This window comes from Haliotis cracherodii, unplaced genomic scaffold, assembly GCF_022045235.1.
Source record: "Haliotis cracherodii isolate W230 unplaced genomic scaffold, xgHalCrac1.p SCAF_6, whole genome shotgun sequence".
NCBI classification, from domain to species: Eukaryota; Metazoa; Mollusca; class Gastropoda; order Lepetellida; family Haliotidae; genus Haliotis; species Haliotis cracherodii.
The window spans coordinates 15,366,602-15,510,780 of record NW_027266319.1 but is presented as its reverse complement, the minus strand read 5'-3'; the positions used below and the strand labels follow the sequence as shown (position 1 = coordinate 15,510,780).

The window sequence follows — 144,179 nt, the reverse complement described above, 5'->3', positions numbered from 1 at the left end:
GGTTAAAAGGCGTTCGCTCGTCACGCCGAAGGCCCGGGTTCGATTCCCGACATGGGTGCAATGTGTGAAGACCATTTCTGGCGTCCCCCGCGGTGATATTGCTGGAATATTTCTAAAAGCGGCGTAAAACCATACTCACTCACTCACCATATGAAGAGTCAAAAGTCAATGTGAATCAAATTTCAGTCATGCTACCTTACAACACAGAAGGTATTCTGAGGTGATTTGCTCTCGCTCGGGAAAAATCGGAGTTTCGACACCCGTGCAGTGAACATAGTATGACATGTACACTCATAAAATATCCTCTATTCATTTGAATGTGTACAAGAAAACATTGATGCAGAGTATCAAAGTTCCCCGCCATATGTGATGCTTCACAAACGCATAATTATGATGTTACTGAAAGGGATGATGGAGCATAATTATATTAACCACAAATAACACATCGCTGTTGTGGAAAAAATATTATTTATTTTGAGTATTGGGCAATACAGTTGATACATTTGCATAGGGTAGGTCTATTTAAAAATAGTTGCTTGTTTAACGCCGCACTCAGCAGTATTCCAGCCATATGACGGCGGTCTGTAAATAATCCAGTCTGGACCAGATCATCCTGTGATTGACACCAAGAGCATCGAACTACGCAATTGGAATATGATGTTATGCATCGACCAAATTGCCTCTTACGGCAAGCATAGGTTGCTGAAGACCTATTCTTACCTGGGTCTTTATTTAAAAAGTAGATCGAAGGAAATGGTGGCAATTTCTGGCACAAATGTAAGCATGTGGAAATAGTATCAAAACTGCCAACAACATTGGCAGATGCACATACTCAAATAAGAGATCACATTCTTTTTATACTTGGCATTTGGTTATAATAATGTAAATGAAAATACTAAGGGCTCCATATGGCAAAAAAGTCATACTAGATAAGGTCTTTTTGTCACAACCACAGATGCACAAATATTATCAAAATATTATCACGTCGTTGGAGAACATTTCAATACCGGGACTAATCAATAAAGGAGATTCATCGTCTCTTGTTTTACGTTTTGTGGTCAGTTTCTTATCTGTATTTCTTTCTTTCAAAGAATAGTAATTGAGTTTTTTTTTCTATGTACTGTTTTTTATCCAGTGTCAGTAACTGTTGTGGAATGTGGTTTACTTGTAACAATGACTGGTTTGAGTTCACATGATAATGATTGATTGGTTTGTCGTTTAACGCCGCACTCAGCAATATCCCAGCTATCTGTAAATAATCGAGTCTGGACCAGAAAATCCAGTGCCTAATATCATGAGCATCGATCCACGCAATCGATCCATGCATCAACGAAAGCCTGACCATCCGATCCCGTTTGTCGCCTCTTACGACAAGCATAGTCGCCTGATATACTGTTAAGATGTAACATAACAATTCATCCATACTACTAAACAGAAGTAAAACCGCTTGTCCATTCGGATCAATCTGACCCAAACCATTCCGCTGATGAGAGTCAAATAATGCATACGAATCAAAATCCGTAAAAATTGCAATGGAGACATCATTAAAAGTTACCAAAAGTGACGGGGATATCAATATTGCTTGTTGAAATGATTCTATGAAATTTGTTTTCCCTGCTTCAATTTTTGGAGCACCTGTGACGGAGCCATAAAACTGATCTGTTATGTAGACAATATCGCTTGAGGCAGTGGCTGCTGGGAGCTGATTATGACCTAACTACCCCTCATAGCCTTCGGTGTTAACTATGTGACTGTAGAGAGCTGCGCCTTCATCCAACAGATTATCGAGGTCAGTGGAACACGGTACAGACGCAAATAGATTTGAGCCATGGGACACAAAATATATGAGTGACCAGAGCTACGGCTGTACATTGAATTCCATTAAACGGTTGAAAAATACTACAGCCTTGATGCAAATTCACCGACAAACTACTCCGATTTTGCTTTGACTTTGCTACCAAACGTTTCACATGTGGCTATGTGCGGTGCACTGATTAAAATAAACACGGGGGACTGGGTTAATTCAAAATACGGAATATAACTATTCCAAATATTTCCAGTGAACATGAGCATACAAACAATCAAAAGTGTGGTATGTAGAATGTGGAATTCAGCCATATTACATTTAGATTGAGATGTCGTCGTTGTTCATGAATAAGCATATTCAGAACATAATTTTTATTATGCTGTTATTTACGATCTCCGGAGCACAGTTCTTCTTTTGTATACACCGTGAAAATCAGAAAATTAGTCCTTGAGGAAAAAAGGACATCGGATTACCCATGAATGGTTTAATAATGTCAGCTAATGACCAGAAACGAAATGCATCAATTAACCACATAAAGACGATTTTGAAGTATCTCTAATTGCTGGAAAAGAATAGCATCAACATTCCACGCACATGATTTGTATGGTTTTTTTCCGTAAATGCGTGGCGATCTGTATAAATAATCGAGTCTGGAACAGACAATAGAATGATTGACATCATGAGCAGCGATCCACACAATTGGGATACGAGGACATGCATCAATCACGTCAGCGAGCCTGACCACCCCATCCTGTTAGTCGCCTCTTAGGACAAGCATAGTCGCCTTTTACGGCAAGCATGGGTTGCTGAAGACCTATTCTACCCCGAAACTTTATTGAAATATACGAATACTGGCTGTCCTTCATTGTGTGGCGCATGATATTGCGTAACGCCATACCGACATGAAAAATTAACACTCTATTTACAGTGGCAGTATTTGTAGTTACAGTTGTATCAGTAGTATATAGCTGGTAATGAAATGTTAAGTGAATTCAACCATTTAATAAAAGATTATGTAGATCGAGCAACTTCCAAACTGACCGATTTATTTTTATATATTCTTTCCATGTGTTCATCTAAGATTCCAGGTTCAAGAAAACAAATTAGATCCGGGGTAGAATAGATTTTCAGCAACCCATGCTTGCCGTAAAAGGCGACTATGCGGGATCGGGTGGTCAGGCTCGCTGACTTGGTTGATGCATGTCATCGATCCGAGTTGCGTGGATCGATGCTCATGATGACAATCACTGGGTTGTCTGGTCCAAACTCGATTATTTACAGGCCGCCGTCATGTAGCTGAGTGTGGCGTTAAACAAACAAAGAAAAGAAAACAAATTGCAAATCTCAACCAGTATTGTTTGATGGTGAATGTCCAGGCATTTTAAGTGTGAGGAAAATTTAGGAGTTTATAAATGCCAAATCTGCGTTCAAAAGATACTGTACCCAAAAGAAAGAAATCTACGAAAGAAAGATTGCTGAAGAAACTATCATATGACAGTGGATGTAAGTTTTGGGATGAGGTGAACACTGTTCTCAGTTCTCTCAAAAATGTCTAGAAATATACTTTTTGCTGATTTTTTTTCACTTATTTTAGCGTTATAGTTAACATTGCAATGAGGGCTGGCTATACTGATTTTGAATTTATGGTAAATTTTGTTGAAAAAACACTCATGTATACGTTGTACAAATTTATCTTTTACCAAAGATCTTCTATCTTGTGTAATGACTGAATGTGAAATTACCAAAGCTATTAATTCATCAGTGTTAGAAATTGGCACTAGTCCTATAGTTCTTGCCAAACTGCCCAATAGTTAAGGTATCATAAGGACTGGTAGAAATTTGCCCTTTTTTAAGGATTTTGCTATATGTTATCATTATAAGGACTAGTGGTCTAAAGCTGTTAGTTTCTAACGCTGTTCGTCATGCTTGATAACTCACCACCAAGGTATCTTTTGTGTAAATATTTTGTATACACCTTGACCATCTTCTGTTACTTTATTTCTTTATAGGGAGAGGTATTAAAATAAGCGCCGTCTTGTTTACCGATCCCAATTTTGAGTTGAAATACAAGCATGTTTTAGACTATCAAGTCATTGAAAGTATGAAAGAAACCACGGGAAGATGGCTTCCTTCTGGTTTCTTTTAAATATTTGATAATTTCTGGAATATTGGCATGATTATCACTCTCGTCAAGTCTGATCGTAAAAATGAGCCTAACAATTACAGAGGCATTTCACTTTTAATTGTACTGGGTAAAATATTCACAACAATTCTGGAGAAAGGATTGAGAATATGTATGGATGTAACTGAACTAATATCTGAGTGCCAAGCTGGTTTTCGTCCTCACTAAACAACTGATATTATTTTCACAACCCAGGCTTTATGCAAAACGTATCTATGTAAACCAAAAGGAAGATTCTACAGTTCTGTTATTGATTTTAGAAAAGCTTTTGGTTTTGTGAACAGAAAGAAATATTGAACTGTTGTATTTGCTACATGCTTAGGGTTGCAAAAGTAAAATGTTTAATATTTCCAGAAATATGTATTCTGTTGTGAAGTCGTGTATATAGGTCGGAAACTGTAAAACAGAGTTGTTCGTTTCATCATGTGATGTATGCCAAGGATGTATTCGAAGCCCGGTACTGTTTTCTTTTTTTCATTAATGAACGTAATGTATGAAAACTGTACCCAATATGTAAACTATATAATGTTACTCTTATTTGCTAATGGCATAAGGTAATGTTCATATACACAGTATCCTTCTTCCAAAAACCACTAAATATTTTTGGGGCATTCTGTAATAAATGGGGTCTAGAAGTAAATATGGATAAAACAAAGATAGTAATGCGCAGAAATGGTAGTATTGGTAATAAATGTGAAAAGTTGACTTGGAAGAATAAGGTTATTGAAACTAGTACTTATTAAAACTGTTCTGGGATGTTTTCACCAAGGTTAAATGGGTCAACAACACTTGCCAGCCAAGCTTTTAACATGTTTAAAGCCACAGTTCTTGTGTGATCTCTTTTGAGGCGAAACGAATATATACTGAACCGCAAAAGAAATGCATGAAAGTGGTCATTTAAATATCTGGGCAATTTTTGTCAGAGTTTCTAAAATTTAACATTACCTTGTCCATAAAAAGGAAATTTGATGATAAAAAACAAAGCAGATGACAATAAAACCGATCGCCCAAACGCATCACGGCAACGGCCATGGTAACCCGATGCACATGAGTTCCGTTCAAATTGAAATGCACATGCATTCCCCCATTTCTTGCCCTATAAAAAATCCACCCAGATCGGATAACATTCATTCGTTTTTGAATTACTACCACATGCCAAGATCGACACTAAATCCTTGGACGATTGCAAGCTGGACACACCGCCCGGCAAGTAGCCAATACATTTCAGCAACGGTACCAGACCACCAACACTACAGATGACCGACCACGACGTCAGGATCGTCAGCATCTTCAATATCGCTTTGTTATTGCTGCGGAAACTGCTCGACAGACCATGGGGACACACCAGGGACACATTAGTGCGGAAACCGTGAGAGAGAGAGAGAGAGAGAGAGAGAGAGAGAGAGAGAGAGAGAGAGAGAGAGAGAGAGAGAGAGAGAGAGAGAGAGAGAGAGAGAGAGAGAGAGAGAGAGAGAGAGAGAGAGAGAGAGAGAGAGAGACGCCGTGGGGAATGTTATTCGGATGCTTGTGTTGTTGAGAGAGACTCGTGGTGGGGTGGTCCGAGCATCATGGTGTGGGGTGGAATTGGTCTTGCACAAAGGGTCGATCCTGTGGTCTTCCGAAATATCGGTCCACGGAGAAAAGTGGTGTCACAGCAGCTCGGTACATTGATCAGGTCTTCAGACCACACGCCATACCTCATTTGGCACGTCACCGCAACCACGAGTTTCAGCATGATAACGCCCGTGCCCACACTGCGAGAGCAACAAGAGACTTCCTCCCGCAGAATGGCCTGCCCTCAGTCCCGATTTAAATTCCAATGAGCACCTGTTGGACGAGATTCAAAGACGGATGAATGACGTCCGACCAAGGCCGACAACTGCAGCTGAACTCAGGCGTACCTCAGAGTGTGGGCTCAAGTGCCTATGGCCTTCATCAACCGCCTCATCCATTCCATGTATCGACGTTGCACGGCAGTCAATGCACATTGCGGACACACGAGATACTGACTTGTGATGCCGTTTTCTCACAGACTAGTGTTGTGTTTCACTTTCAGAACATTTGACACTTTAATTTCAACCGTGATGATCAGCTTTGCCAAGTTTCATCTTTTCAATATGTCTCAAAGTATCTTTACAGTGTTTGGACAAAGAAGGTTTCTCATATATCTATCCATGGTGACGTTTCTTTTGCGGTTCAGTATATCATTTTAAACCGGTCTAGCTTTGTTTGATGGAAATATTGCTCCTATTCTACTTTATGGATGAGAAATTTCGGGTACCAAGTATTGTGCCATAGACAAGATTCAGACTTCACTTAAGAATGGATCCCCATCGCTACCATATCAGTGCTATGTGCTGCTTGAAAGTTTGGATAAGTAAGGACAAAATACATGAAATTGGATGTCAGATATTTACTATTTTCAACAAGATTATATTTTGTATGGATTTCGCAAGAATATGGTAATGAAAGCTGTTTCCCTCGCTCGCTGTTTTACATTTTCAACCAAAACCTCGGGTTCGTGTTTCATCCTTAACATAGACAACAACATGCTTTCAAAGTGGATTAAATCAATATAATGTAGAAGGGTTCCGGATACAGAGGTTTGATGCAAATGAAATTCTGGATTAAATCACAAACGATACCACCGTTTGTGGAAATATATACATCCTCCCTTCTCCCTTCGTGTACTGAACTTATCGTTATCCAAGCAATACCACCTGCAGACCGACACGCCCGTTTCGTGTTTTATGCTGACAGCCTGAAATGTTAATATACGAGAGATATATTTTTCCAGAATTTAATTGCCCATAATTAAGGGTGCATATAACACACGAGTGCGTATTATACGCGAATAAATAAGTCTTGTGTACATTGATCAATCGGAAAGGGTGCTAATTGGGATTGTTCACTAGCCAATATATTTGCAAATATCGCCGTGGGTGCTTTTTAGAGCGGGGCGCTAATTACGTCGAATACGGTAACTCACCTTATGCTAGCCATCATCCCGACGAAAGGGACTTAGTGACTTAACTGGTATCGTACCGTTACCAGTGGCTATTATCAGTTATCCCCTCCTCTTTCCCCCCGACTGGCCTATCAGATTCAACCTCTCATATCACTTTCATTTGCATTAAACAAAATGGCGGCGCACAGTCATGACGATCTCTTCGATTTGAGCACCTTGATTACAAACATGACTTCAAACATGGAAAATATGTGTCGACGCCAAGTTGACGGCAGACAGTCTTTGCACATCCTGCAATCGAACGAATTCGGGACGGCAGTAGCCATGTTGTTTATGAACCGGATTTCGATATCGTTACATGATTTTCATTGGACTATGCATAGACTCGTTAGTATAATATAATTCCATAATTCCAGCATAGTTTGGCAAGGATGGAAACTGAACTTTCAAAGTAACTTAACTCCCTTGCCTCGGGAACATATATCCTGACAGGATCACATGTTGACTGACAAGCCCCTTGTGTACATTACTCCCTTATGTATGCGAGCAACATCACCGGTAGACTGACACGCCCCCTCGTGTACATAACGCTCTTTATGCCAGCAACACCTGTAGACTGACACGCCCGCCTCCTGTACATAGCTCTTATGCTCACAGCATCACCTGCAGACACACACGCCCATACCTGTACATAACTGTCCTTGGATTAGAGGTATCCCAGTTAATTACGATACAATACGAACATCCCTTCTGTTTCATAACGTCCGGGTGGTTTAGACAACCCATTAAAGTATTGTCCATCGGGAAACCTTATCAGTTTAGTGTTAGATGCAAGTGCTAGAATCCCGGTAGCATACGCATCATCAATCCATATTGACTTGATGTAAGTTGAAGCTGTGTGTAGATTCCTGATAACTGACAGTGTTGTCATGTAGGCAAATCCTGCACAATATGGAGGGTAGGTGACGAATGGATACTCCACTTCAGAAACGGCCCACTTTCCGGCTGAACTCTTTCTGCTCCCGGGTACAACGAAGCACATAATATTCCCCTCAGGGACAGGGTTCGACAACAGGTACCTCAACACGTTTGCAACGTGAATAACGACATCATCGTCCATTTTAATGACGTACTTCACATTTTTGCAGTGACTGAGAACCCAATGATAGCCCATAATGTGCTTATGGGTCAGATTGTGGTAAGAATCTATGAAGTTCCCTTGCACCATGTCTTGATATTTCTGTGATTCTTTTGCAACCTCTGTCTGTAATGAAGCATTGTTAGTTTGCCCCACTAGGAAAACAACAGTCAGAACTGACCCATGTTTAGTGTCACATACACTGGTGGTGTTCCTGATTTTCTGTCGCTTCTTGGCGTTGTACAGGGCAGTATGCACTATCACCACTATGGAGGCCCAGCCCTTACAGTTATCGGAGTTCATCGAGAACTTGTACTGATGTAAGTTATCCCAAACATCAGCATCATCGTGTGCAATGCTGAGATATCGCAGTATTGGGGAATTCATCGCATACAACCTTTTTGAACCCCATTCTTTAGCAACACCCTTCTGATGAAGAACAGCCGTTGATGCGGTTGGCAGAATGGTTATTTCACCCGTGGCGTTTGCATTCACCGTAGTGCCAACCGCTGGTCTTTCGGACGTGATCTTCAGCGCCTTAACTTCTTCCTGTGACACAGACCTGAAGGTGTCTGGAGATTTTTTGCCAACGGAAACGTGTCCTCTGATTAGCAAACAGACCACAGCACCCGCTATACACAGGGTTAGCATCCGTTGCCATGGTATTTTCCTGAACCTTCCCAAGCAGACTGTTCTGGAACAGATTAAAAAATATTCTATACCACCTTCATAATATTCGACACCACCTTCATAATATTCGACAAGAGTTCAATGCTTATATTGTGAGCATTACTCATTATTAGAACTGGAAACATTTCAGGCGTGAGATGTAGCTTTAATTTCCAGAACAAAGGACTTAGGATTGTTTATTTTGGCGTGTAGGGTTGCATTTCTTAGGATTGTCAATGTAAGTAGCACAACAGATCATAATGGAGCAGATGTGGAACGGGTGATAAGCCAAACTGGTGGCACAATAGTGGAGCCGTTTCGTGAAAAATTGAGCACTTAAAATATAAAGCAGGAAACTTGGTACAGTTGTACAGTTGTACAGGTAATAGCATTCCAAATATTTTCAGATATGGGGCAACCTAAAAAAAATCCATTATGGCCACCATGGAGGAATAAAATTCTCGTCTGAGCATGACCCACAACCTAAATATGTTATGAAAAATGAACATCTTGTAACGTATTTACCCAACACTACATCTTTAAAGAAGTAAATAACTATATTTTGTAGACTATTTGTTTTGATTTAAGTAATGTAAAATGTGAAATTATTTGGACAAGTATATGAAAGTCTTTCGGCATATCTTTAAGACACATCATTAAAGCCAATTAACTGTACCAATATTGTATACATCTGATAAATAACAGAATATTCATAGAGCACAATTTGTATCTATTGAAATATGATTGTACATGGCTAATGTTTTGGTTGGCTGGAGACAATTAAATGCAAAGTGGTGTACTAAGCAATGAGGCTGAATTGAACTGAACTCTTATTTACACAATTATTTCAACAACATTATACATATGCATATAAATAAAGAATATATACAAAAACATCAAAAAGTCACTGTCACATTGCTCTGCACCCTCTCGCATACTTACAACTACATCTTAGAAATACTTGGCATGACTCAGAAGCTTGTGGTAGTGTAGTCCACAAAGAATCATAGTCATGTGCTGCTCAGATATCAGATATCGAGGGGTGATAAGGGAAAGATATGGAAAACAGAGGGTCATAATATTTTTATCACTTAATACTAAGCGAAAAGTCATAGAAATCTTGCCAAAGAGAGAACAAAAGTGTTCCCTGGAGTGCCAACCTGGAGATGATGACGCCCCATTCCGGTCAGACCACTCTTGGGTGTTGTATCGTGAAGTCAGGAATCTGTGTTGTATCGTGAAGTCATGAATCGGTGTTGTATCGTGAAGTCATGAATCTGTGTTGTATCGTGTAGTCATTAATCGGTGTTGTATCGTGATGTCATTAATCAGTGTTGTATCATGAAGGCATGAATCAGTGTTGTATCATGAAGTCATGAATCGGTGTTGTATCATGATGTCATGAATCAGTGTTGTATCGTGAAGTCATGAATCAGTGATGTATCGTGGAGTCATGAATCAGTGTTGTATCATGAAGTCATGAATCTGTGTTGTATTGAGGAGTCATGAATCGGTGTTGCATCATGAAGTCATGAATCTGTGTTGTATTGAGGAGTCATGAATCAGTGTTGTATCATGAAGGCATGTATCAGTGTTGTATCGTGAAGTCATGAATCTGTGTTGTATTGAGGAGTCATGAATCAGTGTTGTATCATGAAGGCATGTATCAGTGTTGTATCATGATGTCATGAATCAGTGTTGTGTCGTGAAGTCATGAATTAGTGATGTATCATGAAGTCATGTATCAGTGTTGTATCTTGAAGTCATGAATCGGTGTTGTATCGTGAAGTCATGAATCAGTGTTGTATCATGAAGTCATGAATCTGTGTTGTATCGTGAAGTCATGAATCTGTGTTGTATCATGAAGTCATGAATCTGTGTTGTATCGTGAAGTCATGTATCAGTGTTGTATCATGATGTCATGAATCAGTGTTGTATCGTGAAGTCATGAATCAGTGTTGTATCGTGGAATCATGAATCAGTGTTGTATCGTGGAGGCATGAATCCGTGTTGTCTTGTTGAATCATGGATCAGTGATGTCGCGTAAAGTCATGAATTGGTATTATATCGTGAAGTCATGAATCAGTGTTGTATCGTGAAGTCATGAATCTGTGTTGTATCATGAAGTCATGAATCTGTGTTGTATCGTGAAGTCATGAATCTGTGATGTATCGTGAAGTCATGAATCAGTGTTGTCTTGTTGGATCATGGATCAGTGATGTCTCGTAAAGTCATGAATCGGTATTATATCGTTTAGTCATGAATCGGTGTTGTATCGTGATGTCATGAATCAGTGTTGCATCATGAAGTCATGAATCTGTGTTGTATTGAGGAGTCATGAATCAGTGTTGTATTGAGGAGTCATGAATCAGTGTTGAATCGTGAAGTCATGAATCTGTGTTGTATTGAGGAGTCATGAATCAGTGTTGTATCATGAAAGCATGTATCAGTGTTGTATCATGATGTCATGAATCAGTGTTGTGTCGTGAAGTCATGAATCAGTGTTGTATCATGAAGTCATGTATCAGTGTTGTATCTTGAAGCCATGAATCGGTGTTGTATCGTGAAGTCATGAATCTGTGTTGTATCGTGGAGTCATGAATCAGTGTTGTATCATGAAGTCATGAATCTGTGTTGTATTGAGGAGTCATGAATCAGTGTTGTATCATGAAGGCATGTATCAGTGTTGTATCGTGAAGTCATGAATCTGTGTTGTATTGAGGAGTCATGAATCAGTGTTGTATCATGAAAGCATGTATCAGTGTTGTATCATGATGTCATGAATCAGTGTTGTGTCGTGAAGTCATGAATCAGTGATGTATCAAGAAGTCATGTATCAGTGTTGTATCTTGAAGTCATGAATCGGTGTTGTATCGTGAAGTCATGAATCAGTGTTGTATCGTGAAGTCATGAATCTGTGTTGTATCGTGAAGTCATGAATCTGTGTTGTATCATGAAGTCATGAATCAGTGTTGTATCGTGGAATCATGAATCAGTGTTGTATCATGGAGGCATGAATCGGTGTTCTCTAGTTGAATCATGGATCAGTGATGTCGCGTAAAGTCATGAATCGGTATTATATCGTGAAGTCATGAATCGGTGTTGTATCGTGATGTCTTGAATCAGTGTTGTATCATGAAGGCATGAATCAGTGTTGTATCATGAAGTCATGAATCTGTGTTGTATCGTGAAGTCATGAATCTGTGTTGTATCGTGAAGTCATGAATCTGTGATGTATCGTGAAGTCATGAATCAGTGTTGTCTTGTTGAATCATGGATCAGTGATGTCTCGTAAAGTCATGAATCGGTATTATATCGTTTAGTCATGAATCGGTGTTGTATCGTGATGTCATGAATCAGTGTTGCATCATGAAGTTATGAATCTGTGTTGTATTGAGGAGTCATGAATCAGTGTTGTATTGAGGAGTCGTGAATCAGTGTTGAATCGTGAAGTCATGAATCTGTGTTGTATTGAGAAGTCATGAATCAGTGTTGTATCATGAAGGCATGTATCAGTGTTGTATCATGATGTCATGAATCAGTGTTGTGTCGTGAAGTCATGAATCAGTGTTGTATCATGAAGTCATGTATCAGTGTTCTATCTTGAAGTCATGAATCGGTGTTGTATCGTGAAGTTATGTATCAGTGTTGTATCATGAAGTCATGAATCGGTGTTGTATCATGAAGTCATGAATCTGTGTTGTATCGTGAAGTCATGAATCTGTGTTGTATCGTGGAGTCATGAATCAGTGTTGTATCATGAAGTCATGAATCTGTGTTGTATTGAGGAGTCATGAATCAGTGTTGTATCATGAAGTCATGAATCTGTGTTGTATTGAGGAGTCATGAATCAGTGTTGTATCATGAAAGCATGTATCAGTGTTGTATCATGATGTCATGAATCTGTGTTGTATCGTGAAGTCATGAATCTGTGTTGTATCGTGAAGTCATGAATCAGTGTTGAATCGTGATGTCATGAATCAGTGATGTACCGCGGAGTCATGAATCAGTGTTGTATCATGAAGTCATGAATCGGTGTTGTATCGTGAAGTCATGAATCGGTGTTGTATCATGAAGTCATGAATCGGTGTTGTATCGTGAAGTCATGAATCGGTGTTGTATCGTGAAGTCATGAATCTGTGTTGTATCGTGGAGTTATGAATCAGTGTTGTATCATGAAGTCATGAATCGGTGTTGTATTGAGGAGTCATGAATCAGTGTTGCATCATGAAGTCATGAATCAGTGTTGTATTGAGGAGTCATGAAACAGTGTTGTATCATGAAAGCATGTATCAGTGTTGTATCATGATGTCATGAATCAGTGTTGTATCGTGAAGTCATGAATCTGTGTTGTATCGTGAAGTCATGAATTAGTGTTGTATCGTGAAGTCATGAATCAGTGTTGTATCATGAAGTCATGAATCGGTGTTGTATCGTAAAGTCATGAATCGGTGTTGTATCGTGAAGTCATGAATCGGTGTTGTATCGTGAAGTCATGAATCTGTGTTGTATCATAAAATGTTGTATTGGAGAGTCATGAATCGGTGTTGTCTCATGAAGTCATGAATCAATGTTGTATTGTGATGTCATGAATCAGTGTTGTATCATACAATGTTGTATCGTAGAGTCATGAATCGGTGTTGTCTCATGGTGCCATGAATCGGTGATGTCGCGTAAAGTCATTAATTGGTGTTGTATTGTAAAGTCATGAATCGGTGTTGTATTGTAAAGTCATGAATCAGTGTTGTATCGTAAAATGTTGTATTGCAGAGTCATGAATTAGAGTTGTCTCGTGGAGTCTTAGTGAGGTGAGGTGAGGTGAAATGGGATTTAACGTCGCGTCCAAAATTATTGCACTTATATAGCAACGTGCATGCACGTTTTTGTGTGTGGCCGCTTGTACTAGTCCGGACTGATGCCGATTTATAGTGCTAGCTCACTGAGATACCATGCCGCAGTTTAACATGAATACCCGACTCAGACACACTATACTGACTCCGAGCCGACCAGTCCTTGTTTTAGACCCTTAATGCCAAGCGCCAGACAGTGTAACAACAAGTACCATATTTTAACGTCTTTTGGTATGACGCGGCTTGGGATCGAACCCCGGACCTTCCGCTCTCCGGGCGGACGCTCTACCATTAGACCACGGAGGCGGTCGTGGAGTCATGAATCAGTGATGTCTCGTAAAGTCATGAATCGGTGTTGTATCGAGGAGTCATGAACAGGTGTTGTATCGTAAAGTCATGAATCGGTGTTGTATCAAGAAGTCATGAATCGGTGTTGTATCGTAAAGTCATGAATCGGTGTTGTATCAAGAAGTCATGAATCGGTGTTGTATCATGAAGTCATGAATCAGTGTTGTATCGTAAAGTCATGAATCGGTGTTGTATCAAGAAGTCATGAATCAGTGATGTTTCGTAAAGTCATGAATCGGTGTTGTATCAAGAAGTCATGAATCTGTGTTGTATCGAGAAGTCATGAATCGGTGTTGTATCGTGAAGTCATGAATCTGTGTTGTATCGTAAAGTCATGAATCGGTGTTGTATCGTAAAGTCATGAATCGGTGTTGTACCATGAAGTCATGAATCAGTGTTGTATGGTAAAGTCATGAATCTGTGTTGCATCGTGAAGTCATGAATCGGTGTTGTATCGAGAAGTCATGAATCGGTGTTGTATCAAGAAGTCATGAATCGGTGTTGTATCGTAAAGTCATGAATTGGTGCTGTGCCTTGAAACCTTGTGTCACGTGGTTCCATCTCTGCCAGATGGCGGTGTTGAGAAGGTAGATAAACCTATGCCATATTAGACGTGCAAAAGCAACATTTACCAATACTTTCCATATCATGGTCTCTTTGTTGAAATACAGATTGTAAGTATAAGTTAACTCAGTCTGTTAACTTGAATATTTTTCTCAACAGGATATGGAATTATTGCCTGTAACATCAAATATCAAGCCTGCTCCGTAACGCACGTGTTTGTTCAATGCACGACTCCAATGTAACGCCTAATGGGAACATGTTGAGGTTTGCTTGAGATATATGAGATTCGCAGTTAGGGAATTTTCAATGTTTATAGAAACTTCTTTCACCCAAAACCAATGTTGAAGGGTATTGTTGGGTGGGGATGTCACAATTAAGTCGGAAGTAAGTAAATTTGGGGCCTTTAGTCAGTAGCCATTTATTCCTCCAAATCGGTCAAAAGTTCATGCGTAGACAATCCAGTGATTGATGTCATGAGCATCGATCTCCGCAAATGGGATACGATGACATGCATCAACCAAATCGAGCCTGACCACCCGATCCCGTTAGTCACAACTTACAACAAGCAAAGTCGCCTTTTATGGCAAGCAGTGGTTGCTGAAGACCTTTTCTACCCCGGATCTTCGCGGGTCTGTTGTCAAAATGAGGAAACATCTCTGTGTGTCCATGCAGATCGTCTGTCTGTATGTAGAGAAACATGGTTACGGTTGTTTCTGCTTTCGTTTCATTACTACAATTCACGTATTGCAAACACTAAACACTGAGTTATATAGATCTAGTTTTATACGACTTTTACGTGTGTAGCACGATTACGATAAACAGTCAAGTATTTATTTACATTTAATAATTTTACGTTAATCTTTTCCGAATGAAAATAGACTCGTGTTAGGGAGGGGATTTTAGTTGTTTTCGCAAACCCGTCTACCCATCAAGGACCCTCAAGTTGAACCCAAATAATATGTCGCTATTGACACAAATAAAATCACTACGGCAGATTATTAACTTCACTGCGACTTCATTGAAAGCGAAAGCTGTGTGGAGCCAGCACCACATTGTGTTTGTATGTATCAAAGGTCTATTGATATGTCCGCCATAATAAAACTAACGCTGTGCTGAGTTTCTGCCAGGATCATACCTTTGTTTGCTAACATACCTTTGTGTGTCTCGGGATTGAGTCCACAGTATCGTCTGCTATAGTCCATTCATGAGAGAGAGCTTTTATTATTTCGTTGCGCACATTTTCGTTTCTTCGTAAATTCTCTAGGCATACCAAAGCATACCCAGAACCAGTAATGATAGTTGTATGTGCATTTGTAGCATGTTTCATACTGTTTATGTATCAATTTACCTTTAAATTGGCATTGACCTTCAAATTGACCTCTACGGAGGCTTATACAGATCTAATAAACTGCATTCCTGTGCTTAATACTGAACATGTCTGAATCGAAAATATAATGTGTGTATGTTAGTTCCCATTTATAATCCTTTTAGCCCGATGAGTTAATATGAAACCGAATATAAAACACATTGAAAATAAAAATGGTTTCATAAACTAGCGCTGCCGTAGCCTATTTTCGAAACTATCGTAGCCCAAAGAAATCGTAAGATTGTCGCAGCGGTAGAAACAAACATTTTTAGCCCACTAGTCCTTATAATGATAACATATTGCGAAAACCTTAAAAAGGGCAAATTTCTACTCGTCCTTATGATACCTTAACTATTGGGCAGTTTGGCAAGGACTACAGGACGAGTGCCAAGTTCTAACGCTGTTGTCGTAAATATATCATAGCCCCATACCTGTCGTAAGATTTTTTATCTGTCTCAGAAAATCCATATATCAAAATTAAACTTTGCACTGTACCTCTACTATTAGTATGGAAACTGTTCGCTACATTTGAAAAGGATCCAGGATTTTAGTTTTCAAGCTATAGGTCACACAAATGTTAAGTCAAAAACTGACCACCCGTTCCCGACAGTCGCCTTTTACGTGAAGCATAGTCGACTTTTACGGCAAGCATGGGTTGCTTAAGACCTATTCTCCCCGGGGTCTTCACGGGTCTATGAATCTTTTGAATGGTATTGCCATGTGTAAAGTTGTAGACATGCTACATTTCAAAGAGTGAAAATTCACAAGAACTTTGAATTGTTTCACTTGTCTACAGAAGAGGATAAAATTAAAGGTAACCTATATTTGATATTTATGACAATGTCAGTTGAATTTATCAAGTCGTTGCTATTACCCTTGCGTGTAGAGATGATAGATCACTGGGAGGAGCTTATACACACTCGATGACCCCTGACGTCATAGGGCCTTGTTTCGCCGGTGTGACTGGCAACAAAATACCACATATAACGTCATAGGGTATTGTCACGTGTTTGAAAAGTTGGTGGTACTGTATTCTAAATGTAGGCCGAATATAGGCCCTAGACGAATACATTTCTAAAATATTAGAAAATGCTGCACAGAGAAAAAAATGCATTTGGCTTTGTTTATAGCCCTGTGTCAAGGGTTTTCGGACGCTAAGACACATTCGTAGATTTCTCTCTTATCACATGAACAACTGTAAAACGTCCCATTCACTTATAAAAGACAACTTTCTCTTAACACAAGACATCATCTGAGTATTTAAAATGTCTGTGTGATGCTACACCTACTGCTATAGCGCGACTGGTCGCGATAAACATGGCTGTCCGAAAACGTATGATGTCCGAAAACTTATGATCCGTTGGTAGCTATTTCGAATAAGCTAGTACTGTGCGATGATTTTTTTATTTAGAAGCTTTACGGAAATTGTGAGCGAACAAAATACTGCCTAATATCTGAACGACAACTACATATCAAATGGATTTATATGCGTATGTATAACGACATACATTCAATTCCAAAAATAGCATGCCGTGAATGACGAAAACTGATTATCTCTCTCACGTCAAAAGGCGACATGGTGTGGAAAATTACAATGTGTAAAACGGAATTTGACGCTTTTTCGACACAACATAAAATAAGTGCTTTCACCAAGAAAATAATGTCTTGAATATGTAAACAATTAGATAGTTTATCGTGTATCTTAATTGGACAAGACATGCACCTGTTTGGCATCAATTTACGTAATGAAATACTCAAAAGGATATTTCAAAACTCCCAAAATTATATTCAGTATTGGACATATATTTGTTCATTATTATGTTATTATTTCTTACACAATAAAAAATGCAAAGAAAGTTGGTGTATAATTATCAGGATAATCGTTTACGTTTGAACCAAAGGGGTACCTGGCATGGGTTTTATTTATACTTTTTACAATTCCTGGAGAAATAAAGTAAACAGTTTACTATCCTGTGATCACAATATTGAAAAAAGAATGAACCCATGGATTATATAATGCAAACCGAGAGGAATAATTCGCAAATTGTTTGTGACTAACGCGCACCAGGCGAATCGTTAGATATCAATGTCCTGTGTCAAACGACATTAAAACAATTTCAAGACCAAGACAACTTTTTCAGAAATGTGTGCATATATTTAAAAATATTATCCATGTTAAAGTAACATATTCAGTTTTAGTTATGAAATAAAATGAAACGGCTATTCATGGACATTGGTTATATGAACTTATAATATTGACTATATCACACATCCCAAGAAATACGTACGTGCTGGAGTTACATTTACACTTCATCTTGTAACACTTGTCCAAAGGAAAGAAATATCGTATTCGACGCTATAAACCTATGTAAACAATGTTCAAACAAACAGAGGATGATCAAAGGTTCGTTCATACATGTGGCTTATATTTTCGTATGATATCATTTTGAACATTGACAAATATCCAAAGTGAAATTAATGGTGTGAAAAAAATGTATAAAACATTCGCAAAATCTACATCATAACTGAAACTGTAAACAGCATGATACAATTATCTTTTTCACTCTCATTCAACATGTTCAAGGACCTTCACCTCAAAGAAATTACCAAATATGTACAACAATGTTGACGTATGACATCACTGTAACCGACTTTTACAACATGACGTGTTCACGGTCAACAGTACGCGGGATTTTACGAGGGGACTTTCGTTGATTCAGGGATCGTATATACATAAATGTGACATGTAAGTAATCAGAAACATTCTGATAATCTATGTACTGTTATTTGTTGTTATACTTTTCATTAAAACAAAAGGAAATAGTCAGAAATTCCGATAAATACCGTTGTCGTTGTGCGTGATTTTGCGTCAGTCATGGCGTCACACAGAACGGTAACTTTGACAATTTTTGTTGAAAATATCAAATCATTGCAATGTATCTATTTTAAATTCCCTAATTCTTGCTACGATTCTCTTCCTATGCATATACTGGAAATGTTGAGTCAATATCTTGAACGAATAGACGAATGGATAGCTCAAAATATGAGAAAATGCTACACTGTAAAATCTGTATTTTGCTTTGTTTACATTTCAAACAAGTGCATTTTTTCGAGCACAGCGTTCGTTTTCACATCTAACTTATTATTTTGCTCGATTTCATCTAGCCAGTTTGTATTTGTGACAAAGACCATTGGTCATTTGATTCTAAAATGTATGATGATTTCAAGGATGTAGGTATCACAGCAAAGTTTGAAATATACGTGATATTACAGATGTCTAATAAGCGGTGTACCTCAAACGTGATTTTGTAAACACTATCCAATATGGCGGAAGGCGTTCGTGTTTGCGTATTTTCCAAAACATTCGAAACGATCCTAGGGTTATCGATGACGTTTTTGAATGATCATTGGTGATTTCATAAAAGACAGATACTCGTGATCACTAATATGCTATTTCTGAAATTCATTTCTCTGAGTAAATATCCGAAATTTAGATTTCAAAACATGCTGTGTATAACGCCGTGAGTGGTGATTTAGAAATGTGTAAAAAAATGGCGACATTTACGATGTACCTAATTTTCAGTACTTTTGCTTGGGTTAAAATGCCAGTGGATGATATCACAGAACAGGGAATGTCCCACCTTATTCAAAACTGTGAACTATAGTTGTGCGAGTGATGTATTTTTAATTTTATTCAACTTCAAAGTGAAGGTTGTAGAGGAGGGACATATATGTCCCTGTGGCATCCAAGGGGGTATGGCGGAGAGTTTACTTTGGCGTTCGCGTTTTTTCAAAAACATTCAGTACAATTCTAGGGTTATCGGCGACGTTTCAGAATGATGATTGGTGATTTGATGAAAAACAGATACACGCGATCACTATAATGCTATTTTTTAATTTCAATTATCCGAGTAAATTTCCGATAGATCTATTTAGATTTCAAAACATAGCCTGAATAACGCCGTGAATGGTCATAGAGTAAATGTCAAAAGTAGTGATATTTACGATGAGCCTAATCTTCAGAGGTCGTTTTCGGTAACTTAACTTTGCCTTAAATACGGATGATATCACAAAACAGAGCATTTCCCATTGAATCCAAAGCTGTGAAGTGTATTTGCATGCGTAGGTTAGGCCAACATGTTGACGAACTTCAAAGTGAGGGTTGAAGAGGAGGGACATATTGGTATATCCAGGGGGTTAAAAAAAGAGCAATGAAGTTCGCAATATGCAGAAAATGACTTTACTTACGGTGGCATTTGATCCCTTGTGTAGGGTTAAGTCCCCCAAAATCCCTGTTACTTAAGCGATCCGGATGAAAATGGCGGCGAAAAACTTAGAACGTTACGCACTCCGTCGCAGTGGAGAGTAACGTTCTCACTCTCCTACCCAGAGTTCCGTGCGGGAGAAACTGCGCCGGCCTCGTGAGATAATTTTAGTTTTTTCGTTTTATCAACAGACTTTACGTATGTACACACTATACATGACTTCTCTACCAGACGGAAAGATCCAGCCCATACTTGAGGCGTATCCCTGTTTCTAAGGACAACATGTGAGTACTGAGTAGTGATAGATGATAGGAACATGCTGTTGGTAGTCCATATGATCAGAGACCATATAATATTATATGGTCTCTGATATGATGTCTCCAAATATTATTATCAAAACTCTGTACAGTTTCAGAGAACAATTGTAAACTTCGTGTGCAAATGGGGAAAGGATTATACTCCATAGATTACCTGTAAAATGACTAGACTTTTGGCATTTCATACTCTCTTATTTATTCACAGGTGTTGTCGGAATTCTTTGCTATTGTGTACCCAGAAAAGGAGGAGGAACAGGCCAGACAAGATGTCTGCCAGAAGATTGAATGGCTCCTGCGAATACAAAGAGCACTCTTATTATCATTTAAATAATGTCTCCTGAATAGCTTGACATATAAAAAAGTACTATCCCCCCCCCCCCCCCCTCCCTCATGTTCAACATATAACGGTTAATTCAGTCCCTTATTTAGCAATTGGAATCGAAAACTCAACTGATTGAGTATCTCCAGCTGTTTTCAATTACGTCACAAAGATAGTGACGACGTACAACATTGTTATGGTCTGTGACGATATCACTCCCACAAGATATATATCGTTGTTCTTCTTTCTCCGCTTCAAATGATAAATATAGAACAGTGAAGTATGTTGATGCTGGACATTAGGGTAATTTAACTGTAACTACGAATCTTATTACAGAAAGATGGCGTCACAGAAATAGACTTACTGGTGGGCATGGAAAAGGCTGTGGCAGTCGAAAAAGGACGAGCTAAGAAGTCCAAGTCAATCATTAGTGTCCATAAGGTTCGTCTCTCAATCCCTCAAACAGTATGCTGAATAAAAAGGTGGTCTGGGGCCATAAGGATTGTTTTCCACCTCTGGTTAAAGTATGCTAGCTGTGACCCCTAAAATTTTAGCTTTTAACATTATGCTATATGGAAATGAAACATTATGCTATATGGAAATGACCAACTGACTTTCATCCTTAGTTAAAGATATCATTTTTTTTAAATGCAGACTTTTTACAATTTCATCAAAGCTTTTTATACCAAAATTTAAACTTAATGTTTAACTTTCAGGTGGATGGTATGGCTTCTGTCAAAGAAGCATTTTATGAATCCAAGTAATTCACCTCGCAACGCCTCATCATTGTTGTCAATAAGGACGACAACAGTTTCATGACAGCCTACATTGTGGGAGACAGGACGAAGATAGTTTGCCAAGCTGTATCTGTCTTGGATTCAGCAGTTATGCTACTGGCAGCGTATTAATTATGCATTTGATCTGAGCTACCCAGGCTATATACGCGTGCGCTTGGATTGCTGCAGCAGTTTGTGGTGGGAGACGCCTACAGTGGACCTAAAGGAACAAAATGGATCACTTTCGTGAAACGTCTCACCCAGGACTCACCCTAGTCTTGCTGACTCAGTCATTGGTGTTTATCACTGAACACGTATTCTAACATAAACGTGTATAAGTGTCTATAAAGTGTTGTAAGAGTATGAACATGTTTTTTTGTGTTTATTTATAAACGTCTCAATGTGCATTTAATTTTAAGCGGCCCTGTATCTACATAAACACTTATGTTTATAAACATACACGTGGACGTGTCTATAAAGTGTTGCATCATCAGTGTTTATTTCTGTGTTTAAAGAGAAATACTTGTTTTTAGAGTGAAGAAATAGAAAAATGTATATGTGGGGTACTATAGCCTACCACGGCTACCATGTTGTTGATTGTTCAATATTTACCGTGTTGAATGATAAAATGTGTCTTGTCAGTGACTATTATATAATAAAACAACTACAGACTTTATTTGGCCAATACCTTTGGACCCAAGAAAAACAACATTGACCGAAGGCTATAGTTACTGTATTCTCGGGCCTCGTTTCGGGACCTTGACGAGTCTATAATTTTATATTATCCTACAAACTATATGGCAGAAAGTAACGTTGCACAGAAATGAGGAATACACGACTAGGACAGCATCCGAGTTTATTGTCGATGGGTTGAAAGAAGTCAAAATGGTAGAAGTAATCACGTGACAAAACGCACACCTGGACCGAGGGGTCAGTTTTATCGGTTCGGAGCCAGCTCTGTCACACATACATGTAGGAAGGAAGCCGGACAGCAATTCTTCGTCGACGATGTAGTAGTAGTTGGTGTGGTGCGGCGGTCGTAACAACGCCGTGACAAGCCGTACAATCAATCTCATTAAAATCAGGATTAGGATGGGATGTCCTCAGATCTTTGTTTAGCGGTAGCGAAAACTATGATCTGATTTTAATGAGACTGGCCGTACAATATGCCCGTTCCTGTCGATGTTATAGGCAGGTCAAACTGTTTGAACATGTCGTTGTTCATGGGTTATCTTCCATTTGTGAAGCCAGTTGTTAGACAGTTGACAAGGGAGGTTGGTAAGACAATTTTGTTTGTTTGTTGTTTAACGCCGAACTCAGCAATATTACAGCTATCTTGCGGCGGTCTGTAAATAATCCAGCCTGGACCAGACAATCCAGTGATTGACATCATGAGCATCGATCCACGCAATTGGGATACGATGACATGCATCAACCAAGTTAGCGCGCCTGACCACCCGATCCCGTTAGTCGCCTCTTACGACAAGCATAGTCGCCTTTTACGGGCATAGCTGAGGAAAGTCAAGAAGCCCCTAAAATGGTATAATGATTGCAGACATTTATAAATGAAAATGTATAAAGTCATTGAACTTGTTCACAAAATGGGTCGGGGGGCGCGTATACGACCGCCTCTGTGGTCTTGTGTGGTAGAGCGTCCGCCCGGAGAGCGGAAGGTCCGGGGTTCGGTATCAGTTCTAGCACACACACACGCACACAAACACACGTGTGGCTATATAAGTGCAATAATCTTGGACGCGACGTTAAACCCCATTTCATCTCACCTCACCTATTAGAGATATTTCACTCGACATATGGAATATCCTCTTAGTCTGATCGCACGAAAATACTCAATTTTCGCCGGTATCAAAATTAAGTGAGTGAGTGAGTTGGGTTTAACGCCGCTTTTAACATTATTCCAGTTATATCGCGGCGTGTCAGCTTAATGTGGGAGGAAAGCCCGAAGTGATGCAGGTCACAGACGGGCACGGGTATGATGCTGACAAACCTAGAAACATAATCGGGGCGAACCGGGATTCGAACCCACAATCATAGGTTTCTGGTGTGTCAAAGGGACGCAACTCTGCACAGCGAATCGCGGCGCCTTAGACGACTGGGCCACCCGTGCCCCCCCCCCCCCCCCCCCCCCCCCCCCATCAAAATTAAGCACAAAGCCACGTCCTGTAGGGAAAACGAAGAAGTAGGATACAGACTATATACATGGTCTCCAGTGAATAAGCTTGGTGATAATGCTAAGCAATGAGGATCCGATACATATTTCACTGTACACTTCAGTGTGAAAGTTGAGAAAAGTGATATTTTTGGGGCATAACATAACCCTTGATATTTCACTGAGGTGAACATTACACTTTGACGGAACAATAGTTTCACAAGTTACCACCCCGCAAATTGTCTCCCCTTTATCAGTGTTGAGCCCATGCATGACTTCCTACTTACCTTTGTTCCACATTGACAAGGCAAGATAATGACACCTAATCATTTACGTAGATAATGTCGCTTTTTGCCGTTTGTTATTCTCTTGAAAACGTTTCGTTTTAACTGTAAATTTCTCACTTTGCTCGTCAATCGTGACTGTTTGTGTTGCAAAGCTTGACAATCCTGTATGCTTTTCCAACAGCGGTCTCGTAAATTTCAAGAATATTGTTTGTTTAAGATGATTTGGTATATAATCATGTAACGAATGTTATTGACCTCAAATATGTTTTGGTACTTTTGTTTATATTATTTAACATTTTTGCAAACACGGAACTACTTTTCAATTTGCAATTACAAGGTGTTGTGAAACGTCCCTGCGTGTAATTCGGTAGGGAGAATTTACGTTTCAAGTTCTTTGAGGGAGCTGCTCTCGCCCTGGTTTATTCTCCCTGCAGTGTTTAAGCGTACGATAAACAGTAGTAGTTTTTTTAATTTAGAACCTAGTCGATTTCAAATACTTGATAAGGATGTACGTTTGCTAACACATCATATTGCAATGAATACTCGGATTGCAATGCAAACTCAGTACGTACAGTAGAGTGAGTGAGTATGGTTTTACGCCGCTTTTAGCAATATTCCAACAATATCACGGCGGGGGACACCAGAAATGGGCTTCACACATTGTGCCCATATCGGAAATCGAACCCGGGTCTTCGGCGTGACGAACTAACGCTTTAACCACTAGGCTACCCGACCGCCCCACGTACAGTCGACCATGGATATAACGAATTACAAGGGACCGGAGAAATCTGTTCGTTATGTACGTTGTTCATTATATACGTTTTCCCTCGGAAACGTCCGCCATCTTGGCTAAAGCAGAACACAATACACATACAAGTTTATACACGTTTCCTCCCACATCTACCTGTGATTCAGCTAAAAAGTACCCAATGATACCACTTCAAAACTTTTTGATCCAATCTTAGTATCAATGTTTGTTTTACAGACAAGACTGGTCCAAATTACATGGACAGGTAAGATTAACATGGGGCAAGTTAAACAAGGTGGAATCGTCACCAGTGATTGTGTTGATTCGCGTCTGATTGCGTACAGCCAATTGTCAGTGACACTTGACACTGAGTGAGATTTCTCAGTTCGCTACACACCTCACCAATTAATTAGTACCGTATTCGACGTAATAAGCGCCCAGGGCGCTCTCAAAATTAGAAATAGGGGGCTCTTATTAGAATATTATTTTGGTGAAAAAAACAGAGTTAAAAGATAAAGCCTGACAGCCTGAAATGTTTATACACGACAGTGAGTGAGTGAGTGAGTTAGGAATTAACGTCACGTCGGCAATATTTCAGTCATATTTATATACGACAGATATATTTTTCCAGAATTTATTTGCCCTTAATTAAGGTTGCATATATCACACAAGTGCGTATTATACGCGAATGAATAAGTCTTGTGTACATTGATGAATCGGAAGGGGTGCTAATTGGGTTCATTCACTAGCCAATATATTAGCAAATATCGCCGTGGGCGCTTATTAGAGGGGGGCGCTTATTACGTCGAATGCGGTAGTAGATGGGCCTTGTCGGTGATCAGATATCAGTTCGCTATATCCGTTAGTTCGCTGTTGAGAGATCGTTATGTACGTAACTTTTATAGTATAATATACAGGAGCTAAATCAGGGAATTTTTAAGTCTGTTGTACCCGTTTGTTCGCTCTATCTGTGTTCTACTGTATACGAAAACATGTCAAAATAGAGAATGGCAGGCCAGGACAACAGCCAATCTGTCTAATTTGAACAAGAATGTCAGTGAGAAGTGAATACACAGTACATGCTCAGTTCCAAAAGAAGTTCACAGTGTTACAACAACAGATGTCAGGAGACAGATTGTTGTGGTAATCTTGACGTTGATATGTTGGCTGGATCGTGTATGGAGGATTGAAAATTGATGTTCTTACATTACAATATACGTATTGTTGGGTCTGGTTGAAGTTGTCCACGTATATACATATATATTTATGATCGCAGGCAGGAAGGCTGGAGATGCGGGATGCACTACGAAACACTGGAAAAACACAATGAGAATTGTCAGCCACAATACCGACGACGCAACAGGGGCAAACCATGGATGTCAGTTTATGAACAATGTTGCCTATTTACCACGACTGAGCAGTGTTTTTTGGTTGTTATGATAATTATATGTGCCGGGCCAATGTACCTGGATCTATTTTGTAATAAAACGGGCCGTGACCTCGCGAAGTGCATCATTACTCGAGCACTTTGATTAAACACATGGAAAGAATTGCAAACTATCATGCGACGCCGAGTTGGCGGTACACATGCTTTGCAAATCCTTCAGTCATGGATATTCAAAATCTGAGCAGCAGTTTCCCCGAGTATGAATGAATCAGAGTTGTTCAGGCTGATTCTACACCCCAGATTTCACTATTATATGGGTGTACTGGCTCGAATAATGTTTTGAATTATTCGCAGGCAAGAGCTATAGGTATATATTGATTAAAGATGGTAGACTTACGCTTGACTTAAGTAGACTTAGGGCCTTTATTCAGGGGAGGTTTAGCACTATTTTAAAGTTTACCATTTGCTTCAAACACCTATTCAACCAAATACTTGCTTCCCAGTACGATCCATGTGCCCTGGACAATTAGGAGATAAACATACCGTGTTTTCAATGTAGAGCTAGGTTACCTGTAGGTTTAACCGCGCTAAATGGAATTTGGAACCGAACGCGCAGCCACACACCCTTTGGATATTGTAGCAACCGCACCTGTGCATTTTGTAACCCGTAATTGTAGATATAATTATTTAAATATGCCTACCGACAGAGACTGAAAATAGTGCTATTCTATGAATATTAGCTTCAGCGGTGATGCGGTCGTCAAACCAGCTCTTTCAATCAGAGGGGGTTTATTGTGATTTAATAGCCTCTGATTGACCAATCAGAATCGAGTAAATTCCAAATTCATGGTAGAATGTAAGATAATACCTATTTACAAAGGCAAAAACGACAAACATGAACCCCGTTATTACAGGGGCATAACTCTTACATCGTGTCTATCTTACCTCTTAGGGAAAATCATTTTAAGTAGAATAGAAAAACACACACTCAGTAACCTCCAATCCTTCCCTGATGCATTACAATTTGGTTTCAGATAGGGACATGGAGCAATCTGTATTCACTTTCTTTAATGTGTTAATTTTTACACAGAAAGAGAATTGCAAGTGTTTGCTGTATTTTTAGATAATGAATCAAAATCGCGCAACGAAATCGCAATCCGGTTCGTAAACTGTCTTGCAGATTTCGGTCGATTGCCGGATTTGCAAAGCATGTGCACCGCTAACTCGTTGTCAACAGATATTTTCCTAATCTTTTCATGTTTTGGGTGTTCACGTGATTTGATGCACTTTGCGATGTAAGACCAGTTTTATCACAACATAGATCTTTACTATCGATCAGATCGTCTTGCCATTTTGTTTGAAGCAAATGCAAGTGATACGAGAGGTGGAATCTGATTGGTCCATAGGAGAGGCATAGAAGGGATATAACTCGTAATAGTCACTGGTGGCGTACGATCGAGCCCTGGAATTTTAGCCTAGTTCGGCAAGGGTGGAAGCTGGACTTTTAAAGTCAGTTAACTCTCTTGCCTCGGGAAGATGTTAGTTTATATGCCAGCAAATGGAGACACAACTATACTGAACCGCAAAAGAAACGTCACCATGGATAGATATATGAGATACCTTATTTGTCCAAACACTGTAAAGATACTTTGAGACATATTAAAAAGGTGACACTTGGCAAAACTGATCATCAAGGTTGAAATTAAAGTGTCAAATGTTCTTATAGTGAAACACAACGCTAGTCTCTGTGAAAATGGCATCACAAGTCAGTATCTCGTGTGTTTGCCATGAGCATTGATGAATGGTGAGGCGGTTAATGGAGGCCGTAGGCACTTGAGCCCACACTCTGAGGAACGCCTGACGCAGTTCAGCAGTTGTCTGCCTTGGTCGTACGTCATTCATCCGTCTTTGAATCTCTGAGAGCAGCTCTCTGCATGGCTCTGATGCAATTCTGCTGGAGGAAGTCTCCTGTTACTGTCGCAGTGTGGGCACGGGCGTTATCATGCTCAAAATCGTGGTTGCAGCGACTTGCCAAATGAGGCATGGCGTGTGATCTCAAGACTTGATCAATGTACCGAGCTGCTGTGACACCATTGCTTCTCCCTGGACCGATGTTCTGGAAGACCACAGGGACGACCCTCTGTGCAAGACCAATCCCATCCCATACCATGATGCTCGGACCACCCTGTGAGTCTCTCCCAACAACACAAGCATCCGAATAACGTTCCCCTCGGCGTCACCTGACTCTCTCTCTCTCTCTCTCTCTCTCTCTCTCTCTCTCTCTCTCTCTCTCTCTGCCATCTGCTGTTGAGATACAGTAACGGTTGTCGTCTGAGAAGAGGACTCTTCTCCACTGCTGGTGGCGCCAATGCTGGTGCTGTGTCGCCACTGAAGATGGTCCCGTCGATGACGTGGTGTCAGAATGGGTCCTCGGTGTGGCCTGTGACAGTGGAGGTGGCACTTATGTGTCGCTGGTGTGTCCCCATGGTCTGTCGAGCAGTTTCCGCAGCAATAATAAAGCGATCTTGAAGTTGCTATCGAACAATCCGACGATCCTGATGTCAGGTGGTGACCCTTGGTCCTCCATCTGTAGTGTTGGTGGTCAGGTACCGTTGCTGGAACCTGTATATGGTCCTAACGTGGACTTGAAATGCATTGGCTACTAGCCGGGCGGTTTGTCCAGCTTGCAACTGTCGCTGATTTCTTGTCGATCTTGGCATGTGGTAGCAATTCAATAACGAATGAATGTAATCCGATCTGGGTGGATTTTTATAGGGCCAGAAATGGGGAAACCACATGTGCATTTCAATTTGCACAGAACTCATGTGCATCGGGTTACCAGGGACGTTGCCATGATGCGTTTGGGTGATCAGTTTTGTCATCTGCTTTGAGTTTTTTTAATTATCAAATTTCATTTTTCTGAACAAAGTTAATGTTAAATTTTAGAAACTTTGACAACAATTACTCAACAATTACTCAGATAATCACTCAAGAAAGAAAGATCTATTTTGTGCTCACATTTCTACTAACGCTATTGTCATTATTAGCCGTCCAATATTAGCATCCTTCTATATACTGTTAAAAAATATCATTTAGAAAAATATATCAAAGAATATACTGATAGTGGTCCATTCTCAACTCAGTCGGCTTGGCGAGCCTTTGGAATCGTGACTGGTACTCATGGAAAACATCAGAACGAGAAAGTTTCAAAATTTTTATTGCATACAAACCTTCACTATGTTTATGGGTTACTGGAACTGTGGTGACATAGGCGCTGGAGATACCTGGAGATACCTGGAGATATAAACACAGATATTTGTTTGCTAGGCCGGTGATGTATGTGCCATGCCTGCATCTGCGTGGTGAATGTTATGTATAAATAATTATGCCAGCTGCAAATTAAATTCTTATGATGGCAATTTAAGAACACGAAACTGATACGCCTAATTTAGAAATATGTACACAAATGTAAATTCAATAGAGTTTTGGAATTGTTTGTGAAACTATACACTACCACAATATGATGACGTTTCCTTTTACAAACTACTGAACTACGAATGTCATGTCTATTCCTTTAGATGAATAAGTCCTCTCAAGTCAAACAAATAAAACGTAAATAGAACGTAATCAAAACATTCTCACTGATGGATTCTGATCAATTGTTTGGGTTAATTTTATATTTATGCGGTCTTCAAATGAAGTTGTAAAGGGAAGTAACTTTTATGTATTGTTGTTATCGCTACGTGCAAGAGACTGTGCTGTGAGCGGGGGACCGTAGAGGTTATAAAACGGTAATTATGCAATTAAATACAAAACTTCAGTAACCGAGAAGTAAGACATTATTAATGTGACCGTTTATTTTCATAGTTGCGTCTAAATATTAGTATGTTCATAGACGTTTCTGCATTATTTTGCAGTCAATCAAGCCGACAGCGCTACCTTAGTATTTCGTGGCAACGGCACCCTTCAACTAGAACAAGAATCTGTTAGAATATGAAACTAAGAATTAGAATAAATGAGGAAGTTGAAGAATGATTTGACGTCCTCAGTTCACGAAACCCACACTCACAGTAAAACGATTATGAATCACAACACATGTGATGAGCACTGAACTAACTTTCATCAACCAAGTCAGCGAGTCTGACCACCCGATGCAGTTAGTCGCCTCTTACAACAAGTACAGTTGCCTTTTACGCAAGAATGGGTTGCGGAAGACCTATACTCAACTACAAAAGTTCCTGTGACACCAATAATTTAGTGTATTTTTCAAACAAGTAATGTTTGTTTTCAATATTGTAGTACATGTATGGAATCAAGTCACAAAAACGCAACTGCTGCAGAAAAGCATGCATTCCATGCCTAGCTGACTTTTATGCAAGCCCCATGCATTTCACTACCCAAGAATGGGAATAAAAACATGTGCGTTAACGGGATTCCATATGCATTGTTTAGCATCGTGCTGACAACAACCACTCAGAAAATCCACAAAATTACGCAATTATTCAACATTACGAAATGCCATGCCTGTCCGAAAATAAGCGTCTGTGAGCCATTGGTATGCTTGAAGCAGAATCGAGTCAACGTGATGTTGCAAGACAATTTAACGTCCACAGAAACACCATTTGGTGTTTATGGCAACGTTGGCAACAGACGAATGCAGTCAGAGACCATCCTCGGAGTGGCAGGGATTGTTGCCAGAAGACCAGCCAGACGTCCCATTTTGACAGGAAACCACCGTCAAGCACGTCTACAGTGGTGTAGATATGGACAGATATCCCACAGGACTTTGCGCGACGCCTGGTCCATTCCATGAGATGAAGATGTGTTGCTTGCATCGCAACCAGAGGTGGACACACGCTCTTGATTTGTTAATTGAAATTTCAGCATGTTCATATTTTTTTATGAAATCACGCATTTTCTGAAGTCAGTATGGCAAATTAAACCATTTGAACAATTACAGGAGTCTTTTTATCTGTTGCAAACCAAAATTGTTTCAGATTTGGTAAAAAACATAACTTTGCATTAAATCTTATTCAATGTCATAGGAACTTTGGTTGTTCAGCATAGTATTATATAACCAACCCCCTGCCGTTCTGTATGGGGACTAAATAAAATGCTCCCTGTGTTCCTGTGTTAATGGGAATACACAGATTGCTCCCTGTGTTAAAGGGGCTAAACAGTACACTCCCTGTGTTACTGTGTTAAAGGGGCTACACAGAACACTCCCTGTGTTCCTGTGTTAAAGGGGCGACACAGAACACTCCCTGTGTTCCTGTGCTAAAGGGGTGACACAGAATGCTCCCTGTGTTCAAGGGGCTACATAGAACGCTCCCTGTGTTAGAGGGGCAACACAGAACGCTCCCTGTGTTCCTGTCTTAAGGGGCGACACAGAAGGCTGTGTTCCTGTGTTAAAGGTGCAACGCAGAACACTCCCTGTGTTTCTGACTTAAAGGGGCTACACAGAACGCTCCCTGTGTTAGAGGGGCGACACAGAACACTCCCTGTGTTTCTGTGTTAAAGGGGCTACACAGAACGCCCCCTGTGTCCATGTGTTAAAGAGGCTACAGAGAACTCTCCCTGTGTTCCTGTCTTAAGGGGCGACACAAAAGGCTGTGTCCCTGTGTTAAAGGGGCAACACAGAACGCTCCCTGTGTTTCTGTGTTAAAGGGGCGACACAGAACACTCCTTGTGTTTCTGTGTTAAAGGGGTGACACAGAACGCTGTGTTCCTGTGTTAAAGGGGCTACACAGAACGCTCCCTGTGTTCATGTGTTAAAGAGGCTACAGAGAACTCTTCCTGTGTTCCTGTGTTAAGGGGCTACACAGAACACTCCCTGTGTTACTGTGTTAAAGGGGCTACACAGAACGCTGTGTTCCTGTGTTAAAGGGGTGACACAGAACGCTCCCTGTATAACTGTGTTAAAGGGGCAACACAGAACGCTGTGTTCCTGTGTTAAAGGGGCAACACAGAACAATCCATGTGTTTCTGTGTTAAAGGGGCGACACAGAACGCTCCCTGTGTTTCTGTGCAAAAGGGTCGACACAGAACGCTGTGTTCCTGTGTTAAAGGGGCTACACAGAACACTCTCTGTGTTTCTGTGTTAAAGGGGCAACACAGAACGCCCCCTGTGTTTCTATGTTAAAGGGGCTACAGAGAACACTCCCTGTGTTTCTGTGTTAAAGGGGCTACACAGAACGCTACCTGTGTTCATGTGTTAAAGAGGCTACAGAGAACTCTTCCTGTGTTCCTGTGTTAAGGGGCGACACAGAACACTCCCTGTGTTACTGTGTTAAAGGGGCAACACAGAACGCTGTGTTCCTGTGTTAAAGGGGTGACACAGAATGCTCCCTGTGTTCAAGGGGCTACACAGAACGCTGTGTTCCTGTGTTAAAGGGGCAACACAGAACGTTCCATGTGTTTCTGTGTTAAAGGGGCGACACAGAACGCTCCCTGTGTTTCTGTGTAAAAGGGTCGACACAGAACGCTGTGTTCCTGTGTTAAAGGGGCTACACAGAACACTCTCTGTGTTTCTGTGTTAAAGGGGCAACACAGAACGCTCCCTGTGTTTCTATGTTAAAGGGGCTACACAGAACACTCCCTGTGTTTATGTGTTAAAGGGGCGACACAGAACTCTGTGTTCCTGTGTTAAAGGGGCAACACAGAACACTCCTTGTGTTCCTGTGTTAAGGGGCGACACAGAACGCTCCCTGTGTTCATGTGTTAAAGAGGCTACAAAGAACTTTTCCTGTGTTCCTGTGTTAAGGGGCGCAACAGAATGCTGTGTTCCTGTGTTAAAGGGGCTACACAGAACACTCCCTGTGTTACTGTGTTAAAGGGGCTACACGGAATGCTGTGTTCCTGTGTTAAAGGGGTGACACAGAATGCTCCCTCTGTTGAAGGGGCTACACAGAACGCTCCCTGTGTTCATGTGTTAAAGAGGCTACAGATAACTCTTCCTGTGTTCATGTGTTAAAGGGGCTACACAGAACACTCCCTGTGTTTCTGTGTTAAAGGGGCTACACAGAACGTTCCATGTGTTTCTGTTTTAAAGGGGCAACACAGAACACTCCCTGTGTTTCTGTGTTAAAGGGGCTACACAGAACGTTCCCTGTGTTTCTGTTTTAAAGGGGCAACACAGAACACTCCCTGTGTTCATGTGTTAAAGGGACTACACAGAACATTCCCTGTGTTCCTGTGTTAAAGGGGCTACACAAAACACTCCCTGTGTTCCTGTGTTAAAGGGGCTACACAGAACACTCCCTGTGTTCCTGTGTTAAAGGGGCTACACAGAACACTCCCTGTGTTCCTGTGTTAAAGGGGCTACACAGAACACTCCCTTGTGCAACCATATCATCAAAAACATATATATTAACTGTATAGGCTTAGTATTCTTTCACCTGATGAATAAGGCAAGAAGTAGCTCTGAAATGTCTTTACAATGAATAAAAGAAGTTGTTATCCACAAAAAAGTGTCATGTACTCATGCCTTAATGCGAAATAAGATAAATACACCATGTACACAACAAATACAAATGTCTACAAAAATTATTTACCTGCATCTGGAAATGATTCTACCACAGCACAGTTGGGTTCCGAGCGGAAGATCATGGAGACATGTTGAAGGGCAACCTCTGAAACAGACAGGGGAAGGTCATACACAAGAGACAAATGGCTAGATCGGTCTGTGGAATTGAATCGTAAGTACACCTCAAATGTTATAAATTTTAACCCCACTTTTAGAAATATAGGTAGGCGACACCAATCATGGGCCAAACACATTAAACGAATGTTGTGAACTAAAACACAAATATTCAGCATTTCAAAAAAACACTTTAATCACCAGACTATCCCACAACCCCCCAAGTGTTGCAACCAAATTGTAATTACATGTATTACTATTACTTTAAGTTATATTCGAAAGGCTGTGATCATGATGATAGACAACATGAACAAAGAAACAAAAAATCAATAAATCATTTTCATCATGATTATTTTGATGATGTAATTATGTTTGTTGTGTAACACCACACTCTGCAATATTCCAGCTATATGACAGCAGTCTGTGTATAATCGAATCTGGACCAGACAATCCAGTGACTGACATCATGAGCATCTATCGAACATCAATTGACGCAATTGGGCTTTGATGACATGCATCAAGCAGGTCAGCGACCCTGACCACTTGATCCCATTAGTCACCTCATACCACAAGCGTAGTCGCCTTTTACGACAAGGGGTTGCTGGAGACCTATTCTGCATGGGCATAACGATGTAGTTGATAGTGTAGATGTTACCAAGGTGATTGGCCTGGTAGTTGTTGGGGTCGAGGAATCTCTTTACCGTGATGCTGCTCGACAGCAGGTGGCTCCCCATAATATCACCAGGAATTGCTGCAATCAGGTATAACAATTGTAAACATGGTAAAGGTGCAAGGGCTTCAATATTTCTGCTGAATAAGGCTAAACAATGTACATACTGTATTCAACTTAATAAGCGCCCATGGCTCTCTCAAAATTAGAAATAGGGGGCTCTTATTAGAATATTATTTTGGTGAAAAAAACAGAGTTGAAAGATATATTTCGTGGTTTATGCTGACAGGCTGAAATGTTTATGTACGACATAACACATGAGTGCGTATTGTACATGAATAAATAAGTCTTGAGAACATAGATCAATCTGAAGGGGTGCTAATTGGGATTGTTCACTAGCCAATATATGTGAGTATGGTTTTTAGCAATATTCCAGCAATATCACGACAGGGGACACCAGAAATGGGCTTCACACATTGTACCCATGTCGGGAATCAAACCCGGGTCTTAGGCGTGACGAGCGAACACACACTTAACCACAAGGCTACCCGACCGCCCCTGTCTTATAATATGGGAGTTCTTTATGTTCATCTTAGAGCTACGGTTGCCTTGTGGAACAGGGCCCAGCCCATTAAGAATTCTACAAACCAGAGATTAATGTTATCTTCTAACATTGTCTATGCAGAAACACATTCGCCGTACACACCTCGAGGCCTCTCTGCCGGATTGCGATGAACTCCCTATCAAAGTTGCCAAACACTTTCTACGGCAGCAGTGGAAGGTCTATGTTGGACTGACGTAGTTGAGACTCCTCAACATGCTCATGATTATCAAAATCACTGTAGCGTTTTATCACTTGCCAGGAGTTCTCTTTCAGTGGCCCTCTTTGAACTCGGAGAATGTACTCCTGGAAAACAACATAATAAGTCCCAAGCTATTTCGATCAATTGAACATTTGTTGAAAACTGACATATGACATGACATTTCTGTGGTATTAGCTAAACCCTAAGCATGCTGAGTGGGCCCCATCCTTAAATGGGCCTCAGCCAATGACAGAAGGGGAGATAACTCTCACGAGTATGCTGCTGGCTGCAAGCACATGCCACAGCTACACTTATAGTGATTAAACACAGTTAACAAAAGAAGACATCTTTGTCATATCGCCACAATTTCCAATACAACAGAATTACACATCATAATCATAACATGCACATAAGGTAAACCAGAAGAATTATTTACACTACAGGTCAAAAGGTTAAAATTTATCATGTTCCCTGCAGAAAGGTGAGCTAAATCAAAATTTGGCGTGAATATGAACTTCCCAAATAAATCCGCCATTTTGGTCAATGGCGACATTTAAAACATTAAGTTAATCAGAATCCGGCGGCACTCAATAGGTCATTTCTTGTTTTCGTTTTGAAGGGGAGGTGTCATTTAGCCCAAAACGAAACAAGACAGACTGAACTACGATATACTTCTGCGACATACATTTATGTCATCGTCAGCTGTTTTTTAATGATAATTTGAAATGGATCCATACCAAACTTATAAAGAAACATAATTGAATGGATTAAAACCATTGACTACTGTTTCAAACTATTACCTTTTCACGACAATGAATAGTCACGTGTCCAAACAACCCCGGATTCGCACACGTGTTTGGGGTTTTTTACAGTTCATGGTTTTCGCACATGATTTGACATAACAGCATAGATCTACTATTGTTTTGAAGAATAATTATTCGAATATTTAGATAATACAAATGACAACTATTTATTGAGCTTTATTCTTATATGATGTCTTTTATAACAGTTTTATCATGAACATTGACTCGAGACGTATTTAATAGTGTCCATGTAATGATTCAACAGTGAGCAATAATTATATAGATCTAAGTATATAGATAAAGTATATATTCAGACCCATAGGAACAAGGGGAGGTGGGGCTACACTGTGTAAGATTACACTGCCATAAAACTGAACTGGAATATTTGAATGACATGTTACATTATAATTAGGAGAAAGGGGGTCAAAATGTATGTTTAGTATTAAATTTTAAAGCTGTAAAATGACCATATGCATTTCTAAGTGCAAATAAAAGTAAACATTTTTTAATGGTTTAGAACAGCCCCCCTCCCGAGTATATATTTTTATTGCATTTTGAATATTAAACCAATACAGCCAAGTCAATATTTGTCAAATCTAACTCATGGGTGAAAAATGTGGCCTTTAGTGTTGAGTGATTTATAGTGTGATGAAAATATTAGATTCAAAAGAAGACTTGTTCAGGATATTGGCACAGTATTACAAAGATAATAAACCTTTATAGGTATTTTCAACATTTGGAACTTCCTTTTCATACAATGTTCTTTACAAAACAAAGTTTAGAAGTTCAAGTGCTTGAACTCCATCCTTGTAGCTTTTGTGTCATATAGTTGTTTTGAAGTTTCTCCATATGAGATTGTAGTTTTGCTTAAGATAATCTACCAAATCTAACCAACAAGTACCACTTAGAGATACATAGTTCATGGCTTAAATTCCTTATCATGACTCCGTCATGAGTTTTCATTCCACTTGTCCTACCCCGACATCGTAACTTCTCCTATTGCTGACAGTGCACTTTGCCGACTGTGTTATTCAAACAGCATCATGGTTCAGGGCGCACAATAGCAAATCCCTGCATCCCTTACAACAAAAAGGAATAATTTTATACTTATAGTTTATTGTATATATGTATGTATATATATCAACATTGATCATAAATATTTGACACATATCACAATGTAAAATCTCATGGTTGACAGTTGATCAGAATGACAAGATCAACATTTCTCACATTGTAATGTTATTACATATTTAAATACATACTTGATAATGAAAAACATTTGACAATTTTAAATCCTTACAATGAAAATATTAAATGCATTATGAACAGTGAAGAGTATTTTACATTGTAAAACTCTTGAAATACTTAATTATCACTGACACTGATAAACACTGTTTGCAGACATTGATCACGATCTTAGTCTCCCTCCACTCTGTTAACTCAACACACTGTGGGTTAGCCATCATAAGACTACATAACCATTCATTTACATTTTCGGGGGCGGTCAGGTAGCCTAGTGGTTAAAGCGTTCGCTCGTCACGCCGAAGACCCGGGTTCTATTCCCGACATGGGTACAGTGTGTGAAGCCCATTTCTGGTGCCCCTCGCCATGATATTGCTGGAATATTGCTAAAAGCAGCGTAAAACTATAGGGATTCACTCATTTACATTTTCAACTTTTGTTTTTGATCTACAAAGGGTTAATTACTTATGTAAACACATAGAGTTCCCCTTTCATCTACAGGGTGTTGAGGGAAAATATATAAACAACAACATGTTTCAAAGCAACTCACAGATTTGTCAATATCCAGAGAGTAAAGTTATAAAAAACTTAGTTTATTAATAGTCTAGTCCACAATTGTTGAAAGGGATGCATTTTTCATAGTGTAGACAAAGTGCACTAAAAACCAGCTTTACTGTAGGCGATCAGCACAATAGGTGAATAGAGACTGAACCCCAACGTTATTGCTTTCATGGATTCAAGTAAATTATAATAACTGCATGGAAGAATAGAAAGGTTTATCATGGTTATCATGATTCATTTCAGATATGAAATATATGGCAATGAAAAGAATGTGTCACACTTTCAAGAATAAGGGACATTTGAAAAATAATATTTGAAATAAAAAAAATTAAAAATTAAAAAAGTCAGTAAAAATTCATATGGCTCAGAGCTTTAAAGTAATTGGATATAAATCTGACAGTTATTTCATTTAGACTGACTTTTGAACTCTACATCGGTAAAGGAATAATGTCTTAAGTAGATTACGTCTATGAGGTCATGTTATCTCTGCTGTGGCCTTGACATTAGGTCGGGAAGGTGTAACTTGTTTATCACGGCCGGAGCATTGCGGGACTCTCTCTGCCAGTCACTAACGGTACTTGTCATCTGATCAAAGGCACAATAGGCTTACATATAGCCAAATGCTTCCAATGAATTTTGACAGAGTGTTAATTTGAACTGATATTCATGTCAAAACAGTATGTACCCAGTGCAGTAATTTATCTGGGGCACAGGTGGCCCAGTCATCTAAAGGTGGCATAATTCACTGTTCAGAGTTGCTTCCCTTAGGATGCCAGAAACCTATGATCATAAGTTTGAATCCCATATTTAACCATGATTATGTTTGCAGGTTTGTCAGCACCTAACCCATACTCAAAGGTTTTACCAACATGGTAAACGTCTAAGACTAGCATGCCTTCAGGCGTTCTTCTCACATCAAACTGACACACATGATGTAACTGAGATAATGTTCATTCATTTGAAGAATTGCAGGGCTGTGTCAGCAATGTGTCTGTCCTGTTACATATTTATATGTCATATCTATCTGTATATTATGCTGTGTTGATGACTGAAATGTTTTCCTGTTTGTTTATTTGTTCATTTGTTGTTTGAACACAACACTCAGCAATATTTTATCTGTATTTCGTCTGTAAATAACAAAGCCTGGACCAATGGTTGATAGTATGAGCAACAATCCACACCGGTTGCATACAATGACATGCAAACACCCATGTCATAACCAAGTCACAACAAGCAATCCTACCAAACGATTGAGGCCAGTAAGGCAAGGACCATTTGATATTCTTGGTGGGGGTCTGGGATTGTTGCGAAAAAAATAAATTGTCTCTGAAAATTGTTGAAAAATGTAATTATGCTACAGGCTGTTTAAATAAAAAAGAAATTGCCTGCTACAAAATATTACATTGTTGCAAGGTGTTTTTCTTTAAAATATTCATGCTCATAGTTATAAAATATCTAGCCGTAGCTGAAAGTATCTAATCTCTATATTTCTACAAGATCTCCTCCCCCAAAATATCAAATGACTGGTCCCTAACATACCATTCTGCCTACAGACCTGTGAAGATTCGGGGTAGAATTGGTCTTCAGCAACCCATGCTTGCCGTAAAGGCGACTATGCTTGTCATAAGAGGTGACTAATGGGATTGGGTGGTCAGGCTCGCTGACTTGCTTGATGCATGTCATCGATCCCAATTGTGTGGATTGATGCTCATGATGTCTGGTCCAGACTCGATTATTTACAGACCGCCATCATATAGCTGGAATATTGCTGAGTGTGGCGCAAAACAACAAACCACCAACAACAAAGCCTACAGTCCCAATTTGCCTACAGTACTGAAACATGATACAGTCTGATGCTGTAATAGGAATGCATGATTGAGCATGACTGAGTGTGTATTATCCATACAGGATGATCTTGCCCCTGCTGATCTGACCACGTAGACACAATGGGAAGTACATGCACAAGATTATTGAAAGAAAAATGCAACACATTACGATATATGTCCTTGTTTTACTTTTTAGCAGCAATAAATTAAACATTATAATATTAATAGCATTTTTAATGTTACAGTACTTTAATACTTATGTGAAGTTTCAGACTATGTCAATTAAAGAAAAACTACCGTCATTTCTGGTTGATATTGAGAAGGACTTGGATCGTACAGTGAAATTCTGGCTGGAAAACTCCCACGATGAGGAATTTGGGTTTGTATATCCGACTTATTTCTGCATCATTGTTGTGATGAAGAATAACTGTTTAAAAATAATGTGGAAGTTACCTTTAAGCCTGAAACACGTACATTATTACCTTGGACCAGTTAGGCTTAAAAAAATACAAGAAGTGGTTCTCAGGCAATGGCTTTTGAAAATATAGTGCAGGCGGGAGGTATTTGACTTCTGTTGAACTTCTGTTGAACTTGGAATATTTGAGGATTTTTTATATTTTTTTAAAAATGGAAATAAAAATGAACTTAAATTAAAAGTAAGCAACCAGACTTCCCTCAAACTTTTGGGAAATATAGTGCAGGCGGGAGGTGATCAAATTAGTATGTAACAAAAAAGCTGTGTAAGGATATAAACAATTGTGTACAATCAACCTGGGAAAGGGTCTCCCTACATAAATGTATTCAGTATTTGACTACTGTTGAACTTGGAATATTTGAGGATTTTTTATATTTTTTTAAAAATGGAAATAAAAATGAACGTAAATTAAAAGTAAGCAACCAGACTTCCCTCAAACTTTTGGAAACGGTGGGGTAGGCTAGTGGTTAAAGTGTTGTCTCGTCAAACCTTAGACCCAAGACTGAAGTACTGCGAACATTAATTAGCCTTACTCAGTCACTTACCCATTTAGGCTTCCCTTGATTGTGTGCACCATGTGACTGTGCAGCTTCAAGATGGTTGTCCTGGTACATGAGATTGTCATTTCAAGAGGATCAGGATTTCAGAAATATTATGTCACCTACCTCAAATTGTAAGTAGCCTAAACTTGAAAAAAGGGCAACTAAGTTTTATTGTGTCCATGAATTGATAAGTTCTTCTTTCAGAGGGTTCTTCATCTGCCTTGGTCCGGATGGCCGTGTGTTTGATGAAACCAAGTACACGTGGCTGGAGTGTCGACAGGTAATTCCAAGTGTGCCACTTAATATTAATACTTTACATGATATAGTGTGAATACAGTTATCATTTTGAATATTTTGTTTCGTGTTAGGTGTAAAGTTGTAGTTATAGGTTTTATGTACGTTTAGGGGGATTGTATTACCTAGTAACGTTTTAAAAACTCACAATCAGTTATTGTCTACCAGGGCCTCATCTTTCACAAATCAGGGCTATGGATTCATAAAATGCTGCATAGACACAGGGGCACAAGTGCATAAAATCAAGGCATATGATTGAACTATTGTTAAAATCGGCATTAAACCTACATTTGGCTATATCTGAAATTGAATGTGTTGTGTGCTTTTTGTAGTAATTAAGTATGTGACATGATATGGTAACTTTGATTATCTTCCCCATAAATCACCTTATAATCATCCCATATTACATTCTAGTGCCTCGTTCTGATTGTCGAGTACACAATTGATGAGGATGATGAACACTTGCTTCTCATGAACACCTTGTCAGCCTATTCCGGTATTTGCTCCAGTCGGTGTGTCATGAGTTGCATCCCTTTGCACCATTTGAACTGTGACGCAATTAAGTGCCAGGACTGTTTATTGGGGCAAACAGTATTCTTAATCAAAGCCAGATCTTGATACTCTCAGATATGGCTACAATACTGCCAAAACAGTTAAACTGTGCCTTGATACATTGGGTTAATGCATGTTCAGGTATGGATGTACGCTCGGCTCTACAATGAAGTAGAGAAGTACAAGAGACCTGAGATTCTACAAGCTGCAGTGAAAGGTAATTATTCAGTGACTCTCTGGTAAAGTTACTGTGGGTTCACAGACCGCATATATATATATATGTATGTGTGTATATGTATGCTTATCCTCTGTTAAAATGCCTATATATAAAATGTCAGAATAACCAGTCTCGATTATCTGCCCAAACAGATGCCATTTGGTTGTAAAAAGGCAACATACAGTCAAACCTTTTATCGTATTCGACGTAATAAGCGCCCAGGGTGCTCTCAAAATTAGAAATAGGGGGCTCTTATTACAATATTATTTTGGTGAAAAAACAGAGATTGTAAATTTCGTGGTTTATGCTGACAGCCTGAAATGTTTATAGACGACAGATATATTTTTCCAGAATTTAATTGCCCATAATTAAGGATGCACATTAGACGCGAGTGCGTATTATACACAAATAAGTAAGTCTTGTGTACATTGATCAATCGGAAGGGGTGCTAATTATATAGATTTACATATATAGATCGATATAGTTTTATTATAAATTATTATTTTTTTATTGTTTCAAATGTTTTCAATTTATTATTTTATTTTTTATTATTTATTTTATTTTAAAAAATCTGTTTTTATTTTTATTTTTTTTAAATTATAATTTTGCAATGACTATGCATGTATTTTAATGTGTCTCATAAGCCTGTGCAAGTGACACAAAAATAAACATCTCTCTCTCTCTTGTAACGATTGTATAGGTCTCTGTAAAGTGGCGATTTCATTGAATGATAATCCAATTTATGCTGTCAGGATATTGTTCTATTGAAATAAAAAAGGATGAAAATCATCTTTGAGATAAGTTTATGTCCAAGTTCATCCTCAATGTCTCCATCCAGGGGCAGACTTCTTGCAGCAACATGTGAAGAACCCCGACACCATGAAGTGCTGCCTCAGTCTGACCAGAGATGGTCAGCCAATCAAAATACAGCGTACTATCTTCTCTGAGTGTTTCTATCTGATGGCAATGTCTGAACTGGCCCGAGCTACTGGGGAGGCCAAATATAGGGTGAGTAAGAATATTGTGGTGAGGTGAAATGGGGTTTAGTGTCACGTTAAAGATTATTGCACTGATGTATATTGAGTTTTATTAGTGTTATGTAAGATCTCTGTGTGCATACTAACCGTGAGTGTGTCTTAGCCCTATGTTGGTAGCTTGACAGTAGAAAGCTACCTTAGTGGCAGTGGGCAAGTTGACTTGATGACAAGCATATCAGGCTGGGCTGGGTGTCAGGATGCAGGGTTTCAATAGGCAGGGCAGCAAGGGGCCAATGTGGCAAGGATACAGGGTTTCAATAGGCAGGACGGCAGGGGGCAATGTGGCAAGGATGCAGGGTTTCAATAGGAAGGAAGGCCTGTGGGCAATGTGGCAAGGATGCAGGGTTTCAATGGGCAGGACGGCAAGGGGGCAATGTGGCAAGGATGCAAGGTTTCAGTAGGCAGGAAGGCAAGGGGGCAATGTGGCAAGGATGCAGGGTTTCAATAGGCAGGAAGGCAAGGGGGCAATGTCGCAAGGATGCAGGGTTTCAATAGGCAGGAAGGCAGGGGGCAATGTGGCAAGGATGCAGGGTTTCAATAGGCAGGAAGGCCAGTGGGCAATGTGGCAAGGATGCAGGGTTTCAATAGGCAGGAAGGCAGGGGGCAATGTGGCTAGGATGCAGGGTTTCAATAGGCAGGAAGGCCAGTGAGCAATATGGCAAGGATGCAGGGTTTCAATAGGCAGGAAGGCAGGGGGCCAATGTGGCAAGGATGCAGGGTTTCAATAGGCAGGAAGGCAGGGGGCAATGTGGCAAGGATGCAGGGTTTCAATAGGCAGGAAGGCCAGTGGGCAATGTGGCAAGGATGCAGGGTTTCAATAGGCAGGAAGGCAGGGGGCAATGTGGCTAGGATGCAGGGTTTCAATAGGCAGGAAGGCCAGTGGGCAATATGGCAAGGATGCAGGGTTTCAATAGGCAGGAAGGCAAGGGGGCCAATGTGGCAAGGATGCAGGGTTTCAATGGGCAGGACGGCAAGGGGGCAATGTGGCAAGGATGCAAGGTTTCAGTAGGCAGGAAGGCAAGGGGGCAATGTGGCAAGGATGCAGGGTTTCAATGGGCAAGAAGGCAAGGGGGCAATGTGGCAAGGATGCAGGGTTTCAATAGGCAGGAAGGCAAGGAGGCAATGTGGCAAGGATACAGGGTTTCAATAGGCAGGAAGGCAGGGGGCAATGTGGCAAGGATGCAGGGTTTCAATAGGCAGGAAGGCCAGTGGGCAATGTGGCAAGGATGCAGGGTTTCAATAGGCAGGAAGGCAGGGGGCAATGTGGCTAGGATGCAGGGTTTCAATAGGCAGGAAGGCCAGTGGGCAATATGGCAAGGATGCAGGGTTTCAATAGGCAGGAAGGCAGGGGGCCAATGTGGCAAGGATGCAGGGTTTCAATAGGCAGGAAGGGGGGCAATGTGGTGAGGATGCAGGGTTTCAATAGGCAGGAAGGCAGGGGGCAATGTGGCAAGGATGCAGGGTTTCAATAGGCAGGAAGGCAGGGGGCAATGTGGCAAGGGTGCAGGGTTTCAATGGGCAGGAAGGCAAGGGGGCAATGTGGCAAGGATGCAGGGTTTCAATAGGCAGGACGGCAAGGGGGCAATGTGGCAAGGATACAGGGTTTCAATGGGCAGAAGGCAAGGGGGCAAGGGGGCAAGGATGCAGGATTTCAATGGGCAGAAGGCAAGGGGGCAATGTGGCAAGGGTGCAGGGTTTCAAGGTGTCATGGTGGCAAGGCAAGGGGCAAGTGAACATGGCAACATATATAGAACACCTAATGAAGAATAGACAAAAAATCTTAACAGTAAGTGGCTTATTATATATTTTTGTTTCCCATCTTCTAAATAATCAGGTCTGGACAAGACAATTCAGTGATTGACATCAGGATCCACCAATTGGGAAAGGATGAAATGAAATAAACCAAGTCAGAGAGCCTGACCACCCGATCCCGTTAGTTGCCTCTTACGACAAGCATAGTTACAAGCATGGGTTGCTAAAGACCTACTCTTCCCCAGATCTTCACGAGTTCAACAACATCTGTAAAACATGAAATTAAAGTCTGACCTAGTCTTGTATTGCAGGAGGAAGCCATGGCCATGATGGACAAGATCTTGTTCTGGGTCCAGAAGGATGACTCACAGCTCGGGAGGATCCAGTTGCCTGGCAACAAACCATACAGTAGTCTTGCCAATCCCATGATGCTCTTATGCCTCATTGACCAGATGGAGACAATGGACCCGACCCTCGCTGACACATACAAGGATAGCGCCTCCTGGTGTCTCGGGGAGGTCAACAAACACATACAGGTGAACCAAACATCAGTTATGCAGGACTGACATGCCAAAAACTGAAGTTTGTTGTATTAGTTGACCATTCAACATTTTCTATTTTATCGACATTTTTGGTCACATATATATTTTTCATTTTTAGTTCTGATGAAACTGTTTCTTTAGCTACTAGCATGTATCTGTCAGATGTCTGTTTATTCTGTGTTCCGTGAATGATACCGGGATACATTAAACAATGAGTGAGTGAGTTGGGTTTAATGCTTTTCAGTTAGGTCACAGCGTGTCACCTTGATGTGGAAGGAAAGCCCGAGGTGATGCAGGTCTAAGATGTTTACAATTTTGGTGAAACCCATGGGCGGCCCGGGATTCGAACCCATGATCATAGGTTTCTGGCACACATAAATGACACAACTCTTCACCATGAATTGTGGAACCTTAGACAACTGAGCCATTCATGCGCCCATCTATAAAGGAGGCTTATTTAGAATGTAGATAAGCGAGGTAACTGGATAGTGAGGGCCATCTTTGTTCTGACTGCCTTGTTTTGAATAGAGCCATCTGGCAGTCTTTTCCTTGATCCGTGGTGACCCTGGTTGGAATAGGTCCCCAGCATTCTATTGCTTGTAAGAAGACTAAATTGGATCCTGTGGTCAGTATCAGTGACTTAGTTGATTGTGTGTCATTGTATGTTGCACTCAGCAATATTCCAGCTATATGATGGCAGTCTGTAAATACTCGATTCTGGACCAGACAATCCAGTGATTGACATCATGAGCATCGATCCATGCAATTGGGATAAGATGATATGCATCAACCAAGTCAGCGAGCCTGACCACCCGATTCAATAAGTCGCCTCTTACGACAATCTTAGTCACCTCTTATGGCAAGCATGAGTTGCTGAAGACCTATTTTACCCTGGATCTTCACAGGTCTTGTGTATCATTGTAATACTAATTGTAATTTGTCAGCCTAATAGTGTGTGAGCCCAATCTGTGTTTCAGAGAGAGGGCAGCGTTATCCTGGAGAATGTGTCTGTCAGTGGAGAGGAGCTGGCAGGCAGCAATGGCCGACTCATGGTGCCAGGTATGTAGTGAATGGCCACTGAGATCTCCAGCAGCCTAGCTATACTAGTCGACCAAATGGTCAGGCTTGGAGAGTTGGTGTGCCAATGTATCCCATCTTCCCGAGGCAAGGGAGTAAAAGTTAAATTTCGACCCTTGCCGAACTAGGCTGGAATTCCGCAGTTACATTTTGGCTAGACTAACGAGTCTATGCATAGTCCAATCAAAGTTCATCCGGTTCATAAACAACATGGATTTCAACATGCAGATTTCCGTTGACTGCAGGATTTGCAAAGCATGTGTACTGTCAACTTCTCATGTTTTTAATTAAGGTGCTCAAGTGATTTGATGCACTTCGCCAGGTGAGACCCGTTTCATTTCTACATAGTTCTGGATTATCAATCAGTTTGTCTTGACAGGGCACAGCCATTTTGTTTGACGCAAATGCAGGTGATATGAGAGATGGAATCTGATTGGTCAATAGCAGGGACATAGAAGGGACATAACTCTTAATAGCAACTGGTGGTGCTATGATCCTGCCCAGAAATTCTAGCGTATTTCTGCAAGGGTGGAAACTGGACTTTTGTTGTCAGTTAACACCCTTACCTCGTGAAGATGAGGTGCCCTAACAGCATGGATCGTTGATCTTAACACCAGTCACTGGTTGGTCTGGCCCAGACTAGATTATGTTCAGGCTGCTATCATATAGCTGGAATATTGCTGACTGTGGCATATAACAACATTCACTCACCCACTCTCTCTGATAGACCCATGGAGATGCGGGGTAGAATAGTTCTTCAGCAACCCATGCCTGCCTTAAAAGGTGACTACGCTTGTCATAAGAGGCGACCAGTGGGATCAGGTGGTCAGGCTCGCTGACTTGGTTGATGCATGTCATCGATTCCAACTGCGTGGATCGATGCTCGTGATATGAATCACTGGATGGTCTGGTCCAGACTTGATTATTTACAGACTGCCGTCATATAGCTGGAATATTGCTGAGTGCGGCGTTAAACAACAAACAACCAACCAACTCTCTATGATCCAGGTCATGCAATAGAAGCTGGTTGGTTCCTCCTTCAACGGGCACTGAAATCAGGGGATACAACTCTCCAGAAAACAGCCATTGACAAGTTTATCGTCAACCCGTTCCAGACAGGCTGGGATGAGTTGTACGGAGGGCTGTTCTACTTCCTTGACGTTGATGGCCTGTCTCCTACCCAGCTGGAGTGGGACATGAAGCTATGGTGGCCTCACAATGAGGCTATGATAGCCTTCCTGATGGCATACAAGGCTACAAGGGATGAGGAACATCTGCACAAGTTTGATAGAGTCTTCAAGTACAGTTACTCACACGTAAGTCCAGGACCCACTTAGCGCTAAGATGATTGTAACTCCCATACTTTAACATAGGCTTACATTAGTCTTATCGCTGAGATTGCATTGTGCAAGTGGGCCCTGGGCCTACCTGCTAAACGATCTTAGTGCTAAACCCCATACTTTAACATTGTGCTTAGATTGCTTTGTGGATGTGACCCCTGGGGCCCACTTGGCAGCAGGGGATCTTTTCATAACTGACATGCAGTACTCACATATAAGTCCTGGGCCACTTCGCTAAGCAATTTTAGAGCTGTGACTAACAAGGCCCCATACTTTAACATAGCACCGATTGCTTTGTGGAATGGCCCTGGGCTCTAATTTGGATAGTTGCCAGTACAGCTATTCAAATGTAATGTCCATTCTGTTCATGTGATCTTATTTGGATAGTCGTCCATTACAGCTATTCAAACGTAATGTCAATTCTGTTCATGGGATCTAATTTGGATAGTCGTCCATTACAGCTATTTAAATGCAATGTTCATTCTGTTCATGTGATCTAATTTGGATAGTCGTCCATTACAGCTATTCAAACGTAATGTCAATTCTGTTCATGTGATCTAATTTGGATAGTCGTCCAGTACAGCTATTCTAAAGTAATGTCCATTCTGTTCATGTGATCTAATTTGGATAGTCTTCCAGTACAGTTATTCAAACATAATGTCCATTCTGTTTAAGTGATCTAATTTGGATAGTCGTCCTGTACAGGTATTCAAACATAATGTCCATTCTATTCATGTGATCAAACCTGAATAGTCGTCCATTACAGCTATTCAAACGAAATGTCCATTCTGTTTAAGTGATCTAATTTGGATAGTCATCTAGTAGTTATTCAAACGTAATGTCCATTCTGTTCAAGTGATCTCATTTGGATAGTCGTCCTACAGTTATTCAAACATAATGTCCGTTCTGTTTAAGTGATCTAATTTGGATAGTCGTCTAGTAGTTATTCAAACGTAATGTCCATTCTGTTCAAGTGATCTAAATTGGATAGTCTTCCAAGTAAGTCGACTCACATGTACCGGGGGCGGTCGGGTAGCCTAGTGGTTAAAGCATTCGCTCGTCACTGCGAAGACCTGGGTTCAATTCCCGACATGGGTACAATGTGTGAAGCCCATTTCTTGTGTCCCCCACCGTGATATTGCTGGAATGTTGCTAAAAGCGGCGTAAAACCATACTCTCTCACATGTACCAGGGGTAAGTGCTGGGACCACTGTGCAAGAGTTTTGTAGATTGTCAGCAAGGGGCTGTCGTTGAACGAGGTTGGATTCCCCACATGGGTACTGGCGAGTCCACTCCTGGTTTCCCCACTGGGATAAGGCTGCAACACTGCTAAAACCTGCATGAAACCTGTGTCACTCATTGTTTAATAGTCTCCCTTGTGAAATGCGGGTTAGAATTGGTCTCCATCAACCCATATTAGAGGCATCTAACGGGATCAGGTGGTCAGGCTCGCTGACTGTGTTGATGCATGTCATTGTGTCCCAAATGCATAGACTGATGCTCATGTCACTCACTGGATTGTCTGGTCCAGACTCAATTTTTTACAGACATCATGTCATGTAGCTGGAATATGGCTGAGTACAGCGTTAAACAAGGACCAAACAATAAAGAGGCAGTCCTTCGTCCTGTTTCCGCTTTTTGATTGAATCTGCCAGGAAAGGTCCTGTGAATCACTTTGCCTCAGAGTTGGAGTTTACCGAGTTTTTTTTAGCAGTATTCCAGCATTGTCATGGCGGGGGACACCAGTAATGGACTTCACACATTGAACCCATGTGGGGAATCGAAACAGATCTTCGGTGTGATGTGCGAACACTTATACCACCTGGCTACCCCACCGCCCTACTTTGCTTTAATCGCTTTATGGCTGAAGTAATGCCGATGCGACGTTAAATTTTACCTCACTCACTCACTCTGCTTTAGATGATGTCTGAATCCTCTAAAAGTGTAAGCCAATACTTGCAACCCAGTTTTCTTGTGATTAGTTTTAAATACCATTTTTACTTTTCATAATCGCTTTATGGCTGAAGTAATGCCGATGCGACGTTAAATTTTACCTCACTCACTCACAATGCTTTGGATGGTGTCTGAATCCTCTAAAAGTGTAAGGCAATACATGCAACCCAGTTTTCTTGTGATTAGTTTTAAATACCATTTTTACCTTTCATAATCGCTTTATGGCTGGAGTAATGCCGATGCGACGTTAAATTGTACCTCACTCACTCACTTTGCTTTAGATGATGTCTGAATCCTCTAAAAGTGTAAGGCAATACTTGCAACCCAGTTTTCTTGTGATTAGTTTTAAATACCATTTTTACTTTTCATAATTGCTTTATGGCTGGAGTAATGCCGATGTGACGTTAAATTTTACCTCACTCACTCACTTTGCTTTAGATGATGTCTGAATCCTCTAAAAGTGTAAGGCAATACTTGCAACCCAGTTTTCTTGTGATTAGTTTTAAATACCATTTTTACTTTTCATATTGATTGTATTTGGATATGTATTTCGAAGTGACATCCTAAGCTTTTACTTCCAGTTTCCCTTTCAGAGAAGCAACCCGTCATTGATATTTAGACACGACATTGTTGAATATCTGATTTCAGTTTGTTGATCATGGGTACGGAGACTGGTTCGGCTACCTTGACAGAAGAGGGGAAGTAAAGCAAAACTTCAAAGGAGGACCATGGAAGGGTAAGTTTGTGAAGCCCATTTCTGGTGTCCCCCGCCGTGATATTGCCGGAATATTGCTAAAAGCGGCGTAAAAACAAAACTCACCCACTTGTTTGTTTGTAATGATAGTGTGCAGTGTTTAACTAAACCTTTCACCAAAAACATTGTTCCTCCAGTTTGTAAAGGATGAAATGAGTGAGTGATGTAATCACTGTTTCAGTTTTATCATGGCGTCAGTTTAATTAGGGAGAAAAGTCTGAAGTGATGTAGGTGTTAGACGTTTACCACTTTGGAAAAAAAACCTACTGTCATGGGTATGGTTCTCACAACTACAAAACATAATCAGAGCTGACCGGGATTCGACCCCATGATTATATGTTGCGTGCCGAAGTGACGCAAATCTGCAACGCGAATTGCAGCGCCTAACATTGGGCCACCTGTGCCCAGCGGATGAATGGCGGGTGGTCGTCTGTTTTCAGGGTTCTTCCACGTCCCCCGATGTCAGCTAATGTGCATGCAGCTGTTGAAGGACATCATCGCCTCAGAGATGTAGCGCTGCACAGGTACGAGCAACAGTGCCTGAAGCCTGGACACCAGCACTGCTTTCTGGAATCTTTCATAGACATTTATGTGTGCAGTATGTATTGTGATGGGTAACAATATATGAAATATAACACTTTTGGTGTTTTCGCTTGTAATTTAGTATTGTGAAAAAGGAATATGCATTTGATTTTAGTAAGGTCCATTTAGATGATTAGAGCTTCATATTGAAGACAACAAATTGGTTGGTTTGTTGTTTAACGCCGCACTCAGCAATATTCCAGCTATAAGACGGCGGTCTGTAAATAATCGAGTCTGGACCAGACAATCCAGTGATTAATATCATGAGTATTGATCCATGCAATAGGGATCAATGACATGCATCAACCAAGTCAGCGATCCTGACCACCTGATCCTGTTAGTCGCCGCTTATGCCAAGAATAGTCTCCTTTTACAGCAAGCATGGGTTGCTGAAGTCCTATTCTACACCGGAATATGCGAACATTAGTGACTTGTAGTGCAACCATACAGTTCTAGATGATTTTGTCATTAAAGAATATATCACATGACGAATCACTGGTCCGGGTAGTCCTGTTGGTACACAGGTCCTTCTCAGTACCAGCCTGCCCCGAGTCCCCGAGTTACCCGCCCCAGCCCTACTCAGAAGCCTAATGTCTATTATAGATAGGTGAGTCAGTGTTATATTTAAGATAATCAACCACTGAAATCTGGAACTTTTAATTTCTCTCCAGAATAGTGAGTGAGTATGGTTTTACACCGCTTTTAGCAATGTTCCAGCAATATTACAGCGGGGGACACCAGAAATTGGCTTCACACATTGTACCCATGTCGGGAATCGAACCCGGGTTTGCGGCGTCAAGAGCGAACGCTTTAACCACTAGGCTACCCAACCACCTCTTCCTGAATAGAAGTCGTTTATTATAACATGCAACACGCACTCTACAATTTGGATAAATGTAATCATCCAAACAGTAACCTTATTTGCATACCACAGGACTTGGAAGGAAAATTATTTGTGTTAATTCCTAATTTGGATAAGTACATGAAACCGGTACTTTTGCATCCGGTACAGCCATGCATGCCACCTGTTATTGTCATGTTATCCAGGAAGAGGTGTTCATTAAACCAATTAAGGATACAGAAGAAGCACCATGACATTTGCAAAATCCAACCATGGACCTTTTCACACAACATGGAACTTCCACAAAGCACCAACACATACTTTCAGTAAGCAAAGTGATTTTATTGCTAAATTCACCATTAGAAAGTGGCACATTCATAATAAAACTATCAACAAACACTGCCGTGAGAATAAATGGAAATTAACTCAAAAACTTTACAAGCCCACAGGGCTAGTGAGAAAGAAGACTTTCAAATTTCAATCTTTAAAACCTTGAAAAGGTTGTGCCTAATGTCCAGCTGAGCGATTTGACAAGGGCAATCGTAATGACAGATAGTTTATAACGTGTCAAAAAATATTACACGCCCTTCTTGATAGTAGAATGATAATTTCCAATAGCCTTGGGCCTACAGGTGAGCATTGATATTCATCCTCGGTGAGGGAACAGCCTGATAGCTCATAGCTGTTCAACATTAACATATCATGTAGACTGTGATTTAAGTTGAGGCTAACATTTCTGCCTAGAAGCATTAACATGTACCCTTTTCTTAAGACAAAACAATACTTTTCACAACACTGTCCCTTCTGAATAACATCCAAATGATCAATGGTTATAAATATTGGGAAGCAGAAGATAAAAATACAAGATAAAAATTGCAAAAAAAATAGTATCTTTATAGATCACGTTCAGAGCATAAACCTGTTACCATGGTGATGGATATGTTCATCTAGATGACATTTTAAGCAAATAAATACACCACAACTAGCAAAAGGACACTTGGGATGATAATCATTATTAACATACATGCAAAGGACGACTACAGGCAATCTCATCTCCATCGACAGGGATCAGTAACATCATAAAGAGTAACAAGCAAACAAAACACTGACACCATGGACATGTTGGATGTTTGGAAAGTAGTCAAGAAATATTGATGAAAATAGAAACAGCCTTTCAACCTGTTAAAGACACAGTATTTTCCTGTACCTGCTGACCAGTGGTTGGAAAACTGGGGCATAGATCTAAGCTCACTGATGTTGAAATACAGTGTCAATCAACCAACCCAGTACTTGATTGAGAGCTGATGTTTAATGATAGCCACCTACAGTGTGTCAACCATCATTTTGGCACCTGGTTTGACTCAAATAATTTCAATTAAACACAAAATCATGAGACAAAAGTTGGTTATTATCTAATAGTGAGTGAGTGAGTGAGTATGGTTTCATGCCACTTTTAGCAATATTCCAGCAATATCATGGCGGGGGACTCCAGAAATGGGCTATTATCGAATAATATTCATTGATCTAACTAAAAACTCACTTTTCGTAATATTTCATACTTCAATCAAAATATTTTCTTCATTGTTATGTAATTTTGTGACTGTCGACATGACCTTGGGGGTAAGAACAGACGATTTAACGTCTCACAACAATGACATAGTGTGTGTCAACTTGCGTGCTATAGTCTGGGAATATCTACTGACATTTGCTGCAAAACATGGGGCCAAATATCGGCCTCTGAGCATGAAGTCAAATGACAAACCCTGACAACCAGACTAAATCCATTTTGAATGCCCAAGCAATGAGAGGCTGTTTCTATCGACCAATTAGACTTTAACTCTCATTGGTAAATTTAGGCTTGTTGTATTACTGTTATGCAAACAGAGTTAGAAGTATGTTCTGTTGTCATCGTAACGTAATGCTAGCCCATGTAGCCATGTTACTGCAACAAATGTTTGATTAAATCGACAGAGAATGATAAAATGAATCAATAATTGGGTAAGCTCAGCATGTATATTATCATATGTATATTCTCAAAGCATCGATACAACAGTGAATCTAGACACCTCTAAATTGAAGATTATCTTTCATTGCAAACCCATCCGAAGCCCAGTGCATTCAATTACTGTTGAAGCAACATAAGATAGCACAAGAAGCAGTGGTTCAGAGATTCATGTCAGAGTGAGTGAGTTGAGTATTTAACGCCGCTTTTAACAGTATTCCAGTTATATCACGGCGTGTCAGCTTAATGTGGGAGGAAAGCCCGAAGTGATGCAGATCTGAGACGTTTACCACTTCGGTGAAACCCACGAGCACAGGTATGGTGCTGACAAACCTAGAAACATAATCGGGGCAAACCGGGATTCAAACCCACAATCATAGGTTTCTGGTGTGCCCAAGGGACGCAACTCTGCACAGTGAATCACGGCGCCTTAGACGACAGGGCCACCCGTGGCCCCGATTCATGTCAGAAAATGTGCAACAAACACTATCAGTTTGAACTTGTGAATATGCTGCAACCCAAGGCAAGGCAACACATGTCATGATTTTTCGTCTGTACATATTTATTATCATAATCGAGACCTTAATTTACCTTACCAACAAATGACCAACCCAATATGAATCACAACTGCCATGATATTTGTTTGTTATTTAATGTACACCATATTCATAACAGCCTTGGTAATAGGGCTAACATCAGATTTACATACACATTTATCATGAAACCCTTTTTCTTCGGACATAAATTCAATTTATGACATTGTAACATATTTAACAAATGTGACACTTGTATATATACAGCTGTGGACCACAGGTGTGAGGTCAGAGGTCACAACATTGACCTGGCGTGAGAAGGATGTTGTTAGCTGTTGTCATAACAACAAATGTGCTTGCTGTGCCAAGACGGATGTCTCAAGCAGACTACACAGTTTCCGACTCTATCTCTCTTGGGATATTATTTTCTCCGGCCGATTCCATGTTTTGCAGAATTAGGTACCCAAGGCCAACAAGAATCAAGATGACCAATAGAATTATCCACACTGAGAACCCCTTGGACTTTGGTTTTCTGTAAATAAACATTTAGGTGATGTTCAACTAGGAATTCAATAACTAAAGTAACTTGAAATTTCATATTAAGCTTTACCTCCAAAAGCCTGTAGGATGTATTAAAAGTGATTAATTTAAAAAAAATATTCAAATATGATGCTTCTGTCACTAAGCAGATAAACAAATATAAAATCTTTGGTTCTCTGTGGAATCTATTCTAATGGAACTCACACTGACCAATCTATCATATGCAAATTACACAACTTGTGTAAGCATTAACTATGATATTTTTACTTGGAAGTATAATTTATAATTTTGAATTATGTATGAATACATTTACCTCAAATGGTCATTTAACATTTACCGTATTCGACGTAATAAGCGCCCATGGCGATATTTGCTAATATATTGGCTGGTGAACAATCCCAATTTGCACTCCTTCCGATTGATCAATGTGCACAAGACTTATTTTTTCGTGCATAATACACACTCGTGTGTTATATGCACCCTTAAATATGCGCAATTAAATTCTGGAAAAATATGTTTGTCTTGTGTAAAACGCACAGACTTTTCTTTAATATCATTCATGCTGTTAGCATAAACAACAAAATTTACGATCTTTCAACTTTTTTTTAACCAAAATTATATTCTAATAAGAGCCCCCCATTCCTTATTTTAAGAGCGCCCTGGGCGCTTATTACGTCGAATAGGGTAATTTTAAATTGTCCATGTGGGGTTAGACCTGTGATGTAGTCACAAGTGGTGACTTGAAATAGTCAAAAACAGGTTGTTTCAGGGGAAGTCAGTGATCTGATCTGAAGGCATTGGATGTGGGAGACAGGTATAAACAGGTTCGGATGAGAACTTACGTCGTGGGTGGTGGTGCTGCGCGAGTTTGACGTGACGTGGTGGTGGTCACGCGCTCCTCCAACCGTACAGGTTTCCCCCGTGGCGGCGTGGCTGGCATCGGCGGCACTCTCCGTCGTGGTTCATTCCTTGTTGGTCTGCTGGCAAAAATGACAAAGTTGGTCACCAGACTCGGTACTATACACTATGAAATATCCATGTCTTTACTTGTGTTGTTATTGTAGCCACAAAACATTATCTAGAACAATACATAACAAACTCAACTGACGTGTGAACATCAACCCATTTCATTCCGGAAGTCAAGTAGAAAGCGGTAGACTGGTGTCTGGTACAATAATGCATATATGATGTTTCTTTCTGTCAAAAAACAACCATGTGCTTTTTTTTAAAAATTCTCCCCGAAAAGCCTGCTGTAATTTTGGTTGTGTTTCATTTGTGGTAAGATTATTGCACTTGTGTGGCGATGTGCATGCATGCCTGCGTGCTGCTTCTTGTTCTAGTCCGGACTAATGCATATCTTATAGTGCTAGCCCTATGAGATACCATTTTGTTTTAGCCCCTTAATGATGACCGCCAGGCAGGGTAACAACAAGTACCATCTTTTAACGACTTTGATATGATGCCCCTTGGGTTCGAACCCTTGACCGTCTACCATCTAGAGTGAGTGAGTGAGTGAGTGAGTGAGTGAGTGAGTTAGTATGGCTTTGCGCCGCTTTTAGCAATATTCCAGCAATATCACGGCGGGGGACACCAGAAATGGGCTTCACACATTGTCATTGTACCCATGTCGGGAATCGAACCCGGGTCTTCGGCGTGACGAGCGAACGCTTTAACCACTAGGCTACCCGACCGCCCCTCTACCATCTAGACAACGGAGGTGGTCGTGTTTCTATTTGACCAGTCACTGGTACCTGTATAAGATTTCAACAAATGTACCACTGCTGCCTTTTTGAAAAAAAAGCTGAAAAATTACTTGTTTTTTCCCCCCAGCAATAATATGATGACTTGTATAACCAACTGATGACAGTGACTGACAGCAAATACAGCCACCCCACTAGGGAAGTATTCAAACTTAATTCACATTGGCTGCAACCGAGAGCTTGCCACTAAGGCTGTACTAGTTTAGACAATAGGTTTTTCCAGCATTAGACAAAGTTCATATTGGTTGTATCTTATTGTCAAGGGAATGAAGGGATATGTCCCTTTAAAATTTAAGTTTCCGACAGTATAGTGCAATTAATTGATTTTGACAGTGAGAATGATCTGCATTATGACCGACGCAATGGAGAAATTATATTCCGTATTTTTTTACTTAGATGCGCAGGTTTTCTCCATCAGGGCAAACCCAATTACAGGTCATAGCCAAAACTGACACAAAAAGAATTGAAACGTAAAAGAAACAAGTGCAGATAACCTGGGAAGAACCCATGGTTTGATGACCTCAAGCCCACAAAAGTATGACAAATTGAAAAGAAGTGAGTGAGTGAGTGAGTGAGTGAGCATGGTTTTACGCCGCTTTTAGCAATATTCCAGCAATATCACGGCGGGGGACACCAGAAATGGGCTTCACACATTGTACCCATGTTGGGGATCGAACCCGGGTCTTCGACGTGACGAGCAAACGCTTTAACCAGTAGGCTACCCGACCGCCCCCAAATTGAAAATAACTCAAAAACAGGGGTTAGTTATGTGGTGTGGTAAATAAAGCTTAGAGGTAGTGAGTGTGCTCAAAGGTTGATGTTATGTGAATAATTTGTTTGTTTATTGTTTAAAGCCACACTCTATATGACATCGTTCCCTAAATAATGGAGTCTGGACCAGCCAATCCAGTGATTGACAACATGCATCAACCAAGTCAGCGAGCCTGACCACCCAATCCTGTTAGTCGCCTGTTACGGCAAGTAAGAGTTAGTCAGACATATAGAGAATCTCACCTTCGTGTCTTTTGATATCAAATATATCAACACGAGTTGTGGAAAGTGGAAAAACTCCAAGGCTTTTCCACTATTACCAACGAGTGTTGACATATTTGATATCAAAAGACACGAGGGTAAAATTTTAATTATCATCCAACATCATTCTTACAACTTTTTTCAGTTTGTAGACGGTAATAAGCAGTGTTTTAAGTGTATATAGTACTGCTAACAGCTTCAGTAGCAGAGCCATTAGTGATGTCATTTGATTGTGACGTCATTGTAACCAATGACGTCACAATGGTCTGCAAATCATTGTGATGCAATTTCATTACAGCAGTATCTACAAGGACACTGAGGACAGCCAGGACTGAGCCGGGACTGAGCCGGGACTGAGCCGGGATTGAGCCGGGACTGAGCCGGGATTGAGCCGGGATTGAGCCGGGACTGAGCCGGGACTGAGCCGGGACTGAGCCGGGACTGAGCCGGGATTGAGCCGGGATTGAGCCGGGACTGAGCCGGGATTGAGCGGGGATTGAGCCGGGACTGAGCCGGGATTGAGCCGGGACTGAGCCGGGACTGAGCCGGGACTGATATGGTGCATGAAAGCTAATGATCAAGCTGAACATAACGTGATGCCACTGAACTTGTTTTTAGAACTAATTGGTGACATGGAGAAAGTGCCGGAGCACTATAGCTCACCTGTAGTCAACATTTTAAAATATCAACAAAAGCAGTTAATGAACAACAGCTGCTGTTAACATCAATATTGAAATGTTTCTGCATAAATTCTGAAGACTCAAAATGCTAAAACGATCACTGAATGTCATTCCTACATGTCAAAGTTCAGCTTCATCTGTCTGGCAATTTAAGATATCTTTACAGAGTCAATAAAATATGAGAATCTAAGAGTTATGTCAAACACAAAGGTAAAAAATGTACAACTGTGAGAAAATGGAACATTGAGACCAAGGGATGGGTATTGGAGTTTTAAAGTACATCACAACATTTTACGATAGGCATGGCCGTATTGCGATATGTATCCCGATATATTGCATAATTCTAAATTTTGAATTCAGAAACAATTTGAAACAGCAGTTTATGAACTGAAGTTCATAAATAGAACAAAACAAGACAATGGCACAACCTAATGTTTACTCATTCAATAAATAGGCATGGATGCATGATCCGGATGCATGCTCCGGATTCACGCTTTGGGTATTTGGCCAGTGTATAACATATAACACATGATAAAAATTGCCATTTGAAATCAACCGAGCATTTAGGAATGCTATTGTGATACGTATCATGGATAAAGTGAACCTCAATATACCGATATACTGGTAATACCACACACCCCTATCGAGTCCCACAGGTGACTTCTCACTGAATACAGGGATTTATCTAGACTTTCATACTAAGTGCCTCTTTATCCTTGTTGGTCTTGTTATCTATTAAAAACAAGTCACCTGTACTAGTCTAATATTGGATATGTTGTCAGCATCACCTGGATATGTAGTATCACCTAGATATGTAGTCAGCATCACCTGGATATGTAGTATCACCTAGATATGTAGTATCACCTAGATATGTAGTATCACCTAGATATGTAGTCAGTATCACCTGGATATGTAGTACCACCTAGATATGTAGTCAGTATCACCTGGATATGTAGTATCACCTAGATATGTAGTCAGTATCACCTGGATATGTAGTATCACCTAGATATGTAGTCAGTATCACCTGGATATGTAGTATCACCTAGATATGTAGTCAGTATTAGGGCTGCAACGATACAGGAAGGTCACGATACGATACGCATCTCGATATTCTGGTCACGATACGATACGTATCTCGATACGCAATGATAAATAAAACAAGACTTAAAGCATGTCAAGATTGAACCTTTCATGATTTTGGAACAGTCAAAATTATTTTATAATAACAAGACTACTGAAGTTGGAACTTTCTCTAACTTTCCTTAAAAACAATTCAAAGTTCAAACACCAGAAAATAATTAATGTACTCCACCGGTGATACAACTCCAAAGCTATTTATCAGGAATAATATATTTCAATATCGTGTTACCTTAGTTGCAGCTTTTACTATATATATATTTCAAATTATAAGAACCACAAGTGTAGCATTTTGGTACTGGTGATTGCTGTTGCAGGATATTTTTACGTATGGAACAATTTGATCAGTCACCCTAGGGACTTCCCGTGCTACATGTATTTCGATTGCGAAAACGTTATGTTGACATATATTCGCCAAATTGCCACACACATGACTTTTAAGGAGTCAAAGTATGGCATTTTTAATATATGTATCCATTCTCTAGCAACCTAAGTTCGTTTCAATACGTCAAAAGCGGTAATCTGACCGTGGTTGCAGTATCTCTTCACACACGATTTCACATAACTTAATGAAAACAATATTAAATGAAATTTTGAATAAAATTAATAAAATATATTACAAACACAAGTCCAGATATATAATGAACACGTTTTAATAACAAGATAGTATAGTAACGGTATTTAATTGCGTACTTCAGTTCGGATTTGCTGACAGGTATTTCCGGTGTTATGTGCTTGCGGGGATCAGCTGATAATGTTTTTTGAGATGGGGAAAAACATGTCGGTGTAAAACCTGAGCTTATTAAAAATGTAAGTACGTTTTGGGGAGCCATGCGTTACCGCGCGCTATAACCAAGTTAGCGGTTTATTGAAAGGCACAATAGCGAGGAAACGCTTTACTTGAGATTTGCGTTCCGTATCGTGGCGTATCGATAAATGGGCCCACGTGTATCGTATATCGTATCGTGGGTCAAGTATCGCGATGCATCGGAATATCGGTGTATCGTTTCACCCTTAGTCAGTATCACCTGGATATGTAGTATCACCTAGATATGTAGTCAGTATCACCTGGATAGGTAGTATCACCTAGATATGTAGTCAGTATCACCTGGATATGTAGTATCACCTAGATATGTAATCAGTATCACCTGGATAGGTAGTATCACCTAGATATGTAGCCAGTATCACCTGGATATGTAGTCAGTATCACCTGGATAGGTAGTATCACCTAGATATGTAGTCAGTATCACCTGGATGTGTAGTATCACCTAGATATGTAGTCAGTATCACCTGGATATGTAGTATCACCTAGATGAGTAGTCAGTATCACCTGGATATGTAATTCACTATCACCTAGGTATGTAGTATCACTTAGATATGTAATTCACGATCACCTGGATATGTAGTATCACCTGGATATGTAGTCGGTATCACCTGGATATGTAATTCACTATCACCTAGGTATGTAGTATCACTTAGATATGTAATTCACTATCACCTGGATATGTAGTATCACCTGGATAGGTAGTATCACCTAGATATGTTGTCAGTATCACTTGGATAGGTAGTATCACCTAGACATATAATTCACTATCACCTAGATATGTAGTCAGTATCACCTCGATAGGTAGTATCACCTGGATATGTAGTCAGTATTAACTGGATATGTAATTCAATATCACCTGGATATGTAATTCAGTATCACCTAAGATATGTAGACAGTATCACCTGGATATGTAATTCAGTATCACCTAGATATGTAGTTAGTATCACCTGGATATGAAATTCAGTATCACCTCGATAGGTAGTATCACCTGGATATGTAGTCAGTATTAACTGGATATGTAATTCAATATCACCTGGATATGTAATTCAGTATCACCTAGATATGTAGTGAGTATCACCTAGATATGTAGTTAGTATCACTTGGATATGAAATTCAGTATCACCTGGATAGGTAGTATCACCTGGATATCTAATTCAGTATCACCTGGATATGTAATCAGTATCACCTGGATATGTAATCAGTACCACCTGGATATCTAATTCAGTATCACCTGGATATTTAATCAGTATCACCTGGATAGGTAGTATCACCTGGACATCTAATTCAGTATCACCTGGATATGTAGTCAGTACCACCTGGATATGTAATCAGTATCACCTAGATATGTAGTCAGTACCACCTGGATATGTAATCAGTATCACCTGGACGGGTAGTATCAACTAGATATGTATTCAGTATCACCTGCATATGTAATTCAGTATCCCCTAGATATGTAGTCAGTATCACCTGGATATGTAATTCAGTATCCCCTGGATATGTAGTCAGTATCACCTGGATTGGTAGTATCACCTAAATAGGTAGTCAGTATCACCTGGATATGTAGTCAGTACCACCTGGATATGTAATTCAGTATCCCCTGGATATGTAGACAGTATCACCTGGATTGGTAGTATCACCTAAATAGGTAGTCAGTTTCACCTGGGTATGCAGCGTTTGAAACTGGCACTTGTCCTGTAGTCCTTGTGAAACTGCCCAAATAGTTAAGGTATCATAAGGACTGGTAGATATTTGCCATTTTAAAGGGTTTTGCTATATGTTATCATTTTAAGGACTATTGGACTAAAAATGTTAGTTTCTACCACTGGTATGCTGTCAGTATCACCTGGATATGTAGACAGTTTGATCAAATAGAGCCAACTCATTATACTTGCTGTCAGGACGGATATTCAAATGCCTTCTGTCTGAATACCAACACTAAAAGTCTGATGATGTCATTACAAGAAAAAACATCAACGCCCTTGTCCAGCTGCCTGTGTCTGACACTGGCTGGGATACAGTTTGTAACAGAGACCACCAAAGTGTCAACAAAAAGTCAACTCACCTCACTGGGGCCTGTTTTTCTGAAATAAAACATTTATCATAATGTCAGATTTCAACAAGTCAATTTTAAGTAAAATATTCATGATAAGCTGAAGATAGTGATCTACAAGTCCTTTGCTAATTTTGCAAACATTGTGTCTGATACAATATGTCGAGAGTGGGCACAAGTAACACGCACCTCGAGTCACAAAAGAGTTGTATTGTCTGAATCCTAAAAACTATTCAATATTGTCAAATCGTTTCTAATTGAGGATCTAAATTATTTTTTTTTACTGTTTAAAACTAGTAAACAAAAACATTGCTAATATATGAAATCAAGCTTGAATAAGTTTCTGACAACTTTCTGTGATGCCAACTTCTCATTCTCACCTTGATACTTCTCTTCTTCTTCTTCTTCCTCTTCTTCTTCCTCTTCATCATCTTCGTCATCATAAGGAACCTCCTCGTATTTTGGCTTACTCACTTGGCCCAGCTCAAACTTACGAAGCTTCTTTTCATACAGGCCTCGTGTAGATTCTATGTGGGGCAGAATAATAATTACAGTCAACTACTGTTATACTAGCTCAAAGGGGGCCACTCATCTTAGCTTGTTACAACCGTAGTACATTAGAAATATACATACAGCAAATGGCCGGGACCAAAACATGAGTTTGTTATATCTGTCAGTTCGTTAAAGCGTGTTTGTTCTAAACAGTTTACTGTACATGTATTTCACATACCCAGGCTCATACAGATATGGAACACGAAAAATCAAGGCCTTTTGCTTTCAACTGTCACTGTCGTTTTAGTTGGGTTATTTTCCCTAGCCTGTCAATCTCTGGGAGTACGTGTGTTGTTTTTTCAAAGTGAGTGAGCGAGTTGGGTTTAACACTGCTTTTAACAGTATTAGTAAAATCTAAATATTTTTTACACTTGTTTACTTATCCTGCATTACTCCGTATTGCATCCACTGCTGTCTTTTGACAGAGAGACGAACTGTGTGAGATCCAGCTGCTGAAGAAAGTTGTCCCAACCAGCTCAGGAGGCAGTGCCCTCTCACAGTTGGCACGTGACCCGGAAGTCATGACGTCACACCAAAACACATAACTGCTTTAAACATAACATCTGAAACTTCGTGGGGAGGTAGCGTAGCGAAAGGGAGGGCACTTAGACTTCGTAATGCAGGATAAGTATACAAATGTAAACAATATTTAGATTTTTACTAAATTTTTTAACTTATCCTGCATTACTCCATATGGCATCTTTAACAGACGGCATGGCCGGTGGACATACCTTCAGATGTAAACCAAAATAAACCCTCGTCAAGGTCCGATGAATCCGCACCGCATACAAGTGATGATTGGAACATCTACGACCATTCCTGTCTTCAGGAAACAAGAGTTGATGCAAAAACGAAACGCCCGAAAAGGTAACTGAAATACAATGAGGCGGTAGCCAAAATATAGAACTTACCGAAGAGCGAAAGCGAAACGCAGTAGAGCCTTCTAATCTGAGGTGATAAACATTAGAGAGTGGAACGGGCCCCGCTCGGGGTATCGAAGAATCAGCGGCAATATCTACGACCAATCCCAAGAGCGAATGCGAAACGCAGGAGAGCACTCTAGGCTGGAGGCAAGGAACACCAGTGAGGTCGACGGGCACCGCTCAGGTATCAGAGAAGCAGCGGCGTTGGCATCAGCACCGGTGTCCACATCTACTACCATTGCTGTCGTCAGGAAACAAGAGTTGATGCAAAAAGTAAAACCCGGATAGGTGACAGAAATAGAATGAGTCGGGTAACCCAAAACTAAAACTGACCTAAGAGCGAATGCGGAACGCAAGAGAGCCGTCTTGTCTGGGGTGATAAACACAGTGTATCGGAGAATCAGTGGCGTCGGTATTATATGACCAGTTGGGCTACAACCAGGGACCAAAACTGTGAACGCCGGCGACATCTTTCAAGGCTACATCACGGAAGTAGTGGTTGGTGAAGGCGGTGTCCAATCGCCAAGAACAGGCTTCCCTGAACGACTGGATGGAACAGTTTAAGACCACATTCAGATCCAACGCAGGCGGTCTGAACTTGGCCTTCTGGTCTTCAAGAATGAACGAGCGCAGCCAGGTCCGTAGGTCGGGAAATTTCCTCTTTCTCCGATCGTCCGGGATGGCCAGAACGGAGGAGATGGCTACCAGGTATGAGGGGTGGTAAAGCCCTTCAATCGACGGGTGCTGCGCAAGTACAGAAGGAACTGATCCACGAACTGCGGTGACGCTGTCATCGGATCTTGGTGTTTGTCTGAACAAAATGCCTGGAACGAGTATCATTTATCAGCATACAATCCCCGTGTAGATGGAAGGTGGGCTGAAGCAATAGCCTTGGTCGCTCTAGCCGAATAGCCCTTGGACTCATGGGGCTTTCTGCAGTTGTGTCATGCGTGCAGACGATAACATGCGGGTATTAGGGTGTGGATGGAGCAGAAAGTTGGACCACAGGGGTTGTCTCTGGTTATGTTTCAGATGTCGATAAACCAACTTCTGGCTGGCCAACAAGGCGAGACCAAATTCAATGTCAGGGGCCGAGTGGCCTGGATCTCTGAAGAACCGTGGGAGGGAGAACCGGAGTCGGAAAAGCGTACGCGCGTAATCCTTCTCCGGATCAACGGAAGGCGTCGACTGCCACAGCGGCCGTATCCGGCACTGGTGGAATGGAAGACGACAGCTGGCAACTTTCAGAGATGAGGCAAACAGATCTAGGGTTGGGGCGTTGACCGTTTGACATAGTCTGGCCAGAGGCGCCGGAGAGAGTGAGGCGTCTGAGAGCTTGAGGCGCCGGGAACGCCGGAGATGTTGATTCTCGGGGGCGCCGGTCAAGTTGGTAGCGCCGGGAGAGGGGTGAGTACTCTGGGTCCTCAAACACCACACGGATCACAGGTGGTCGCAATGTGGGCTGGTGTGGGCCACTAGCCACTGACAAGGTGGAAAACGCGGAAGCCCCGGGGGCGTCGTGGAAAACCCGGGGAGCGCCAAGGAAGAGTCTCTTTCAGGAACGCTGGCGCTAGGGCAGGGTAGAACAGCGTTGGTGTCGGCGATGATGAAGTAGGCTCTTTTTTCAGTGGATGTCGTCGTCGTCAAATCTGATACAGACGCTGTCCACAAGACGCTCTGTTTCGATGGAAAACCTGCAGGTCATCTCTCCGGAACCATAGTGCTTTAAACGACGGGATTAAGAATAACGTCTCAGTGGGCAAGTTGAATCAGACCATCTGTCTATTGGTTGAAAAGATTCCACCCAGGAAGTAGAACAATAGTCACGATCACGAAGACCGATGGGAGAGTAGCGACAGGATCGGCGATAGTTGTTTCACCATGCTTCTCCGTGTGACCGGCTATGACACGTCAGTAATAGAAGTAGAGGGCAGTGGCGCCGGGGAGGCGATTGCCGATGGTGCCGAAGCAGAAGATCGGATGAGATACTCGGCTCGTTGATCTGATCTTGATCAACCACCATAGACATCAGACATCAGACATCAGCGTTGTCGACGAAGATAGTGTAGGAGACTGGGAACGGTCGTATGTCGTGCCATCAGACATCAGAGGCACCGGGAGCACCGGAGAAATCAGAGGCGCCGGGAGCACCGGAGACATCAGTGTTGGCGACAAAGATGGTGTAGGAGACCGTGGACGGTCGTATGTCGTGCCATGAGAGGCAGACTCTACGTTGGGAGCGCCGGTGGTGGTGGGAGCACTGCGAAGCTCGGCTGAGCGCTGCTGCTGCTGAGTGCACAAAGTGCGGGGAAGCATAAAGTAACTCAAAAACTTTATATTTTATTGAAGTTTATGAGAGGAAACAATTACGCTAAAAGGTAGCAAAAAGGCATAGCCTTAAGCAAACACGTAACCATGTGGCAAAACCACAGAGTACGGGAGACAAAATGTAACTCAAAATCTTTGTATTTTATTGAAGTTCATGAGAGGAAACAATTATGCTGAAAGGTAGCGAAAAGGCAATGCTTTAAGCACACCAAAACAACATACATAAAATTAATGTATTACCCAAGCCAAGGAGAGAATTCAAAACGCAGAACACGAAATTATGTGGCCACGTGGTGAATGGCCAAAATGGCGGGAAAGAATATAAAATGGCAGGAACAACATTGCGCCCGTAAATTACTGTGACGTGAGCCACAAACGAGTGATAAACATTACAAATTAACGAATGGGAAGACCCTAAGGTAACGGCCCATAACAAGTAACAATGTAGCAGCATACAATGAATGTAGAAACACGCAAAATATAAAAAAACAAACAATAAGCTTTAATTTCCACAAGGGATATAAAGTACATCCGTCCGTGTAGGTGACAAAGCAGTTATGTGTTTTGGTGTGACGTCACGACTTCCGGGTCACGTGCCGACTGTGAGAGGGCGTTGCCTCCTGAGCTGGTTGGGACAACTTTCTTCAGCAGCTGGATCTCACACAGTTCGTCTCTCTGTCAAAAGACAGCAGTAGATGCAATACGGAGTAATGCAGGATAAGTTAAAAAATTTACAGTTATATCGCGGCGTGTCAGTTTAATGTGGGAGGCAAGCCCAAAGTGATGCAGGTCTCAGACATTTACCACTTCGGTGAAACCCACGGGTATGGTGCTGACAAACCTAGAAACATAATCGGGCCGAACCGGGATTGGAACCCACAATCATAGGTTTCTGGGGTGCCCAAGGGACGCAAATCTGCACAGAGAATCGCGGCGCCTTAGACGACTGGGCCACCCGTGCCCCCGTTTTTTCAAAGAGCATAATTTGGTTTTAGAGTAACAAGTTTGCAATACCTAATTGTTTTTAGAATTATCTGAGTGTTCTTCGTGAAATATAACTTACTGACGATGGGGCCAACATTCACACCATACTGCTTAAGCTTCTCACTCAGCTCTCGATTAGAGAGGGTGGCGATGTTGTCAGTTGGTGCCATTTTGGAAAGGATGGGAGGTCTGAAAGAAGAAAAAACAAAACAAAGGATAAGACACAAATCAAAAAGTATTTTTTTAAGCAATATGTTTTTAAATATTTGGAGAGGTAGATTTTATTTCTTGGTTATCATGGTCATGAATAATAACATTGTCAGCTAGATTTTAGATTTTTGTTTTATATGCTACAACCAGTAAATTCCTTCCATTTAAGATCTGACTATTGTTTTGTTTACATGGACATACCAACGTGAACACCAGTGTGCACACCCATAGTGGACTTACTAAAGTGTGCACAGATATTTACGTTAATACCTAAAAAAAACCCAAAAAACAAACATTGATGTAAAATCTAATAAACAAAAATGGCAGTAATAACTTCACATGCTTATTTAAATTTAAAAAATAATCATGTAAACCAAGACACAAAGTCTGTGTTTAATGTTGTTCAGCGCAATGATGCAACACAAGCAATAAAAATAGCTGTCAGCTGCGCAATAGTGCACCTTTCTCACTAAATAACTTAGCCTGGACCACACAAACCAGTGATTAAATATTGGATGAAACACAATGAACGTAGTAACTGAGCCTGACTTGCAAAGATCTGGAGAGAATTTTGGTTGAATATTTACAATGAATTGAATGCTGCATGTCCTCACAGCTTTTCACTAATAATAATATTGGCTGTGTCCAATCCTGTCATGTGCTGATTTGATCAGTGAATAAAAAGGCTAGTCCACATCAAGGCTTGACAAACATGCTGGTCAATGTGGCAAATACTAGTGACACTTGATGCTGAAACGATTGGCCCAGATACCAAGTGCAATATACAGAGATGCTGCATTTACATGGAAACTGTCTTTATAAATTGACTTATAAAATATAAAGCTGAAAAACCTTTTGAGTTGTTGATTTTAAGTCGTGAGCAACAACTCTTGACTACAGTTTAATAATAATGTTGATGACTTCCTTCTTTTGTGTTGTTCTGCTGATATTATCTAAACACGATCAACATACATGGATGGAAAGAACACTATTTATAAAGTGTCTCTCAATGACTGGATTGTCTGGTCCAGACTCGATTATTTACAGACCACCATCATATAGCTGGAATATTTCCGAGTGCGGCATTAAACATGTTAAACAACAAACATTGTGGACACATCATACTGATTACATATCCAGGTGATACTGACTACACATCCAGGTGATACTGACTACATATCCAGGTGATACTGACTATACATCCAGGTGATACTGACTACATATCCAGGTGATACTGATTACATATCCAGGTGATACTGACCATGCTGACTACACATCCAGGTGATACTGACTACACATCCAGGCGATACTGACTACACATCCAGGTGATACTGATTACATATCCAGATGAAATGATTACATATCCAGGTGATATTGATTACATATCCAGGTGATACTGATTACATATCCAGGTGATACTGACAACATATCCAGGTTTTTCAGATTGCATATCCAGGTGATACTGACTGCATATCCAGGTTTTCCTGACTACATATCCAGACTGACTACATATCCAGGTTTTACTGACTACATATACAGGCGATACTGATTATATATCCAGGTGATACTGACTACATATCCAGATGACACTGGCTACACATTCAGGTGATACTGAATTACATATCCAGGTGATACTGACTACATATCCAAGTGATAATGACTACATATCCAGGTGATAGTTAATTACATATCCAGGTGGAAATGACTACTGTCTACATATCCAGGAGATACTGACGACATATCCAGGTGATACTGACTACATATCCAGGTGATACTCACTACATGAAAGCCATGAGCCATGAAATTATTGTGAGTGCCCCAAAACAGCCTTAAGAGTGTCTAGAATGTCTTGCAACACCCTGTTGATAAGATTACCAAAGATCAAAGCTACTTTTGCACATGTTGCACTTGTTATTTTTTGTAAGAGAGGAAGCAGTGTAATGAAATGGCAACTCAGGGCAGATTTTATACTACAGATGCATGTGTTGTAGTTGACAAGGAATGTTGGAGGAGCAAGTTTATACACCTGTACAGACTGACTGGCGTATGTCTGGACTACACAACAACTTGACTAGATCATCTTGACAGTAACCTAGCAGACATATCCAGTTGTGTCAGCAAGGTTACTGAATTCTCCTGATTCGACTAATGACTTCGAGTGACAATGTGTAAATTGAGCAAACAGGGATGGGAGGGATTTATAAACAGGATGGGAGGGATTTTTTATGAAATCATGCATCTGGCTGGTTGACAATGTGTTGAAGTGAAAAAAGAAAATACCTCTTTACATTTTTTGTTTGTTGTTAGTCTGCAAAAACAACTGTGTCATGAAACTATTGCGAGTGTGTGTCAGTCGCAGTTTTCACTGGATTTTCCTGTTCGCAAAACTTTCCAGATATACAGTATCCAGGTGATACAGACTGCATGCCTATCCAGGTGATACTGACTACCTATCCAGGTGATACTGACTACCTATCCAGGTGATACTGACTACCTATCCAGGTGATACTGACTACATATCCAGGCGATACTGACTACATATGTAGGTGATACAACTTCATATCCAGGTGATACTGACGTGCATACTGTAAGTCTGGCAAGTTTTGCGAACAGAAAAGTACTGTGAAAAGCGTGAGTGATACACACTTCCAATAGTTTCATGATGCAGTTATTCTTAATACTCAAAAAGGGACACTTTCCCCGTATATAGTATTAAGCAGAGAGGACCAAGTCTTACCAAAGATTTAGCCTTAGGCCTTATAATTGATTGTGTACAGGCCTATATTTTTTCTCCAAATAAAGCAGATAATTGGCAATAATTAGTAATTAATGATAAAGGTAAAGGTAACATCATGAACAATGCTTCTTAGAAAAATATTTGACCATGTGACAAGCTGAGTGTACTTTCACTTTGTCGCACAAACTTTCGAATTCAACAAGCCCTAAGCTGCTAAGATCAGCTGAACAGATTCCAATTTTCACCTCTTTATGAAAACATGTTTATGTAAATCAATAAATCGATTATGGTCGAAAAGCTTGTAGTCAGCAATTAAATATGGGATACAAACCGTTAATTGAATCAAACTGACTAGTTTGCGAAGATTCGTGAAGGGGAAATTACGTCGCGCCTGTACTGATGTACTTCCAGGTCATATTCAGAAATGGCGCGACTGTATATATGACCTTTACATTGTACAACGGCAACTACGACAACTCCGATTGGTTCAAAGGAAGCGTCAACCTTTGCCCTAACCAATCAACGAACGTGTGTTTCCTGCAAAGGAAGAGATTATGTAGTACCGGAAGAAAACAAACCACATCAGTGTTCTGATCTATTTGTGTGAAATCGTGCAATAATCGAAATTAAATCAAATATCATGAAGATATTGACATGGAACATAAATGGCATAAGAACTCGCCCTTCAATCAAGGAGGATATCGAATCACTGGACGCTGACATTATTTGCTTCCAAGAAACAAAAGTAACAAGTGAGTTAAATTTGATCGTCAGTTACAGTTCATACCAAGATTTAAGGGGCACTGATCTAACGCAATTCCCCGGGACTGGTTGTTGCCTTTGTTATTGTTTTTTCCCAGTGAGTACCCGGATGTATAGCAGAAATCTAGACTAGTTCGCGACCTCTGCTGCGCCATTCGTAAGCGCATTAGTCACTTGTATGGGTACTAATAAGGGCGTATGGTCACATTGATCAACAAAATGAAATACAGTTTTCGAGATAATATGGAAATGTAGGTATCTTTGTGGGTAGCATCGGTAATGGTGACGAAGTTTTGATAAGTCACTTGCTTGGTAATTTTGCGATTTTCGTTTACACTATTTTGACTTGCAACACAAGGTAAATAATTCACCTGAGCATTGCTTTTTTTATAGTGTGTATTTTTTTTTACTGTCAAATGTGTAACAAATTTATTAAACGTCTAAATATTCAGTTATTTTACAATGTGACTGAAAAACATTTCCATCTGTATTATTATGATAACGAATTCCAAACATTTTGATGTTTAATGTCATCACCAAGAGACTGAAAATGTTACGTTGAGAAAAGTACATTTCTATGTTGTTTGGCTTCTAATCCTACATAATAATCTGTTGTGATGTTTGTAGGCCCTTTTGATCGTCTTAATCAATCTGGACAGATTTTTTAGTCAAAATGACTGAAATATTTACACATTTTATAAATTGCCTGAGAGAATTACATTTTACAAATTGACGGTAATATATACACGCTTACAAAGGAAAAGACCTGTGAAAACAACGTCTATCGCGCATTGAAGAATTTCCCAACCCTAACGTAGAGAAACAAGAACGAATCGGTTCAAATGAAGGAAAACAAAATGCAAATATCATAATTACAACCTACCAAATTTATGTGTATAAATTTTAGGCAGCTTCCTTGTTCGAGGAATTCAGCGTGAATATCCACACAAAGGAACAATATCCCACTCGTCTGCAGATGTACAAAGAAACTTATTCGATGTCATGTGTCTCAGTAACAATCAAATATTTTAAAAGATATATATCGTTTCGGGATATTATAACCCGTGTTCGTTTCTCAACCGATCACTTGTTTCAGGTGTTTTACATAGGTGTCAAGTCTCAATGGTCGGCTGAGAAAGCCCACGTGACAACTATTTTCATAACGTTCACGGTTCCTAAAAAAATCCATTGAGTGATAGATAACAATGATCAATCAATCAACGTATTATAAGTTAACCCTTTGAACAAAGTATGTTGTTTTTACATCGGCACTTCACGCCATGGTATGAGTGTATTCCCTTTGTTTTAGTAAACCTAGACATGTAAACACTCACTCTTGACAAATCCACTGTGCAAATCAACAGTGATTAATCAATCAACGTATTTTCTGTTAATCCTTTGATGACAAGGAACGTTCCGTTGATTTACATAAAAAATAAATCAACTGATCATTCATCTCTTGCTGGGCTTACATAACACACATTTCACCTCACTTCAAACCTGGATTTAGACTGAATAATTACCCCAGACACAATAAATGCCAAATGGGAACCTTTGTCAGGTAATCTAAGTGGTGCTACCACTAATTGTACCTGTAATAAATTCATTAACTGAGCATCAAGTGAATGATGACAAATACACAAGTGTAGGGTTATACGAGAAAACGTGGATGACAACAAGGGAGCACTAATCGTATTATCGACGCAATCCGAAATAAAACTATAACCATCTGGGGTATTTCCAAATGACGACATCCGATGAGCTCCGCTGTTCTTTTTGTCTGCTTGTTTAGGCTGAAGAAATTAATTAACATGCGCCCTTTGTCGAAATCTTTATAGATCACAGTTAACCAATCAGTGTTTATGCAAAAATGCGTAAAACAAATATTGCCTCCAGCCTCCAAGTTTATTAAGCTGTCCTTGCAGACGGTAGCCCAGTCTCTGGTCACGCTCAGTTGCGTTGCGTAACATCCGGGTACTCACGGGGGGAAAAACAATAACAAAGGCAACAACCAGTCCGGGGAATTGGGTTAGATCAGTGCCCCTTTAAATATGAGGTAGATGGGGACAAGACAAAACTGCATTGGCAGCAGTACCACGTGACCTCTATTTGGCCGTGCTCCCTGCGAAGCTGGGTACAGACATCGTGTCATGTCATGGTGTGACTGATGTTACTGTGGATACAGACATGGTTTGACTGTGATGTGACTGTGAGTACAGACATGGTCTGGCTGATGTTACTTTGAGTTCAGACATGGTGTGACAATGGTGTTGCTGTCAGTACAGACATGGTGTGACTGTGATGTGAGTACAGACATGGTGTGACTGATGTATTGTGTGCATGTACAGACATGGTGTGATTGTCATGTTGCTGTGAGTATAGACATGGTGTTACTGATGTATTGTGTGTACAGACATGGTGTGACTGATGTTGCTGTGAATACAGACATGGTGTGACTGATGTTGCTGTGAATACAGACATGGTGTGACTGATGTTGCTGTGAATACAGACATGGTTTTGACTGATGTTGCTGTGGGTACAGACATGATGTGACTGATGTATTGTGAGTACAGACATGGTGTGACTGATGTTGCTGTGAGGACAGACATGGTGTGACTGATGTTGCTGTGAGTACAGACATGATGGTGTGACTGATGTTGCTGTGAATACAGACATGGTGTGACTGATGTTGCTGTGGGTATAGACATGATGTGACTGATGTATTGTGTGTACCGACATGGTGTTACTGATGTTGCTGTGAGTACAGACATGGTGTGACTGATGTTGCTGTGAATACAGACATGGTGTGACTGATGTTGCTGTGAATACAGACATGGTGTGACTGATGTTGCTGTGAATACAGACATGGTTTTGACTGATGTTGCTGTGGGTACAGACATGATGTGACTGATGTATTGTGAGTACAGACATGGTGTGACTGATGTATTGTGGGAACAGACATGGTGTGACTGTGATGTGGGTACAGACATGGTGTGACTGATGTATTGTGGGAACAGACATGGTGTGACTGTGATGTGGGTACAGACATGGTGTGACTGTGATGTGGGTACAGACATGGTGTGACGGATGTATTGTGGGAACAGACATGGTGTGACTGTGATGTGGGTACAGACATGGTGTGACTGTGATGTGGGTACAGACATGGTGTGACTGTGATGTGGGAACAGACATGGTGTGACTGATGTATTGTGGGTACAGACATGGTGTGAAGGATGTATTGTGGGTACAGACATGGTGTGACTGTGATGTTGGTACAGACATGGTGTGACTGTGATGTGGGAACAGACATGGTGTGACATGTATTGTGGGAACAGACATGGTGTGACTGTGATGTTGGTACAGACATGGTGTGACTGTGATGTGGGTACAGACATGGTGTTACTGATGTTGCTGTGAGTACAGACATGATGGTGTGACTGTGATGTGGGAACAGACATGGTGTGACGGATGTATTGTGGGAACAGACATGGTTTGACGGATGTATTGTGAGTTCACACATGATGCGACTGTAGTGATGGGTACCACGAAAAAGACAGTACCATGGTATACCACGGTATCTGATCAAATGCCACGGTACATACCATGGTATTTGTACACACAGAGAAAAGCCTTCATTTTCGCCATTTATACCTTTTTTAAAGCTGCAAACATATACATTCAACACAAAAACAAAATTGTTTAAAGAAACACTTTAATTCATTGAACTGTGAACATTGAACACTGTGAACAGCCACGCAACTACTTTATCTCAAGTTTTTGTGTAAAAACACAAGCATATCAACATGTTTGTCTTTTAGATTTGCACGTTGTGCAGTTGTACTTTTTGGAAGTCGATCTAACAAACATGTTGGTTATTATTTGCTGGGCTGATATCAAAGGATTTACCACATGCTTACTGTTAGTGCTCGTCATAACTTGCGACTTATCAGTCGTGGGACGACTCGTCATGACAGGCCGATGAATGTCGTCTGCTAAAGTGTTTGGGTGATGTCGCCTCATATGAGCGTATAAATTTGAAGTCCCACCACCACCGCATTTCACAATACCTCCACATGTGTTGCATACAGCTAAATTCTCTTCAACAATACTGTATATTTTGCGGGGTTTTTTCAGGCCAAAATACTTCCATACCGAAGCTTTGGCCCTCGCGTTTTTCACGGCCACGAAGTCCGCCATTTTGTTACCAAGCAGACATGCAGTTCACTCTCGAGACGGGATTTGCACAGGAAATTCAAATGAAACATAATTTTCTTTGGAAATTTATTAAATCTGACGTCCTTTACTTTATATTAGTTGTTTTTAAGACACGTACATACAAAAATATTACTTAAACTATGAAGAAACATAATATTCATCATCGGAAATTTCTTTAGCCTACACGGACTCCAGAATTTGCCGAAGTACCGGTATAGTAAGGAAGTTTACTGGTGTGACTGTGATGTGGGTACAGACATGGTGTGACTGATGTATTGTGGGTACAGACATGGTGTGACTGTGATGTGGGTACAGATATGGTGTGACTGTGATGTGGGTACAGACATGGTGTGACTGATGTATTGTGGGTACAGACATGGTGTGACTGATGTATTGTGGGAACAGACATGGTGTGACTGTGATGTGGGTACAGACATGGTGTGACTGTGATGTGGGTACAGACATGGTGTGACTGATGTATTGTGGGAACAGACATGGTGTGACTGTGATGTTGGTACAGACATGGTGTGACTGATGTATTGTGGGTACAGACATGGTGTGACTGATGTATTGTGGGAACAGACATGGTGTGACTGTGATGTGGGTACAGACATGGTGTGACTGTGATGTGGGTACAGACATGGTGTGACTGATGTATTGTGGGTACAGACATGGTGTGACTGATGTATTGTGGGAACAGACATGGTGTGACTGTGATGTGGGTACAGACATGGTGTGACTGATGTATTGTGGGTACAGACATGGTGTGACTGTGATGTGGGTACAGACATGGTGTGACTGTGATGTGGGAACAGACATGGTGTGACTGATGTATTGTGGGAACAGACATGGTGTGACTGATGTATTGTGGGTACAGACATGGTGTGACTGTGATGTTGGTACAGACATGATGTGACTGATGTATTGTGGGAACAGACATGGTGTGACTGTGATGTGGGAACAGACATGGTGTGACTGATGTATTGTGGGAACAGACATGGTGTGACTGTGATGTGGGTACAGACATGGTGTGACTGTGATGTGGGTACAGACATGGTGTGACTGTGATGTGGGAACAGACATGGTGTGACTGATGTATTGTGGGAACAGACATGGTGTGACTGATGTATTGTGGGAACAGACAGGGTGTGACTGATGTATTGTGGGTACAGACAAGGTGTGACTGATGTATTGTGGGTACAGACATGGTGTGACTGTGATGTGGGTACAGATATGGTGTGACTGTGATGTTGGTACAGACATGGTGTGACTGATGTATTGTGGGTACAGACATGGTGTGACTGTGATGTGGGTACAGACATGGTGTGATGGATGTATTGTGGGAACAGACAGGGTGTGACTGATGTATTGTGGGTACAGACATGGTGTGACTGTGATGTTGGTACAGACATGATGTGACTGTGATGTGGGTACAGACATGGTGTGACTGATGTATTGTGGGTACAGACATGGTGTGACTGATGTATTGTGGGTACAGACATGGTGTGACTGATGTATTGTGGGAACAGACATGGTGTGACTGTGATGTTGGTACAGACATGGTGTGACTGATGTATTGTGGGAACAGACATGGTGTGACTGTGATGTGGGTACAGACATGGTGTGACTGATGTATTGTGGGTACAGACATGGTGTGACTGATGTATTGTGGGTACAGACATGGTGTGACTGATGTATTGTGGGTACAGACATGGTGTGACTGTGATGTGGGAACAGACATGATGTGACTGTGATGTGGGTACAGACATGGTGTGACTGATGTATTGTGGGAACAGACATGGTGTGACTGTGATGTTGGTACAGACATGGTGTGACTGATGTATTGTGGGAACAGACATGGTGTGACTGTGATGTGGGTACAGACATGGTGTGACTGATGTATTGTGGGTACAGACATGGTGTGACTGATGTATTGTGGGTACAGACATGGTGTGACTGATGTATTGTGGGTACAGACATGGTGTGACTGTGATGTGGGAACAGACATGGTGTGACTGTGATGTGGGAACAGACATGGTGTGACTGATGTATTGTGGGAACAGACATGGTGTGACTGTGATGTGGGTACAGACATGGTGTGACTGTGATGTGGGTACAGACATGGTGTGACTGTGATGTGGGAACAGACAAGGTGTGACTGATGTATTGTGGGTACAGACATGGTGTGACTGTGATGTGGGTACAGATATGGTGTGACTGTGATGTTGGTACAGACATGGTGTGACTGATGTATTGTGGGTACAGACATGGTGTGACTGTGATGTGGGTACAGACATGGTGTGATGGATGTATTGTGGGAACAGACAGGGTGTGACTGATGTATTGTGGGTACAGACATGGTGTGACTGTGATGTTGGTACAGACATGATGTGACTGTGATGTGGGTACAGACATGGTGTGACTGATGTATTGTGGGTACAGACATGGTGTGACTGATGTATTGTGGGTACAGACATGGTGTGACTGATGTATTGTGGGAACAGACATGGTGTGACTGTGATGTTGGTACAGACATGGTGTGACTGATGTATTGTGGGAACAGACATGGTGTGACTGTGATGTGGGTACAGACATGGTGTGACTGATGTATTGTGGGTACAGACATGGTGTGACTGATGTATTGTGGGTACAGACATGGTGTGACTGATGTATTGTGGGTACAGACATGGTGTGACTGTGATGTGGGAACAGACATGATGTGACTGTGATGTGGGTACAGACATGGTGTGACTGATGTATTGTGGGTACAGACATGGTGTGACGGATGTAATGTGGGAACAGACATGGTGTGACGGATGTATTGTGGGTACAGACATGGTTTGACGGATGTAATGTGGGAACAGACATGGTGTGACTGTGATGTGGGTACAGACATGGTGTGACTGTGATGTGGGAACAGACAGGGTGTGACTGATGTATTGTGGGTACAGACATGGTTTGATGGATGTATTGTGGGTACAGACATGGTGTGACGGATGTAATGTGGGAACAGACATGGTGTGACGGATGTATTGTGGGTCCAGACATGGTGTGACGGATGTATTATGGGTACAGACATGGTGTGAAGGATGTATTGTGGGTACAGACATGGTGTGACGGATGTATTGTGGGTACAGACATGGTGTGACGTATGTATTATGGGTACAGACATGGTGTGACGGATGTATTGTGGGTACAGACAGGGTGTGACGGATGTAATGTGGGAACAGACATGGCGTGACGGATGTATTGTGGGTACAGACATGGTGTGACGGATGTATTGTGGGTACAGACATGGTGTGACGGATGTATTGTGGGTACAGACATGGTGACATGTATTGTGGGAACAGACATGGTGTGACGGATGTAATGTGGGTACAGACATGGTGACATGTATTGTGGGTACAGACAGTTTGCGATGTTACAGGGGACATGCTGGAGGAGCCCGTGGCGGTCGTTGATGGCTACAACTCCTACTTCAGCTTCAGCCGCAAGAAAACCGGATATTCCGGTACGTCTCTTTGTTGACCTGTCTGCAAAATGTACGTCTGTGTCCTGGTCTGGTTTTGAAAAATATTTGCCACCCAGTTCGATTCAAACTGTCATTTGTTTTTGTTCAAATATATTTAATGAGCATTCATACAATTAGTCTTTCCTTATGTTCTGGTATTTCTTAGTTATAAAAAGCAGCAGATGACCAGGGCTGGTGGGGTAGCCTAGCGGTGAAACCGTTCGCTTGTCACGCCGAAGCCCTGGGTTTGATTCCCCACATAGGTAGAATGTGTAAAGCCCATTTTTAGGTGTCCCTCGCCATGATATTGCTGGAGTACCGGTATTGCAAAAAAGCAGCATTAAACCATACTCACACACTCACAAGTGACCATGTATTCTGAAGGCTCTCAAATTTGCTGTGCAAAGTTGCATCCCTTGGATGTGCCCATATCCTGTGATCACGGGTTAGAATCCCATTCTGGTTCCATGCCTTTGCCTGTGGGATTTCTCAAAGTTTATAAACGTCTAAGACCTACTGCTCATCAAGCATCACACACTAAGCATACTAATGACTGAAATACAGTTCAAAGTAGTTTTAACCCAAACTCTCTCACTCGCTAACAAACACTTAGTTCTGTTTAGTGCTGTGCTCTGTATGCCATGCTGTCTGTGATAGGGACAAAGCCATGCTTGTTGATCTTTGTGAATTGGGAAATGTTTAATTCCAATTTGGAAATTTTCATTGACATTTGCTGCGGACTTTGAGCCGCATGTCAGCCTCTGATCAGGTCTAGGTAAATTCCTGTTTGCCCTGTTTCCAGGTGTGGCTACATATTGTCGTGAATCTTGCACTCCTGTCAAGGCTGAGGAAGGCCTCGGCGGGGTCCTGGCCAGTGGGAATGGAGATGTTGGTTGCTATGGTAACCTTGGCTATTATGGTAAAGAAGAACTGGAGTCTTTGGATGCTGAAGGGCGAGCCATTATTACTCAGCACACTGTCAGGTGAGATAAACACCACAAAACACCTATCTATTAGTTGTCCTTAGCTAGTTTGTCATCTGTTCTGAGATGAGTAAGTGTCTGAATGTTCTTTTTGAGTCAGCAGTATTCCAGCTACGTCATGGCAGCCTGCATCTTCCCGAGGCAAGAGAGTTAACTGACTTTAAAAGTCCAGTTTCCACCCTTGCCGAACTTGGCTGGAATTACTGGGCTCGATCGTAGCGCCACAAGTGGCTGTTACCAGTTATGTCCCTTCTAAGTCTCTCCTATGGACCAATCACATTCCACCTCTCGTATCACTTGCATTTGCTTCACACAAAATGGTGGCATCTGGTCCAGCCAAAACGTACCTCAATAATACGAGCCTATTTCGGCAAGGGTGGAAACTGGACTTTTATAGTCAGTTAACTCCCTTACGTCGGCCAGATGGGCAGCCTGTAGTATACAATAATACAAAAGTCATCTTTCAAAAGGAAATGAATATCTGCTTACATGTTGAAACCGGCTTTCGACTCTCATGTCACAATTCTGTAGGGTATTTGACAAATTCTGCAGCAGACAAATGCAAAATCCTGCACAAGTTCTGCACAAAACATGATTTTCTGCAAGATAGGAACAATTCTGCACCAAGTGGGCCTTTCTGCAAAATATTCCGCGACATCAAAATCGTATAATACAATGGCGACTGGAAAGTAATTGATGCTGGGCCAGACAAATCAATAGTTGATAGCATGAGCAACAGTCCATTTCTGCCCATTTGCTAACATAGCTTCATTTTGTTGCCCGATTGGAATGGAACCAAGCTAAATATAGCTGTCCAATCAAATTGCTCTCATGAGCAAGAGAAATTCTGTGCTAGTGACCAGATGTGAAGTGATCCTGAAAACGATGCCATGATGACGAATGGGTCCAAGTAATTTCTCATAGAGAACGGAGAACGGAAGGTCCGGGGTTCGATCCCCGACCGCATCATACCTAAAGACGTTAACAGATGGTACTTGTTGTTACCCTGTCTGGCACTTGGCATTGAGGGGCTAAAACAAGAACTGGTCGGCTCGGAGTCAGTGTACTGTCTGTGACTGGGGTATTCATGTTAAAACTATGGCATGGTATATCAGTGGGCTAGCACTATAAATCGGCATCAGTCAGGACGAGTACAAGCAGCCACACAAACACACACACGTACATGCACGTCGCTATATATGTGCAATAATCTTGGACGCGACGTTAAACCCAATTTCACCTCACTTCATAGAGAACGGTTAGCAGTGTGCCAGTGGTACGTGTAAAAGTACCACTATGTGAGATGTGTATAGGTTAGTTTTGATGATCAATGAGTGACAGTTTATTTCCTCTTATAACTCCCTGGTAGTTATTTACTTCATCCAAATAGTAAAGAGATATGTATTTGTGCAGGAATTCAGAAGGTGAAGTAAAGGATTTGGCAATCATCAACGTGTATGTGCCACGAGTGGACAGTGAGAGAGATGACCGGAAGGAGTACAAACTGCGGTTCCTGACGCTGCTTCAGACCAGGGCGGAGGCTCTCCTCAGAGAAGGAAGGTACGTGACACTGCTTCAGACCAGGCTCTCCTCAGAGAAGGAAGGTACGTGAGACTGCTTCAGACCATGGCAGAGGCTCTCCTCAGAGAAGGAAGGTACGTGAGACTGCTTCAGACCAGGGCGGAGGCTCTCCTCAGAGAAGGAAGGTACGTGAGACTGCTTCAGACCATGGCAGAGGTTCTCCTCAGAGAAGGAAGGTACGTGAGACTGCTTCAGACCATGGCAGAGGTTCTCCTCAGAGAAGGAAGGTATGTGACACTGCTTCAGACCAGGGCAGAGGCTCTCCTCAGAGAAGGAAGGTACGTGACACTGCTTCAGACCAGGGCAGAGGCTCTCCTCACAGAAGGAAGGTACGTGACACTGCTTCAGACCAGGGCAGAGGCTCTCCTCACAGAAGGAAGGTACGTGACACTGCTTCAGACCAGGGCAGAGGCTCTCCTCACAGAAGGAAGGTACGTGACACTGCTTCAGACCAGGGCAGAGGCTCTCCTCACAGAAGGAAGGTACGTGACACTGCTTCAGACCAGGGCAGAGGCTCTCCTCACACAAGGAAGGTATGTGACACTGCTTTAGAACAGGGTGGAGGTTCTTCTCACACAAGGAAGGTATGTGACACTGCTTTAGACCAGGGCGGAGGCTCTTCTCACACAAGGAAGGTACATGACACTGCGTTAGACCAGGGCGGAGGTTCTTCTCACACAAGGAAGGTATGTGACACTGCTTTAGACCCGGGCAGAGGCTCTCCTCACACAAGGAAGGTACATGACACTGCTTTAGAACAGGGCGGAGGTTCTTCTCAGACACAGATGGTATGTGGTTCCTGATGCTAGTTCAGGTCCAGATGGAGTCAAAATAAAGAGTCTCAGAATGGGAGATGTCCCTTTATAATGGTTTTGCTCGTCAAACCATTCCTGAGAATGCTTCATTCTATGTTTTGCATCATTCTCTTGCTGGAATACCCACCCTTCACTGTAGAAAACTTATGTTGTTGGAAGGAGATGTCCCTGTAGAATATCAGAGTACACTGCACTTGTCATGTTACCTTTAAGTACACATAATGGTGGCACCCTACAAAGACACCCCGCCCCAAGATTGAAATTTAGGTTTGTACTTTGGGTGCTGGTAAACTGGTATTTCTGTACCCTTGGTCCACATATTTATACAGTTTGGATGGAGCCACACTGAACTTTCATGAGAAGATAACATTGTCCAAATAGAAATTTCTATGCTCCAAACACCAGTTCAAACGTCGTTCAGGTTTTAGGTTGGTTGGTTGGTGTGTTGTTTAACGCCGCACTCAGCAATATTCCAGCTATATGACGGCGGTCTGTAAATAATCGAGTCTGGACCAGACAATCCAGTGATTAATATCATGAGCATCGATCCACGCAATTGGGATCGATGACATGCATCAACCAAGTCAGCGAGCCTGACCACCCGATCCCGTTAGTCGCCTTTGAAGACAAGCATTGACGCCTTTTAAGGCAAGCATGGGTTGCTGAAGACCTATTCTACCCCGAATCTTCACGGGTATCAGGTTTTAGAAGTGGTGATAGAATTTCTTGTGATTTCTGCCAATCCATTGCAAGCAGACGTGTTCTTTGTGTCTCATTAGAAACATGAACTGTTTTTCTATTAATCATTTCATGCCTAATATTGTCTATGCTCATGCGTCTGTTTCTAGATGCCTATAAACCAAGTCGCCTTCTGTCACTATCCGTCAATTTGTGTGGCCTACCGGCCCCCTCTTTGTGCTCAATTCCATTTTTACACGGTGCACAGTTCATAGTGGAATGTCTGTCCTCTCTGTAATGAGCTCTGCTGATCTGGTTCCTTGATTGTATAATTCAGAAATAATGTTTTTTTCTTCCAAAGCTGCCATTTTCACAGTGGTCTTGTTTGACGTCTGCTAGCTTGTTTACCAAGGGAGACAAACTGGTCATACTTTACAAATAGGACATGCAGAGTTGTCTCCCTTGAAACAAAGTCAGAATAAGTTCTACATAACGTTTGATATGGTAAATATTGTTGGCCAAAATGGGATGAAAATTTTTCAATAATTTCAGATCAAACTATGATAAAGAATTTGTTACTTTGTAGCAGAAGGGGAAAAAATATCATCAGTGATACAATCCAAAATGATCAATCTATTAATAAATACAGAGCTCCAGATAAGCTTTTGGTGTTGTTAGTATTTTACCCATGCATTTTAAAATCACTGCGTATCAGCTATTCTATCTGGGTTTTCAAATTTCTGTTACCCACTAGTTTTTACACATGTTGGTATTTAAGTTAAATATTTAAAAACTCTATTCATCTAGTCCCTGCAAACTGGTCTTGTGTGGATTCGAGAGCTTTATAGGACTCAAAAATACCACGATACTTCCACAAGAAAGTGTGATGGCAAATGATCATGATGTAACTGTCATCGTGGAGTTTGGCAAGGTTGACGGATTGCCCGTTTATAATTGCAAAATAAGTTGCTGATTTGCCAATCGAATACGCAGGGTTACTTCACAATATCTTGAATATACGCACACATTTTATTTTTGTAGCGTATCTGTAATGTTCGTTGCGTATTTGATACGCTTGGATATTATTTTACTACGTATTTCTGCATTTCTGATGCGTATTTTATGCAGATATGAAGCTTATCTGGATCTCTGTAAATAGCAGTCAAATTTGCAGATGTGATAAAGATTGTTTTGTGTTTTAGTTACGTGATTGTTCTTGGGGACATCAACACATCACATCGGATGATTGACCATTGTAACCCTGACAGCGAGGTGAGTTGGTGTTGGAGGTCATATATTAGTTGTTACATTTCTTATCACCAGATTGGTCGGTCAGCATCTTGGTTAATTATATTTTTATGCACATCAGAGGTAATTGCTTTCTCAGAGACAGCACTGAAAATAGCAATCATCTAAACCATCATGAAAGTCAAATCATCCTCTATTTATGAGTGAGATACGAGGGGTGTATTCATGAGTGAGATACGAGAAGTAGTATTTATGAGTGGGATACTAAGGGAGTATTTATGAGTGAGATACGAGGGTGCATGTATGAGTGAGATACGAGGGTGCATGAATGACTGAGATACGAGGGTGCATGTATGAGAGATACGAGGGTGCATGTATGAGAGATCCGAGGGTGCATGTATGAGTGAGAAATGAGGGGGTTTATTTATGAGTGAGATACGAGGGGGGGTATTTATGAGTGACATACGAGGAGGTGTATTTATGAGTGACATACGAGGGGGTTTATTTATGAGTGACATACGAGGGGGTGTATTTATGAGTGAGATACGAGGGTGAATGTATGAGTGAGATACGAGGGGGTGTATTTATGAGTGAGATATGAGGGGGTGTATTTATGAGTGAGATACGAGGGGGTGTATTTATGAGTGAGATATGAGGGGGTGTATTTATGAGCGGGATACAAGGGGGTGTATTTATGAGCGGGAAATGAGGGGGTGTAGTTATGAGTGAGATATGAGGGGTGTATTTTTGAGTGATAAACTAAGGGTGTATTTATGAGTGAGGTACAAGGGTGGATGTATGAGTGAGATATGAGGGATGCTTTCATGAGTGAGATACAAGAAGGTGTATTAATGAGTGGGATACGAGGGGGTGTATTTATGAGCGGGATACGAGAAGGTGTATATATGAGTGAGATACGAGGGGGTGTATTTATGAGTGAGATACTCATGATACTAGGGGGTGTAATTATGATTGGGATACCTGGGGTGTATTTATGAGTGAGATACGATGTGTGTATTTATGAGTGAGATCCAAGGGGTGTATTTATGAGTGAGATCCAAGGGGTGTATTTATGAGTGAGATATGAGGGGTGTTTTTGTGAGTGAGATATGAGGGGTGTATTTAGGAGTAAAATACAAAGAATTGTATTTATGAGTGAGATACGAGGGGGTGTATTTAGGAGTGAGATATGAGGGTGTAATTATGAGTGAGATACGAGGGGTGTTTTTATGAGTGAGATATACGAGGGGTGTAATTATGAGTGAGATACGAGGGGTGTATTTTATGAGAGAGATATGAGGGTTGTTTCTATGAGTGAGATACGAGGGGTGTAATAATGAGTGAGATACGAGGGGTGTATTTATGAGTGAGATATGAGGAGTATATTTATGAGTGAGATACGAGGGGTGTTTTTGTGAGTGATATAAGAGGGGTGTATATCTTGTTGATATGAAGTACTGGTATGAGACACAAAGCAAAATCCTGTATGCAGTCTTCACTTTTCCCTCCTGTTTATGACCCATGAAGATCCGGGGTAGAATAGGTCTTCAGCATCCCATGCTTGCTGTGAAAGGCGACTATACTTGTCGTAAGAGGCGACTTGAGGGATTTGGTGGTCAGGCTCGCTTACTTGGTTGATGCATGTTGTCGTATCCCTAAAGCGTAGATCGATGCTCTTGATGTCAATCACTGGATTGTCTGGTCCAGACTCTCTTATTTACAGACTGCCGTCATGTAGCTGGAATATTGCAGAGTGCGGTGTTAAACAACAAACAAATCCTCACACTTACTGCATTTGTGTTAGCTGTTTGGTGTTTGTATTTCTCAGGAATTTAACCTTCGACCTGACCGTCAATGGCTGAACCGGTTCTTGTGGAGTGAAGGTCAAGATTCATCCCTTGAGGTCAAGGATGAACAAGAGCTGCTTCAAATTTCTACACCTGATACAAAAAGTGGACAGTTTATAGATTCCTTTCGGTACTTTTACCCTGACCAGGAAGACGCTTTCACCTGCTGGTGCACCCTGACGTCATCACGAGTCACCAACTACGGCACCAGGCTTGACTACATCCTTGGAGATGCAGGTCTGGTCAAAAGCAGCCTGAAGGCTTGTGTCCAGATGGTAGAAGTGCAGGGATCAGACCACTGCCCGGTGAAGGCAGAGTTCAGCCTAGACGGTGTTCCAGCCAGGAAAGCACCACCGTTGTGTGCCAAGTACATGCCAGAGTTTGCCGGGAAGCAGCAGAAACTATCTTCCTTCTTTGTCAAAGCCGCCAAGAAGGAATCGGTAAATGCTTCTGAAGAAGTCATAGAACTGAGCAGCTCTCAGAGCTCTCAAGAGTCAAACAAAAGTGTTGATTCCAACACTGAGAGGAAGAGACCAATGGAGGATTCTGGGAAGCCTACAGGAAAGAAACCCAAACTTGAGTCCAAGAAATCTTCTGAAGAAGGAAAGCAGGCCAACTTGATGAGCTTTTTCAGAAAAAAGCAAAGTTCCCAAACCAAACCTGAACCTGCGAAAGAAAAGTCAACTAACGAACGGAAATCCTCTGATATAACAAATGGGAATAAGATCGGAGACAATGACAGGATAGTCGATAAGAAGCCTGTCGATGCTTCTGAGAAACCGGTAAAATCCACAGACACAAAAGCTGAAACAGGGAAGTCCTCCAGTGCAGCATGGAAGGGCCTCCTCGGGGGGCTGGGCAAGCCACCATTGTGCAAGGGCCATAAGGAAGCCTGTGTGATGCGGATGGTGAAGAAGGATGGTCCGAACAGATTCAGACAGTTTTATGTGTGTGCACGAGCTGAGGGTCACAGCGGAAACCCAGAGGCACGATGCGAACATTTCGAATGGTTAGACAAAAATAAAAAAAAGAAGTAATGATTCCTATTTGAGGAATATATATTTCCTATACGCCGCTTTTAGCAATATCACGGCGGGGGACACCAGAAATGGGCTTCACACATTGTACCCATGTCGGGAATAGAACCCAGGCCTTCGGCGTCACGAGCTTTAACCACTAGGCTACCCGACCGCCCTCCTATTTGAGATGAAAGGAACCTAAATTCTGATTAAAATAACAATATTTTATATGTTCTTTACACCTTTTCTGCAGAAGGAACATATGGAGAGGGGTGTTTGATAGTAATAAGTAAATAAAATGTCATTATTTATGAGGGACGGTCAGGTAGCCTAGTGGTTAAAGCGTTCGCTTGTCATGCCGAAAAGCTGGGTTCAATTCCCAACATGGGTACAATGTGTGAAGCCCATTTATGGTGTCCCCCGTCGTGATATTGCTGGAATATTGCTAAAAGCGGCATAAAGCCACACTCACTCACTCATCATTTATGAATCAGAGTTTCAGATTCCAGTGCTAAGACAACCAGGTGACAGAGTGAATGGAAATTGTTTTAAAGATATACATTTATCATTATGTTGATTGACAATTTTTTTATACCATCATCAAAGAAGTGCAGTTGTCCAAATACATTACCACAGATATGTTAGAGACTGAAGTGAATAAATTTTTATACAGAAACATTTAAGTTGGTGTTTCATTGTGTACTAGTAGTATGCCAATTATGAGAGCTGTTCATTCTCAGGAAATTGTTTGTGTGGACAGCCACTCATGGTTGGACTTGGCACACACGTTTTAGCTCATCTGTTTTCTTGTTACTTGAGGCCGCCTCCGTAGTCTAGTGGTAGAGTGTCTGCTCGGAGAGCAGAAGGTCCGGGGTTTGATCCCCGGCCGCGTCATACCAAAAAACGTTAAAAGATGGTACTTGTTGTTACCCTGTCTGGCGCTCGGCATAAAGGTGCTAAAACAAGGACTGGTTGGCTCGGAGTCAGTATACTGTGTCTGAGTGGGGTATTCATGTTAAACTGTGGCATGGTATCTCAGTGAGCTAGCACTATAAATCGGCATTAGTTCGGACTAGTACAAGCAGCCACACACACACGTGCATGCATGTCACTATATAAGTGCAATAATCTTAGACGCGACATTAAACCCCATTTCACCTCACCTACTATTTCTCACCTCTTGTTACTTGACATCTCTGGCAATTATGGCATTGATCAGGTCTTTGATCAGGTCTTTGAAAGGCATTTAGAAGTGATACTCATAAGGATGAGAATACATGGATGTCAACTTCTTTATTATGAGGAAGACAACGTTTCGGAGTGTATGATCACCTGATCATGCTGATGAAGGAGTGAGCATATACTCCAAAATGTTGTGTTCCTCATCATAAAGAAGATGACATCCATATATTCTCTTCCTTATATGGCATTGATGCTTCTTTGATGATCACTGAACGGATGTCAATGAAAGTTGCAAACAGAAATCAGAAATCACATCTTATTCTTAACAGCCATATTAACAATTATAAACATGTAATTTGAGTTTGGTAGACGATGAAGTGTGTAAGTGTGAACATTTATGTCCCAGTGTTGCCATCATTATCATCAACCATTACTTTTGATGGTTACTGATTATGTAAGCTGTGATAGTTATTGATAATGTAAGCTGTGATAGTTATTGATAATGTAAGCTGTGATAGTTATTGATAATGTAAGCTGTGATAGTTATTGATAATGTAAGCTGTGATAGTTACTGATAATGTAAGCTGTGATAGCTACTGATGATGTAAGCTGTGAAAATTATTGATAATGTAAGCTGTGATAGTTATTGATAATGTAAGCTGTGATAGTTACTGATAATGTAAGCTATGATAGTTACTGATAATGTAAGCTGTGAAAGTTATTGATAATGTAAGCTGTGATAGTTACTGACAATGTAAGCTGTGAAAGTTATTGATAATGTAAGCTGTGATAGCTATTGATAATGTAAGCTGTGAAGGTTATTGAAAATGTAAGCTGTGATAGTTATTGATAATGTAAGCTGTGAAAGTTATTGATAATGTAAGCTGTGATAGTTACTGATAATGTAAGCTGTGATAGTTACTGATAATGTAAGCTGTAATAGCTACTGATAATGTAAGCTGTGATAGTTATTGATAATGTAAGCTGTGATAGTTATTGATAATGTAAGCTGTGATAGTTATTGACAAAGTAAGCAACTGGAGTAGTTAATCATTTTATTCTACAACTCACATAGTATTTCAGCAATCCTCTCAAGAGAAAGAAATGTGAACTTCAGAATGAATATGAATCTTTATTGTAAAATATTTCAAATTTGATCTATAATGTTGCAAATAAGAGATACCGGGTAAGTAAACAGTCGAAAATACCTACTTCAATACCTACCTACAGATATAAAAAATGTGCAATTGTTTCTCTTATCAATGATGTCTGTGAATTTGATTCCAAATATGTTGTGTATGTGAAGTGAGTGAGTGAGTGAGTGTTGTTCAATGCCACAGGCAGCAATATTCTTGTAAGTAATCAAGTCTGGACCAGACAAGCCAGTGCTTGGAAGCATGATCAAGGATACTTGATGGCATGTCCTTGATGCTAACACGGTCCCTTTTAGTCAAGTCTTGCAACAAGCCTGACGTGTTGCGGGAGCCTCTTGCATTCAAATGAGTCACCTGCAGGATATCTTGTGGCCAGTCTTGTTTCAGGTGCACTAGTATTTATACAAATCTTCTACTCTGCAGGTCAGGTAGCTAGTGATTAAATCTGTGAACATTTCCCATTTGTAATTAGTACCACAATTTATCAAGTTTCCATACGAAATGCACTTGAAAATTGAGGAAAAAATATTTTGAAAATTGGAATTTCTTAAAGTCCTTATTTATTTATTTATTAAATATTTTAATATTGTATTTAGACATTGTATTCAATGCAATGATGTTAAACTAGGCATAAAAGCCTCTTCATAATCGGTCCTGTCGGGCACGGGTGACACAGACGTCTAAGGTGCCGCGATTCTCTGAACAGAGTTGCGTCCCTTGGGCATGCCAGAAACCTATGATTATGGGTTTGAATCCCAGTTTGCCCTGATTATGTTTCTAGGTTTGTCAGCACCATACCGCAGCGTGTGGATTCACCGAAGTGCTTTTAGCAATATTCCAGCAATATCATGACGGGGAACACCAGAAATGGGCTTCACACATTGTACCCATGTGGGGAATCGAACCCAGGTCTTTGGCGTGACGAGCGAACGCTTTAGCCACTAGGCTACACCACCCCATTCACCGAAGTGGTAAACGTCCAAGCCCTGCAACATTTCGGGCTTTCCTCCCACATTAAGGTGACACGTCGTGATATAACTGGAATAATGTTAAAAGCAGCGTTAAACCCAACTCACTCACTCACTCACTATTGGTCCTGTCATCAGTAAAACACAAGTCACCTTTGCAAAACCATCATCACATAAGTCATAACTACGAGGGTTGATTGATACATTCGGAGCTTCACATAGAAAGATTTGACCTGAAGACATTAAGCTGAAACATATGTAATTTCAACAAAATCCCCTTCTACACTGATACACTTTGCCACTGACATTGGAGGGATTTGATGCCAGTTTCGGAGAAGTCCTCCTGGCTGCCCCAAAAGTTCCCCAGAGATGCTATCATCATACGAGTCGAAATAGGTTTCGCCCTGTCTGTCTTCATGTTTGGGAACAGAAGTCTGACTGAGCCAGATCAAGAGAGCAAGCAGGGGGCAGAAGGAGTTCAGAGCCTCTATCGATGATTATAACCATCGCAATGGCTGATTTGTGCACCGGCGAATTGTCTGGATGGAAGAGCACCAGTTTACCAGTTTCCTTCTCTCTGAACTAATGCTCTGGTCAGAAATTTTACCTCCAGTGGCTGGCATAAGTGAGCAGCAATTTGATTGGCTGTTTGGGCTTGACTTCTTAAAGCCTGGTTTCACCAACTTGTTTTGGAGAATATATGTCAAGACAGGTGTCAATCTTTCAGCTTGTGATTTCACTGCAGATGGTCCTCATGATATCTTCAATATTTGATTTATTTTTTGTCTTAGCCTAATTGAGTGTCATAAAAATCGCCCCAGCATGCAATGCTCGTATCTCTTTGGTGAGGTGAGGTGAAATTGGGTTTAACGTCGCGTCCAAGATTATTGCACTTATATAACAACGTGCATGTACGTGTATGTGTGTGTGTGGCTGCTTGTACTAGTCCGGACTGATGCCGATTTATAGTGCTAGCTCACTGAGATACCATGCCGCAGTTTAACATGAATACCCCACTCAGACACAGTATACTGACTCCGAGCCGACCAGTCCTTGTTTTAGCCCCTTAATGCCGAGCTCCAGACAGGGTAACAACAAGTACAATCTTTTAACGTCTTTTTGTATGACGCAGCTCGGGATCGAACCGTGGACCTTCCGCTATCCGGGCGGACGCTCTACCACAAGACCACGGAGGCGGTCCGTATCTCTGTGGAGATGCCAGGACAGAATAGCTTTCCATCACTCCATGATCAGGTCGTGCTCGCTCGCTCCCTCACTCACTCACTTACTCAAGCTGGGTCGTGTGATGCAGATTTTAACATCTTGGAACCTCCAACAATTTGTCTTTTAGTATAAAAAACAACTATTGGGATGAGTTGATCTTTATATGAAATTTTTATTTACAAATTGTACAAAAAATACGGGTAAATCAACAATGATGATCCAACTTCAATATTTGGTCATGTGAAGAGTTGACTCTACCATAACCTGTCAAGACCATTAAATCATTTTAGGGAATGAACGAATATATGCAAGAAAAAAATGGTCTTAACATTTGGTGGAAAAAGTGACCATTACAAGTTCGTTTATAAGTCTGTATGATGTGTGTTAGTGAATAAAAGGAATCTTAACTATGATGAATGATTTTGTATGGTGGACATAAGAATGAAATATGGTCTCTATTACACAACAAACTCATCTTGTTTCTGACATCTTACATAAGAAGGATTTCCAATCAATCATGTGACATCATGGTCAAGATGGTAATCTGTGACATAAAGCATATGTCATAGAGGTCATGGCTTTGTCTTCTATAGGTCACACTTATGGCCTCAGACATTTTGGCGGGAAAACCTAACATGTCGGAATCAATTTTATTTTCTCATCAAACTTAAACATTTTTTCTGAGCACCTGGAGTCCTCAGTGATTCTTATTGATCCATTTGTATCATTTTCACTATTCTGCTTTTTAAGCTCAATGGACTGTTTCGGTGGATAATTAAGACTTGTTATACAATGCATTGACGTATATTTATTTTTAACTTTTGTTCTAGTTCACATCTTCAATAACTTTACTTCCTGTAGTTTAAAATCTGTCGAAAGCATATCATTTTTGTTAACATTCCTTGTAAAGGAAATAAATCATAATTCATGACATTCAGCACCAAAAAACACCTTAATCATGTAATTTTTCTGCTACTGGCACAAACAAGCTTCAATATTAATTCACGAATTCCCTCATAGAGAAAGATTTCTGTAAACCTACACTAACCCTTGCATCATTCCTGTGATTCTTGCGATCTCACTTTTAAACCTGCCCTTGATTTTCATTGCTTTCATTACTGACCAATCATGTAGTGACCTTATATTCTGTGTATGAAATAGCCTCAAAATATTGCTACCCAGGTGGGCCAGAAAAGCTATTAGCCAATAACAGATTTTACTCACTTAAATATGCAACAGTTTATTTTTCCAGAATTGTTATTAATACAGTATCACTAAAGTATACCCAAATTGCAAATAATGAGACAAATATTCTATTTTATTACTCCAGTGACAAGATACTATTTGTATCACAGGACTGATATGAAATTCTGATTCTGAATCGTATAGTGCGAAACAGTATAGCCAATTAGAGTAAACTATTCAAAACTGGCTTCTGTTCTAGTTCACCTCAACATGCTAAAAGCATCAATAGATACTCATTACACATAAACAAATCACCATTAAATTTTCAGGAGCCTGTGTGACATCGTAGAATCTTGAGCCCGACTTAATTTTTGAAAGCAACAGGCTAGCAGACAGGTTTGCAGCTATTTTGGACACTGCTTACAGTGCATATTTCAAAACTCATCTTGGAAACAAAGGTTGGGTCTCGCAAATGTGGGCACTGAAAGCTCATGTGATGTGACTGACTACTCTCCAAGTTCATAATTAACATGCAATACTTATGCTATTAACACTGACATGATTTATCAGGAATTGCATTTGTTATTGAGACACGTAAGTAATACAAATGTACATGCATTGCTTTCAGTGTCATGGCAAGATATTCACAAGTAATTCACCTCTTAGTATCATTTGATAAATTTGGTATTGAAAATACACCCATTATTCATGACATGCAATTCAGATTTGAGATCAAACAAATCTACTGGAATTATTTCTTAATGGAATATGTCAGTAAACGGTAAACAGATCCATTAATATAACTATACACTATCTAATTCATCCGCCAAACTCTAGCAGACTCGCAACCTTTCTGCAGGACACTCAAGGCCTCATTCCCCTGTAATGTGCTATAGAGCTTGGGAGCACCTTAGTCTCCATAGAGGACATTACACGTTCTGATTTAACAGCAGCTTGTGCCACTTCATCACTCAAAAACAGTGTTTCATCATCCATGTGATGAATGGTTGTTTTACAAAGCAATCACCAAAATTTGGATTTGTCTGGTTAAAAAGTAGGGTTGTAACATAACTTGATGAATTTATTAACATTATCGGGATGTTAACAGTTATCTTTCCTTGTCTGAACTATGTCGCACTGCACGCTTATGAGTTTTCTGTTTACTGTGGGAAAAAAGGGGGAAAACATGGTGATCTGGTCATTTTGAAAATATGGTGATGAGAAAGGTGTTTTACATTGTGTTTTTCCTGCATTGGTAAGCATGAAAAGGAGATTTATATTCCTTTCTGTTAGGTCTGGGAGTCCAAATTTATCAACTGGGGTTTCCCTGACACCCTACTACCTGCCCCTCCCCGGGTACCCGCTATAGGTCTCAAGAGCTGGGTACAAACTGTTCAAATGGGAATTCTTTTACCACAGACCAGGCCAAAACTATTTAGATACACATACAAAACGACCTGATAATGCATACTCTGAAGTTGACTGGACCTTTATCTTTACTCAAACCTAAAAAAGTCAGACGGAATGCGTGCATAGTCAGAAAGAAGTGTGAACAATGGCAACTTGTAGTCAAACCATGGAGGTTTATTGTTATCGTCATCAAACAGTATATCAAGTGACCAACCATGGGTTCGGGTAGTTCTGGGGTTACCTGGGTCCTACTCAGGACCCACCCGCCCCGACTACCCCGAGTTACCCGTCCCAGCCCTACATCCTGTAAGTATCAGATTAAATTTATTGTATGTGAGCAAAGAGTAACAATGTAGAGTATGAAAAAGGGCTGGACGAGTCAAAACGTACTACCCGGGTACTCATCCCCCTATTACCCGACCCTATCTGGGTACCCGCTGTAGGTCTTAACAGATAGGTCCAAAAGTCTGATTTGGAATTGTTTGACCGTAGCCTTGGCAAAATGTATTTAGTATAAAACAATCTGGTCATGCATTCACTGATGTTGACTGAAGTTTTATCTCTATTCAAACATATAAAGTCAGAAGGAATGCGTGCAGAGTCAGAAAGATATGTGAACATTAGTCACTTATAGTGTAACCATGGAAGTTCTAGATAATTTTTGTCATTTAGCAATATATCACGTGACTAACCACGGGTCTGGGCAGTCCTGTGGGTATCCGGGTCCTACACAGGTACCACCCGAGTATCCGAGTATCCGAGTTACCCGTCCCAGCCCTAGTATGAAGCTATACAATGCAATCCTCCAAACCATTCACTCTTCCCACAACAGTGATGTGCTCATGAGATGTGATCCACAAGTGAGATCTCAGGTCAATACCTGTTTGCAATACATAGTTTTAAGGAATACAATATCCTATATTACAAGTACAAATAACAGAGGAGGTAATCTAGTAAACGTCTGGTCATTGGACACACTGGTAGACTGCTCATGTACATTACTAACAGATCCCTTGACTCAAACATCCAAAAATGTCCTAATCTAGTCACAATAGTCACAATACTGATACTTCAGTACTTACGTGTACATCCTGATATTGTATTTGCTAATCAACTTATCATCGCCTCATAAACTCAACGCCAGCAGCCAAATTATGGGAGGACATATCCGAGTCGTCAGGCTGAATAAGACGGGTGCCAGAGTGTCCGCTGGCATTGGTGGAGACACTGACAGGGGATTCCCGCCCATCAACTGGGTGGTAGCCTCTTTGGACCAAGTAGGAGTAGATCGGGGGATCACTGGGCTTCACTTCATAAGGCTTCTGTGGTTGTTGTTGTCCACCATCACCTGGATACCTTGGAGGGGGCATATTCGGGTGCCCCTGAATCGGCTGGAACTGGCCCGGTCCTGGAGCCATGGGCATGAACTGAGGTCCAGGCTGACCTGGGTACATCACAAAGCGTGGACCGTAGGGTCCAGCCATCTGCTGAGGGTTCACTGGCATGTGGCGAGGATCTGCTGGGTAGGAGTGGGGCTGGTCATGAGGGTGTCTGGGTATGGGCTGAGGGATCCCTGACATGGAAGGATGCCCGAGACGTGGAGGTGGATGTTCAGGCAGGCTGAGAGGCTGCGGCTGTGATGGTTCACCAGCATCTTCCTGGTCGTCACCATCCTCCTCCTCCTCTTCCTCCTCTTCTTCTTCTTCTTCCTCTGTCTCTTCTTCTTCCACCTCCTCCACCTCCTCCTCTTCTTCCTCATCAGGTCCAACTCCCACTGATTCCACCTCATCTTCTTCCTCCTCCGGCTCATACTTCTGTGGCTTGGATTTGACGCGAGGTGTTATTTCTCGCTGGATGAATCTATTTGGTGGATGCTCATCATCGTAGGAGGGGTTCCTGTATCTGTCTTGTTTCACATCGTGTCTATCAGGTCGGTAGTTCCTACCCCCGGACTGGTAAGTGTCAAATGACTTATCAGCATCGTACCTCTTCTTACTTGGCATTGAATCGACTGAAGGGTAAGGGATGAAATGTCAGAAGTAAGATGATTTGTTAATACCAAAGCTAATTACCTTTATAATTGCTTTTTGACAATGAATGTTAATTACACAGAGTTAATATACAGAGTGCTCTTTATTAATAATGCTAGAGCATTTTCTATATTGCTATTATAATATTCTATTATTGACAAATGTTTTAAGTGAGTGTGTGAAAAGGTTTTATCCCGCTTTTAGCAATATTCCAGCAATATCACAGCCGGAGACACCAGAAATGGGCTTCACACATTGTACCCACGTTGGGAATCAAACCTAGGTCTTTGGCATGATGAGCAAATGCTTTAACCACTAGGCTACCCGACCGCCCCAACTAATATTTTACTAATAATTGATAATGCTGAAAGATTTTATAAAATTGTGGTTTCAGATTGAAAGAAACTTCTGAGTATTACAATAATTGTACTTCAAAGATCCAGTTTGACAGCCCATTTAGACCTAACCATTTCAATCATGCAGTAAATAACTGAGTAACTAACTTTTCAACAACACCCCACCCCCCGAAAGAAGAGATTGAGGGAGTTGTTTTTACGCCACTTGGAACTCCATTCCAGTTATATTATGGCTTCAATTTTGGCTTGCCTGCTTGATATGGGACAAAATCCTGAACCATACTCCCTCACTCACAAACTGAAAGATTGCACAGAAGAGCAGACATGAACTTCTTTCTGGACAACAACTTCTTTCTTGCTTGTAATGATGTGCCAGGGATACTTCTTGCCCCATTCAACTTCTAAATGCCTATCAAAGACTTCCCTACAGACCAGGGCCCCGTTCCACAAAGTGATGTTAGCACTAAGTTGACTCCCATTCTTTAACACTGACTTACGACAATCGTAGCGCTAAGATCGCTTTGTGGAACGGGGCCCTGTTTATGAAACAATTGTTGATGTCAACCAACCTGACCCATCAAACACGCTGTCATCATCACTGTGGTGCCTGTGTTTGTGGTTGCGATCCCGCTGCAGGGAGGTCCTCGACGTGCTCACCCAGTTTCTTGTGTTGGTGCTGGCTGGCCCGCGGCTGGTGCCAGTGTTGATGTAGGAGATGTTGTAGTGCTCCGCCGGCTTGTTCAGGCCTTTGTGCCTTCTGTGACAGACAATACCCACGATGATGATGACGACGATGATGATGAAGAACAAGACGCCGACGATGATGTAGATGACCATGTTGGGGACAAGCCTGTTGTAGTAGCCGTAATCATCACCAAATCCATTCTCGTATCCTGGATCCTGGCCAGCTGAAACAAGTATGTTTACAAAGGAGTGAATGTTGTGTTACCATGGTAACATTGAAATTATCGCAGTGGCATATTAACATTAATGCCAAGGAAGGCAAACCAGTGGTTGATAGCATGAACAACACTTAACAGAGTCTATCATGTAAAACGTCAAGGGGTAATGGCCTGATTTTTTGTATCGCAATATATTTCCAAGGTACTTTTTGCCCCTTAATTACAGGTGTTAATTGGTGTTAATTAACCGGAGTGTAACAGTCGTTACCTCCTCACCTGTACCACGGTAATCCCCTCGTTCTTGGTGCTGACAGACTGGGATGTTACGAGAGGTACAAGGTCAGTACCCGAGGGCCTTGGATGAATTACCGTAGTTCTCCCAATGAGCACAAAGAGTTTTCTTTCGTTGATGGCTGTTTATTCAATCCTATAAGATTGATCACCAACTTCTGGTCACGATGGTTTATGGACTTTAGCCGCAAAGCTTCAGCCCTGGCCGAAATACTGGAGGTGTAAACTGGTGTTTTTCAGAGTAAGGTCGAGATCGTGGTGCTCAATTGGGATCCTCCAGTCTCCCCGAACCTTGGGTCTCCCTGTCTTTTTACCCCCCAGCCTACGTCAAGGTTTTACCCATTTTTTCCTATTTCATTGGTCAAACACCTTTCCCCCCTTACCTTAGGTCGTTCTTCCCCACTCTTCTCTAATAACCAGAACCTTATTCGGACTTGCTATCATGTAACTCCTCACCCTTTGGAATTCGGGCTATTTCCCCCCCTCAGGCCATATATGTCCAAAGTCCCTGACGTTCCCGTACCTCCCAACTCTATTTTACCCCTCTATCTATTTTTCATCTGTTAATCATTTTTCGTTAATGTATATCCCTCGACCTACTGCCCTCATCCCTGGATGCTCGTGGCCAGGCATGCTCCCGTAGTCTTCAACTAACCAGAGCTGCCGGTATTATACATATACATATTCCCGACTTACCGACCCCAACTCTCCCTCTTGATCTTTTATAGAATCAGAATGTATCTTAATGCTTATTAATTACTTTAATTACTTGTTAATTATCTAAATATATATTACCCTTTTATGCCTATAATATATATTGCAATAATTATTAATGTATTGTGATATATATCACGATAAATTGCATGCGTTCTTTCATCTGTAATTTGATATGAGCCTGAACAAAAATACCCTAAATGACTTGATGTATTCTTTAATTCTGTACTGAAAAATCCCTGACAGTACCAACAGACTTTACACAGGAGTCAACACTTTCAGCAGCCAAAAGAAGGCCAAGAATAAAAAAGTGTTCATTTCAGATTTTTCTTTAAAAAGATTAACATGTCCACCTGTTAATATTTTAGATTTGCTCTCTGGTGGGAGACTTAGCACTGATGTAAACGTTGCCAACAAGAGGAAAATTTCAGACAATATGCATGATTTTAAAAACGCAATATGTCGGTATTTGTCCAACGTATTGTGATACATATTCATTGGTATTTCAAATTGCTGTATACAGTTAATTCTGTGAACCTCTAGTATGTCATGTCACACACAATTCCCTTTGTATACATCCCATTATTTCTTTACAAAAGTCGTTACACACATGCAACATGGCACTTACCTACGAGTGGTTTAGCTATCACCTCAATGTCATATCTCGTGTTTCGTTCATCACGTCTGGTCAACACAAAGGACACTCGATTTCCAGTCGTGAACATTTCGGTGCGAGTTTTACCTTTGTTGCAGTCATAGGAATCCTGGATATAACAACAAAACCAGGGTTAAAGGCAACAGTGTCATAATGAATAAACCAGTAACCATGGCAACATGGAGTGAGTTAATGTTGTTTTACATGGCAGTCAGCAATGTTCCAGCATTTTCGTGACTGATTTTAAATAAATCAAGTCTGGGCCAAACAAAAACAATTGTGCCTGAATTCATGATCAACAATCAGTGATTAATGTTAATTACCCTGGCCGACCATCTTGACAAATGAATCTCATTTTCGTATGCTTTTATGCCAAGCATGGGGGTGAAAATATCGGTCCCCAGCAACCTGTGCTTGTCATAAGAGGTGACTAAATGGACCAGGTGGTCAAGCTCAGTGAGGGGGCACGGGTGGCCCAGTCGTCTAAGGCGCCGCGATTCGCTGTGCACAGTTGCGTCCCTTGGGCACACAGGAAACCTATGATTGTAAGTTCGAATCCTGGTTCACCCCAATTATGTTTCTAGGTTTGTCAGCACCATACCCGTGCTCGTGGGTTTCACCGAAGTGGTAAACGTCTTAGGCCTGCATCGCGTCAGGCTTTTCTCCCACATTAAGCTGACACGCCGTGATTTAACTGGAATAATGTTAAAAACGGCATTAAATTCAACTCACTCACACTATCAAGCTCAGTGACTTTATTTGGTTGATTGCATGTGAAGGTGTCTCAATTGCTCGGATTGATGTTCACGAAGTCAATCATTGGATTGCCTGGTCCAAAATATTGCTATCTGCTGGGTTGAACAGAAAACACCAAAGAGCAATTAACATTACTTTGAGTGAAAGAGTGAGTGATTTGGCTGTAACACCGCTTTGAACAGCTTTGAACAGGTATCCAGTTATATCGCGGTGTGTCAGCTTCATGTGGGAGGGTGGCCCAAAGTGATGCAGGTCTCAGACATTTACTACTTTGGCAAAACCCACGAGCACGGGTATGGAGCTGATAAACCTAGAAACATAATAGGCACAAACTAGGATTCGAGTAAGTAAGTGAGTGAGTTGGGTTTAACGCCACTTTTAACAGTATTCCAGTTATCATGGTTATATCACGGCGTGTCAGCTTAATGTGGGAGGAAAGCCCGAAGTAATGCAGGTCTCAGACGTTTACCACTTTGGTGAAACCCACAAGCAAGGGTATGGTGCTGACAAACCTAGAAACATAATTGGGGCGAACCTGGATTCGAACCCACAATCATAGGTTTCTGGTGCGTCATAGGGACGCAACTCTGCACAGCGAATCGCAGCGCCTTAGACGACTGGGCCACCCTTGGCCCCCCAGGATTCGAACTTACGATCATAGGTTTCTGGCATGCCTAAAGGATGCAAGTCTGCACTGTGAATTGTGGTGACTTAGACTGGGCCACCCATCTAACCTGAGGCAGTGGTGCATAATTACAGGTCATACACGGATCCTTTTGAAGCATACACAATATTCATACATTTCAATTTTTTATACATTATTTGCATTCAAAAACTAGGGGTAGTTGGGTCGCCAAGTGGTTAAAGCGTTCGCTCGTCACGCCGAAGACCCTGGTTTGATTCCCGACATGGGCACAATATGTGAAGCCCATATAAAAAGTGACGTATAACCATACTCACTCACAAATACAATACTATTACTAACTCAAATGGTGATAAAGTTCAACCAAACCAAGATGACTACCTAAGGTATAATGCTAAGGGTTCCAGAAAATATTCTGAGCCACAGAGGATATACTTTGCATAATAAATAATGATCTGTAAAGAAATATAGGCATGGAAGCTGAAAAGGCTACTTTGGGTACTTACGTCCAGTCTTGTTATATAATTGGGTTTGTTTGTTTGTTTGTTTGTTGTTTAACACCTCACTCAGCAATATTCCAGCTATATGACAGCGGTCTGTAAATAATCGAGTCTGGACTAGACAATCCAGTGATTGACATCATGAGCATCGATCCACCCCAATTGGGATACAATGACATTCATCAAGCAAGTCAGCGAGCCTGACCGATCCCGTTAGTCGCTTCTTAGGACAAGTATAGTCGCAATTAATGGCAAGCATGGGTTTCTGAAGACCTATTCTACCCCCAGATCTTCACGGGTCTTATATAATTGGGTTTGGGACATTTTTCATGCATATTGGTACACAAGCAACTAAAATTAACTGGGTAATGGCAAATTATTTTGCATATTTTACACAAATACACAGTTTATCTGAGCTCTGATGCTCTACAGATTATTGCCCTCATTTAACACTTGTATGTTAAAAACAGACCTTTCTAAAAAACCAGCTGAATCGGCACTTTTTGAAGGTTACCATGGTAACTTACTATCAATGGCTGCCCCGGCTCTCCATCGTATATTGCAAAAGTGACATCACAATCATCAATGTTCATGGCATTGACAGTCACCCGGAATGTCGTCTTCTCAAAGTTGTTCTCCGTGTTCAACTTTATTGTACATGTAAGAGGACTTTGTTGTATAGATGCTGAACTCTGGCCTCTCAGTACAGCCTGCTTGTCAAACACATTGTACACTGGTCCATTGCAGTCTCGAGTAGTGTCCATGTAAACTGCAAGCATACAGCAAAATAACACAACCAGTAGATTCAAGGTTGTATGGGTGATGGTGAGTCGGGTTGCATGCATTGGTTGGTTGTTTGGTTGTTTGGTTGTTTAACATCGCACTCACCAATATTCCAGCTATATGACAGCGGTCTGTAAATAAGTGGGTCTGGACAAGACACTCTAGTGATTAATATCATGAGCATCGATCCACGCAATTGGGATCAATGACATGCATCAACCAAGTCACCGAGTCTGACCACCCGATCCCGTTAGTTGCCTCTTACAACAAGCCTAGTCGCCTTTTACGGCAGGCATGGGTTGCTGAAGATCTATTCTACCCCGGATCTTCACGGGTCGGTTACATACATTGCAGAACATTAATTCATAGCATGTGGGTCTGTGAAAAGACAGCTGAGTTATGGAAATACCATGGTGCAGACAACGGATCATATTATTTTCTCTCACTGGAATTCTCCTTACCATGCTTACGAAAGATTTTTATTGAGAATATCTCACTTTAAATCAGAGACCATGTATCGGTATATGGTCTCTGATTTAAATGAAACTCTGTTAATGAGAACAGTTAGGTGTCATATATACCTGTTGATAGACGAATAAGAGTGAATGAGTGAGTTGGATTTAACGCCGCTTTTAACAGTATTACAGTTATATGGCGGCGTGTCAGCTTAATGTGGGAGGAAAGCCCGAAGTGATGCAGGTCTCAGATGTTTACCACTTTGGTGAAACCCACGAGCATGGGTATGGTGCTGACAAACCTAGAAACATAATCGGGGCGAACTGGGATTCAAACCCACAATCATAGGTGGCGCCTTAGATGACTGGCATTAGACGAATAAGTATAAAATAATAGTCTTAAACTGAGATATTTTTCCTTTTGTTTTATGCAGGCAGAAGACTGGGAGGCATCACGGACAGAGAGCTCACTATGATTAATGTTGATAACTATTATTTAGGCTTGAAAAAGAAAAGAATTGGTTCTCAGGCAAAAACTTTTTAAAATATAGTGCGATCGGGCTGAGGAGTCTTTTTTTTTGCTTCTTCAAATGAGTATATAACCAAATAAACAGTTGTGTACCATCAACCTGGGAAAGGGCCTCCCTTCATAAACATGCATACAAACTCCTACTGCCGCCATGACCATAACACGAGATGTGCAGTAAAGCAGTGCTCATGTAAAGGGAAGAAATTAAATGCTATATTGGATCGCATTGTTTTTAAGTATTGGTGCTTTTATATTTTTTTTGAAAATGGAATTAAAAACGGAACATGCGGCAGACTTTATGATGATGCAGGTGATGCCAGAGAACCAAGACGATTATTTTTTTAGCCTAAGACTAGAATTTTTACTGCACAAAACTGAAAAGTGTTGATTGCCATGAAAAGACCTGAATGATGATGATGAGACATACAACACTGTATACTCACACTGGAAGTTCTGGGTAGCTTCTGGACCAGAGCCTTGAGGGTTGACCACGCCCACCTGGGTCACCAAGAAGATGACCAGCACAGTCCAGTGGGGATCCATGTTTCGGGACTTTCCTTATGACATACCTGTAAAACAAAAATAGGTAATCTAACTGTGAGTGAGTGAGTGTGTATGGTTTTACGCCACTTTTAGCAATATTCCAGCAATATCACAGCGGGGGACACCAGAAATGGGCTTCACACATTGTACCCATGTCGGAAATCGAACCCGGGTCTTCTGCGTGACGAGTGAACGCTTTAACCACTAGGCTACCCGACCGCCCCCAATGGTAAAGAAGAAGAAGAAGAAACTTGACATGAAACATCTGATATGTTGATGAATACTTGTCAAAGAATAATGTACACTTAAGAATAAAATCACATTAGTGAAGAAGGTTTTGTGTGTTTGTCTTCACTGTATGCCATACTATAGGATACCTACTTTATCCAAATGACAACCACCTGGCTGAGATTTACACCCACACACCCCAAAATATATAATAAAATAAAATAAATAATTTGTCTGTTTTTCTGTACTGAATGTATTTGGTGCTAGTTAGTTTAATATTTGGCTTGAATTCTTGAATTGCAATGACGTTTCTGAACAAAACCAACACACAAGCTGGGTTGGTATTCCTGTGTCTCACCATGGTAATACTCAGGTGTTCCAGCGACTTGGTAACAATATCAACATGTTGGATGTCGTTTAACATTGCTTACCTTTCCAAATACGTCTTTGGGACATTCAAAGTGTCAACCACTTCCTATCCAGACGCCATTTGCATTTTCTATAAATAGCTCCCCAGGTGAGACACAACAGGTGACTCTAGTCGATAAAACTCAGGTGTGTATGCAAGAGACGCTCGCTGTAGCCACGGAGTCCACTTGAAACTGCCTGCGGTCATGTTATCAGTGGCTGTTCTACAGAATGTGTGTTTGATCACTCGTCTCTGGACATACATATCCTGTCTCTTTATAATTAGGATAAATTAAATATATTTAATAATTAATCTAGTTCAATCTTTAGAAATATAATGATTGGACCATTTGACCAAAGGCCACGTAGGTAATACCAAGCGGAAATTCATTAACCGAGAAAGTCCCAGTCAAATTAACGAACACACCACGAGATGACGGTCTGGCAGCCATTTCGGACACTCGTAAATTATCAGCACAAAATGTTTACCTGAAATACTAGGTATGATAACTTAATAATTCCACCCCGGGGAAGAACCGGGTAGAATAAGTCTTCAGCAACCCATGCTTGTTGAGGCGACTAACGTGATCGGGTGGTCAGGCCCACTGACTTGGTTGATGCATGTCATCGTTCCGAATTGCGTAGGTCGATGCTCATGATAACAATCACTGGATTGTCTAGTCCAGACTCGATTATTTACAGGCCGCAGTCATATAACTGGAATATTGGTGAGTGTGGCGGTAAACAACAAACCAACCAACCCCGGACATATTACATGCGGGTTTTCGTTAATTCTTATCAGAAATATATAAGAAAACACGGCCTTTAGCCTAGTTTTTGCTGAACTTTGTAAACGCTACGAAGACGTGAAATTTTTTGGGGTTTCTGTCCCCTGTCATATAGTTAAGTACACCATTGACGTATATAGATCCACATACACATCTTTGATTACGCAAAAGTGCCCTTCAACCTTCAGTCTGACTCGCACACTGTTACATCCACACGGCGCCTTCCGGGTTTTAGTTATTTCCGTGAAGAATAGATCTCAGTAAAAACACTTTTCGACGCAAGAGGCGACTCCACTGACGATTGAGTGGTCACAATGTGTGGCAAGGATGATTACAGCGACGACAGAGAACGTTACTCGTGCTATCACCCATTGGTATGCGTGAGTGAGTATGGTTTTCCGCCGCTTTTAGCAATATTCCAGCAATATCACGGCCTCGGACACCATAAATGGACTTCACACAATTTACCCATGTGGAAAATCGAACCCGGGTCTTCGGCGTGCTGAGCTAACGCCTTAACCACTAGGGTACCCATCACCGCACCCATTGGTCTGCTGGGTCTGCAGGGTCTGCTGGTTCAGATGCGATTGTTTACGGCTGGAATATAGCCTCATTGCGGCTTGTACATTGTGCCGAAGTGTATTCACAAGGGCAATGTTAAACGTGTTTGTTTTGTTTGTTTGTTTGTTGTTTAACGCCGAACTCAGCAATATTCCAGCTATAAGACGGCGGTCTGTAAATAATCGAGTCTGGGCCAGACAATACAGTGATTGATATCATGGGCATCGATCCACGCAAATGGGATCGATAACATGCATAAAGCAAGTCAGCGAGCCTGACCACCCGATCCCGTTAGTCGCCTCTTTTGACAAGCATAGTCGCCTTTTACGGCAAGCATGGGTTGCTGAAGACCTATACTAACCGGGATCTTCACAGGTCCAATTAATATTCTTACCTTGCGCATTAACAAGTCAAGATGTACTTCCGTGCCACCAATTGTATGGGTAATATCACGTTTGATGGGCTGGTGACTCACACGTTGACATGAGTCCCGGGTCAGAATATGCAAGGTTGTAAACCACTAAACTGCAGTCATAAACAACGCCTGTTTCTCGTGAGCCCTCGATACCACCAGGAAACACACTGTGCCACAGAGTTTATGGGTACTTGTGTATAACGCTCTGTACAATGTGGAGCGACAGTTTCGCCATACGTGGCCATCTGTAAGATGGCGGGGCGGTGGGGTAGCCTAGTGGTTACAGCGTTGGATCGTCCCGCCGAAGACCCGGGTTCGATTCCCTACATGAGTACAATGTGTTAGCCCTTTTCCGGTGTCACCCGCCATGATATTGCAGGAATATTGATAAAAGCGGCGTAAAACCATACTCACTCCCTGTAAGATACCAGAGTGGATGTTTCTTCTTAATATTGAAGTAATGATTTCATTTTCAAATGATTTTCCGATATATTTTTAGTTAGATTATACACAATCTTGGTGAGTGTCAGTTGGGTTTAACGTCGCTTTGAACAACATTCCAGTTATATAACGCCGTGTCAGCTTAATGTGAGAGGAAAGACAGAAGTTTACCACTTTTGTGAAACCCACGAGCACTGCTCTGGTGCTCACAAACCTAGAAACATGATCGAGCGAACCGTGATTCGAACCCACATAGGTGTACCCAAGGGAAGCAACTCTGCACAGCGAATTATTGCGGCGCCTGAGACGACTGGGCCACCCCTGCCCCCAATTATTTAAGTAATAACGCATAAAAGTGAAAGATAATTCTTAGTTGGAGTGTACAGCACCGCATCGATGATAATATCAATCACATCGTTGTGTGGCCCTGACTCGATTGTTTACAGGCCGTCTGTATGTAGTTGGGGTATGTATGTGAGAGTAAACAACAAACAAATATTGAGATGGCTTGCAGACTATCAGGACATGGTATCTGACAAGATAACACAATCATACTCGCTTTAGAGTCTTTTCGTAGTGGTTCTGATGAAAACTTTACTATGTATCGAATAACTGCTAACCCTTTTCAACACTGCGTCAAATTGTGTTAAAAATACAACACCGTGAGGTCTCTACTGGCGTTAAGTATAATTATTGGTTGTAAATTGATAATGAAAAAGAACAGTGACAGACAGGTGTGTCACAACACGACGGCGTGTTGCTGTTATCGACTAGTATAGCCTAGCAAGGTAAGGTCCTGACAATTGAAATATTTAGGTCATCGTCCAACATGGCGTCTGCCGTGACACTGTGGGAAAATATTTCGAGGAAGTGAATGTTAACGGGGATTCTTACTTACCATATACAATACAGGTAACGTAATATCATTATCTAATACACTAGGTGTATCAAAACAGAGTCCTAATAACTCGATCTTGTCCCATACTTTATACAAACTATATATTGGATGGTGTTTGTTTTGAAATCTTCCTGAAATATACTATTCACCTATTCACATGTTAGTGCCGTGAGCTCTTGAACCAGGAACAATAGTGTTAGTGACGTTTGAATGTGTTCACATGTACCACCTAGGATTTATTCATGACAAAGTTTTCAAAAGGTTAACGAATAAACATGTGTAGGTCATCATGGTCAGAGTGAGGCGCAGTTCGTTATATTGACTTCCACTATTAGCAATTGTCACATTGTTATGATCATAAGACGACGGTCACAATTAAACCCACTGTCCTTATAATATGAAAGATCAAAAAGTTATATATAAGTGCATTCTTATCTAATAGGTTGCAAGGTAGATAGCGTGTGAGTTCCATTTGGGGTGACATTTAGTGTCCCTATGACAAAAGATAGGTGGGTTCTGCTCCACGACCAGTTGTCATTTCAGTTAAGTATAAACATTGTAATTAATTCCTCGTGTGAAATTGAGATATTATTAACTATGACAACCTACAATGACCGATTATCTCCTCCATGTATACCCTCAATGATCAACTTTTTTCCCCGTGCAATTATTAAAATGGGACAAACCTCAATGACAAACTATCTCCCCATGTACATCAATGACTATGACAAACCTCAATGATCAACTATCTGGTCCATGTACAACTATTAAAATAGGACAACCCTCAATGACCAACTATCTGCTCCATGTACAACTATTAAAATAGGACAACCCTCAATGACCAACTATCTCCCCATGAACAAATGTTAAATAGGACAACCCTCAATGACAAACTATCTCCCCATGTACATCAATGACTATGACAAACCTCAATGATCAACTATCTGGTCCATGTACAACTATTAAAATAGGACAACCCTCAATGACCAACTATCTGCTCCATGTACAACTATTAAAATAGGACAACCCTCAATGACCAACTATCTCCCCATGAACAAATGTTAAATAGGACAACCCTCAATGACCAACTATCTCCCCATGTACATCAATGACTATGACAAACCTCAATGATCAACTATCTGGTCCATGTACAACTATTAAAATAGGACACACCTCAATGACCAACTATCTCCCCATGAACAAATGTTAAATAGGACAACCCTCAATGACCAACTATCTCCCCATGTACATCAATGACTATGACAAACCTCAATGATCAACTATCTGGTCCATGTACAACTATTAAAATAGGACACACCTCAATGACCAACTATCTGCTCCATGTACAACTATTAATATAGGACAACCCTCAATGACCAACTATCTCCCCATGAACAAATGTTAAATAGGACAACCCTCAATGACCAACTATCTCCCCACAACATACCATTTTGGTAGACCCATATTCTTTTCAAACTTTTACTTCTTGCTTTTTTGTCACTGACCACATGGGTCCTCATTCTCTCCTTCGAGAAACTAAATAGCATGCATGGCATGCAGCCTAAACAGAGTAGCCTTCCTTGGCTAAACTCCTGAAGCATGCATAAAATAATAATCTTGTACATGCTAAATATGGAATGACAAGTTAAGAAATAATTTAAAGGTTAATAATTTGGAAAAATAAATAGAAATTTTTTACGAGATGTTATTTTGACGTAACACCAACTATCTGCTCCATGTACAGCTATTAAATAGGACAAACCTCAATGACCAACTATCTCCTCATGTACAACTATTAAATAGGACAAACCTCAATGACCATATATCACCCAATGTACAACTATTAAATAAGACAACCCTCAATGACCAACTATCTCTCTTTGTACAACTATTAAATAGGACAACCCTCAATGACCAACTATCTCCCCATGTACAACTATTAAATAGGACAACCCTCAATGACAAACTATCTCCTCATGTACAACTATTAAATAGGACAACCCTCAATGAACAACTATCTCCTCATGTAGAGCTATTAAATAGGACAACCCTCAATTACCAACTATCTCCCCATGTACAACTATTAAATAGGACAACTATCAATGACCAACTATCTCCTCATGTACAACTATTAAATAGGACAACCCTAAATGACCAACTATCTCCCCATGTACAACTATTAAATAGGACAACCCTCAATGACCAACTATCTCCCCATGTACAACTATTAACTATGACAACACTCAATGACCAACTTTCTCTCCATGTACAACTATTAACTATGACAACCCTCAACCACCAACTGTTACCTTTATGTTTTTTCCTTCCCAGAAACTATGACCAAGTGGTCAAAGTAATTGCCGTTTGACCTGAACGTCCCGTGGCACCATGGATGCAATCTCAATTTGGTCAGTAGTCCTGGCGATGTCCAGTCTGGCTACCTTGCTTTCAGCCCAGGACAGAATCTGTGAGTTCACATTTTCCTTTGTTTAATAGGAAAGACATGTACATACTACAATGTGATAACGGAGTCGAATATGGTGTGATTTCATCATTGATTATCCAGTGTATTAATATATTCCCATTGTATTACGATAAATACCCTGGTTGAGATTTAATGCTGGGCGAGGATGGTGGACTGGCTGCAGTAAGTCTAAACCCTATCCCCCAGAAGGCGTAGAACGGATATGTCTGTCTGTGTATATATACATGTACGGAAAATGTAAATCACTCTTTAGATCGTAAGACCCGTGAAGATCCGGGTTAGTATAAATCTTCAGCAACCCATGCGTGCCGTAAAAGGTGACTATGCTTGTTTTAAGTGGCGACTAACGGGATCGGGTGGTCAGGCTCGCTGACTTGGTTGATGTATGTCAGCGTGTCCTAATTGCGTGCTTCGATGCTCATGATGTCAATCACTGGATTGTCTGGTCCAGACTCGATTATTTTCAGACCGCTGTGTTATAGCTGGAAAATTGCTGAGTGCGGCGTTAAACAACAAACAAACAAAAGAAACAAATCTATATAGTAAAATATGTTGCATTCGCGTACATTGTATATGTGAAATGAAAAACAGAAGATGTCTCCTTTACAGTGTTCTCCTCTAGAACCTTATTCCATATCATAGATTTTATTGATACTATTCTCATATAACTCTTAAATATATTAGACGACATGGACCGTTTGGCTACATGCGGTCAGGACGTCACCGTCTTCGACAAGGACGTGGTCCTGAACGGCAGATCTAACGCCGCCCCCTCCAACCCCCCTCTTGAGTGTACCGTCTACCTGACGTCTGGCTACACAGAGTCAGACGGCAGGTATCGTCTGCAGATCATCATCGAAGCTATAGACATCCAGGACTGCCAGGTGCATGTGGATGTCTTCAACGGCAGAGGAGCGTTCGGGAGCTACCTGGTAAGCTGTCTTTGATAGCGGATTTTGATCCTATTGGCGAGTGTATTTCTTGCTTACTAAGTTCCATACACGCACTAAGTTCCATATACTTCCTGCCACATTTGAAATGACACAGTACTCTAGATCGAATGTTTCATGAAATTATAAGGGGAATTATTCCAGGGAAGCTTAGGGAGCAATTATTTGATTTTCAGGTTTTGGGCGGGACTTCGGTTTGAGATGAGTTTTTTTATTATTTACGAGCTCAAATATTTTTTCCAACATAAACAGGTGCTTATTATTTTTTTTATGAATACATAAAAATAACGAATTGTATTACGGTTGCATTATTTATTTCCTCACTTTGAGATCCATATGTTTTTGTTTTCCCGGCCCGGCTCGGCCCGACCGCGTCATACCAAAAGATGGTTAAAGATGGTACTTTTTGTTACCCTATCTGGCGCTCGGCATTAAGGAGCTCAAACAAGGACTGGTCGGCTCGGAGTCAGTATGCTGTGGAAGAGTGTGCCAATCACGTTGAGCTGCGGCATGGTGTCTCTGTGGGCTAGCAATATAAAAGTCCTAGTACAAGCACACGCACATGCACGTCGCTATATAAGTGCAATAATCTTGGTCCCGACGTTAAACCCCATTTCACCTCACCTTTCACCTCTTGATAAAACAGGGGGTGTTTCCATGATTTAGATGACATTTAGAATATCACCAGTGAATTAACCTTGGTGGTCCGTCATTCAGAAATTCTGCACAGGTGAATTATTTTCATAGTACACGAATTTCAGTTTGAGGAGTTCGTTCCTTTGTTGGCGGGACATGTTATTCGATTCCTAGATTAGCCTTAATTATGATCCTGTCTGTAAGCAACATACCCTGTTCGTTGGTTTCGCCAAAACTGATAAACATGTACGACTACCAAATTAAACTTATCCGCATTTACAGCATTGGAATTAAATGAACGATAAAGTCAACTCACTCACTTTATTGTCGTTCGATTGTACTGGGAACACCTATGTGTAACCCCAGGGGCGGGTCCGGGATTTTAGAAACGGGGATGGGGGTCCACTTGGGCCATTTATTAGTAATTTTACTTTAACAGCCGGGGCGGTCGGGTAGCCTAGTGGTTAAAGCGTTCGCTCGTCACGTCGAAGACCCGGGTACAATGTGTGCAGCCCATGTCTGGTGTCCCCTGTCGTGATATTGTTGGAATGTTGCTAAAAGCGGCGTAAAACCATACTCACTCACTTTAATAGGCAAATCAACATGTTATTATGGTAGGAAATGTCATCAGATGTAAAAATAAAATAAGGTGGTTTGGGGGTGAGGTGGAGTAGGGTTGGGGAATACCCCCTCTTGGTCCGCCACTGTACCCATTGTTTGTTTCCAGAGGGGGCCACGGGTGGCCCAGTCGTCTAAGGCGCCGCGATTCGCTGTGCAGAGTTGCGTCCCTTGGGCATGCCAGAAACCTATGATTTTGGGTTCGAATCCCGGTTCGCCCCAATTATGTTTCTAGGTTTGTCAGCACCATACCCGTGCTCGTGGGTTTCATCGAAGTGGTAAATGTCTGAGACCTGCATCACTTCGGGCTTTCCTCCCACATTAAGCTGACACGCCGCGATATGACTGGAACACTGTTAAAAGCGGCGTTAAACCCAACTCACTCACTCACTTGTTTCCAGAGGAGTCTTGGCTGCAACAGTATGAGCACGGACACGCTGTACACCGAGGGAAGGGAGGCAACTGTGAGGTTTACTAGACCCTCTATACTCTACCAGACAGCATACGCCTTTACCTTCAAGATCAGAACTTACCGTAAGTCTTCGTGTGCTATGCTTGCTTGGTGATGTTTTGTACATTTCAATCCACATTAAAAAAATTAGTCCTTATATGAACACGTTTTTGTGGATGTTCCTATACGTTGGAAACATACGTAAAATTTTGATTTGTTTATGGAGAGTTCAAAGAGAGCGAAAGAAATTGAAACACTCTGTGGTTTGATGAAAAGTATGAATCATTTAGGAGATAAACCTACTGTGTTTTGAAATTTGATGTAGTCCCACTGTAGAATAGATACCTTTTTTTATAATTTTGAACCGAGCGCTTTAGATCTTTTAATGTCATCATCGAAGCAGTCAGGGTTGCGGCCCAGAACGCCCCAAACATCCGATATGAAACTACCGTATTTCCTCTGTTTGACACTATTCGCCGTCTATTAATTTCGCGAGAGCCCTTGACTCGGCGTGTATTAGAGACCTGTCTGGTATTAGAGACCCAGCGTGTATTAGAGGAAATATAGATATGTTTTACAGTTCATATGGGGGTGATAGATCGGCAGTCATTTTCTGTGAATAGATACGTAGGCTATCTATGTATTCATACGCACGTTTTTTTTGTGAAAAGGCTTACTATATTTGAAAGGGGTTTCCGTAGCAAAAAGGAAACCTCTTTTTAACCAATCAGACTCAAGCATTCATCAATGTCATGGTAGAATTCGCCATCTTGTGTTCCAGGTGACATAGATGAAGGTGGATACGTACAAGGCACCAACAAGCTGTCCCCTGGAGCAATCATTGGTATCGTGATCGGCATCGTGGCGTTGTTTATCGTGGCCATCCTCATCCTCTGGTGCTACAAATCCGGCAGGTTCGGCAACTACTACGGTGGAGGTTATGCCGAAGACGACAATATGTCCGTTACCAAGACAGCATCTATGGGAGAGCTGAATGGAGGCCACTTAGAAAAGTCCGAGTCTCTAGGTTCTGCTATTGACTATCGAGACCCAGGGGTGTGGACTAGTGTAACCAATGGACAGTACACACCAAGTCAACCGAGAAAACTGGGCAGGAATTTCTATCAGAAAAATGAAAATAGATACGGTAACGAAGGAGGTAGACAACTTAACAACCTACAAATGGAAGGTCAAGGTCAAGGATACAGATCCGGCAATGGCCAGAGGTTGGATTCTGCTTATGATGATTCCTACGAACCTTATGATAGAGACGCTAATGTCAAGTTGAATATGGATAAAAACGGCACCGCAGCTGAATGGAAGAAAGACGAAGGGACATTTGAGAGAAATGGAAGCAAACGTGCCAGCACCGGAAGTAAAGGTCAGGGAGGTCAGAGGTCATCTTATGTAGGTGAAGGTGATGGTCAGGGTGAAGGTGAAGAAGGCCAAGGTACATTCAAAAGAGACAACGGTGCGAGAGGAAGTAGGGGGAGTAAGAAGGGTGGCGAGACCGACTTGAAAAAGCCCCTAGACGAGGCGGAACCAGGTCAACCGGGATATGACTCCTTTGCCAGAGATTCCCCTGGTGGCACTAAGCTGAGATCGAGCGACAGAGACAGCACACGAGGGAGCAAGAGAGGGAAGAAACATGCCGACCACCCTGGTGCTCCTGAAGGGGACGGCATGGACGTTGCAGAGGCGACTGAGTCCTTACTGAACGCTGCACCTCCTTCTGGACCAAAGGGGGATGTAAATAATGATAAACATTTCTTCCCGGATAGTGACAATGAAGGCGTGAATCCTGATTCCATGGACTTACAAAGTGAACCTGAATTAAACATGCCAAATCCCAGTAAAGCGTCCCCCTCTGCCAAAAAGAGAAAGAAGAAGCGGGGTAAAGATGGAAACATCCCAGGCTCCGACCTCCCCCCTGAAGCTCAAGAACCAGTATTCACAACCTCGGTCCCCGAGGCCCCCTATGACACCTCAGCCAGTCTGCCCTACACGGCCTATGGCGCCCCCAGCTATGACGCCATGTACCCCAACCAGTACGGGATGCCTTACGGCATGATGCCAATGGGAGGCGGCTTTGCTCCGATGCCAGGCCAAACCTATGCCTACTATCAAATGGGTCCAGTGCCAGGGGCGCCTGCGACGGGGATGCCAACAGACCAGCAACCAATGGTGGCAGGCCAGGCTGCATGGTATGTTCAGGACACACCACAGGGTCCTGTCAAGAAGGGTTTCATGATGACCACTTCACAAGAACCATCACAAGCTTCCAAAAAGAAACGGCGCGACCGAAACGCCCCTGACGACCACTCGGGGATGGATCATCCTGGGGGACCAGGGTACACTTCCACCCCGGGTGATGCTCTGACCCCTAAACGGGGTCGTAAACATAGGCCAAATATCCCTATTGACCCCATGGACATTTCAGTGATCGCCGCTGGTGGACCTCCCCCAGAACCTGGCGCTGGGCAGAGGTCGGCTGTGATGAGGGCAGGGACGGACCCCCACACCGGAATGCAGACTAACCAGGTGATGTGGAGAGACACGATTGTTGACCCATCTGACCCTCCTCCTGACGCTAACCCGCAGATCACGCGGAAAACCCTCACTCGGATCACCACCCGTAGTGGAAAAGGCGATTTACCTACTGACCAAAACCCAAGTAAGTGAAATACGGAAACGGAGATAAACGTACATATTAAAGATAGATAGAGCAGTAGATGCAAGGATGAAATAGTAACGTGTGTTTGTTTGCTGTTTAACGCCGCACTCAGCAATATTCCTGCTAAATGACGGCGGTCTGTAAATAATCGCGTCTAGACCAGACATTCCAGTGATTGATATCATGAGCATCGATCCACGCAATTGGGATCGATGACATGCATCAAGCAAGTCAGCGAGCCTGACCACCCGATCCTTCCCCGCCCCCCCCCCCCCTCCACACACACACACACACACACACACACACACACACACACACACACACACCATGATTTGATCGATGACCCGTCGTCAGTATAACACCGTGCTTATTTGTACATCTTGTGGTTGTGGTGATCATATAGGTAAGAGTCACTCGGTTCCTTTTCCGAAAATTTAGCTAACGCGCAGTGATAAAACGGAAACACTGCTCAAAGCTGCCTTTTACCAGTGTTTAAAAATACCGTATTCGACGTAATAAGCGCACAGGACTCTCTCAAAATTAGAAATAGGGGACAGATATATTTTTCCAGAATTTAATTGCCCATAATTGAGGGTGCATATAACACACGAGTGCGCATTATACACGAATAAATAAGTCTTGTGTACATTGATCGTGCACTAGCCAATATATCAGCAAATATCGCCGTGTGCGCTTATTAGAGCGGGGCGCTTATTACGTCGAATACGGTACCCGCCTGCCGACAGTCCGAGACGGTCATTATTGTTGATGGACGGTCAGTTTTGAAAAGTTGCACTCCCGACGGTCAAGTTATTAGTGTATTCCCTAACTTACCTAAGCATTCTAGTTTTAATTCGATAATAGACGTACATTAACTGTAAACGTTAAACATTATTGATGAATAAAATTTCAATGAGTTATAGTTACATGTACTAAGTAGATAATTCACCAGTTATTTTCTGAGAACTAACAGAAAACAGTACTATTCTTATGTTTACCCTTTTGTTACTTTAGATCGTTAGTCTAGAAAATTCTGAACTGGCAACATTTTAACTGGTTTGGTAACTATGCAAAGTTGCGAGTCCGTTGTCTGACTGAACTTTTGGGGAATTTTATACACGGAAGTTATAGCTAACCCGCTCACTCATAGAGTGATATGGTACAAAATACTTGGATCCAGAGGAAAGGGCGGTGCGCATCTCCCCCTTCCCTTTTTTAAGCATACTTATCTCATATACATTAAGAAATGTAATCGGTAATATGTATGCTAGGAGTAAGCGTTCAAAACACTATCACTAACTTATATGGTGATAAACGATCAGTATAACCTTTATCACCAAGTGTGAATTTGCATACACAAAAAGTATCCCTCCTTTTCACAGAAAGCTGATTGGACGAGATGGATTATTCGTGACGTAATTCATGACAAATAATTCCGTTTATACAAAAATAAAAATAAGCAAGACATGCCTTGTGAAGTATGCGTGTGTTGAATACTTTCGAAAATATTCTACTCAAAAGATGTTGAAGAACACCAGATTCTTTCGTATTACTGTAGGGCGGTCGGGGAGCCTAGTGGTTAAAGCGTTCGCTTGTCACGCCAAAGCCCCGGGTTCGATTCCCGACATGGGTACAATGTGTGCAGCCCATGTCTTGTGTACCCAGTCGTGATATTGCTGGAATATTGCTAAAAGCGGCGTAAAACCACACTCACTCACTCACTCGTATTACTGTACATGTGGTTAATCTGTCATGGCATGACATATTAACTGTAATAATATGAAAATATCAGGTGTTTCTTTGGAGTAGTATACATTAAAAATGAAACATAATGGTCGTACAATAATACCCGACTTTTCTTAACTTGTCCTTGCACATGCCCTTGGACATTAAACTTACAAACTTTGTCTCTCTGAATTTTGCAGTGGGGTATAACGACTACTCCGACCGCCTGGGTATCGAAGAGGAGAACCCTGCCTACCTGTCCCCCTCACGGCCCGCCCTACCCCCTGCGGCCGTCACACCCGACACATCCAACGTGGACTTCTACCTAGGTCAAGGTCGTCATACAGGTGCCCCGGAACCAGTTGTGCACAAGGCCAGCAGTAGGAACAAAGCATTTCGGGACAGAATATCGGTGGACGATTCGTATGCATAGCAGCAACCCAGTGACTGTTTTGCATGTTCTTATTGAAAAAATATGGTTTGTTATAAGCTCAGTCGTGTGTAAGACATGATGGAGATTCCCAAACTGTTGCAATCAGCGTTGTGTCAACATTCAACATTGTTATAACCATGGTAATCACCCAGCTTGCGAGGCAGCATTATACATGACTGCTTTACCATGTTTACTTGTTTGGAAAGGTAACGAGGCAAGGGAGCTAACTCGTGATGAGAGAAGTCATGATGAAATGTTTTCCGTCACATGCTTCCTGCATGGCGGTGTGACGAAATGGCTGGATTAACGAGTTGTTGTTAGGTGTGACAGTCATGATTTGTTTGTTACTAAATATCTCATTATATTTTTTATTATGGAAACATGTATGACACAATGACCATGCCTTCTAGCCACGTATTACATAAACAATGGATGTCATTGGATGATTATCTGATTGTGTTTAGATAACGTCTTTGAGAAGCATTTAGAAGTTGGAGTACTAAGTAAGGATAAGATATATGGATGAACAACTTCTTTATTACAATTCGGTGTAGGTTCAAACACCGTTAGAATAACGGTGTTAATAAAGAAGTTGTTCATCCATATATCTTATCCTTACTTAGTACTCCAACTTCTAAATGCTTCTCAAAGAAATTATTTGTCGTCTTTATGGTGACGGGGCAATCTGAACCATCAACCGACTCATCCCATGCTTGATAACGGTGTTAGAACCTAGACAGAAACGTCGCTCCTAATTGCAAAAAAGAAGTTGTTCGTCCATATATCTTTTCCTTAGTTACTGTGTTTAGATACTTCTAGTATTTGTCTGAGATAGGTCAACTAACAAATTTGAATTTGTACTTGATGAAACCTTAAACAGCCTCTACACAAGTAACGATTTACGTTTGAAGTGGCCAATACCTGATTCTAGAATTATTAGAACTTCATAGAAAGTTAGCGTAATCACTGTGGAAACTGATAGATTTCTGTTTCTACCGATTGCCCCCACGTCACCCATGTGAACTTCAAATGCATTAGGTCTTCATCAAATTACATGGAATCTTTCCAATTTGCTGACGGGTATAGCTCCACAAGTGATCCTTAATGACTACCATTGTCAATCATATTTGTAATTAAATTTGTCCGTCCCATGATCTCCTTCCGTTTTTAGACAACGCCCATCGTCATGCTTTTATTATGTATCACCAAGTATTTAATCACAAGTTAATCACAACTTTTTATCGCGTTCAGTAATGTACACAGATTGCTGCAATAAGTGTTGTAAACAGGCATCGCAACGCACTCCGGGCACTTGCATTGATCCGTCTCATTCCATAAACTAGATGATAAACGTGACGCAACAGTCAGTGAGTGCCAGTTTATGTACGTGCATCTTCCGCTGATACCAAGGGAGCGAATGTGCCATTATCACAGCACCGAACGAGAAGCTTTGAGTCAGCTTGGTATCAACTTAATGTGTAACAGCCCGGCTGTTGAAAAGTAATGGTGCTTGGTATTACATGTAGCGTAGTTACGGCGATTTGAAATTGCTCTGTATAATCTTATACGTTTTTATTTATATCTTCAACTTGTTTTCAACTTGTTTTCATGTGTGTTAGATCATGAGAGGTTGTGCCCCAAGAGCTGAGTAGCGACTCTTCTAGTTTGCTTTTAGTGATGTATGTCATCGTTGCTGTACAGCAGTAGTTTTAATTGATTATTTTGTTCATCGGTGCTTAATGGAATTTCCTGTTTTTTAGTGTTTGCGCATGTGTAATCCATACCATCTTCTGAAGGCACTTTTGCAAAAATTGATGGAGATTCAGCATGATAACATGTTCCATCTGCATCATGCTTGTTGTAAGAACTGACTACAGTGGGGATCGGATGGTTAGAATGCGTGACCTGGCTGATTGTGCGTCACTGAAACAAGAGGCGCTGATCGGTGTTCATGCTATCAACCACTGGTACGCCGGTCTCAGCCCAGATTATTCACAGGCCAACGCGATATAGCTGAAACACAATTATCGCTTCATTTCATCATTCATCCACCCATTCGGTACTTTTATACTTTTATTTTCATTGAATTGTAATATGTGCATACACTGCTGATCATAGCCGGTTCAATAAATAAAGTGGGGGCACGGGTGGCCCAGTCGTCTATGGCGCCGCGATTCGCTGTGCAGATTGCGTCCCTTGGACCGGAAACCTATGATTGTGGGTTCTAATCCCGGTTCACCCCAATTATGTTTCAAGGTTTGTCAGCACCATACCCGTGCTCATGGGTTTCACCGAAGTGGTAAACATCTGAAACCTGCATCACTTCGGGCTTCCTCCCACATCAAGCTGACACGCCGTGATATAACTGGAATACATTTAAAAGCGGCGTTAAACCCAACTCACCCACTCACTCAGTAAATAAAGATTCTTATCCTAGTCTTGCCAGGTGAGTTATATCACCTAATGCAAAATGTGATGCATACCGTTTACTGTATTTCCTCTTTTAATATCGATCTGCAATATACACAATGTTTGCGAATCAATGAATTATATATTAATCCCACATAGCCTGAACATTCCAGGCGTTAATAACGCTAAATATGTCAAATACCAGGCCCCCGTAGAAATTCAAAAATACATTTCCCTCGTCCTTAGTATGAGAGTGCGATTACTGGTATCAGGGGAAGTACAGTGAAAGGCAACCACGTTATGAGCTCATTTTCAATAAATATATCTTGTCCTTTTGTATGTATATAGTTTTGTATGTATAATTTGCTTGCGTGTGTCTTAATGTTTCCTAAGCTTAGATCATTCTATAAAATCAAATTTTGTTCATCTTCAGCTAAAACTAACACCGTTTCTTCAGAAGTCATATAGATGTATATATGTGTAAAATGGTTTTATACTTTAATAGAATCAAGTATATGTGTATATAAAGATTTTTAATCTAAACACTATATAACCAATGGCAGCAAAGCAATTAAAAAGAAATATACAAATTTGAACTGTTGTCTTTTTGTTTGTTTGTGTGATACGAAACCGGCGACGCTTGGTGATTAACCTTGAGTCTTGCAGTGAATGCACCCATTATTCTCATTTGCATGGTTATTTGAGGAGATATTCTTCCTAGCTCGGCATATGGCATGTACAAAGAAGTTGGAAATCTCAAAGTTTCGCATAAATGTAAAATGCGCGTTTTCCATCACATTGTCGGTAACATTCGTGACCAACTCGTGTTATTCCGGGACAAGCCGAATAGCGACTCGTGCCCATCTCATGGCCATTTTTGCAACCGGGATCCGTCTTAGCGCAAACGGGCATACCTAAAACAATTGTCAACTCGTTGCGTAATGGTTCACACATTTCCCCCACATAATATATATATTTCAGATGCAATTTAAAGCACATCGGGACGTGCGGAATTATACAGTATGATTGAACACATTTAACTGTGTCTTTGGTATATATTTAGATGCAAGACATATGTAAAATCAAAAAATATTTCTGAGGGATTCTTTGACGAAGAACTTGAAATCATACGCGCTTTCTGATTGGTTTGTCGTATTTTCGCACATAACATTCATCGATAGGGGGACGAGTCTTCTTGCAGGTGACGGAAAGGGGCGAGTGGTGACGAATGTGTCGGTAAGGATGTCGCCGATGGAACTATCTCACTTTAGAGTATATGTGTAAGTGGATACTGTCACTGGCTATAACAGTCCAGTAGCAGGGGTGGAAACTGGACTTTTAAAGTCAGTGAACTCTCTTGCCTCGGGAAGATGGGGTTATCCATGCAGCTCTTACAACTGCCGTATTCGTAGAGAATCATTCGGCACCACTCGCCCCGTTCCGTAAGCTGCAAAAGACCATTCGGCTTGTTCCGGATTGACGGGAGTTGTTCACAAATGGACGTAAATGTGCGAGAAGGGTTTAATATTTAAAGGGTCTTCAAACAATGCACACTTGTTGACCACGGTCGTCGGCGTTACGAGCGAAATCTTTAACTACAAGGCTACCCTAAAGCCTCTTGATGACCGCAATGGGGGTTCACACAGGAAAGTACGGTGTGACGGGGCGTCTTTTGAGGGTGCCAACCCCACTGAATCCCGAAGACGATCTAATTTTTGACCCCGAGTGTCATTTGCCCACCCTGAATCCCGAATACTACTTAAGACAAACCTCAAAAGCAGAATTCACTATACATAGGCAGAATATCCATACTCGGCAACGATGGCTTTCTGAGATGGGAGGGAAGGATACTCGTTTGGCAGCGTGAAAACAAAGCTTCTCTGCCCCTGTGTTCTTTGTGAGTCTTTAAAGTTCAGGCGAAAAGTTGCCTCTAAGAAAACACGATAAAAGGCCCTGAAATCAACCATGGCTTGTTGATTGAGAAGTTCTGAGACTCACATGGAAGGATTTGTGTATCAGTGCAATCTTTTGGTGTGTACATTTCATGTCATCGATATCCACACAAAAACCCGAGTCATTTGAGCTAATTGTTTTGCTGTTACAAGTCCAAGCAGCAAACGTAAGACAGTGATATGTAAACTATAAAACGGATTTACTTCTTATTATATATTTGGGGGATTATCTGGTTTTGTAAGTCACACACACACACACACACACACACACACACACACACACACACACACACACACACACACACACACACACACACACACACACACACACACACACACACACACACAGAGCAAACTGTTCCCGTATGGTTTGTTGTCGCCTTTCTACCCTTTCTACCCTCCATGACGTACCCCTACACACAGCTAACTGTTGTATATTTGGGGGATTATCTGGTTTTGTAAGTTACACACACACACACACACACACACACACACACACACACACACACACACACACACACACACACATACACACACACACACACAGACACACACACAGAGCAAACTGTTCCCGTATGTTTTGTTGTCGCCTTTCTACCCTCCATGACGTACCCACACACACAGCTAACTTTTGCCCGTGTCTTATGTTGCACCCTCTCTGCCCTCCAGGGTATATCACATCCATGATGAACAGATCTCTAAAACGTCCGCCACAGGTGCCGGTGCACCAGCAACGGTTCCAGATGTTCATAGCGGTCGTGTTTTACCAGATCCGTGGCATTTACCTTTATGAAATCAACAAGAAATGACTGAACAAAACGAATATAAGCTGTTTGAAAATAATCGATTCTTCAATAAACATTCACACGTACTATGTTGGAACACCTCAAATCATACACGCAATGATACAGGAGATTCAAACGAATTATTTCGACATTTGTAAAAGAAAAGTCTCGCTCTAACATACAGTACAGTAAAAGGAAGCTATCGTACATCAGCGTTAAATACTTACAGAAATAGTTAATAGAAAATTAATGTTAGGGGTTTTATCAGCAATGTGTGACCTATATATATTCTAGCCTATTAAACCTGTAAGAGACTAAATTATTCACACACAATCGTTTCAGAGAAATATTATCTATTACTAAAGCTGTTGTATTTTATATCCAATATTTTGTATTCAGCTACATGTCTTTACTTGAATAAATAATCGGGACTTGACCAGGCAAATAAGTAATTGATACTGTAAGCCACGATCCACAACGTCAAGGTGCGCTGGTACGCAATCATCCAGTACACCAAACCTGACAAGCCCACCCATTGCAAGCAAAGGCTGTTTGTATGTATTCAGAAATTCTTCTGTACATCTCTAGATATTCTAGAAATTCATTGTTGATAATATTTGAGACCAAAAACGACCTTAGTAGTGTCAGCTTTCCTTATCTAATTTTAAAATCGTATTTAAAAAATAATAATTTGGACATAAAAGATGAACAACTGGGACTGAATTAATCTAATATGTGACCAAATATTATTACAATGATATTTATATCAAAGCGGTTCAATATTTTTACAACAGGAATACGCGCGAGCTGCCGTTACGCCTGCATTGTACTATAGCAAAAAATAGGTTTGGTTCATTATGGCATTCAAAACCCTTGGGCACACTAGAAACCTATGATTGTGGGTTCGAATTCCGGTTCGCCCCGATTATGTTTCTAGGTTTGTCAGCACCATGCCCGTGCTCGTGGGTTTCACCGAAGTGGTAAACGTCTGAGACCTGCACCACTTTGGGCTTTCCTCCCACATTAAGCTGACACGCCGCGATATGACTGGAATACATTTAAAAGCGGCGTTAAACCAAACTCACTCACTGACTATGGCATTCAAAACAAATATGTGATTACTTAGGAGATAAACATTCAGTGTTTTCAATGTAGAGCTAGGTAATCTGTAGATTAAAAGCGCTAAATTGAATTTGGAACGGAACGCGCCATGTCGTGACGTATGCCGGAAACAGACGAAAACCTATAGAAGATAATAGAACACGTTTCAAGGTCAGAAAAGTTCAATTACAGAAAAAATATCGAAGATATAAAATATATGAAGGAGATTTTTACGTATACCATTATTTTTTTTAGAATGTTCAATCTACGTGACAAATACGACTTTATTTGCGTCCAGACGTACCACACTGCTGAGTCCCGAATACCCTCTTAATTATTATCATCTTTATTCCTCTATAGGAGAGTTACATGCAATTCATTACGATTATACGGATATTAACAAGAGAAATAACAAGATTAGGTTAAGGGTCAGGATATAGTGTCAAACACAGTTGGTGTATGTTCTGGATCACAGTTCTTGCAAACAGCACATTGGCTTCTTCACTCGCTTGTACAGGAGGTGTGCATGACAGTAGACTGCACACTAGGTCAACGTCACACATGGAGTGTAAGGTAACACTCAATTCTACTGGACAACAGTTGACAATTTCACACCACATACGATCCCTGATGAATTCTGATGCTCTGCAGTGGCATATCATATGGACCAGAAGATCATTATAACCTTTGTCACAACGTTCGCAGTGACCATGTACTTTGCCTGGCCGCCAGAGTGCGCACATGTCCACAACAAATTTGCAGGAGTCTTTTAGTAAGGGCCAATGCTTAGCAACTTTCCATGCTTTGTGAGGATTGATTTTGTTGTGTATTTTTTAAAAATGGTGTAGGTCCGGGTCTATTTGTAGACGCTGTTGCCACTCCGAGCCATGATGTTCCTCGATTTGCTTCTTGACCTTTTTCTTCCAGACTGATGGTTTGCAAAACTGCCCTGTGTCCATGAATACTTCTTCAGAATCTGAACAATGTTTGATACAAAGCCACGAAACCTTTTGGAACACCCATTTCTGAGCAGGAATAAGCGTTTGGTGAACAATGTTCTGCTGAGGTAGTGTGTTGGGTTATTACACAGTTGTCCCAGAAACAGCAACTGTTTAGCATCGATGTAAGATTCAATTGGATAAGCCAATTGTCAATTACTGGTTTGTCTTGGCCAGACTCGTTAAACAACAAACAAGCAAACAAACAGTCCAATAGGGGGCGTCAGCTTCTCTTTGGACAGGGTGACTTTCAATAGAATGAACATGCATTTACATGATTACGATGGTTAGAGTACATCTACTGTCTCTGAACGGTCAACAAAACTTTTGGTTGAAGGAACAAAATCATACGACGAAACACTAATGAAAACATGATGATTTAGAAAGAATAAAACAATGAAAATTAACTTTTATTTACGATCTAATACCCAGATACAAGATACAAGTTTGGGTCGTGTCCCCGATGGGCTGTCCCGTGTAACCCCCACACTTAATATTGTAAAGTGAAACTATGTGTACATCCTTCAAATGTGCGACACAGCTTCCTGATGATAAAACATGATGATCACTGCAGCGACCACAGCTGACACAGAATGTGAACACATGACTTTGTCCTGGACCCGTAATTACTCGCTCTGAGGAACACATTACACAATAATTGTTTTTATTTGAAGTTTACACGATATACAGGTTTTCCATGGGAAGAGAAGCCTGAAATATGACCGGGAAACTGACGTTCATCAGCATATGAAGATCCGGGGTAGAATAGGTCTTCAGCAACCCATTCTTGCCGTAAAAAGCGACTATGCTTGTCGTAAGAGGCGACTAACGGGATCGGGTGGTCAGGTTCGCTGAGTTAGTTAATGCATGTCATCGATCCCAATTGCGTGGATCGATTCTCATGATGTCAATCACTGGATTGGCTGGTCCAGACTCGATTATGTATAGACCGCCGTCATATAGCTGGAATATTGCTGGGTGCGGCGTAAAACAACAAACAAAAGAAAGTCATAAGCATATATGTTTTTAATTTGATGTTACACGATATACGGCTTTTCAATAGGACGAGAGGTCGGTCATCTGATCGCGAAATTGACGTGAATAAGCGTATGAACGACACAATTTGACGTTCATACTTTTTTCACGAGACCGTGTTCTTGAAATGACGTAAACTCTGACGGACTACTTCCACATTCCCGGGGAAAACCCTGGAAATTTTCTAGCACGAACACACACAGAAGCGTTCTTTCTGACCATTTAGACCCTTTAATCTTGAACTCAGCGTTAAGTATACATTGAAAAACGTCAGAAAATTTGACTGCATGGTCGTTCACGAATATCCTCGCTACGTCCCATCATGTAACAAAACGAAGACGTGCACATACATATCCAAACTATCGTGGTATCGACTCAACCCGTGTCTGGACTAACAGTGTCAGTACAGCAATCTATGAATTTACCTTAGTATCTATTTAACATATCTTTGTCATCACCTTTCAATGATCGGCCACTGACGTTATGTACTTGATGTACATTTTGTGTTTTCCAACATTTATTGACAATAGAAAGAAAAACACGATTTACACAATCCCTTACATACACACGTTGAGGGATACTCGGATGGTAAGCGTTTCTTTCTACATGCTCTATAGTGAATAAGACAATAATGTGGTGTGTAGGAAACGGCTGTACACCACCAAGAAGGATGCGCATGAAGAGTGAGTGAGTGACAGTATTCCAGTGATATCACGGCGTGTCAGCTTGATGTGGGAGGAAAGCCCGAAGTGATGCAGGTCTCGGACGTTTACCACTTCGGTGAAACCCATGAGCACGGGTATGGTGCTGACAAACCTAGAAACATAATCGGGGCGAACCGGGATTCGAACCCACAATCATAGGTTTCTGGCGTGCCCAAGGGACGCAATTCTGCACAGCGAATCGCGGCGCCTTAGACAACTGGGCCACCCGTGCCCCCTGCGCATGAAGAGATGGGATAGCAATATGTAATCTAAGTTAAGAATTAACCATTTTCCGTTTATCTTAACACTATCTGAGGTATATGGATATATTTCTGTGTTGTAATAATTCTTTATCAGATGTAATACTTGGCTGAGGTCAGAAGGGCTATTTCCATAACGGCACTATAGTGCGTCATTTGTTCTAGTATTCCTTAAAAGATTGTTTTAATTTTTTTTATCAAATATCAAAATTTATTTGTATGAATACCAAATGGCGCACCATAACAATAGCGAGACATATGTTTTCAAAATAATACAAAGGTGCTTTTTGAGAATACTCGTGTTGGGGTCTCGAAGTAGGAATGATACTTTATCGAGATGCAAGGTCTTAGTAGTTCTTTCTTCATACCAGTAAATGATGTTTTTAATTAGGTTTCTAGTCTCATTACAGTGGAAGAAAAGATGTTCTATGGTTACCGATTCTTTATTGCAAAACGAGGATAAATTTATTTTCACATTTTCCAATATTTGGCAAAAACGATTTAGTTATTATAATTCTATGGATAGGTTTGTACTGAAAGTGTCTTGCTTATTATGCACGGCGGATGTATGAATCATATCAAGTCATTTTGACAGATAGTCTTCAGCTAATGTCAAAGTCAGCTCCCACAAAGGATATCGAGTGACTTGACATGTACTTTAATAATTTATATATGAATTTACAATAGTTAGATAAACGCATATCTAAGAATATTTGACAATGTTTATCTTCATTATTTCTTTCTACCAACTCACCCTTTGCACATGTTATCCAACACTGTAGGCTATGGTATATTAGTATAAAACATAGAAGATATGCTCCTTTCAATTAAAAGTTTATTTTTATATTTGCAAATGTTTTCAAGTACCCAGTATATGTAAAAATATCTTTCATATATCTAACACCACTTCTAAACCACATTAGCAAGTGTCTCTGAGAGATATAAAATTTAATATAACAAGGGACAAGAATTCCCCAAAATACTTTGTATTTCTGGTAATTGAAGACTCTTGTAATTTGAAACCACATCTTTCAAAAAAATCGTTTCTTATTTCCTTTTCTATATTTTTCAGGTATTCTTTTTGAAAATTGGCGATGTTGATATGGCTAAGTTTGCAGATTGTGTAATGCCTTTAATACTCCCATAAACCATTTTAGTATATAATTTTTTATCCATTATATTTTTACATATTTACAGAAGGATTCACAACCAATCATTTGTAATCCGCCACTCCTATGATAATTACTCCGTTTAAACTTGTCACGTTTTTCCATCCCAAATATATCGGGGCTGAAAAAATATGGGTAAAATGGGGCATAATTTGAGATTTTACGATTGTTATTTTAACCCGTTAGTTGTTGTCTCTTTTGCAAAGAAAAGAAATATTTTCCTTGCTTTGCTCATCTATTTTTCGAAATTTATAGAAATGATATCATGTAGATTCGTGGAGAACATTAAATTTTATAGAAGTTTAAATGGTTCTCTTGACCAGTGCAATGGAATACTGGGACATAACTGTTCATTTGATTTCTTCCTGGAACCAATTCAAGAAGCCATACATTTATTACAATTGATTTTAAACCCGACGCAATAACATCTTTTCTTTGTATAGTCATCAATTCTAAGAGGCCTTCTTCTGATCCCTTTAGAGCAAAGCATATGCATATTGGAGCGTTAAGTTCTTTTCCTACTTGACGTTCATGTATCACAACGCGCTGTCATTCTGACTGACGTACTGGCGTCGTTCGTAACGGACCTTTCTCATCCAATGACGGCATTATTTGAAAATATTCGTTATAAACAAACTACAACAAATGTAGAGCGAATTGCGGCGCTTTAGACGACGGGGTCACCCGTGGTCGAACGGGAGATGACTGAGTTCTCGCTCAATTGAGCCATCATCTCCAAACAAAGTCGATACTATGTTGAAAGTGAAAATCACCCATGTCCCAAATATCAACTAAACAGCGATGAATCGTGGTTCTCTGCCAAACGATGGTACTTCATTTGTCAAATCCGTGACATCCATTCTATCAGGACACATTGCGATGATTGCTAGTTCTATCGATGCATCGGGTTTCCGCTATGAACATCTGGAACCGTTGCTGGTGCAACGGCACCTGTGGTGGACGTTTTAGAGATCTGTTCATCATGGATGTGATATACCCCGGAGGGCAGAGAGGCTACAACATAAGACACGGGCAACAGTTAGCTGTGTGTAGGGGTACGTCATGGAGGGCAGAAAGGCTACATCATAAGACACGGGGAACAGTTAGCTGAGTGTAGGGGTACGTCATGGAGGGCAGAAAGGCTACAACATAAGACACGGGGAATAGTTAACTGTGCGTATGGGGTACGTCATGGAGGGCAGAAAGGCTACAACATAAGACACGGGCAACAGTTAGCTGTGCGTAGGGGTACGTCGTGGAGGGTAGAAAGGCTACATCATAAGACACGGGGAACAGTTAGCTGTGTGTAGGGGTACGTCATGGAGGGTAGAAAGGCTACATCATAAGACATGGGACACAGTTAGCTGAGTGTAGGGGTAAGTCATGCAGGGCAGAAAGGCTACAACATAAGACACGGGGAACAGTTAGCTGAGTGTAGGGGTAAGTCATGGAGGGTAGAAAGGCTACATCATAAGACATGGGACACAGTTAGCTGTGTGTAGGGGTACGTCATGGAGGGTAGAAAGGCTACATCATAAGACACGGGCAAAAGTTAGCTGAGTGTAGGGGTAAGTGATGGAGGGTAGAAAGGCTACAACATAAGACACGGGGAACAGTTAGCTGTGTGTAGGGGTACGTCATAGAGGGTAGAAAGGCTACATCATAAGACATGGGACACAGTTAGCTGTGTGTAGGGTTAAGTCATGGAGGGTAGAAAGGCTACAACATAAGACACGGGGAACAGTTAGCTGAGTGTAGGGGTACGTCATAGAGGGTAGAAAGGCTACATCATAAGACATGGGACACAGTTAGCTGAGTGTAAGGGTAAGTCATGGAGGGTAGAAAGGCTACATCATAAGACATGGGACACAGTTAGCTGTGTGTAGGGGTACGTCATGGAGGGTAGAAAGGCTACATCATAAGACACGGGCAAAAGTTAGCTGAGTGTAGGGGTAAGTGATGGAGGGTAGAAAGGCTACAACATAAGACACGGGGAACAGTTAGCTGTGTGTAGGGGTACGTCATAGAGGGTAGAAAGGCTACATCATAAGACATGGGACACAGTTAGCTGTGTGTAGGGTTAAGTCATGGAGGGTAGAAAGGCTACAACATAAGACACGGGGAACAGTTAGCTGTGTGTAGGGTTAAGTCATGGAGGGTAGAAAGGCTACAACATAAGACATGGGACACAGTTAGCTGAGTGTAGGGGTACGTCATAGAGGGTAGAAAGGCTACATCATAAGACATGGGACACAGTTAGCTGTGTGTAGGGTTAAGTCATGGAGGGTAGAAAGGCTACAACATAAGACATGGGACACAGTTAGCTGAGTGTAGGGGTACGTCATAGAGGGTAGAAAGGCTACATCATAAGACATGGGACACAGTTAGCTGTGTGTAGGGTTAAGTCATGGAGGGTAGAAAGGCTACAACATAAGACACGGGGAACAGTTAGCTGAGTGTAGGGGTAAGTCATGGAGGGCAGAAAGGCTACAACATAAGACACGGGGAACAGTTAGCTGTGTGTAGGGGTAAGTCATGGAGGGTAGAAAGGCTACATCATAAGACACGGGGAACAGTTAGCTGTGTGTAGGGGTACGTCATGGAGGGTAGAAAGGCTACAATATAAGACATGGGACACAGTTAGCTGTGTGTAGGGGTACGTCATGGAGGGTAGAAAGGCTACAACATAAGACACGGGGAACAGTTAGCTGAGTGTAGGGGTAAGTCATGGAGGGTAGAAAGGCTACATCATAAGACATGGGACACAGTTAGCTGTGTGTAGGGGTACGTCATGGAGGGTAGAAAGGCTACAACATAAGACACGGGGAACAGTTAGCTGAGTGTAGGGGTACGTCATGGAGGGTAGAAAGGCTACAACATAAGACACGGGGAACAGTTAGCTGTGTGTAGGGGTACGTCATGGAGGGTAGAAAGGCTACAACATAAGACATGGGACACAGTTAGCTGAGTGTAGGGGTAAGTCATGGAGGTTAGAAAGGCTACAACATAAGACATGGGACACAGTTAGCTGTGTGTAGGGGTAAGTCATGGAGGGTAGAAAGGCTACATCATAAGACACGGGGAACAGTTAGCTGAGTGTAGGGGTAAGTCATGGAGGGTAGAAAGGCTACATCATAAGACACGGGGAACAGTTAGCTGAGTGTAGGGGTAAGTCATGGAGGGTAGAAAGGCTACATCATAAGACACGGGGAACAGTTAGCTGTGTGTAGGGGTACGTCATGGAGGGTAGAAAGGCTACAACATAAGACATGGGACACAGTTAGCTGAGTGTAGGGGTAAGTCATGGAGGGTAGAAAGGCTACATCATAAGACATGGGACACAGTTAGCTGTGTGTAGGGGTACGTCATGGAGGGTAGAAAGGCTACAACATAAGACACGGGCAACAGTTAGCTGAGTGTAGGGGTACGTCATGGAGGGTAGAAAGGCTACAACATAAGACACGGGGAACAGTTAGCTGTGTGTAGGGGTACGTCATGGAGGGTAGAAAGGCTACAACATAAGACATGGGACACAGTTAGCTGAGTGTAGGGGTAAGTCATGGAGGTTAGAAAGGCTACAACATAAGACATGGGACACAGTTAGCTGTGTGTAGGGGTAAGTCATGGAGGGTAGAAAGGCTACATCATAAGACACGGGGAACAGTTAGCTGAGTGTAGGGGTAAGTCATGGAGGGTAGAAAGGCTACAACATAAGACACGGGACACAGTTAGCTGTGTGTATGGGGTACGTCATGGAGTCAGAGAGGCTAAAGCATTATACACGGAAAGCAGTTAGCTGTGTGTCTTGGGTACGTCATAGATGTCAGAGAGGCTACAACATAAGACGGGGGGAACTGTTAGCTATGTGTACGAGGTACGTCATTGGGGAGGTGTGTTTGTGTGTTGGTGGTGGTGGAGAGGCGGGGGGGGGGGGGGGGGTACAGAGAAACTATATCACAAGCACGGGGTAGTGTTACCTGTGTGTTCGGAGTACATAACGATGGACATCATGGAGTGTTTGGTTGTCGATTAAAAGGTGCTATTGAAACACAAGACAAACAGCAGCTGGGAACCTTAGGTACGTTTAATGAATCGATCTTTGCACTACGAGCGCCGTATCTATAATATATATATACTATATATATATATATATATATATATATATATACTACAACCTGATCTAAAGAAGCCAGACTACCTAGACTGAGCTGTGACGGACGGCGGACAGAACACTCCAGGATGATGCGGTCAATCTGCTGCAGCTCACTGCCCACGGACGACACCCGGCTGAAGGGGTGGGGCTCGCTGATGGACGATGACCGCTGGACGTGATTACCCCAGTCGCAACAACGTCGTCCTCGACTCAAAAAGTAACAGATGGCGCCGATAGTGATGACCACCATGGTGCCGCCGCCAACTGCACACCCCAGAATTACAGCGTTACTGTTAACAAGAATCACCATCACTGCTGTTTTCAATCATCATCAACATCATAACTATTGACAAAAAACACCATCGTCATCACAATAACAATAATCATCCAAGGCAGGGCGGAACAACACGGCTCAGGTAAGACGGGACTCACCTTACAATACAGCTCAGGTAAGACGGGACTCACCTGACAATACAGCTCAGGAAAGACGGGACTCACCTGACAATACAGCTCAGGAAAGACGGGACTTACCTGACAACACAGCTCAGGTAAGACAGGACTCATCTGACAATACAGCTCAGGTAAGACGGGACTCACCTGACAATACAGCTCAGGTAAGACAGGACTCACCTGACAATACAGCTCAGGTAAGACGGGACTTACCTGACAACACCGCTCAGGTACGACGGGACTCACCTGACAACACAGATCAGGTACGACGGGACTCACCTGACAACACAGATCAGGAGGGACTGGACTCACCTGACGACACATCTCAGGTGGGAATAGACTCACCTGACAACACATCTCAGTCAAGACGGGACTCACCTGACAACACAGATCAGGTACGACGGGACTCACCTGACAACACAGATCAGGTGGGACTGGACTCACCTGACGACACATCTCAGGTGGGACTGGACTCACCTGACAACACTGCTCAGTCAAGACGGGACTCATCTGACAACACAGCTCATGTGGGACTGGACTAATCTGACAACACAGCTCAGTCAAGACGGGACTCATCTGACAACACAGCTGAGGTGGGACTGGACTCATCTGACAACACAGCTCACTTACGACGGGACTCCTCACCTGACAACACAGCTCAGGTAAGACGGGACTCACCTGACAACACAGCTCAGGTAAGACGGGACTCACCTGAAAACACAGCTCAGGTAAGACGTGACTCATCTGACAACACGGCTCACTTACGACGGGACTCCTCACCTGACAACACAGCTCAGGAAAGACGGGACTCACCTGACAATACAGCTCAGGTAAGACGGGACTCCTCACCTGACAACACAGCTCAGGTAAGACGGGACTCCTCACCTGACAATACAGCTCAGGTAAGACGGGACTCACCTGACAACACAGCTCAGGTAAGACGGGACTCACCTGACAACACAGCAGTACTGGTCATCATCGGGACCACAGCAGCTGTTAGCACACTGAATGTGGTCACGGTGGGCGAGCCCGACCCCGCTGGTCTTTGTGCGACATAGTATACACGCCGACTCTGAAACACAAACACAAATACGTGTATACCTGTACAAACATATACATAATTCTATGCCTTCCCTGGACACAACAAATCATGTTTCAGCCTGGGGAACTTGAGATAATTGCCTCTTCACATCTTGATATCTACCGTCGTATAGATGCTTTCAGGTAGCCAGAGGCAAGGTTTTGTTTTCTTCAGTGGACCGAACGCATTAAGTCCTTTAGAATGTCCCGGGACTTTAGAATGACGAGCGAAAGCTTTAACAATTGGCTGCCAACACATCTTACCAACATTTTCTATAGATAAAACAATTACGGATGCGTCGTTCAAGCCTAGAGCTGAAAAGGGAACGACTACTGGCTGCTGGAGCTGCGTAGTGGTTGATTATAGAAAGGATGTGATTGGTTTATCAATTGTACCCCACCCACCAAGTTTACATCCATATTTTCTAAATATATCACGGTTGCCATTCACATCCACTTGTTATTCAGTATAGTGAAACACTTTTGATATTTTGAAACAATTTGGCATATTTTCACACACAAAAAATTACCTTATAGAAAGAACTTTCTATAACCACAGTACATTCTGATTAGTTTGTCGGGATGTCGCACAAACGGAATAGGTTTTTTATGGTATAAATAATTCATCATTGCTCGTCCCAGTCGTGGATATCGGCGTTTGTAGGTTTAAGGCCTGCGACATTTAAGACATTAAGCATTGTTCCGGGCTCCATTTGGATGATATATTACTTACTTACTTACTTACTTTGGAGATTTAACGTGCGCTTTCCGACTGATGCGTATTTCGCACACGGGCCCGGCCAGGCCATTTAATGTGTTTCCGAAAGGGGCGAGGGTGGTCTGTGCAACCCAAGAGGGGGCTTTAGGGGTTGCTTATATAGAATTTGGGAATTTTGAGATTTGGAATAGATGCCGATGGGGTTGGGGAGGAGAACTAAGGGAGCTGGGTATGGTGGATGATTGTTTGTTTTTGTGATTTTGATTTGGTAGGTTATTATGGTTTTAGATGCGTTTTATCAGTTCCGTTTTTATTAAGAATACGCCTAAGGCCTTGAAGTTTTCTAGTTTATTTTGTGGGTTTAGTATTGCTTCTAGAGTGAGAGCCTTGTTTAGATTGAGGGTGGTTTGTAATGCGGTTCGATGTGTTAGGTAGTGTGTGCAGTGGATGAGTGCGTGTTCTGGGGTTTCTGGTTGTTTGCAGTGTGGGCAGTTACCTGTAGTGTGTTTTTTAAAATTTTTTAGGTGGTTATTTAGGTTGGTGTGTCCTGTTTGGAGTTTAGTGATTACTCTGTCGATTTTTTTGGATGGATGGAGAATTTTTGGTTTGGTTAGTGGTTTGCTGAGCACTCTTTTGATTTGGCTATTTGAGTTTAGATATAGGTTATGCCATTTTTTTGTGATTTTTTGTTTGTTTACACTTTTAATTTCTGATTTTGAGATGGGTAAGTTTAAGCTTATTTCTGGGATTTTGAGGGATAGTTTAGCTGCTTTATCGGCGTTTTCATTACCGTATATTCCTACGTGGGCGGGGATCCACAAGAAGGTTATTTGTTTGCCTGCTTTTGTTAGGTCGTTGGAACTTTTAAGTATTTGATTTATTAATTTAGGTCGGTTTTTGGTATTTTTGTTTTGGAGGGCTTGTAGTCCACTTAGGGAGTCGGTAAGTATTAGGATTTTTTGGTTGTTTTTGGATTCTTGATTGTGGAGGGCTGAGGCCATGCCCATTAGTTCGGCCGTGAATATTGATTGGTTATTTGGGAGTCGGAAGGATTGTGTGGTTTTAGTTGGTTGTGTGGTATGGACTCCGAAACCCGTGTGTTTGGAGGTCGGATCTGAGGATCCGTCCGTGTAAATGTGACACCAATTTGGCCAATTTTTGTGTATGTATGCTAGTGTGGTAGTTTTAGCTATGTTTGGGTCGGTTTGTTTATTTATTTGGCTAGCTAGTGTTGTGTCTATTTTGGGTATTTTAAGTTTAGGGGTGAAGATATTTGATTGTTTGCAGTTTTGTTTAAGATTTTTAATTTGGTGTTCATTTAGGTAGTTTGTTATTCTTTGGGATATTGGGGTAAGTAAGGGGTGTTTACGAGCTAGAGCTTGGTTTTTAGGGCTGATGTTTTGGTTTATTAAGTTTTGGATGAGAGGGTTTGATTGGGACGCGGCCCAGAAATTTAAGCTTAGCTGTTCCCTGCGTAGACTTAGTGGCATTTCTCCCGTTAAGGCCTGAAGTGAGGTGTAGGAGGTGCCATGTTGGGTGCGTGTAATGAGTTTGAGAGCCTGATATTGTATTGAGTCAAGTTTTTTAGATAGAGAGTTGTTTAGGGTGTTGTATATGGCGCAGCCGTAGTCTAGTTTTGATCTAATTAGGGATATGTAGAGAGAGAGGAGAGTATCTTTGGAGGCTCCCCAGTTAGAGCCAGTTAGGCATCTTAGGGTGTTTAGGTCTTTACTGCATTTAGTTGTTAGGTTTTGGATGTGAGCATCCCAGGTGAGATGTTCATCGAAAATAAGTCCTAAGAATTTGGTTTGTTTTTGAAATTTGATTGTTTGATTGTTTAGCTGGAGGATTGGGGAGGCGGGTTTCATGTTTTTATGTTTGAATACTATTCCTGTTGTTTTTTCTGAGTTAAGGGAGAAGCCCCATTTGTCAGCCCATTGTTGTATTTTATTAAGAGATTTTTGGAGTAGATTTTTGGCCATTTTCATGCTTTTAGTGCGGATCCAGATGGCTCCATCATCCGCGAATTTTGATGTGTTTACTTTAGGGGATAGACCCTCGAATAGATCGTTTATCATTATATTGAAGAGGGTGGGGCTGAGGATACTGCCCTGTGGAGTGCCATTTTCTAGGGGACATTGGTCCGATAGAGTTTGGTCTATACACACGGTTATTTTACGATTGTTTAGGAAGTCCTGGATGTAGTTTATTATCTGACCTTTGAGTCCTATTTTTTTAAGTTTTTGTATTAGCCCATCGTGCCATACCATGTCGAAAGCTTTAGAGAAGTCTAAGAAGATGCCTGTGGTATATTGTTTATTTAGTTGTCCTGTCTTAATATCTTGTTCTAGTCGGGCGAGGTTATCTAGGGTTGAGCGGCCAGGAGTGAAACCGCTTTGATCTGGGTTTATGGTGTTATTTTGGGTTAAGTAATGTTGTAATCTATTTTTAGCCATTGATTCCATTACTTTACATAAGTTTGAAGTTAGGGATATTGGTCTATATGAGTTAGCTTGATTAGCTGGTTTATTAGGTTTAGGGATTGGTATGACTAGGGCCTGTTTCCAGGGAGTAGGAACCTGTCCGTTTAGGTAGATGAGATTGTATAGTTTGAGTAGTGCCTGGAGCAGTTTTAGGGGGAGTTTTTTAATTATTTGGTAAGAGGTTAGGTCTAATCCTGGGGCTGTGCCCTTTTTCCTGTTTTGGATTACGTAGAGGAGCTCCTCCATTGTGTAGGGTTGATTTATTTCTAGATTGTTATTGTTTGGTTCTTTTGTGGGTTTGTTTTCTGTTTTAAGTTTATCTTGGAATTTTTGGCTGAAGTTGCTGTTACTGCTAACGGCCGAAAAGTGGTTGGCGAGATTATTTGCTTTTTGGGCGGGGTTGGTTGAGTTGTTAATGTTAGGGGTTTTTTTATGTCGTTTTAAGCCTCTAATGGCGTGGATTTTGCGCCAGACCGTTCTGGCATCTGTACGGTTATTTATACCTTCGCAGAATTTTTTCCAGTCTCTACTTTTGGCTATTTGGACTAGTTTTTGAACCTGGTGGTTTAGTTCGTGGGCTATGTTTAAATATTTGTAGTCGCGTTTTGCTTTATTGAAGGCTGATTTACGTTTTCGTCTAGTCTGTTCTATTTCCTCATTCCACCATGGTACCGTCGGTTTGCCTGTCTTAGATGTTTTGAAGGGGATGGAGGTTTTGGCTGCGTTTATTATATAGTCTGTTAGGTTTTTACAATAGGTTTCTGGATCATTATTTTCTATTTCGTTTAAGTTAGCTTCGTTGCAGATATCTTGGAATTGGTCCCAGTTAGCTTTGTTGTAATGGAATTTTGGTTCTTGGTTTTCTGTTTGGATTGGTACGTTTGTATTTCCTATGGTTATGTTTATGGGGAAGTGGTCGCTACCTAGCGGGACGTCGTGTACTTCCCATTGAGTGCTTTGGGCTAGATCTGCGGTGCATATGGTTAGGTCGATAGCCGACATTTTTTTGTTTATCTTATCGTACCTCGTGGGTTGGTTGCTATTAAGGAGTACTAGGTCGTTTGTTTCTATCCATTCGGAGATTAATTTGCCATGATTATCTATTTTATCATCTATGCTCCATGTAGGATGGTGAGCGTTAAAGTCTCCTAGGAATATAGTAGATTTATCGCTTATTTTGAGTAGTTTGTTTAGATCCTCAGGTTGGACTTTTTGTTCCGCCCAGTGGTAAATATTTATGATGTTTATGTTTCGGTTATTTAATGTGATTTTAATGCCGTTGGCTTCTAGGTTTGGCGTGTCTATTTTTATTTCTTCGTAATTTATATCTTCCCTGATAAATATGATTAGTCCTCCTGCGGCTCTTCTTGTTTTCGGTTTAGCTCTGTCAGTTCTAACTGAGTTGTAGTTAGGTAGTGTGAATTTCGATTTTTTTGAGAATTTGGTTTCCTGTATACAAGCAATGTGAGGGCCTTTATTTAGTTTAAATTTAGTTTTTAGTTCATGGCCGTGGGAGGTGAGTCCGTTGGCGTTCCACTGAAAAATATTTAGTCCTTCCATTATTGGTTTCGGGTGATTGGTGATTTAGTTTTTAGTTTTTATTTTATTCGGTGAGTTCTTTTAGATGGAGGTTAAAGAGGAAGAAGGGAAGATCGGTTAATTTTAGATTGAAAGCTACTTTGTGGAAGGATTCCATACTAGCTTTTGGTGAGTTTTGACTATGCATATATGCTAGGAGTAAGGTGAGGTTATTTAGGTTTGGGGTGTTGGCTGGATGGGAAGTTTGGTTTGTTTTAGTTGGAGTAGTGTCTATTGTTTCCTCAGTAGTGGAGAAATCTTCGTCATGGGTTGGATTAGGTTTAGCTGGTTGAGTTTCCATGGGGGAGGCATGTGATGTGGAGGGTTGTGAAGGTGTTGGCGGGATGGGTGTAGCTGATGTTTTCTTAGTGTTTGTGTTTTGTTGTTGTGCTATATTTTGATGATATATTTTTAATTTGTAAATACTTATAGTTTTAACAAGATAACTATATTTCTGGGACTAATACTCACTCGTACTCCCCTCCACAACAGCCAACACCAAAGGCCCTTTTCAGATATAGAAATCACTCTTTAATCCGTGATAATCCCCCATACCAAGGCCGTAGTTAACGTTTTTTTGCCAGGGCGGGGGGCAAATATTTGTACAAGTATCACTTGTCCCCCATTTGGATTACGTTATAGTCTGTTTCGGTATGTAGCCTATAGTAAGTTATAAAAAAGTTAAAGTAAATATCATTATTTTTGCGAATAAATTATGAATACCGAATGATATGAATGTCATTTCATATTTAAACATAAAATAATTGCACGAATATATAATCTTACATAAATCTATAAACAACCAGAATTATGCGATTTGAATAAAAAGAATATCTATTTCATTACAAATTCGTGCAATTATTTTATTTTTTGTTATTGTCATTCGGTATACATATTTATTCACAAACACAGTAGCCAGCTAATCAATATGTATATAACAAATTCAAATTGACATATTTTACACTGGTACACCAACAAATGGGAAACAGCATCTCAATATTCAATGCCAGGGGGGCAAGACGGTTCTTCAGGCTGTTCAGGCGGTCATCCATGGCACGATACATTTATTTTCTAGGACGGATGGAACTGCCCGCCCGTAATTGGCGCAGTGTAATTTCAACATTGGATTGTTATTTTTCTATCAAGTCAATGAATTTATACATGTTGGGATGGCTTGCTGATAATTTCACAATTTTGGAATGTCCCCCCTTCACGTGGTTGGTCGTACGTGACCCTTGGGTGTTGAAGTGGTTCCGCGTACATGGGACGTTCGCAACGTTCGACCCACTGTTCTGTCAGATAGTCAGCAAAGTTTCTTAGGTCTGGATCGTCCATATCTGCAAACCAGGAGTCTTCGATGTCACACATTCTCAATAGAGGTAGCGCAAAGGTTCGATGGATGAAGGTCGTTCTTGAAGGCAGCCTGGAGGTGGCAATATTTCGCGTTGTTCCATATGGCTTGCCAGAAATGGAAGAGGCAACCCTTTTGATGACATTGAGCATTTCTAGAACTACTAATAATGTAATCTAACTGTTAACTGTTGCAGGGCAACTTGCCAGACGACACTGCCAGTGAACTCTGGTACATTTCGCATTTTCGCAGTCTTAACTATTCTGGAAGCCAGAATATATCAAATGCCAACCACAAAAAGGAGTTTTGAATGAATCTCATGTTAACCTTTGCGTTTGTCATTTTGCAATGATTGTTGACTGACTGACTGACTGATATAGGAGATTTAACGTGCGCTTTCCGACTGTAGCGTATTTCGCACACGGAATGATTGTTACTTACTTACTTACTTTGGAGATTTAACGTGCGCTTTCCGACTGATGCGTATTTCGCACACGGGCCCGGCCAGGCCATTTAATGTGTTTCCGAAAGGGGCGAAAGTGGTCTGTGCAACCAAAGAGGGGGCTTTAGGGGTTGCTTATATATAATTTGGGAATTTTGAGATTTGGAATAGATGCCGATGGGGTTGGGGAGGAGAACTAAGGGAGCTGGGTATGGTGGATGTTTGTTTGTTTATGTGATTTTGATTTGGTAGGTTATTGTGTTTTTAGATGCCTTTTATTAGTTCCGTTTTGATTAAGAATGCGCCTAAGGCCTTGAAGTTTTCTAGTTTATTTTGTGGGTTTAGTATTGCTTCTAGAGTGAGAGCCTTGTTTAGATTGAGGGTGGTTTGTAATGCGGTTCGATGTGTTAGGTAGTGTGTGCAGTGGATGAGTGCGTGTTCTGGGGTTTCTAGTTGTTTGCAGTGTGGGCAGTTACCTGTAGTGTGTTTTTTTTGTTTTTTAGGTGGTTATTTAGGTTGGTGTGTCCTGTTTGGAGTTTAGTGATTACTTTGTCAATTTTTTTTTATGAATGGAGAAGTTTTAGTTTGGTTAGTGGTTTGCTGAGTACTTTTTTTTATTTGGCTATTTGAGTTTAGATATAGGTTATGCCATTTTTGTGACTTTTTGCTTGTTTCCACTTTTAAATTCTGATTTTGAGATGGGTAAGTTTAAGCTTATTTCTGGGATTTTGAGGGATAGTTTAGCTGCTTTATCGGCGTTTTCATTACCGTATATTCCTACGTGGGCGGGTATTCACAAGAAGGTTATTTGTTTGCCTGCCTTAGTTAGGTCGTTGGAGCTTTTAAGTATTTGATTTATTAATTTAGGTCGGTTTTTTTTATTTTTGTTTTGGAGGGCTTGCAGTCCACTTAGGGAGTCGGTAAGTATTAGGATTTTTTTTGTGGTTTTTGGATTCTTGATTATGGAGGGCTGAGGCCATACCCATTAGTTCTGCCGTGAATATTGATTGGTTGTTTGGGAGTCGGAAGGATTGTGTGGTTGTTGTTGGTTGTGTGGTATGGACTCCGAAACCTGTGTGTTTGGAGGTCGGATCTGAGGACCCGTCCGTGTAGATGTGACACCAATTTGGCCAATTTTCGTGTATGTATGCGTGTGTGGTAGTTTTCGCTATGTTTGGGTCGGTTTGTTTATTTATTTGGCTAGCTAGTGTTGTGTCTATTTTGGGTATTTTAATTTTAGGGGTGAAGGTATTTGACTGTTTGCAGTTTTGTTTAAGATTTTTAATTTGGCGTTCATTTAGGTAGTTTGTTATTCTTTGGGATATTGGGGTAAGTAAGGGGTGTTTACGAGCTAGAGCTTGGTTTTTGGGGCTGATGTTTTGGTTTATTAAGTTTTGGATGAGAGGGTTTGATTGGGCATTTTCATGCTTTTAGTGCGGATCCAGATGGCTCCATCATCCGCGAATTTTGATGTGTTTACTTTAGGGGATAGGCCCTCGAAAAGATCGTTTATCATTATATTGAAGAGGGTGGGGCTGAGGATACTGCCCTGTGGAGTGCCATTTTCTAGGGGACATTGGTCCGATAGAGTTTGGTCTATACCCACGGTTATTTTACGATTGTTTAGGAAGTCCTGGATGTAGTTTATTATCTGACCTTTGAGTCCTATTTTTTAAAGTTTTTGTATTAGCCCATCGTGCCACACCATGTCGAAAGCTTTAGAGAAGTCTAAGAAGATGCCTGTGGTATAGTGTTTATTTAATTGTCCTGTCTTAATATCTAGTTCTAGTCGGGCGAGGTTATCTAGGGTTGAGCGGCCAGGAGTGAAACCGCTTTGATCTGGGTTTATGATGTTATTTTGGGTTAAGTAATGTTGTAATCTATTTTTAGCCATTGATTCCATTACTTTACATAAGTTTGAAGTTAAGGATATTGGTATATATGAGTTAGCTTGATTAGCTGGTTTATTAGGTTTACGGATTGGTATGACTAGGGCCTGTTTCCAGGGAGTAGGAATGATTGTTGTCAGTGATACCATTATATATCATTAGGGTTAGACATCGTTCACTCTTTTCAAATCAAACTGATTTAACACGGCTAGTTCAGTTAAGACCATAGTACAACCCACTGGCTGTGTGGTCAGAGTTCGCCAGTGAGAAGTGTTCAGTTGAAACAGACTTTAGTCAGCTCTCCACTTGTCCCTGACAAAAACAACATACAGCCGACTGGGAACAAACAACGAATCACAGGCAACAATCACTTGGCGGCCAAACTCCCCCCCACCCCCCCCCCCCCCCCCCCCCACCCACCCCCACCCCCGGAGCAAAACAACAGTATTACTCATTGTTGACACTTCCGCTATTGACAACTCACACACTCGGGTGTAAGATGACCCTATATGTTAGACACCACTCAAGCGGAGATGATTTGAAACTTGGAACTTCTTGGCAAAGAAAAGATCGCCGTAACCGATACGCAGTGATGGGTTGATGACCTCAAAGTTCAGGAAAGCGTCCATGATAACGCCTTCCACAATTGCAGGGACTAAACGACGGTGTCATTGTAAATTGGATACAGATGCTCTCTACTGATATGGTATATTTGTAGCTATATGGTAGTATTCTGGATGTGAAGATGCGTTTAAATTCACATTTAAATTTGACAATGGTGTATTGACAAGACTAGTGGTAGACTCGGGCCCCCGTTTTCCACAATTTCCAACAAACAGCTCCACCGCACACATCCAGTCCCATGGACATGTTCGAACTCTCGGCCTAGTGATAATACTGGAAATGTTGACCATGAATTAAGGAGTATTTATCAACAAAGAGAATAGGGTAGATTATAATATGCTACTGATATATTCAAAGCTGAAAGGAGCGATCGGGTAGCCTGGTGGGTAAATAGTTCGCTCGTCACATCGAAGGGGTCGATTCCCATACATGTACAATGTGTGAAGCCCATTTCTGGTGTCCCCCGTCGTGATATTGCTGGAATATTGCTAAAAGTGGCGTAAAACCATACTCAGTCACTCAAAGCTGAAGGTATAACCTTACCTTGAGTTAACGCCAAGAGAATTAGACCGAGCAGGAGACGAATTGCACTGTTTGATGCAGCCATGTGGAGAATATTTCACATATGAATATCCAAATGTCGTAGAACAGATCATAAGCACAACAGCATCACTGGGTGATTTGCTTACACTGTTCAAAGGAGTAGTTGAACTCGTGGATGCGTGGTGCCTCTCCTGTGAGATGACCATTCAAACACCGGGTGACTGAGTAGCTAGCTGTCACTGTGGCCCAAACTGCCCATCGGGACAATCTAGAGAGCGGGGAGTCCGGCCCTTGTGACTATCAGCCCTATCTGTGGGTTTTCATCCCACAGGCTATCATCGAAACTGACAAACAAGTAAGGCAAACCTGCCGCACAGGGTTTCAAGTATGTCCCATTGTTCTCCAACATATACTCACCCAACCATAGCATCGCACAGGTGCTCGTGCAACCAAGGACCCCCACATACACTCATGCAACTGTAGCCTTAAACAGGTACTCGTGCAACCAATGCCTTAGATAGAAACTCATCCCTACCTGGCCTTATACATATATTTGTGCAACCAAGTCCTCAGACAGACGCTCATGCAACCGAAACCTGACACAGATACTCGTGCAACCAAGGCCTCACACATGCAACCATGGCCTCACATAGATATTCGTGCAACCATGGCCTCACATAAATACTCGTGCAACCATGACCTCACACAGATACTCATGCAATCATCGCCTCAGACTGAGACTCGTGCAACCATGGCCTCACATAGATATTCGTGCAACCATGACCTCACATAAATATTCGTGCAACCATGCCCTCGCATAGATATTCGTGCAACCATGCCCTCACATAGATATTCGGGCAACCAAGACCTCACATAGATGTACGTGCAACCATGCCCTTACATAGATATTCGTGCAACCAAGACCTCACATAGATATTCGTGCAACCATGCCCTCGCATAGATATTCGTGCAACCATGCCCTCACACAGATATTCCTGCAATCACGGCCTCACATAAATACTCGTGCTACCATGGCTTCACATAGACAGGCCTCATATTGCGACTTATGCAACCATGGCCTCACATAGATACCCGTGCAACCAGTCCCTCACACAAATACCCGTGCAAACAAATCCTTAAGAGAGTTGCTTTGAGGTTCAGTTACATTTCAAGGCTTGGTTTAAGAAAATAGGCTAAGAAATTTATATATTTTTTAAATTAGAAAATAAACAACGTTGTGTAACGGTTTTCTGCCGTATTCCTGCACCATCACGATGAGGGTATGACGAATGGACCTCCACCCCACCCCGACCCAAACCCTCCCCTAACCCTCCCCTCCCCTCCACCCCCCCCCCCCCCCCCCCCCCCCCAACCTCTTTGTAGAGAAACACATGCCAGTACATACATATACCAAGCACGTGCTGAAATAAGAACAAAATACTTGTTAAATTGATTACATAAAGACCTAGTAACCTCTAGCCGCATGTAAGGGCTTATTATGAAATCGTGTCTTCAAGATGTGATAATAAATCCCGTGAATACAAAATAGGAAAAATAATAATAACACGCTTACTAGGTATTGCGTCATCGGTAACCCGCTTATTTGGTATTGCGTCATAGGGTTTGTTCAGGTTCGTCAGGTGTCACGATGCAGTGTTCGGCGGTTCGTGCGCTATCAACAACACGATAGCTCATTGTGATGCACTGAAATAGGACTATTGCCATTTTATGAAATATATAACTTCCCTCTGTTTAAAATAGGCTACGGACAATCCCCTCGATTTGCGTTTGAATAGAGGCTTCTTAAAGGTGGAAGATGAGCAGGCAGATAGCCAAGTCAGATCTCTTCCG

The 144,179-nt window shown here is 41.4% G+C and overlaps 7 protein-coding genes across 10 annotated transcripts; 3 read left to right on the top strand and 4 right to left on the bottom strand.

Moving 5' to 3' along the window:
• Positions 1-7,678: 7,678 nt before the first annotated feature.
• Positions 7,679-20,209, bottom strand: LOC139446753 (beta-1,3-galactosyltransferase 1-like). Its single transcript, XM_071228063.1, has 2 exons — positions 20,141-20,209; positions 7,679-8,789 (listed from the first exon to the last, which is right to left on the bottom strand). The coding sequence occupies exons 1-2, from the start codon at positions 20,146-20,148 to the stop codon at positions 7,679-7,681; spliced, it is 1,119 nt and encodes a 372-aa protein (XP_071084164.1). The 5' UTR covers positions 20,149-20,209.
• An 18,169-nt stretch (positions 20,210-38,378) lies between these two features.
• LOC139445982 (N-acylglucosamine 2-epimerase-like) lies at positions 38,379-50,810 on the top strand. The gene is made up of 10 exons (XM_071227235.1): positions 38,379-38,450; positions 39,975-40,081; positions 40,924-40,999; positions 41,707-41,782; positions 42,621-42,790; positions 44,883-45,107; positions 46,091-46,172; positions 47,199-47,506; positions 50,132-50,219; positions 50,678-50,810. The coding sequence occupies exons 2-10, from the start codon at positions 39,978-39,980 to the stop codon at positions 50,749-50,751; spliced, it is 1,203 nt and encodes a 400-aa protein (XP_071083336.1). The 5' UTR covers positions 38,379-38,450; positions 39,975-39,977; the 3' UTR covers positions 50,752-50,810.
• A 1,171-nt stretch (positions 50,811-51,981) lies between these two features.
• On the bottom strand, positions 51,982-70,381 carry LOC139445603 (emerin homolog 1-like). Of its 4 annotated transcripts, none has more exons than XM_071226763.1 (6): positions 70,307-70,381; positions 67,087-67,196; positions 62,601-62,747; positions 62,233-62,251; positions 55,578-55,715; positions 51,982-54,727 (listed from the first exon to the last, which is right to left on the bottom strand). In XM_071226763.1, exons 2-6 carry the CDS (start codon positions 67,175-67,177, stop codon positions 54,583-54,585), a joined length of 540 nt encoding a protein of 179 aa, XP_071082864.1. In that variant the 5' UTR covers positions 67,178-67,196; positions 70,307-70,381; the 3' UTR covers positions 51,982-54,582. The 4 variants fall into 4 exon arrangements, with proteins under 4 accessions (XP_071082864.1, XP_071082863.1, XP_071082866.1 ...); XM_071226762.1 differs by having other exon boundaries at positions 70,286-70,375; XM_071226765.1 differs by having other exon boundaries at positions 55,578-55,712; positions 70,286-70,375.
• A 145-nt stretch (positions 70,382-70,526) lies between these two features.
• On the top strand, positions 70,527-87,289 carry LOC139445365 (DNA-(apurinic or apyrimidinic site) endonuclease 2-like). Its single transcript, XM_071226500.1, has 6 exons — positions 70,527-70,706; positions 78,359-78,442; positions 79,245-79,425; positions 80,839-80,985; positions 83,702-83,771; positions 85,576-87,289. The coding sequence occupies exons 1-6, from the start codon at positions 70,595-70,597 to the stop codon at positions 86,629-86,631; spliced, it is 1,650 nt and encodes a 549-aa protein (XP_071082601.1). The 5' UTR covers positions 70,527-70,594; the 3' UTR covers positions 86,632-87,289.
• Positions 87,290-94,794: 7,505 nt separating this feature from the next.
• Positions 94,795-103,631, bottom strand: LOC139445033 (uncharacterized). The gene is made up of 6 exons (XM_071226094.1): positions 103,553-103,631; positions 102,794-102,919; positions 101,111-101,352; positions 98,658-98,793; positions 96,692-97,030; positions 94,795-95,747 (listed from the first exon to the last, which is right to left on the bottom strand). Exons 2-6 carry the CDS (start codon positions 102,891-102,893, stop codon positions 94,855-94,857), a joined length of 1,710 nt encoding a protein of 569 aa, XP_071082195.1. The 5' UTR covers positions 102,894-102,919; positions 103,553-103,631; the 3' UTR covers positions 94,795-94,854.
• Positions 103,632-106,557: 2,926 nt separating this feature from the next.
• On the top strand, positions 106,558-117,122 carry LOC139445062 (uncharacterized). Its single transcript, XM_071226139.1, has 6 exons — positions 106,558-106,646; positions 108,964-109,099; positions 109,802-110,049; positions 111,723-111,855; positions 112,554-114,446; positions 116,372-117,122. Exons 2-6 carry the CDS (start codon positions 109,021-109,023, stop codon positions 116,602-116,604), a joined length of 2,586 nt encoding a protein of 861 aa, XP_071082240.1. The 5' UTR covers positions 106,558-106,646; positions 108,964-109,020; the 3' UTR covers positions 116,605-117,122.
• A 9,445-nt stretch (positions 117,123-126,567) lies between these two features.
• On the bottom strand, positions 126,568-142,590 carry LOC139445970 (uncharacterized). The gene is made up of 4 exons (XM_071227219.1): positions 142,329-142,590; positions 132,572-132,692; positions 131,216-131,460; positions 126,568-128,031 (listed from the first exon to the last, which is right to left on the bottom strand). The coding sequence occupies exons 1-4, from the start codon at positions 142,390-142,392 to the stop codon at positions 127,910-127,912; spliced, it is 552 nt and encodes a 183-aa protein (XP_071083320.1). The 5' UTR covers positions 142,393-142,590; the 3' UTR covers positions 126,568-127,909.
• Between the last annotated feature and the right edge of the window lie 1,589 nt (positions 142,591-144,179).

Coding starts and splice junctions, on each gene's coding strand:
- LOC139445365 (XM_071226500.1), top strand. CDS start 70,595: ATGAAGATATTGACATGGAACATAAATGGCATAAGAACTCGCCCTTCA. Junction 80,986..83,701: donor GCTCTCCTCAGAGAAGGAAG/GTACGTGACACT, acceptor TTTGTGTTTTAG/TTACGTGATTGTTCTTGGGG. Junction 83,772..85,575: donor ATTGTAACCCTGACAGCGAG/GTGAGTTGGTGT, acceptor TGTATTTCTCAG/GAATTTAACCTTCGACCTGA.
- LOC139445033 (XM_071226094.1), bottom strand. CDS start 102,893: ATGGATCCCCACTGGACTGTGCTGGTCATCTTCTTGGTGACCCAGGTG. Junction 98,794..101,110: donor AGCCGGGGCAGCCATTGATA/GTAAGTTACCAT, acceptor TGTTATATCCAG/GATTCCTATGACTGCAACAA. Junction 95,748..96,691: donor CAGCGTGTTTGATGGGTCAG/GTTGGTTGACAT, acceptor CTTACCCTTCAG/TCGATTCAATGCCAAGTAAG.
- LOC139445603 (XM_071226763.1), bottom strand. CDS start 67,177: ATGGCACCAACTGACAACATCGCCACCCTCTCTAATCGAGAGCTGAGT. Junction 62,748..67,086: donor GAATGTTGGCCCCATCGTCA/GTAAGTTATATT, acceptor TGCCCCACATAG/AATCTACACGAGGCCTGTAT. Junction 54,728..55,577: donor GCAGCACCACCACCCACGAC/GTAAGTTCTCAT, acceptor GTTTATTTACAG/AAAACCAAAGTCCAAGGGGT.
- LOC139445970 (XM_071227219.1), bottom strand. CDS start 142,392: ATGGCTGCATCAAACAGTGCAATTCGTCTCCTGCTCGGTCTAATTCTC. Junction 131,461..132,571: donor CAGTACTGCTGTGTTGTCAG/GTGAGTCCCGTC, acceptor TCTTGTTAACAG/TAACGCTGTAATTCTGGGGT. Junction 128,032..131,215: donor TCCGTCACAGCTCAGTCTAG/GTAGTCTGGCTT, acceptor CTTATGTTGTAG/CCTCTCTGCCCTCCGGGGTA.
- LOC139445062 (XM_071226139.1), top strand. CDS start 109,021: ATGGATGCAATCTCAATTTGGTCAGTAGTCCTGGCGATGTCCAGTCTG. Junction 109,100..109,801: donor TTCAGCCCAGGACAGAATCT/GTGAGTTCACAT, acceptor TAAATATATTAG/ACGACATGGACCGTTTGGCT. Junction 114,447..116,371: donor ACCTACTGACCAAAACCCAA/GTAAGTGAAATA, acceptor TGAATTTTGCAG/TGGGGTATAACGACTACTCC.
- LOC139445982 (XM_071227235.1), top strand. CDS start 39,978: ATGTCAATTAAAGAAAAACTACCGTCATTTCTGGTTGATATTGAGAAG. Junction 42,791..44,882: donor CTGGGGAGGCCAAATATAGG/GTGAGTAAGAAT, acceptor CTTGTATTGCAG/GAGGAAGCCATGGCCATGAT. Junction 47,507..50,131: donor TCAAGTACAGTTACTCACAC/GTAAGTCCAGGA, acceptor ATCTGATTTCAG/TTTGTTGATCATGGGTACGG.